The sequence below is a fragment of the Carcharodon carcharias genome, chromosome 11 (assembly GCF_017639515.1).
Source record: "Carcharodon carcharias isolate sCarCar2 chromosome 11, sCarCar2.pri, whole genome shotgun sequence".
In the NCBI taxonomy this organism is placed as follows: domain Eukaryota; kingdom Metazoa; phylum Chordata; class Chondrichthyes; order Lamniformes; family Lamnidae; genus Carcharodon; species Carcharodon carcharias.
This window is the reverse complement of record NC_054477.1, coordinates 32,912,015-33,056,193: the sequence shown is the minus strand read 5'-3', so window position 1 is coordinate 33,056,193 and position 144,179 is coordinate 32,912,015.

The window sequence follows — 144,179 nt, the reverse complement described above, 5'->3', positions numbered from 1 at the left end:
CAACTCCAGAGGGCATGGAAAATTTCACCTGGTATCTCAAGCCCAAACTCAAGTTGCCCCCTTTAGTTTTAACAGAGAACGAAGAACAAAGAAAAGTACAGCACAGGAACAGGCCCTTCGGCCCTCCAAGCCTGCGCCAATCATATTGCTGTCAAACTAAAACATGTTGCACCTCCAGGGTCTGTATGCCTCTATTCCAATCCTATTCATGTATTTGTCAAGCTGCCTCTTAAACACCACTATCGTACCTGCTTCCACCACCTCCTCTGGCAGCGAGGTCCAGACACTCACTACACTGTGCGTAAAAAACTTCCCCCACACATCTCCTCTATAGTTTTCTCCTCTCACCTTAAATCTATGTCCCCTAGTAATTGACTCTTCCACCGTGGGAAAAAGCTTCTGACTATCTACTCTGTCCATGCCACTCATAAGTTTGTAAACTTCTATCAAGTTGCCCCTCAATCTCCGTCGCTCTAGTGAGAACAATCTGAGTTTCTCCAACCTCTCCTCATAGCTAATAACCTCCAGACCAGGCAGTATCCTGGTAAACTTCCTCTGCACCCTCTCCAATGCCTCCATATCCTTCTGGTAATGTGGCGACCAGAATTGCACGCAATATTCCTATGCACGCATAGCCTAACCAAGGTTCTATACAGCTGCAGCATGACTTCCCAGCTTTTATACTCACTACCCCTGCTGATGAAGGCAAGCATAATATATGCCTTCCTGACTACCTTGTCCACCTGCGTTGCCACTTTCAGTGACCTGTGGACCTGTACGCCCAGATCCCTCTGCCCGTCGATGCACTTAAGGTTTCTGACATTTACTGTATTAGACTTTCCAAAATGCATTACCTCGCATGTGTCCTGATTAAACTCCATCTGTCATTTCTCCTCCCAAGTCTCCAACCGATCTATGTCCTGCTGTATCCTTTGACAATCCTCTTCACCATTTGCAACTCCTCCAACCTTAGTGTCGTCTGCAAACTTACTAATTAGCCAAGTTCCATTTTCCTCCAAATCATTTATGTATACTCCAAACACCAAAGGTTCCAGCACCAATCCCTGCAGAACTCCACTAGTCACAGCTCTCCATTCAGAAAAGCATCCTTCCACTGCTACCCTCTGTCTTCTATGACCAAGCCAATTCTGTATCCATCTTGCCAGCTTACCTCTGATCCCGTGCGACTTAACCTTTTGCACCAGTCTGCCATGAGGGATCTTGTAAAAGGCCTTACTAAAATCCATGTAGATAACATCCACTGCCCTTCCATCGTCGATCATCTTTGTCACTTCCTCGAAAAACTCAATCAAGTTAGTGAGACAAGACCTCCCCTTCACAAAACCATGCTGCCTCTCACTAATACACCCATTTGTTTCCAAATGGTAGTAAATCCTGTCACGAAGAATCTTCTCCAATAATTTCCCTACCACTGACATAAGGCTCACCAGCTTGTAATTTCCTGGATTATCCCTGCTACCCTTCTTAAACAATGGAACAACACTGGCCATTCTCCAGACCTCTGAGACCTCACCCGTAGCCAGTGAGGGTATAAAGATTTCTGTCAAGGTCCCAGCAATCTCCTCCCTTGCCTCCCTCAGTACTCTGGGGTAGATCTCATCTGGCCCTGGGGACTTATCCACCTTAATATTCTTCAAGACACCTAACACCTCCTCTTTTTGATCTCAACATGGTTCAAGCTATCTACACACTCTTCCCTAGACAAATTGACCACTAAGTCCTTCTCTTTGGTGAATACTGATGAGAAGTACTCATTTAGTATCTCTCCCATTTCTTCTGGTTCCACACACAGATTCCCACCTCTGTCCCTGAGTGGGCCTACCCTTTCCCTGGCTACCCTCTTGCTTTTTACATATGTATAAAAGGCCTTGGGATTTTCTATAATCCTGGTTGCCAATGACTTTTCATGACCTCTTTTAGCCCTCCTGACTCCTTGCTTAAGCTTCTTCCTACTTTCTTTATATTCTCCATGAGCTTCATCTGTTCCCAGCCTTCTAGCCCTTATGAATGCTTCCCTTTTCTTTTTGACTAATCTCACAATATCCATCGTTATCCAAGGTTCCTGAAACTTGCCAGACTTATCCTTCATCCTAGCAGGAACATGCCAGTCCTGAATTCTTATCACCAACGTTTGAAAGCCCCCCACATGTCAGTTGTTGATTTGCCCTCAAACATTCGTCTCCAGTCTAGATTCTTCAGTTCCTGCCTAATATTGTTATTATTAGCCTTCCCCCAATTAGGCATCTTAACCCAAAGACTCCTGTTATCCTTATCCACCAGTACCTTGAAACTTACTGAATTATGGTCACTTTTCCCGAAATGCTCTCCTACTGAAACTTCGACCACCTGGCTGGGTTCATCCCCTAATACCAAGTCCAGTATTGCTCCTTTCCTAGTTGGACTATCTGCATATTGTCTCAGGAAGCCCTCCTGGATGCGCCTTACAAATTCTGCACCATCCAAACCCCTAGAACTAAGTGATTCCCAGTCAATATAGGGAAAGTTAAAATCACCCACCGCAACAGCCCTATTGCTTTATCTTTCCAAAATCTGCCTACATAACTGTTCCTCAATCTCCCACCGGCAATTGAGCGGCCTATAGTAAACCCCCAACATTGTGACTGCACCCTTCCTATTCCGGAGTTCTACCCATATTGCCTCACTGCATGAGCTCACTGAGGTGTCCTCCTGTCGTACCAGAGGTAGGATGGTGTGGCATTGGGGGCGGGGAGAAAAGGGGCAGCAGGCAATGACCCCACTCCCAGGAGGCAGATCACTCATTTTGATATTTTAATGAGGCTGGCTGCATCGATTTTATCACTCTTCACTCTTTATCACAGACTGCCTGGCTTTCCTAGGCCTTGAGATACCTGCAGCCAAAGGGAGATGGTGAAAGCTGCATGGAAGAGGTGAAAAGAAAGAAAGATTTGCATTTGTATAGAGTCTTTCTTGACCGCCAGGTATCTCAAAGCCGATGTTGTACTATTGCAATGTAATCACTGGTGTAATGTAGGAATCATAGCAACCATTTTGTGCACAGCAAACTCTCACAAACAGCAATGTGATAACAACCAATACAATGGCCAGGATCTTTAGCTTGGCGAGCAGGGAGGCTGGGCCTGCTCACTGACGCGTAAAATGACAAGTTTCAGGTTGATGAGGCCACAGCCAAATCAGTTGTGCGGTGCCTACCTGTCAACGGCCTATTGAGGCCACTTAAAAAGTAATTGACTTTATTAATGGACCTGCCTATCCAACCTTAATGTTGGTGGGCAGGCCAGGAGCCCAGGCGGGCTTCAGAAAAAGCACCGGTGGGATGAGGTTTCGTGAGGGCTTTTAAAAATATAATAAGTGTTTGATTTAAAGTGATGAACCTGTCCCAAATCATGAGGGGACATGTCAGGGAAATTTTGTTTATGCACCTTTACCATTTTTAAATTTGGCACCGATCTCCCTGAAGCAGCATTTAGCCTCAGGGAGATGAGTGTGCTCTTTCGCCTGGGGGCATCACACTGGGCGGACCTTAATTGGCCCGCCCACGTAAAATGGCGGCGTGCCCCCGATTGGGTGCGCCAATCGGAGGTGCACCTGCCTGCGCCCAATCCTGCACTTCCACCAGGACAGGGGGAAGATTATTCCCAATGTGTTTTTGTGACACTAATTTAGGAATAAATATTGGCCAGGACACCAAGGATAACACCTCTGCTCTGCTTCAAAATGTTGTCGTGGTTTAATGTCTCATTTGAAAGCGAGCATCTCCAATAGCGCAGCACTCCTTGAATACTGCACTGGAGTTTCAATGTTAATATATGTGCTCAAATTGGAATTGAACCTTCTGACTCAGAGGCCAGAGTGCTACCAAACTGAGCCACAGCTGAAATTTTACTAGCAGTGCTTGTGGATCTGGAGGTGTAGGAGTGCTTGCCCCCAGTGCCCCTGTTCACATCACATCACTGACCAAGCCATTTCCTTAGCAGCAAGACTCATCTTCACTCCTTTAAGCCCAAGAGCATAAACTCAACAACACCTGACTCCTGACTGGTCTAGTCATTCATCACTTGTCTACTATGCTTCACTGTCCTGTCAAACCCTCATCATACTTTAGATCATCGTGATGAAAAAGAACAAACCAAGGCTTCTCTTATTCATGATGAATCTCTGTCTCAAATATCTTTACCTTGATCACTCTACAAACCACTCTACACCAACCTCCCCTTTTTACCCCCCACACAAGCAAACATGTCAGATATCAAATGCGGGAGTTAATGGATTTCTTCCCTGAGCAGCTTCCTCTGCTGTGACCTTCCTTTCCTTTCCCCTACCACTCCTGACATACCTCTGGTGCCTCATACATTTTACCTCCAACCTCCCATCAAGCTGAAATTTCCCTCCAGTCTAGAAGTTTATCTCTTCCATGAAGTCCAACTCCTGTCATTTTGAGTGCCACCTTCTGGTCACTTAGTTCCCACCCTTGGCTTCCATGCTTGTAGCCTTGTAAATGTCTCTTGTGCTAAGTTTCAGCAGCAATAAATCCATCCTTTGGTGTTTGCAAATATCTGTCCTGATCCACTTCCTGACTATATCAACCTACTGCCCTGCTGTGATAGGTTAAGCCCTGTCATGCAGACCTGGGTCTTCCTGTTCAATTTAAGCTCATCTCCCTTACCCCAACCCCCACAACTGATGCCTCACTAATCCGCATTCTTTCACCTCTGAAACATCACCTGCCTACCTCTTCACTCTCTACCCCTGATGACATAATGCACGCTGTTATTGTCTTGAGACTGCAACTCTCTGATATTCAACCAGTTGTCTCCTCATTTCTTCCTTCCATAAATTACAAGTTATCCAAAGCTCACATTTTCAATCACACTAAAAATAAATCTGAGAACCAACGCAGCTGGAGTTCCAGCACATGTGCAAGTCAGGTGCTGGCTGTTGCACTGCTAAATTCATCATTGATTCGACTATTTCATGTCTGAAAAATGAGTGCAATGATGTGGAGTTTAATCCCTGCTGTGTCCAAAACTGATTGCCATGTTTACCTGCACAACAACAGTGAATACCTTTCAAAAAAGTAATACATTGCCTCAGGATGGTTCTGAGTGCCAAGGCTCTACATAAATGTACGCTTTATTTTTGAGTTTCTAATACATTTGCAGGAAAGCCACAAAGTAAGAGTGTTATTTGAGGCCACCTTTCCATGGTACAACTGTTATAGAAATCTCCTTTGCTTTTTATTATTTCTGTTGGCCGGCAGGTAATAAATCCAGCTCCTATCTCTGACACTTCTACTGCCCCCAATGAACAAGTAATTTAGTAGTTTGCTCCTGGTGCTCCTCATCCCCATCGCATTGCATCGATAAACCGTAACAACACTTATTATGGATTTAACTGCGGGAAGACCAAATCAAAATATTCTGGTCTTCTCATAAATTGAAAGTCAATTTGTCTAATCCGAAGTGAGTGATTGCAAAGATATTTTTATGTGTAAATTGAGATGATCTTGGTTTACATAGTGACGTCCTGATGATTAAAATAACTAATTTAAAAGAGAAAAAAAATCACTGTTCATCTACTGACGTTTCTTACACATTTGGCTCAAATGTTGTGCCTGAATTTTGGTTTGTTTGGCTTTAATCATTGTGATCCATATGTCCAAGAAAACAATAATAGCAACAATTGTAAAATGAATAGCCAAGAATTACTGCTTTGGAGGCAATCAGGGCACAAACTGTGGTTAAAATTGCACTAACTTTAAAAACTGTTTTTTTGTTCTTGCTCTAACTTATTTGCTTATCACCAAATGTAAAATCTTCTATGAAACAAATGTGTTAGTTTGTAATTAAAAGAAACTGCTTTAAAATATATTCCTTGGGTGCAGTTTCATTAATTGAAAAGTAAGCATTTTCAGTGTCGAGTCCACCACCCATGAGTAACCTTCTTTCAGATGACTGAAAATTACTTTTAAAAATCTGTACATGACCATTGTATTAATTAAGAACATTAAGCAGCCTTTATAATGTGTCTATTCGTGGTCCTTACCCTTTGAAAAAGCTTAATTTTGACAGGCGCAATTAGCAAAAACGTAAAAGGGTGTTTAAATTGACCTCAGGGGTATGACCAGTTTGATGTCTTCCAGGGTAATGCTTTTTTTATTTATTCTTTCAGGAATGTGGGTATCACTGCCTAGACCAAGAGTTATTTCCCTTCCTTAACTGCCCTTGAGAGGGTAGTGGTGAGCTGCATTCTTGAACCGTAGCAGGGCATGGGCAAAATTTTTACCTCAGTGGGCGGGCGCGTGCCCAACCCACACGAGTGTGAAATGGCACGTGTTGATGTCAGGCAAGCATTCCGACATCAACGTGCACTTGTGCGATATTTCGTTCGGTGGGCGTGTGCCAGAGTCGGCAGCACACCCACTGACAATTAAAAGGCCTATTAAGGCCATTAAAAAGGTAACTGAACTAAATTTTTCGCTGGCCATCCAACCTTACGGTTGGCGGGCAGGCAAAAAGGCCAAGCGGCCTTTGCACTTTATAGGAAACCTCATCCGCTGGCAGGATGAGGCTTCCTAAAGCAAATAAAAATAAAATAAAAATTTAAAATTTAATAAATAACATGTCCTCACGCATTTGACAGGGTCACATGAGGGGACATGTTTTATGGCATTTTTCATATCTTTATTAATTTTTAAGAAAAACTCTTCATCTCCCTGAGGCAGCTCTGTGCTTCAGGGAGATTCCCTTGCACACACTCACCTGCATGCGCAAAGTTCGCACTCGCCCACTCACACTCCCTGCTGCCCCTCAACCCTCCCACCCCCCCACCTGCACAGGTAGCGCTGAGCGGGCCGTGAAATCGCCTTCCAGCTTCAATCGTGGGCAGCGGCCTGTTTACCATCTGCCCTGCCCACCCCCACTGAGCCAACAAGGGCAAAATTCTGCCCCATGTGTCGTGGGTACACTCACAGTGCTGTTAGGAAGGGAACTAATGCAGAAGATTGGGGAAACTTGATTTGTACTGGGTATAATTTGTGTTTGAAATTTCTTAGTCTTTTGCACTGGTTTGTGAATATTGGGTGAATTATGCTGAGCACAACTAATGGAAACTCCACGCCATTAAAACAATGTTCAATGTATCACTGTCACAGTATGTTGTTTTATTTCAACAGTGCTCATTCATCACTGGCATCTTTACTGCATACAGATTAATGTAACGATTCCACAAGGTGCAAGTCATATTTATTTGACTGTAGTTAAATTATAAATGTCCTTTAGCTGCAGTTGGTTGCACTCTCACTGCTGTCTTGGATATTTGAAATTCAAGTGCCACCAAGGACTTGAGCACATAATCTAGGCTGATACTTCAGTGAAACAGGGGTGCTGTCTTGTCAGGAGTGTCATGTTTTGGAGGAGATATTAACCTTATCTACTTATGTGGATATGAGAGATTTCTTGGCACTACTAGAATAGGGGGGAGTTCTCCCGATAACCTGGAAAACAGTTTCCCCTCAACCAAAATCACCATCAGATGCAGACTGCTATTCATTCATTTTGTTGTTTGTGGGACATGGCCATGCACAAATTGACTCTCATGTTTCCCTACTTATTAACAGTAATAGAATGGGTGTAAAACTTTTGGATATCCCAACGACATGGTAAGGTGTTGTATAAACGCACATCCTTTCTTAGTGAACCACATTTTAAGTCATCTATACATGAGTCTAAAAAATATGAGATGATCTTCAAGGAAAGTCCAATGTCCAGGGTTGTTATAATTCCACAACTTGAGCACTTTCAACCCAATACAGACTTTTCTATTTTACATATTGAAACATGACTATACACACTGCATGTTAATACATGCACAATCATACACTTTTTGGTGAATGTGCAAAATCCACATTTATATGGTAATTCCTTTATCTTTTACCTGATATTACCTTTAGCACTTCTATTTTTGAGTCTGAGGTTCAGCAAAGGGACTTTTAAGAATTGAGGGCCTACGCTAGACATTTTCTTAGGGTCAGTGTCACCTGCCATAAGCGGATGAAGCCCAGATCTTCCATTTTCCGGATTGTCGGAGACCGGATTTACGACCAAAGATGCACGTTGGGACACTGTGGAAGTCCTGACTCTGTGGGAATTGCCTGGGAAGTTTGAACTTCCGATGGGCAATTCCCATGCTCCCCAAGACCCTCCGAAAAAGTCTTCAACTCTGAGTTAAAGTTGGAGATTCGGACAGTTCCATAGTATTTACCTGAACAGTTAGCAAGAAATATTAATCAGAAAAATCCGAGTCTAAATCCTGGGTAACTATAAAACAGACATCCCACCACCTCTTTGACCCCCATCTCCCACTGAATCTCCCCAGCAACCTGATACCCTGGCCTGACCTGGCAAGTTCCCAGGGCCCATCTAGCCTCATGACCTGACCTGACTAGATCCCCAACCTGACAACCCCTCCCAACCTGACCCGATTATCACCGACCCACCTACCCGTACACCCACCTCACCCACCTGCCACCTTACCACCTTGGGGGGTTGCGGGGGGAGTTGGGGGGAGTTCTTGCCATGAGGGGACCATGACAGGCAAGCATGTGCGGGGTTACTCACAGGATTCAAGGGGGTGTTCCTTTGTTCAAAGGCACTCAGTGCCTGATTGAGAAACCCAGCATTAAGACAACGTGCCTGCTTAGAATCACCCCTCGACCTTGCTGCTGAACTCTCTCCCCTCCTCTGCTGTGGCCCCAACCCCACAACCCTCCCCTCCCAACATCACTCCCCTATGACCTGGAATTCAGCAATGATATTGGGTGGGTATTATACTGGTAGCAGCCACCACCACCCTGATGACACTGCTGACTGACAGCTCTCGGTGGGTGGGAACTCCGCCCCTGGGGTCCTTGATCCCATGGAAGGCCGGCCACTCCCTAGATAAGTGCCTGACTCACATCTTATTTGGTGTATCTTCCCTAAAAGGAGTGAAACGGGCCTCTCACCAGCTCTCCAGCTGGCAGGCGAGACCCACATCGCCTCTGTTAAGTATCACCCAAGCGTTTGCTGCTGGGCAGTAAGGGATACTCACTACCAACTTGGCTAATGACATCTACCAGAAACTCTAACACTGAAGTCCAACAGCACTGCAATGAATGTCATATCACCAACAGATGTGTGAAAAGCTTGCTGAAGATGTGCTTCAGGTGCCTGGAAAAATTTGGAGGCACCCTTCAGTGCACAGTACTCAGTGTCACCAGAATAGTCTTGGTTTACTGTGCTCTGCACAACATTGCACAGCAATGAGAATTCGACTTGTGGGAGGAACAAGGTGAAGAGCTCAATGCTTGTTGGGTTCGTCAGAGGAGCAGGAGGATAAGGAAGAGGAGGATGAAGAGGGGACAGATGACGAGGGCAATGCAGCATCGTGCTCATACTACTGTCTGGTATGCCTGTATTAATGAAAGGTTCACTTAGATTGCAGCCATGGACTCAAGCCAGTGCAAAATGGGACAATTACTCTTACCCCTCCCCCAACTATGCCACTCGCACAAAGCAGTCTTACAACCGGTCAACATCCACATGATCACGCCACCATTGGTCCCCATCAATTCATGTCTTCACATTGTTCATCAAACAAGTTTGAATGTCACTTGCCACCCAGCACCTAAGAATGAACAGGAAAGTGTTGACAATAAAATTTACATGGGCTTAATAAAGAATAAAAACTTCTCAAAATAACATTCTCCCAGACACCGACGTGCAAACTCGTGTGCAACTACAAAACCTTATTCTTCCTTTTTCTGTTACCCCTATATGGTGGAACCTGTGTGACTTCAGCAGATCGAGACAAGCTGCTCTCGCTGCTGAGATCCTCTTCGCTGATATCCTCTGGGCTTCAGAGCCAATGTAGGCCTCAGTGAAGACTGCCCCACCTGTATCTGTGCAGGGGCAGACTTGGCCATTGGGAGATGAGGTAGCAGGTGGGGTACTAACTGAGAGGGATGGGCTGTGGGTGAGAAGCTAAAGAACTATGAGCCCCCATTTCCTTGTCATGGTCCAGCCATAATTCACTGTTACCACTGTGCCGGAGAACACATTGGGTTCAGATCAGTGCGGCTCGCTATGGCTAAAGTATCTATCAAATATTAATGGTGGCAGACATGCTGACATCCAGAGTCTGGACTTTGGGGTTGAAGGACTTATTTGATCAGAGCATATGATGGTCCCTGGTACTGGTTACTCTATCCATGGAAGAATACATGGGCCAGAATCTTCGGGTTGGTGTGTGGAGGCAGGCTCCACTCACCGACACTTAAAATGATGCACAGTGATGTAGGGAGTGTGTCCTTATATCACCGCGCGCCATTCAGCTCTTCAGTTCAGCGGGCACGCACCGCAGTTGGCTGTGCGCCCACCGAACTATCAAAGGCTTATTAAGGCCATTTAAAAACTAAAATAATTTACGGAGCTGCCCGTCCAACCTTAAAGTTGCACAGGGAGCGCTCAGCGTTTCTGGGTACATGTCACGCTGGGCGGGCCCTAATTGGCCCGCCCATGTAAAATGGTGGTGCACACCTGCCCGCACCCGCTCTCGCTTAGCCCCCCTGACGGGGAGAAGATTCTTCCCATGATCTCAATGGCCTTTGACATCATTTAAGGGAGGTATTGGAATTGAACAATTCAGAGGCTCAGGCTAATGATCTGGGAGCATGAGTTCAAATCCCACCATGACAGCCGATGGTACTTAAATTCAATTAATTAATAAATATGGAATTAAAAGCTAGTCTCATTGAAGGTGACCATGATTTTCATTAAAACCCATCTGGTTCACTAATGTCCTTTAGAGGAGGAAACCTGCCATCCTTACCTGGTCTGGCTGACATGTGACTCCAGACTCACACTAGTGCTGCTGACTGTTAAATGCCCTCTGAAATGCCCAGCTAGCCACTCAGTTGTACGGAAGTGCTACAAAGTCAAAAAGGACTGAAACCGGATGGACCAAACGGTGTTGAGCTAGGTACTAGAAATGACAGTGGCAAACCCAGCCCTATCAACCATGCAAAGTCTTCTTTACTATGGAGGCTTGTGCCAAAATTGGGAGAACGGTTCCACAGACACATCAAACAATAGCCTACTCGACCTCATCCTCACCAATAACCCTGTCGCAGATGCTTCTGTCCATGACAGTATTGGTGGGAGTGGGCACCGCACAGGCATTGTGAAGAAGAAGACACATCTTCACATTGAGGATGCCCTCCATCATGTTGTGTGGCAATACCACTGTGATAAATGGGATGGATTTCAAACAGATCTAGCTACTCAAAACTGGCCATCCATGAGGCGATGTGGGCCTTCAGCAGCAGCAGAATTGTACTCAACTGCAATCTCTAACCTCATGGCTCAGCATATCCCCCACTCTATCATTACCACCAAGCCAGGGGATCAACCCTGGTTCAGTGAAGAGTGCAGGTAGGCATTCCAGGAGCAGCACCAGGCATACCTAAAAATGAGGTGTCAACCTGGTGAAGATACAACATAGGACTACTTGTGTGACAAGCAGCAGAAGCATATGATAAGCAGAGTGAAGCGATCCCACAACCAATGGATCGGATCTAACTCTGCCACATCCAGTCATGAATGGTGGTGGACAATCGAACAAATAATTGCAGGAGGAAGCTCCACAAAATTCCCCATCCTCAGTGATGGGAGAGCCCAGCACATCAGTGCAAAGACATTTGCAGCCACCTTCAACCAGAAGTGCCAAGTTGATGATTCATCTCAGCCTCCTTGCATCGCAGATGCCAGTCTTCAGCCAATTTGATTCACTCTGCATGATATCAAGAAACGGCTGAAGGCACTGGATACTGCAAAGGCTATGGGCCGTGACAACATTCTGGCAATAGTACTGAAAACTTGTGCTCCAGAACTTGCTTCACCCCTAGACAAGCTGTTCCTGTACAAATATGACACTGGCATCTACCTGACAATATGGAAAATTGCACAGGTATATCCTGTCCAAAAAAGCAAGACAAATTCAATCCGGTCATTTAATGCCCCATCAGTCAACTCTCGAGCATCATCAAAGTGATGGAGGGCGTCATTGACAATACTATCAAACAGAACTTACTCAACAATAACCTAATCACTGTTGCTCAATTTGGGTTCTGCCAAGGTCACTTCACCTTCATTACAGCTTTGGTCCAAACATGGATAAAAGAGCTATACTCAAGAGGTGTGGTGAGAGTGACTGCCCTTGACATCAAGGCAGCATTTGACCTGGTGTGGCATCAAGGAACCCGAGCAAAACTGGAGTCAGTGGGGATCGGGGAAAACTCTCCACTGGTTGGATTCATACCAAGCACAAAGGAAGATGGTTGTAGTTGTTGCAGGTCATTCATCTCAGCTCTAGGACATCACTGCAGGAGTACCTCAGTGTCCATGGCCCAACTGCCTTCACCTGCTTCATCAATGACCTTCCTTCCATCATAAGGTCAGAATTGGAGATATTCACTGATGATCGCACAATGTTCAGCAGCATTCGTGACCCCATAGATATGATAGTCTATGTCCATGTGCAGCAAGACCTGGACAATGTTCAGGCTTAGGTTAATAAGTGGCAAGTGAAGTTTGTGCCACAAAAGCTACCAATGACTATCTCCAACAAGACAGAATCTAACCATCTTCCCTTGACATTCAATAGTATTACCATTGCTCAATCACTCACTATCAACATCCTGGGGCTTGCCATTGGCCAGAATCTGAACTGGACTAGCCATAAAAATACTGTGGCTACAAGAGCAGGTCAAAGGCTAGGAATTCTGTGGAGAATAATTCACCTCCTGACTCTCCAAAGCCTGTCCACCATCTACAAGACATAAGTCATGGGTTCGATGGAATACTCTCCACTTGCCTGGATGAGAGCAGCTCCAACAATATTCAAGAAGCTCAACACCATCCAGGACATAACAGCCCACTTGATTGGCACCCTTTAAATTTTAAACATTCACTCCCTCCACCACCAGTACACAATGCAGTAGTGTATGCCATATACAAAATGCTCTGCAACAAACTTGTCAATGCTCCTTTGACAGTACATTCCGTATCTCTACCACTTAGAAGGACAAGGATAGCAGATTCATGGGAACACCACCACCTGTAAATTCCCTTCCAAATCAAAAGCTATCCTGATTTGGAACTATATCGCCATTCCTTCACTGTCGCTGGGTCAAGATCCTGGAACTCCCTCCCTAACATCACATGGTCTGCAGCAGTTCAAGAAGCTGGCTCACCACCACCTTCTCAAGGGCAATGAGTGATGGGCAACAAATTTTGGCCTCGGCAGCAAAGCCCACATCCCATGAAAGAATAAATTATAATAAGAACCCTCCTCGGTGCTTGCTGCAGTTACTCTGTCCTAGTAATTTTGGTGACTCTACAATGAAGACCTATGAGTCCATCACACTTTGTCTGCTGCTCAATGATTCACCTCTTTATTGACAACCCCTGAGGCTGTCCCAGCTGAGCGGAGCTTGGAAAGCTGATGTAAACTCTCAATTGATGCCCGCCTCCATTATCTGCTCTTGCTCATTTGTGAAGTGTGAGTCATCAGTAAAAATCTGACTCACTGGTCCCACCAAAGTGTGAGTACCTGAGTTGCATGTGACCTGTAATGTTGCACCCTCATAAGGACTCAGCTCCTCCAAGGAATTGAGGTCAGCCACCTCACTAATATCTGTTGCATGTGTTAAAATCCTATGGGAGATAAAGGTTATTAATTACTCCTTGCTAGGTAGGAATATATTGCAAGCCTTCATTATGATGATGATTATATTTTACTTGCAGTTGAATTCAAGTCAACATGACTGAAACTATGACTTGGGTGGCTTAGATTTCAATATGTTACCAAAGAGCTGGGAGCCATCTTCAATGACCAAGGACACCAAAGCTCCACTTACCTCCTGCAAATCCTTGTCTGTATTGATCAGTTGCGAGATGCTTGGAGTGCCCCTTCCTGTTCTCTCCCTCTCCCTTGTGTTTTGTGCACTTTTCTCCTGCAAGGAGTGAAGAGTGAAAGAAGAGACATATGAGTTAGAATTATGGCATGTGCACAATCTGATGAATGGAGTGCATTTGGTGAAGGTGACTGAGGGAGAGGCATGACAATTGCATAAGGATGAAGGTGAGTTAGAGTGGTGGATGGATAGATGGGAACATGAGGAAGTGCAGAGGGGAAAAAGGATGGGTGGACCTGTGAAATAAATGAATGTGGAGAGTGATGGGCTTAACAAGACAGAGTGAGGGGGTGGGGTGATGCACCTACAGGATTTGGGGAATGTGTCACTGTGCTCGCCTTGCACAGAATCACAGAATTGTTAAGTTGCAGATGGAGGTTATTCAACCCATCGTGTCTGCACCAGCTCTCCAAATGAGCATTATGACTCAGTGCCATTCTCCTGCCTTTTCCCTGTACCCTTGCACATTGTTTCTATTCATATAATCATCCACAGCCCTCTTGAATACCTCGACTGAATCTGCCTTCACTGCATCTCCAGGCAATGCATTCCAGACCTGAACCACTCGTTGTGTGAAAAAGTTTTTTCTCACATCATATTTGCTTCTTTTGCAAATCACTTTAAATCTGTGCCCTCTCGTTTTTGATCCTTTTATGAGCTGGAACAGTTTCTTTCTATCTACTCGATCCAGCCTCCTCATGATTTTGAACACCTCTATCAAATCTCCTCTTTGCCTTCTCCTCTCCAATGAGAACAGTCCCAACCTCTCCAATCTATCTTTATAACTGAAGTTTGTAATCCCTGGAATCATTCCTGCAAACCTCTTCTGCACAATCTCTAATGCTTTCACATCCTTCCTGTAGTGTGCTGACCAGAATTGTACACAATACTCCAGTTGAGGTCTAACTAGTATCTTATATAAGCTCAGCATAACCTCCTTGCTCTTGTACTCTATGCCCCTATTAATAAAGCCCAGGATGCTGGATGCTTTATTAACTGCTCTCTCCACCTGTCCTGCCACCTTCAATGATCTATGCACACATACACCCAGGTCCCTTTGCTCCTGCACCCCCTTAAGAATTGTACCCTTTATTTTTTATCGTCTTTCCATGTTCCTCCTACCAAAATGCATCAATTTACACTTCTCCATATTGAACATCATCTACCACCTATCTGCCCACTGCAGCAACTGGCCTATGTCCTTTTGAAGTTCTATAATGTCCTCCTTGCAGTTTACAATGCTTCCAAGTTTCGTGTCATCTGCAAACAGTGAAATTGTCCCCTGCACACCAAGATCTAGATCATTAATATACATCAGGAAAAGCAAGGGTCCCAATACAGACCCCTGGAGAACTCCACTACAAACCTTCCTCCAGCATGAAAAATATCCATTGAACATTACCCTCTGTTTCCTATTACTGAGCCAATTTTGTATCTATGTTACTGCTGTCCCTTTTATTCTATGAGCTATAACTTTTCTCACAGGTCTGTTGTGTGACACTGTATCGAATGCCTTTTGAAAGTCTATGTACACCACATCATTACTCTCATCAACCCTCTCTGCTAACCCTTCAAAAAACTCCAGCTAGTTAAACGCCATTTCCCCTTTAGAAATCCATGCTGGCTCTACCTAATAAACCCACATTTTTCCAAGTGACATACGAACAAGGAGCAGGAATAGGCCATTCAGCCCCTCGAGCTTGCTCCGCCATTTAATAGAATCAAGGCTGATCTAATAGTAACCTCAAATCTGCACCCCACCTACTCATAACCTATCACCCCCTTGCTTACCAATAATCTATCCACCTCTGCCTTAAAAATATTCAAAAACTCTGCTTCCACCACCTTTTCAGGAAGAGAGTTCCAAAGACTCACAAGCCCCTGAAAGAAAAAAATTCACCTCATCTCCATTTTAAATGGGCGACCCCTTATTTTTAAACAGTGACCCCTAGTTCTAGATTCTCCCACAAGAGGAAATATCCTCTCCACATCCACCCTGTCAAGACCCCTCAGGATCTTAATATGTTTCATTCAAGTTGCCTCTTACTCTTCTGAACTCCAGTGGATACAAGCCTAGCCTGTCCAATCTTTCCTCATAAGACAACTTGCCCATTTCAGGTATTAGTCTGGTAAACCTTCCCTGAACTGCTTCCAATGCCTTTACATCCTTTCTTAAATAAGGTGATCAATACCATACACAGTACTCCAGATGTGGCCTCACTAGTGCTCTGTGTAACTGAAGCATAACCTCCCTACTTTTGTTTTCAATTCTCCTCACAATAAATGATAACATTCTATTAGCTTTCCTAATTACTTGCTGTACCTGCGTACTCACCTTTAGCGACTCATGCACTAAGACACTCAGACTCCTCTTCATCTCACTGTTCTGCAATCTCTCATCATTTACCTAATGTGCCTCTCTTATTCCTCCTGCCAAAATGGACAATTTCATAATTTCCCATATTATACTTCATTTGCCAGATCTTATTCACTCACTTAACCTATTTATATCTTTTTGTAGCCTCCTTATGCCCTCTTCACAAATTACTTTCCTACCTATCTTTGTGTCATCAGTAATTTTGTCATCAGCAATTTTGGCAACCATCCCATCCATCCCTTCATCCAAGTCATTTATATAAATTGTAAACAGTTGAGGTCCCAGAACTGGGAAACCAGAGACAGTGACACACCACTCGTTATATCTTGCCAACCTGAAAAACACCCATTCATACCTACTCTCTGCTTCCTGCCAATATTCTATCCATGCCAATATGTTATCCCTTATACCATGAGCTTTTATTTTCTGCAATAATCTTTGATGTAGCATTTTATCAAACACCTTCTGAAACTCTAAGTATAGTTATCCACAGCACATGTTACTTCCTCAAAGAACTCCAATAAGTTGGTTAAACATGATTTCTCTTTCACAAAACTATACTGACTCTGCCTGATTACCTTGAATTTATCCAAGTGCCCTGCTATAGCTTTTTTAATAATAGCTTTTAACATTTTCCCTATGCCAGGCGTTAAGCTAACTGGCCTGTGGTTTCCCACTTTCTGTCTCCCTCCCTTTTTGAATGATGGAGTTACATTGGACTATCAATTCTATCCCAAATAATTGTTTCAAGAAGTTTCCCCACCAGTGAAGTTAAACTGACTGGTCTGTAATTGCTGGGCTGATCCTTACAACCTTTTTTGAACAAGGGCTTAATGTTTGCAATTCTCCAGTCCTCTGGCACCTCCCCTGAGTCTAGAGAAGACTGAAAGATTGTGGCCAGTGCCCCTGCAATTTCTACTCTCACTTCCTTCAATATCCTTCGATGCACCTCATCTGGTCCCCATGCCTTGTCAAATTTATATACTGACAGTTTATCCAACACTTCCTTCTTATCAATTTTGAACCCTTCTAGTGACAGAATTTCCCCCTCTGTCACCGTGGCCTCGGTAGCATCTGCTTCCTTGGTAAAGACAGATGCAAAGTATTAATTTGCCTGTCTACTTAGATCATTAAACTGCTGTCTACACTGTAGCCTATGTTGCTGATTCTGACCTCCTTCCCTGCCTTCAGGCTATGTCTTCTTGGTGCCAGTTACAGACTTTTTGGTAAGGGAGACTATAGCTCTTTGACTCCTCACAGGCCTCAGCAACTGCACATTCAGGGAGACAACACTGAAATGAGGCACAAACTTTGCCTATGCCCATTCGGACACTTGCTCTTTTTTTCTTCCACTCTAAATGCCGTCAGCTTGATTGCTAGTGATCCTTTAAGTGCCCAAGGTGAGATAACAACATACAGATTATATCACAATTCACAACAGCTACCACTTATTGGAGAGGAAACCCGGAAGGAACATTATAATAAAGCGGCTGTGTTAAAAAGCCAGTGACAGAAGTGTTGCCGATAATTCTGGGTTTCCCACACATTGGCGGAATTTTTATGGCCCCATTGCACAGCAGGGTGGGGCCATAAAATGCGGCGAGCCATTCAAAATTCCATTGACTTCAATGGGACCGTGAAATCCTGTCAGTATAAAATTCCACCCATTATCGGAATCTCCCTATATCCTGCTCTCAGTGCTTCCTAAAATTATGATTCAGTAATGCCACATTAGTCATTCTGCCATCAACAATGGTAACTGAAGTTAGTTTTAAAAGGTAACCATTTCTTTGCCAGAAGCTAAAGAACTTGTTAGGATTTAACTTGGGAATTTTAAGAATCAGTGTAAATTCTGAACTGTCTTTTCACAATATCTCCAATCCCTATTCAACTGCTCTTTTCGTTTGTTGAACCCTTTTCCTTAGAGTATAATCGTCCTAAACTGTTGCATTATCATCTATGGGAAGCAACCAACCAAGGTTCAATAATGGAAATGCAATGAGTGACAGATATTTATGCTGCATCTCTTCATTGGCTTTACGATTCGGGGGACTATTTTGCAAAGCCTCTCTTCAGGAGATTGAATAAGTGGATCGAGCTGATGAGAAGGTAGAAATTACATGGTCAGTGGAAAGAGCAGCTCCTGTTGGGCCCAATGCCTGAATTTTCATTCTCAGCTTTCTTAGGTACTCTTGTTTCAAGACAGCTGATTAAATAAAAGGCAAAAGGCTTAAATGTCAAAGATTTCAATTGCTTATGTCAAAGCGATGCTGTGATAAGAGAACAGCAATCTAATCAAATAGCAAAATTAGCGAAGTATCAGATGGGGCTAAGTTGCGTGAATTTCCTTTGTGGTTCTAAGCATGCCTCATTGGCATGGAGATTTCCCATCAAAATAACCTCTGCGCAGTAAAACAATACAGCATACTGGACCATTAAAGCATATAACATTAGCCCTCTGAATTTGGAACATCTTCATGAAACCTGGATAACTACTTTTCTTTTACTGATTCTAGCCACAAACTCCCTTGGGTTATTTCTTGATTTCCTATAGCTCTAAAATCAACAAATATATCGATGATAAACTAACTTTAAATTCAGCTCAGTAAACTAAGTTAAATCACTTTACCCTGATAGGAGTCTGCATCCATACAGCTATCTGTGGTGCCATCTGTACAGTAAACTTTCATTCCATAGAAAACTTAAATGACAATCTGAGTGAAAATCGTTTTCAATTTGTAATCAATAAAATAGCTGAAAAGCAGCAGGTTAGCACGGATGACTTTGAGGGCAAGTTTTTATTTTTGTGGGAGAAATGTATGATTCCATCCCAGAAAAAGCAGCCGGTTTGCAAGAGGTTTAGCTGATTCCTCGTGCCAAGTAATCATTGTTAGTCATTAAGTCCAATTGAGGGAGTTTAGCAGGAGATTGTCACCAATCATCTCCCACTGAGCATCCATAACCTTCACCAGAATAGAGTTATTCTGGAACACTGCCATAAAATGTTGTTTCTTTTATCTTCAGTCTTCAGGGAAGAATCCCATTTCGATCCATCTGTGCCCTGCCAAATGGGCTTGATGCAGAATTAGGCAAGATTTTGAAACTTTACATGGTCATTCACCCATATTCGCCCAATTTTAACTTCTCCCAAACACCATTCCTGCCTGATGGGGTGAAAATGAATTCCATTTTGTCCATTTTGTTTACTTTAAGAAGAATATCATGGAGAGGATTCAGAAGCAATTCACTAATATGATACTAGAGATAAGATATAGTAATATTAATGCTCTTTCCATTAAAACAAAGAAGGTTAAGTCATCAAAGCTGGGAAGGAGAGGTTGTGGAATTTATTTTTTAATGCAGAAATTGTTATAACTTGAAATAGTGGTGGAAGCAGAATCCATAACGCCATCCACATGTTAATATACTCCTTGTCACTAAAATCAGTGTGATATGTAACAGCTCACAGTATCACAGTACTCAAGTCTATCATTTGAGCAAGGTAAATTAACTTGAACTCTCCAGGTTCTTCGCTGTATATCTAGCATTAAATCTTTCTCTTTCACCAAAAGGAAAAATGATTTCAAAACTACAATTATTTTACACCACTTTGTGTGGCATGCAGTTCCACATGTTTGCAAGGAATATAAACTGAAGCCCAGCTTTTTGCCGCCTGGTAAAGAAGTTTGCTTGTGTTTGGTGTGCAGTTGTGTTGTGTGATCTCTTACTGTTGGGCTTTATTATATTGGGTCTATTGAAAGCTTCAAATGAAGATGGAGTAAAAGGAAACTGCAGATCTGCCCTTTCCAAGGAGTTTCTTCAGTGTGACATGTTGACAGATTTCTTGCTTTCTTCACCTGTACAATGATGTTGCTCCATGTCATTACACAAAAAACAGACTGAAAAAAAATGCTGTTGGCACTTTTAGGAGGATCCAACCTTGTTATGCTTTTTTATTCACAGCATCAAAAGAATTCTTCATTAAACCAGAGCTTCCTCAAAATGTGTAGCAAAATGTGGAGGCTAAAGTAAAATTAGTGGATCAGGAATACACACCCAATCTCATTAAGGAGTTCTCAGATACAGCGCCACTTCTCCCACAAAGCTTTCAGATCTACCTTTTCTCACATTATCCAATATCTCCAGGTTATCACCATTAACACAGTTATAAGCACACAGGAGCCATTAATGCACCCCCAAGGTTGCATGCATCTGCAAAACTCTTGAGTTTACCTTGTGCTAAAATGTAAGATCAGCTCTGTTGCATTCCAGGACTGTGCATGAAATGAAGGGACAAACTATGTCTTAAAGGGTGGCCAGTTGCCTTAAAAAAGCATTGATATTGTTAGGAATGCATGCAACTGGCCATAGTCATCTCTCTCCATTAGAAAGAAGCATTTTAGCTACTTACAGCTTGAAGGCATCACTCCACAAGCAAAGCCTCCATTAGTACGGGGCTTGAACCCACACTATTGGTAGTACTCTGCATCACACTTTGGTCACTGAGCCAGCAGCGCTAACTGGCTACACAAAGCAAGGATGACAAAATAGTACCTTTCAAGAATACAATTTTCAAGGCCTTGTTGTAGGAGTTGGTGAAGATAAAGGTAGCCCTTTTTTAACAGGGGTAGGGAATTCATTTCTGAAGTGTAGCACAAGAGCAGCTCAGATAGGAAGAAATGCAGCAAAAGATTAGTATGGGTAGCAGAAAGTGCGGCCCAATCCTGGAAACAGATGAGGAGGGGATTTGCAGATCCCTGAAAGTTTGCCAAATTAAGTGTGCTGTCAGGTGGCTGAATTTTACTATATTGCCTCACAGTGCATCTTAACAGCACTATGGCGCTTGATAGAGCATCACAGATGGAGAATGCACAGCACTTTGCAACAGTTCACCTACTTTCTAAATGCACAGGCGTACCCATGTTTTAACACTGCACTCTGCGTTACTGATATGTCAATGTGTCTGGCCTATAGTCCATGAAGTGCGACAAGGGACAAAACCCAAGTAGATATTCAGAAAAGACACGCACAATTTTCACATTCACATACTCACATGAGGCAAAAAGTAAAATTCTGTAAAACTGAAAGACAAATAGGACAAGATGGAAACACATGGCATGCCAATCAGAATATAGAAAACAGAAATTTGTTTCGGGTGCATGCCCTTCTTCAGAACTGAAAAATAAGAAGGAGAAAGATATTAGCATAGTCAGAAAAAGGAGGGAGATATAATTATATATATTCTATCCTGGAGGAGTGTGTAGATCTGGGGTGGGTGGGAGTTAAAACCAGCAAAAAATAAATTCGACCAGGTGAAGAAGCCAATTCCAATCCACCAACTTCCCCTTTCACATGAGCCTGTTAGACTGTTTACATATAACCCCCTTGAGAGAGAGGCAGGTTGCCATGAACATATGCTAATCACTCAATTGGAATAATATTTCAAAGCAGTTTTAATTTTAAGGTCGCAACCATAGTTTGTTGGGTTTCCTGAAACTCACCAGTGAAAGCAATGGCAACTGAGGGGATGATTAATACTACTGCGATAAATACTCAGTACCAACAGCTATTTTTTACCTGCTAGTGGCAAAGAGTTTGTTCACAATACTTTTGCTGAGAGTTTACATTTACAGGTTTTCTGAATTGCATCACAATAGCAACTAGAGTGCCCTAGATTGGACCTCAGGTAAGGAGCAATATGATCAGCACCACCAGCAGCATCAGTATCAGCAGCATCAGTATCAGCAGCACCAGCACCAACAGCAGCACCATCAGCAGCACCATCAGCAGCTACATCAGCACCATCTGCAGCTACATCAGCTGCTACATCAGCACCAGCCCCAGCAGCACCATCAGCAGCTGCATCAGCAGCAACATGAGCAGCTGCATCAGCACCATCAGCGGCACCATCAGCAGTACCATCAGCAGCTGCATCAGTAGCTATATCAGCACCATCAGTAGCTACATCAACAGCTGTATCAGCACCATCAGCACCAGCACCATCAGCACCAGCACCATCAGCACCAGCACCATCAGCAGCACCATCAGCTGCAACATCAGCAGCACCATCAGCTGCAACATCAGCAGCAACATCAGCAGCACCATCAGCACCATCAGCAGCACCATCAGCAACCGCATCAGCACCAGCAGCTACATCAACACCATCAGCAGCAACATCAGCGCCATCAGCGCACCAGCAGCACCATCAGTACCAGCACCATCATCAGCACCATCATCAGCTGCATCAGCACCATCATCAGCACCAGCTGCACCATCATCAGCACACCAGCAGCACCATCAGCATCATCAGTACAAGCTACATCAGCTGCACCATCAGCATCAGTTGCACCATCAGCACTATCAGCAGCTGCATCAGCACCATCAACAGCACCATCAGCATCAGCACCAGCAGTGTCATCAGCAGCTGCATCAGCACCATCAGCACCACCAGCAGCAACATCAGCACGAGCATCAGCACCATCATCACCACCAGCAGCACCATCATCACCACCTGCAGCACCATCAGCAGCACCATCAGCAGCACCATCGGCAGCACCATTGGCTGCACCATCGGCACCAGCATCAGCACCACCAGCAGCACCATCATCACGACCAGCAGCACCATCAGCAGCAACATCAGCACCATCGGCAGCAACACAGGCACCTGCATCAGCACCATCAGGAGCACCAGCACCATCATCAGCACCAGCAGCACCATCAGCACGAGCATCAGCACTACCATCAGCGCCATCAGCACCATCAGCACCACCAGCACGAGTATCAGCACCATCAGCGCCATCAGCACCATCATCACCACCAGCATGAGCATCAGCACCATCAGCGCCATCAGCACCATCATCACCACCAGCACCATCGGCAGCACCATTGGCACCTGCATCAGCACCATCAGCACCATCATCAGCACCAGCAGCGCCATCAGCAGCTGCATCAGCACCACCAGCAGCACCATCAGCACGAGCATCAGTACCATCAGCACCATCAACTGCAACAGCAGCACCAGCAGCACCATCAGTACCACCAGAATCAGTATCAGCCCCACGAGCACCAGCAGCAGGCACATGCAGCCAGCTGTTGAGAAACCTGCAGCTACATAGCAGAGAGGGATGCAAAAGAGTGTTTCAGGTCACAGGAGGCATTACCACACCACAGGTTGTGCAGACATAGGCTGAGTTTCCTAGATATGTCATGCAGCAGTGCTTCAGGGGGCTTTGGTTGTTAAATCAGGTGATGGCGAACACCTCCAACCTACTTGAAGCTTTCCTGCCTCCTGCTGGACCAGGAGGTCCCATTACCAGTGGCTGTTAAATTGACCAGTGCCCTGAACCTTTTGCCTCCAGCTTTTTCCAGGGCTCTACCAGAAACATGTCCAGGATTTCCTTGTTTGCAGTCCACAAATGCAACTGATGGGTTGTTTGTCAGTTATGTGAACTTCTTCTGCGATTATGTCAGGCAGAATGAGCAAGTGCTTGAGTTTACATCTCAGGATGGCTTCCCACAGGGCAGGGTGTCATCATCAGCATGCTTGTGGCACACAAGGTTACCTAGGAGGATTTGTGAACTGCGAGGACTTCCTCTCCATCAATGTGTAACTGATGTGCAACCCATAATGATGTTTCTGCAGGCATGCAGAAGATTCCCAGCTGGGAGCTTCCATGGTGTTTTCATCCTGAGGCAGCCCAGTTCTCTGATGTCTTTGGACATGCAAACAGACTTAAAGGATGGTTGCTAGATGACAACAGGTCCAGGGAGAGAGTCTTGGTATCTGGTGCTTCTCCTGTTTCCAGACCCTTATCTCTCCCCCTCCTTTAACTATCCCCCTCACATCCTTTGGGTACCCAGAATTAGGAACCAAAGTTAGAGTGAGGTTGGACTGTTTAATATAGGTTTAGCAAAACTTCTTGGCTTTGGTGCTCTATGCCTCTCTTTATAAAGCCCATTGAAAGCTCAGATTTCAGTATGATACACTTTTCAATCAGACCTTTGTCAGAGAATTACACATAACCTGGTCATTCATGTTATGAACCAGCTCCACTTCTTTGAACCTGGCCCCATGCAATAATGGAACAGCAACATCAAAAAGACTTGAACCTCACAAGCACCTCAAACAACAATCCCATGTATAAATGAGAATATCTTGAAATAACAGTGAGTCTATTGGTGCATGACTCCTGATTATACTTCCAAGTTTAAAAATGTCAAACCCTTTCAATAAATTAGCACTGACCAATTCACCTGCAATAATGTACTGTTTCTATCCACACAAGAGGAATTTGTTAACAAAAAAAAGCCACTTTGCATAGAGTGATAAATGTTTTCTCATTTTAAATTGAAACTAACCAGACTCACAAATGCCCAGCATGGAGAGTAAAGTACCATAGACACTGGAAATCTGAAGTATAAACAGAAAATGCTGGAAATACTCAGCAGACCAGGCAGCATCTGTAGAGAGATAAAGAGAGTCAGTCTATGCTTCAGGTTCACGATCTGCACGAGTTCTGATGAAGGGTCACTGACCTCTGTTTCTCTCTGCACAGTTGCTGCCAGACGTGCTGAGCATTTCCAACACTTCTCGTTTCCATTGGAGCAAACGTAACCCCATTTGCCAGCTCACCAAAATGCATTCAGACTTCTTATGAGTCTCTCATTCCCCTTCAGCATAAAACCCCAACAGCAGCTGCCTGTGATCTGGTTTGGCATGACATTAAACTTGAACTTCAAAAAAAAATGTTAAGGGATAAAGAAAACATATACAACTTGCTGAGAAAAACAAATCAATGTCAAAGCAATAAACTGATTATTTAGAAACTGAGTAATTAATAAAAATGGCTATTAATAAGTGCCAAGCAGCAGAGCTAAGTAATAAAATCTTTTATGACTTTTTGCTTAAGAAGCAGAGCTGGAGAGAGACAGACCAGCCCCCAAATCCTGGTCACCAGGGAAGGGGGAGAGGAGCAGAGATGAGCTATGGAGTTGGGTTTAACTTACACGGACCTTGCGTCTGCCTCTGGTGACACACACTCTGAGCTCATACGAAAGTGGGTGTTGAAGGTGGGTTGCCTTGATTTCCCTTCACTCCTGGCCTGTGGACAAGTTTTTGGGAGGGAGGAGGAGGAGAAGGGGAAGGGAGTGTGCGTGTGTTTGTGTTTGTGTGTCCGGCTCACTCCCAGTCTCTCTCTCTCACGCACACAAGAACACTCACTCGGTCTCACACTCATCTCACACTCTCTTGTTCCCACACTCACTCGTTTCCACATTCGCTCGCTCTCAGACTCGCTTGCTCTCACACTCGCTCGCTCTCACAGTCGCTCACTCCCACATTTACTCGCTTTCACACTCGCTCATTTCCACACATACTCGCTCTCACACTCGCTCGTTCCCATACTTACTCGCTCTCACACTCGCTCGTTCCCACACTTACTTGCTCTCACACTCAATCACTCACCCCTGGACCTGGAAGGTTTGTAAATTAATATCGCTGAAGAGGAGTTTTGGGATGGCTGTAAAGGTGGCAAGATGCGCTTCCTCTCAGCTCTGTCTAACATTTCAGCTTCCCTGGGCCTTGCTGCTGTTGCAACTACCACTCCTCTTGCCTTCACCATTTTGCCTCCTGTAGTCCTTTAGTGGGCTGGTGCATGCGCTGGAGAGCTAGAACATGGCCAAAGGCAGACTACATCACCCAGAATGTACTTTGGTTGTCAAAACAAATGGCTGCACAAACTCAGGCTCTTACTCCAGGACAATCAGGCCTCGAGTGCTTGAACTTAGTCTTGGAGCAAAGCATCACTCTGTGTTTGTGTGCACGCACTTTGAGGAGTGAGGTGGCCACTTGAGATGGAGAGGGCCAGTAAAAGCAAAGGCAAACGCTGTGACTTGAGCGCAGACCCCCAAAGGCATGGGGACCAGTGTTTTGCACCTTGCACACTCCCTTCTCCCTGGGTTTGGATGACAAGGGTTACCCACTTAAATTGTGGCTGATGGCTCCCAATCAATGAAGCCCAACAGGGCTATAATGAACTCCATATGTCCAGCCAATGTGTGATCAAACAAGCCTTTGGGCATGCTGACAACACACTTCAGCTGCCTAGGCAAGTGCTTTTCAGTGCACAAGAATGTAGCCAGAATGTCCGTCAGGTGCGATGCGCTGCACAACTTTGCATAGTCGCGTAGTTTGGAGATCCCACTTCCTTGTCCCCTTTCCCTATCATCCCTCTCATGGGCCAACTAAATTTCACTGCTACCACCCTGGAAAGCAGCATGGTGCAGGTCAATGTGGCCCCTGTAAGACCAAAGCTAAGGTATGTGTCATTCTGTTTAAAGTGGTGGACATGCTGACCATGGTGAAGGTGTGCATACGTGCATTTTATAGCCATGGTTAATGTTCCACAGAGATGGACACTTTATTCATATGAAAAGATATCATTGCAATGCACTCACATGAACTCACTCATACTTGAAGCGTATTCCTCCATTTTATCTGAAATCATGGTGATGATTACCTCTACCCGCTGGAGAAATTGAATAATGCCAGTGCCAGTAACATTCGCTGCTCTTGGATTCCAAATAAGGTCTAACAAAATCCACTCTCATGGAATCATAGGCATAATGACCATTAGCTTTGTTGGAAACTTATTATGTTGGTTATGAAACTTGGCAAAAAGAAGTCTTTATGGAGTCAACTTTCTATGAAACTAATGATGCTCTCCTGCCATAAGTCCAGACTGGGTGTGAGGATGTCCAAAGCTAGGGGCTCCCAAATCCCTGGATCTCAAGAGGACCCAGTGTAGAATTGGTGGCTTTGCAGCTGGAGAGATCAAGCATGCCATGTTGTCATATGGCAGGACTGGCACACCTGGGCTGAACTCCCCAAAAACAAGTTTTATTTTTTAACTTGGACTGCCGGGGAGCATTGATGGTCTTTTCTGTTGGGGAAAGTTATAAAATTAGATTTTAATTCTGAAAATAGGGTGGATTGGAGCCGGATCTTAGGTTAAATTTTTTAAATCTCAAACCCGACCCAACCTGCACCTGCCCACCTCTGGCTTTAACGGAGACAAGACAATGAACCAACAGCCGACCCATTCCCGGAGGATAGTTTGACAATTTAAATATTTAAATAAGGCTGGCGGCCTCTGATTTAACCTGTTTTACAGATTAAACTGTAGTCAGTCGGGATTCCCAGGTCTCGAGAACCTGGTAGCTGGAAGTTTCAAGGAGAACTTTAAAGCACTGCATGTGGGTCAGGAGGAAACAGGAGTGCTTCCCCTCCTTTCTGGCCCCTCCAAGCTAATTTCTCCCATCAGGCCTCATCCAATACAAAGACCCCTGGAGTCCACAGTTGCACTCCCCTGGGGGTTGGGGATTACTCCCTGCCCCCACCCATATCTTGGGTTTTGAAATTGGAAACTCCTTCTCCCATGATTGGACTCCTCTTGGGGCTGTGGATCTGACTAGCCAATTCCAGTGTCCTCCATGTCCAATGAGAAGCTAAGCCTGTCAATATGATCTAAAACTCCACAACATGTTAGGAAACTTGGGCTTTATATCCAAAACTCTGCTCCCTACTTCCCCCCATCCTCACCGCTTAAGTGACTGATGTCTATTCATATCCAGGCCATATAACCTGAACTCACACTCCTGGAGTTATGAACATACAAATTAAGAGTAGGAGTAGGCCATTCAGCTCCTTGAGCCTGCTCCGCCATTCAGTAAGATCATGGCTGATCTAAATGTAACCTCAACACCACATTCCTGCCTACCCCTGATAACCTTTCACCTCCTTGTTAATCAAGAATCTATCTAGATCTGCATTTAAAATATTCAAAAACTCTGCTTCTACCACCTTTTAAAGAAGAGAGTTCCAAAGACTCACAACCCTCAGAGAAAAGATTTCTCCTCATTTCTGTCTTAAATGAGCGACCCCTTATTTTTAAACAATGACTCCTAGCTCTAGATTCTCCCACAAGAGGAAACATCCTCTCCACATTCACCCTGTCAAAACCCCTCAGGATCTTAAAGGTTTCAATTAAGTCAGCTCTTACTCCTCTAAATTCCAGTGGATACAAGTCTAACCTGTCCAACCTTTCCTCAAAAGACAACCCGCCTCTTCCTGGTATTAGTCTAGTAATCCTTCTCTGAACTGCTTCCAACACATTTACATTTTTCTTTAAATAAGGAGACCAGTACTGTACACAATACTCCAGATGTGGTCTCACCAATCCCTGTACAACTGAAGCATAACCTCCCTACTTTCGTAATCAGTTCCCCTCACAATAAATGATAACATTCTATTTACTTTTCTAATTACCTGCTGTACCTGCATACTAACCTTTTGTGATTCATGCACTAGGATACCCAGATTCCTCTGAATCTCAGAGTTCTGCAACCTCTCACCATTTAGATAATAAGCTTCTTTTTTCTTCTTCTTGCTAAAATGAACAGTTTCACATTTGCCCAAGTTATACTCCATTTGCCAGATCTTTGCCCACTCACTTAACCTATCTATGTCACTTTGTAGCCACCTTATGTCCTCTTCACAATTTACTTTCTTACCCATCTTTGTGTTAGGAACCATTCCTTCAGTCCCTTCATCCAATATATAAATTGTAAAAGCTTGAGGCCTCAGCATTGATCCCTGTGGCACACCACTTGTCATATCCTGCCAACCAGAAAAAAAACATTTATACCAACTCTCTGCTTCCTGTTAGCTAGCCAATCTTCTATCCATGCCAATATGTTACCCCCTAAAGCATGAGCTTTTATTTTCTGTATTGACCTTTGATGTGGCACATTATCAAATGCCCACTGGAAATCTAAGGATAATACATCCACTGGCTTCCCTTTATCCACAGCACATGTACTCCTTCAAACAACTCCAATAAATTGGTTAAACGTGATTTCCCTTTTACTAAACCATGTTGACTCTGCCTGATTGCCTTGAATTTTTCTAAGTGCCCTGCTATAACATCTTTAATAATAACTTCTAACATTTTCCCTATGACAGATATTCGGCTAACTGGGCTATAGTTTCCTGCTTTCTGTCTCCCTCACTTTTTGACAGTTGTGCTAAGTATTTTGACATACAGAGGGACCCTAGATTCAGCCACAGGTCAGCGAGAATGCTCGCTATTCCAATGAAAAACAAAGAACTTTCTTCTGATCCCATGGACTTTGGTGGGGTCAGCAGTGCAGGTTTCAGACTGTTGCTCTCCTCTCATAGACTTCTGACCTCTATATAACAAAAAAACATCTGTTCTCCTGCACAAAATTCTGTTCACTGGTTCAGTCATTGCATTGTTTTTGTTATATCTGGGTGTCCACTTCTGGAATAATCATGGAATTCTTCCAACAACAACAGTTTGAATTTATATAGTGCATTTAGTGTTGACATACTTCCCAAGGCACTTCACAGGTGCTTTATTGGAACGAAGTGTGAGACATACCCACAGATGGAGATGTTAAGGCAAGTGACCAAATGCTTTTAAATGGTTTAAAGGAGCATCTTAACAGAGAGAACATGGTAGAGATTTAGGGAGATCGATGTTTAGGGAGAAAATTCCAGAGTTGAAAGCCGAGGCAGTAAAGCAGATGGCCTCAATTTTGGGACAAAGGAAATCGAGGTTGCACAAAAGACCAGAATTGGACGGGGGTGCAGGGGAAAGATCTCGAAGGGCTGTATGGTTGCAGGAAGTTACAGAGAAAGAGAGGAACAAAGCCAAGATGTGATTTGAACACAAAGATTAAAATATTACTTCAGGGTTGCCTTCAGAATCATGCAGTCCTGCTCAGCTTGGTAATACACATGCTCTCCCTGACCATCTGAACTGTATTTGTCTTGTTACATGGTGACCTGCTGCCAATGCTCTTCCAACTGTTCCAACCACAGCACCTTCATCTTTCTACCTAAGATCAGGTTTCAGATTTTCCTTAATACATCCCTTACCAGTTTCACCTCACCCTCAGGAAGAATCTGCCCATGGTGGGAACAGTAAGATTCCACCCAAAGTGTTCTACCGTCCAAAAGATTGCCAGTCGCTCTGTTTCAGTTTCAGCACATTAACGCTCCATCTTTGTCAGACTTCAACTTGCAAAGATTATTGTCTTTGTTCTTGAACCAGAGCTGTTCCTAAGCTTAAATCTAACACATCAGTGTGTACTTCAATTTGCAGTGTGCAACCAATAAGTTGGTGAAGATAGGTTTCTATTTAGTAGACAGGGCAAATGCAATAATGAGACAGGTCGAGACCTTCAGTTCCACGGCGGCGGGGCGAGGGCATGGGGTGGGGGGTGCGGCGGTCATATCCCAGAGATACCCTGGAAGATGCGCTGGGGGATCCTCCCTAAGTCCCCATGCAAGAACTGCACAGGAAGTTTAAACTTCCAATGGACAAATACCTTGTGCCTGGAAGCATATACTCCGATTTAAATTGAAGACTTTCTATGGTTCCGACTCTTAGCAGAATAGTTGCCCAGGAAAAGTCATAAGGATTAAAACCACTTCTGACTCATGAGTAACATTGGACTGACCTCACCGAACCCACCCCCTCCCCACCCACTGGAGAACCACCTCCACCTCCCCCCCCCCCCGCCCCGACTACCCTCAGGCTAACCTCCCCACCCCTCAACCACCCCTCCTCCCCCTCCCAGCTACACCCCCAGGCCAGACGTCCGGGCAAGAAATAGGCAGCTCCAGACTTGGGTGAATAAAAAGGAGCAGAGTGGCAATTGTCACTCCATGGAAGTTCTGGGCCACTGCATCTAATAAACTTACTACAGTAACCAATAAATTACAAAGCAGTTCCAGCACGGAAGTAGGCTATTCAGCCCGTCATGTCCAAGTTGGTATTTATGCTCCATCCAGTCTCTTCCCACTGATTGTCAACTAATTCCATCAATACATCCATTCTTCCCCCTCATGTGTTTATCTAGCTTTCTGCTGAATGCACCTATTCTATTTGTCTCAACCATTCCTTGTGGCAGGGAGTTCCACATTCTAACTAATCTCTGGGTAAAGAAGGTTCCCTCAATCTCTTACTAGATTTATGATTTTATAATTATAAACTATTCTTCTGGTCTCACCTGCAAACGGATACAATGGGCTGGATTTTCGCTATTGAGGTGGGTCATAACTTCCTGACTCATTGGGTGATGGTGTGCTTCCTGGGCAAAAATAATGCAAGATCAGTAAATTTAAAAGAAATTCTGTACGTTTCTTACACTTAGCACATGCCGCACTGAGAGTTTATTGTGGAGGGAGGACCATAAAAGGATACGCTCACTGAAAGGGGCAGCATCGGAAGGAAAAGTTTACCTTTTTAAAAATGTTTTAAATCTTTTAACTTTTTAAGTATATCATTACTTACAGATGTTTTTCAACATTTGTGAGGCTACATGAAGGATGGAGACAAAATAGTGGCAGCTCAATACTGACTCAATTTGAAAGTGTGGAATGTCGTGTGGGCTAGTAACTGAGCGCCAAAATGTCGCGATGGAGAATAAGCCAGAAGTTCTTCTCTATAGAATGAATGTAAGGAAGGCAGCTCAGAGCACATTCCCTACAAGATGGAAGTACCATACGCCTGACAGAGGTTGGCAGGTGGGCTGAAGATTGAATGCAGCACCTACAGGACATGGAACTACACTTTTAAAAAATTCTTTCATGGGATGTACAAGTTGTTGGCAAGGCCAACATTTATTGCCCATCCCTGCCCATAGTGCTATTAGAAAGGGAGTTCCAGGATTTTGATCCACTGACAGTGAAGGAGCAGTGATACATTTCCAAGTCAGGATGGTGAGCGGCTTGGTGGGGAACTTGCAGGCGGTAGTGTTCCCATACATCTGCTGCCCTTGTCCTTCTCGGTGGTAGAGGTCTCAGGTTTAGACAGTGTTATTGAAGGAGCCTTGGTGAGTTTCTGCAGTGAATCTTGTATATATTAAAGATAGGAACATATGAGTAAAGATGAAATATTATAAGTAAATTTGTCAAGACAAGACTATCCAACTAGGTACAAGATTACGTCCTATGCCAAACCTTCACACAATCTTAAAATGTTTTCATTGCATTGCTTGTGTACCCATACCTCAGCAAGTCATATATCAGGCTACAACTCACAATACAAATAGTTGTCACACTCATAACTGCCAAGGGCTTCACAACAAAAACCTTTGTAATAGAATGAAAAACAAGCCAAATACTGCAGATGCTGGAAATTTGAAATAAGTACTGCTGGAAACACTTAGCAGGTATGGTAGCATCTCTGGAGAGAGAAACAGAGTTAACATTTCAAGTTGATGACCTGGCTTCAGATCTAGAGTACAAATATAGTCACATTTTGACATCCAGGATGAGTTACAGCTTGGGAATGTATGGTAGGCAACTTCTGTGCTTACAGCAGTGTGGTGACATTGGGCAGCTGTGCCATGCTACCCAGTGGGGAAGGAAATAAAAGGGTTAGGGATACTGACTAGTATTTCACCCATGTTTTTGATCCATGAGCAGCAACTTATCTGATATCTTAGTACCAGCCATCAATGAGTTGCAGGAGTAACAGTGGAGGGCACTGCTGCCCTTATCTTTCAGTTTGCCTGCAGATGTGTTTGCTGCAGATGGCAAAGCTTGGCAACTGGCACCCTGCTGGCCCACGGGAAGACCAGGCAGCTGTCCTCAGTCATTGACAGATTACTGTGCCAAGGCCTGTACATATGGCCTGGGGCCCATGCTGATCTCCATTCCTTTCTTTCACCTTCTACCACTTCACCTGTTTTTGAAAATAATTTTAACCCTGAAGTAGGAGACAATACTGCCCACCCAAACCTCTTCTGAAGTAAATATTAAAACCTGAAATCTCAACTATTGGGAGAAATAACAGAAACATTACACTAAAAATGGACTGTAAGCATTGAAAGCAATTTTAAAAAAATATAAAAGTTTTTTTCACTTTAAGAACTCTTATACCCATGAATGCTTGATGGCCAAGGAAGGTGCATGTGCAATGCAGCCAAACAGGTTGAGTATCAAATCCTTCCATCACACGCCAATGGCAGGCAGTAACACTGGGAGAGGTTCCTGGTCATCCATGTGATGGAAAGAATGCTGGGGGCTCTACAGCTGTAGATTACAACATGCATGTAAAAGTGCATGTTGCCACAGCAACTCAGAATCTCTCAGTGAAGTGTAACCTTACCCATGGACCTTCCTTGCTCCTGTTTCAAATGGACGTTGAAGGGAAAACGAGCAAGGTAAGCAAATAGTAGATTGTGATGCTATCTCCCCATTTAAATATTATTACTTAATGAGGTTTGCTCATATCTTGTGCCTTCAGCACAATGAAGCCTATGGCACAGCAGGCACCTGATACCTTCCATCTGATAAGGTTGGCAGGAGGCTGATGCCTGCCATGTTAACAAAGGAAGTGTCCAACATGTCTCAATGGGGATGTCCAGCACAAAGTACTTACTTGTTCTCTCAACAGAAGTGTTGCTTGACCTGATAAGTATTTTCGTAATTTGGTTCACCTTTGTTTCACACTCTGTACAGTTGGCCTGGCACAGAGTGGGGAGTGGAGGCAAAGAAGTTGGGATGAATTAATACTTTGAAAGAGCACTTCCCAGTATTTACTGACCAGTTTGTGCTAGGTATTCAAGAGCTGCTGCAGCATGAAAGCCTTGTTAGAGTACCTCAAAGGTGTTAATGAGGTCAGGGATTCTGTCCACCACAACTTCTACAGTTTCTTATTGAAGTTGATATACATCTACCTTTAAGGGGTGGACCTTAAACTGCTGCCCATCACTATCCACCACAAGATGGGATGTGATTCATAATCTCTGAAGACACAACAAAGCCACAGTCCTAGAGGTCAGATGTGTTTGCATAGCCTCCCAGTTACCATTATCTGTCTACAGTCTTATCCTCAAATAAAGAACCCAGCTTATTGTTTTACCAATCCTTGTCATATGATTACTACATTTGTGATAAACAGAAGAACTCAACAGAAATGTGACCTAAATGCTGAGTATAAATCAGGCTCCTTCTAAACTTTCTACATTCTTGAGGTTTTTAAAGGTGTGCAGAAAGGGTTACTTAATGAGAAGTTTCACTCATGTTTGCCTTCTTGGTTTGCTTTGTTCATTCCTTTAATTGGAGAGTAGGAATAAATGGGTCTTGGTGGTGACCAGTGGGGTGCCACAGGGATCAATGCTCAGGCACGGCTATTCACAATATATGTCAATGATTTGGATGACAGTACCAAATGTCTTATTTCCAAGTTTGCTGACGACATGAAACTTGGTGTGAATATGAGCGATGAGGAGGGTGTTAACAGGCTTCAGGTTGATTTAGACAGGTTGTGTGAGTGGGAAAATACATGGTAGATGCAACATAATGTGGATAAATGTGAAGTTATTCACGTTGGTAGGAAAAACAGAATGGCAGAGTATTATTTAAATGGGCGATATATTGGGAAATGTTGATGTACAAAAGGACCTGGGTGTTCTTGTACACCAATCACTGAAAGCAAGCATGTAGGTGCAGCAAGCAGTTAAGAAGGCAAATAGTATGTTGGCTTTCATTACGAGAGGACTTGAGCACAGGAGCAAGGATGTCTTACTGCAGCTGTACAGGGCCTTGGTGACACCACACCTGGAGTATTCTGAGCAGTTTTGGTCTCCTTACCTAAGAAAGGATATACTTGCCATAGAGAGAGTGCAGCGAAGGTTCATCAGACTGATTCCTGGGATTGCAGGATTGTCGTATAAGGAGAGAATGGGCCTACTAGACCTGTGTTCACTGAAGTTTAGAAGAATGAGATGAGATCTCATTGAAAGATATAAAATTCTGATAGGGATATACAGACTGGATGCTGGGATGATATTTCCTCTGGCTTGGTGGGGGGGGGGGCGTCTAGGACAAGGGATCACATTCTCAGGATATGGGGTAGGCCATTTAGGATTGAGACGAGGAGAAACTTCTTCACTCAGAGGATTGTGAACCTGTGGAATTCTCTACCACAGAAGGCTGTGGAGGTCAAGTTACTGAATATATTTAAGAAGGAAATAGATAGATTACTGGACTCGAAAGACATCAAGAGGTTTGGGAAGAGCACAGGAGCACAGTGTTGAGATAGAGGATCAGCCATGATCATATTGAATGGCGGAGCAGGCTCGAAGGGCCAAATGACCCACTACTGTTCCTATTTTCTATGTCTCTATGTTTGTGGTAAAGTGGAGTACCATGTACCTTTAAGGGAATGCAAGTGGACTAACCATGTGACAGTACTGACCAATCACTGAACAGCGCGGGCTACTGGTCAACTGTAAGTCGAGAGCTGGAAGTGGTTGTGGGAGCACGCAAGGATTTAGTGCTCTGCCCTTTGTTGCAATAAGCAATCACAGTTCGTTCTTATATCGGTCTCTCTCCGTTATTGATAGTGAGCATCAACTAACAAGTGTATAGGAAGGCGTGCAATTTAAGTTTACTTGACTAGTGAACTCGTGGACTAAAGACATAAAAATGTTTCTATTCCCTATTTTCATCATCCCACCACTGGTGGTCATACCTTCAGCTGCCTAAGGTACTAAATCTGTTCAGCTCCCTACATCTCTCTCCTCTTATAACATGCTCCTTAAACCTACCCCTATGACCAAACTTTTGATCACCTGTCCTAACATTTCCTTATGTGACTTGGTGTCAAATTTTGTTTGGTAACTCTCCAGAGAAGAAACTTGGAAGGTTTAACTACCTTAACAGCAACATATAAACGCAAGTTGTCATTAATTTTTTAAGACCTGTGACATCTGTGAGCAGGCCAAGATACAATGAGGCCCTTCAGTGACTCAGATTGAAAAATGCTCACTGAGACACACAGAATCTAAACCAGGAAGCATAAACAGGAAATATAAATTTGATTTAAATCATGCACAGAAAGAGAATTAAGATTGGGAAAGGTAGATAGAATTGAGAGAGAGATACAAAGAGAGACAAAATCTCCAACACTAATTAACTCCTGAAAGAATGAGAATGCACATTTGGTAAAATTAAATATTCAGGGCCAGGAAGTTTGTTCATTAGTAATTACTGATCACACCATTAAAAGTCCACTTACTCCTGAATGCACCAGCCCTAACTTTTTCTGGCATCTTTAGTGGGGACCTAGTGGGCCAGCACAGCAATTTTGTGCCATTACAGTGATTTTAGTGCCGAGTCTGCAAGGACTTTTTTTTCTTTCCTTGCTGGCTTTTCTCCCATCTTCTGAATGATTCTTCTCTGTTGAGAATGTAATTATGCAAATACTAGCACATTGTCTGAAGGAGCAGATAATCCATGACAGCAAATTCAGGATTTCTGCATTTAACTGTGCATAAGTGCATCTCCAGGAATTGCAGTCAGATTTTTTTCTGCCAACTGCCACTTGAAGGATAACAGCTCCAGCTGGTACATTACACATTCCTACAGGAATTGTCCTCACCTTAAGGGAACTGAAGGGTGAAGTTGAGTTCTAGATGAACGACCACCGATTTACCACAGAACAACAACAATAACATGTATTTATATAAGGCCTTTAACACAATAAAACATTTTAAGTTGCTGCACAGGAGCAGAAATCATTCAAAGCGAATTGGCACCCAGTGAAAGAAGGAGATGCTAGGGCATGTGACCAAAGGCTTGGTGAAAGTGGTAGGTTTTAAGGAGTATCTTAAAGGAGGAGAGAGGCATGCAGAGAAAGAAAGGTTTAGGGAAAGCATTCCAGAGATTGGGATCACGACAGCTAAAGGCATGACAACTAATGGCGGGACATAGAAATTCTTCTTTCCAGGACATTTATAGACAGGAAGCGGCTGAATTGGACTAATATTTTTGTAATTTCAACACCATAACATGCAAGTGGATGGCAGGTAAACTGGAAACTTCAATGCTGTATGTATACCATGGCATTACTTAATCAAAATTTTCAAGTCTATATAAATGAACCCTGGCAAAGCAGCAATGCTCTCTTGAGACATACCAGTCCAAAATCCATGAATCACAGCTAAAAAAAATGAGGTGCACATTTCTACAACGGTATACATAAAGCTTCCCACAAGCACACTGTAAATATTCTGCTGCTGGGATTATCAAATTTATTATCCTTTAAGAGGTTTAGTGAATGGTAGAAGAGTAGTGTACCCTGCATAATTACATTCTCAACAGAGAAGAACCATTCAGAAGATGGGAGAAAAGCCAGCAAGGAAAGAAAAAAAAGAAATTTGCATTTATTCAGGACCTTTCAGAGCCTTAAGACATCCCAAAGTGCTCTGTTAATAACATTTTTTTCCAGTTTGTTTACTGTTGTAATGTAGTGAAACCTCATGTCCGATTTCTGCACAGATGCTTCCCTAAACAGCAGTGAGTTTAAGAACCAGAAAATCTGTATTTTATTGAACAAGGCAGATAAATTTTGGCACAAGAAACCAGGCAAATTCTTCAGTTCCATGGGAAGGCAGACAAGGCTTAATTCAGAATCAAATGAGAAATATAGTACCTCAAACAGCGCATTACTCCTTCAAGGATGCACTGAAGAGTCAGCCACAATTATATTCACAGCCACAATTCTCTAGGGTGGATTTGAACTTCTGACCCAGAGGCAAGGGTGCTACCACTCAGGCAATGTTTACGCTGGAGGAGAATCATAATGAACCTCAGGGTAAAAAGTTGCTGCCTCTACCTGAGCTGCAACAAGGAAGGCAAATTTGATAAAATATAATGGACAACCATTGCAATTAAATGTCAGATTCATCCTGCTACAAGATTATCTGACCCTGAGCGACCAATGAACTGATGTGACAAAACCCAATGGCATCATGAACTCTGCTTGACTTTAACTACCATCTGTTCATCTCCTGTTACAGAAATGTGCCCTAGAATTACACATGACAGTCATTTAAACCCAGTTTCACCATGATCATGCTAGGGATAGGAAATTATAGTTTTGAGCAGAGTCTGGAGATACTAGGGCTATTTTCACTAGAGTACAGAAATCCGAGAGGACAATTGAGAGAAGATTAATTTAAAATAATGAAGGATTTTGGGAAAGCAAATAAGGAAAGACTATTACCTCTGGTTTGGGAATCAGTGATGGTGCAGTGGGGGCATCATTTTAAATTGATTAGCAAGAAAGTGAAGAGACAGATTAGTGGACATATCTTTAATCAAACGATTGCTGAAACATTGATCTCTTTTTTTACCACACTTCAGCATTTGAGTCAGAAGCACATTTTAAGGGAAAATTGGTTAAATGTTTAAGCAGATAGATACAGGGCAATGGGGGAGGGGTGAGGATCATAGAATGGTTACGACACAGGAGGACATTTGGCCCATCGTGTCCATGCGTGCTGTCTGTAAGAGCAACTCACCTAGCCCTCCTTCAATGCCTATTTTTCTGTTCAGGTATTCACCCAATTTGCATTTAAAAGCAGTGCCTGAATCCTGAACACTCGTTGTGTAAAAAGGTTTTTCCTCATTTTGCCTCTGGTTCATTTGACAATCATCTTAAATTAATGTCCTCTGGTTCTCAGCCCTTCCACCAATGGGAACAGTTCCTCCCTATCTACTCTGTCCAGACCCATCATGATTTTGAACACCTCTATAAAATCTTCTCTCAACTTTTTCTTCTCTAAGGAGAACAGTTTCACCAATTTATCAACCTAACTGAAGTCTCTCATTCCCGAGCCATCCTCATAAATGTTTTCTGCACCTTCTCCAATGCTTTCAGAACCTTCCTAAATCTTGGGGCCCAAAGTTGTACATAATTCTCCAGTTGAGGCTGAAGCAGAGCTTTAGAAAGATTCCCTGTAACTTCCATGCCTCTATTTATAAAGCCCAGGAACCCCATTACCTTATTAACAGCTTTCTCAATCTGCTCTGCCACTTTCAATGATTTGCATGCACATACACCGGATTCCTTTGCTCCTGCACCTGCTTTATATTTTGTGCTTCATTTTATATTGTCTTTCCTCATTCTTCTTACCAAAATGTATCACATTTCTCTGCATTGAATTTCATAGGCCACGTGTCCACCCATTCCACCAGCTTGTCTATGAACTCTTGAACTTCATTATTATCCTCCTCACAGTTCACAATACTTCCAGATTTTCTCATCTTTTATGTCCAGTGGACTCAGTTTTGGATTGTTCTTGCCGAGTTGGTAAAAAAGAAGAGCAGGCTGATGTGAAGTTCTTGAGCCAGAAACAATTTTATGTTCAGCCAGAGACATTTAAACTTGGAATTGGACAGGCTGTTAAACATGGATCCTTTATTATCTCTTCCCAGCCGACTCCCTCTGCTGGTATATGTGTGCATGGTAGCCTCAAGTGGACAAAATGCACAAGGCAATTTTCTATACACGACATCTGAACGGCCTTCTTTTGCTCTGTAAGCTTCTATAGTACTTGCTTTCCCCAATGATAAACACCACCTATCAGAAAGCAAATCAATTAACAATCCTTTAATTGCTTTTAATAAGCAGTGGATTGAGATTGAACTCTCTGAGCTTTAGTGCAAGATATATTGTTCACCATATTGGAAAGCTGGGAATATCAGTAAAAGAATCTCCAAAGTTTGTTTTTTCGGTCTTCCACCCATCTATTACCCATTTCCAAAAACACAAGAAGCAGAAATTATGCTATCAATCATATAAAAGCACTGAGAATCACAGCTCAGCATTGCAAAGAGCCATAGCATTGACTGAGCACCACAAATATATGTATGGAAGTTCTTCATCAGCAACATGAACTTAAAACCTGTCACAAACAATGCAGATAACAAATTTTTACAGAAAGGGAATCATGTAAGATGAAGGTGAGGTCCAGAAGATCAACACTAACTTCCTTTTGTGCAGTTTCTTGACTTCAATCAACAATATGTCATGTTCCCGTATATTATGAACTTTCCGGCAATACCTTAAATTTCTGAACAAGAACAGGCTGTTACATTGGCTGCTGCAAATTAAGTGACCTTTGACAGTATCAACTCCAGAGAGTCTTGAGACTCAAGCAAATACCTAATTACATATGGGGCTGAATTTTACCCCCACTGGGGGGATTGTGCAGGGGCGGGCAGGCACTAGCGTGAACCTGATCAGCGCCCCCAATCGGGTGCGCGCCATCATTTTACATGGGTGGGCCAATTAATGCCTGCCCAGAATGACGCTCGCCCGGAAGCGCTGAGGGCTCCCTGTGCGGGCGGAGGGGGGGATTCCCTGAGTCCCGGCCTGCGGTCTTTCACACACGCACACGAAGGTGCATAGAAATTTGTGCCTCAGTGAGATTTGTTTAAGGTTCAAACATTTAAATAAAGAATTGAAAATATTTTAAGACATGTCCCCTCATGTGACAGTGTCACATGAGCTGGGACATGTCAAGGAACATTAAATAAAGAATTTATTTAATTTATAAACACTTCATCTTGCCTGTGGATGAGGTTCCATGAAAAATGCACAGGCTGCCTGGGCTCTTCGCCTGCCCGCCAACCTTAAGGTTGGATGGACAGCTCAGCTAATTGATTTAATTAGTTTTAAACAGGCCTTAATAGGCCTTTGACAGTTCGGCGGGCACACAGCTGACTCGGCTGCGCGCCTGCCGAACTGAAAATCTAAATGACGTGCAGTGACGTTGGCACGCCCACCTGACGCCACCACGCGTCGATTTACATGTTGGTGAGCGGGCCTGGTCCCCGCTCGCTGACCGTAAAATTCTCCCCATGGATATTCACAGCCATCCAGGAAATCTCTTTGCTTAAGGATGGAACATCAACAAAAGAACTATAGCATTCCAACCAACTTGTCTTTCTGCTTTAACATGGGCAAAAGACAGATCAAAACTCAATGCGTGTTAGACAAATGTGAAGAGGTGCCCATTGACCACAACCCCCCACCCACCACACACACATTGTATTATGATTGACTCTCCTCTGAACCCAGACTGGGTAAATCTCAAAGTGTCAAATAACGAACACAGGATGTTTATGACCTGATCACCCACCTTACTTGAAAAAGGACTTTGGGCTTGTAACAGGTCATATGGGTGAGTCAGCCATGTTTGTTGCCTGTTTTCAAAACATCAAGAATCAGCTCAGCAGAGACAGACAGACCATCAGAAAACTATTGAACCAGTTACAGTCAACTACAGTCAACAAGGTAATAAACAGCAATTGAAAGTGGGAGAAGGACTCTCCCCAACATGTTCTGACTTCAAGTTCACCTAAGAACTTCCTCTTGGACACTCAACTGTAAGAAGTATTGCAACTTACTGAGAAACGTCAGCTTACAAGACCTTCACTTCAACTAAAAGTATCAACTCATCTAAGAAACTACAGGGCTACCACAAAAGAGATACTGAGGCAATTATACTTTGTGATTGTATCTTTTTTCTTCACCCGTATCTAATCTTTGTATGAGTGATAGTGTGTGTGAAGCAAGTGAGTGAGATGTCATGTTTTTTTAAACCTCCGGGACAAATGTCTGATAATAAATAACCTTTATTTTAGAATTCACAGAAATGTTGCTGCCGGAATTATTTTAACTGGGACAACCACTCTGAGGGTAAGAAAATATATAACTCTCACTTACAAAACATGTTGATCACCGACAGTAAGAATACAAATAAAACTCGGTCTGTGAAAACTACAATAATCATTAATGATAATCACTTCCTATGTGCAAAATAATCCACCATTACATCATTGAATAGGTCTCTTGTCAATACCAGTTACTTTCTTACTTAATAAGTGAAATAAGAATTCTGGCGTCCCACTGACTGAACATAACCTGTAAAATGCTACTGACTTCATATCTACCAGGGAATAAAAACAATTAAGTTCATCAGCCAACAAGCAACTGCTTGTTGTCTTATCATTTGAGACTGATTGTTGAATTATTGCCTTTCACTTTGTCCTTGGATCCAGTGTCACTTCTGGTTTTCCTTTCTCGTCAGAAGTTTCTGACTAAATAGTTTCCAGATGGTGATTTGTCCTCCTCATCCCACATTCCAAACTGCTCTCACACACAAAAGATATGATTTCATGCAACACTTGTTTAGAAATGGCTCATCAAGCCATCTGTGCCAGGGCTCCGGGGTGAAGTAATAGCTCTGTAGATAGTGAATTATTGACTGTGGATATTTCTATACCTTTCACCCCTCATAATATCTCAACATGACTTTACTGTTTGGCTAAGGGACACATGTCAAAAGTTCATAAAAACTTGCACTTGTTTAAAAGTTACAATGCTTAAGTTGAAATACTCCCCAGCAATACCTCAGCTGCATATGCAGCAATTGTCTTGTCTATGGCCTTCCAATCATCATAATACTGCAGTGGCAGTTTTTCAATCACTCCTTCACCTCTGCCTTTGATGTCCTTGTCTCCAATTAAAATGCTTACTCTCTCCTGCTCTCATCATAGGAATACCACCACCTGCAAGTTCCCCTCCAAGCAACTCACCAACCTGACTTGGGACTATACTGCCATTCCTTCACTGTCGCTGGGTCAAAATCCTGGAACTCCCTCCCCAACAGCACTGTGGGTGTACGTACACCACATGGACTGCAACCATTCAAGAAGGCAGCTCACCACCACCTTCTCAAGAGCAATTGGGGATGGGCAACCAGCTTGCCAACCAGCGACACCCACATCCCATGAATTAATAAAATAAAACATACCCCTTGGCTTGGCACAGTTGTTTGCTTCCTCAAATTCGAGGAGCTGAGACTTGAGCATATCCTGTGTCTGGCTCTTGTCATGAAAATATAATAATTTTCATAATATTATTGTAATTTATTGTAAAAGTAGGTTAAGAGTAGGGTTTGGATTAGTTTCTCTCTGTGAGGTTGTGTGTGTGGGAGTTTTAGTTAAATTGCGGACAGCTAGTCTGGAGCTTTTGAGTTATCAAAAGAGAAGCTAGGTTTGAAAAGCTAAATATGTAAAAAGGACTGAAGTTTTAGTATGTAATGTGTAAAGAACATTTACATTTTTAGATAAACCAAAGTTGTGAATTTCAAAGAGATGGTAAGGTATCACGCCTAGCCAATGGAGGCTAAACCAAACAGTGTGTTTATTTTTCCCAGAGATTACTGATAATATGATTACTATGGAAGATTTATATCATGGAAAAAGTAAAGTTGCAGAGACATATTGGGAAAGTGGAATTTACAATAAAAAAAGAGCAACTTGTATAAAGGAGATAAGGTTATGTGTAAAAGGAAGGCATTCTAAGATCTAACAAGTGTGAAAAGCCTCCAACTTCTATGCATCAAGCTGCTGTCTACAGGAACCAAAGCTAAGAAAACTCATTGTGAATATCCCTGCAAATAGTTGTGGCAGCTATTTCAAGTTTCTGTCTGGGATTTGAGCAGTTCAGCATTTACCATCTGCTGTACCATAACACTCTCCTCTGCCAAAACTGATCACAACTCCAGGCTGATCCTGGAATGCAGATGTAATCCTTGTCTTATTTTCTATGCTACTAACCATTTCCTTAAACTCCTGTTCCCTTCAGCCTCACCTTCAACAAAAGCACAAAAAGCTCATGTCATTACTCTCAAGACCAACTGTTCAGTTCCTTTGCTGGAATCCCCTGTTAATTGTATGTTAGTTATATTGCCAAGCTACACAAGTGAAGGGCATTATTTAATTCAGTACTTAGAGCATTTATAAAGAGGGATTGCTGAGATGTTGGATTGGTAGGTAGGAGACAGACATATGTAATGCTACATTTTGTAAACAGATGAGCTATCAAGAAAAGGATCTGCATCTAATTTCATAGTTCACCATAAGGCTTTGGATACATTTATTACCACCAACCTCCCCTCCCCCACCATCCCACCAACTTCCAATTCCCCATTAGGCCAGACATCCTCCCTGCACTAGCCTTGAACTCATGTCATTCCCTTGTTTCTCTCCTATCTCTCATCATGTCTTCGCTGAGCTCACCTTGCTCATGAGCTCCAACCCCTGCCCTTCTGATCACATTTGCACTAAGCTGCTTCCTTTTCTGGCCCCATGTTAGCGAACATTGTCAATGGAACTCTCTCCTCAGTTACTGCCAACTTCCCTTACAAAACTTCCATCACTGCCCTTGTAGACTAATGCCCTTTCTTCTTTAAAGTCATGGTTGGCTCTCAAATCTCTGCCCATCTTTTCTGTAACCCAGTCTTTCAATCAACATTGGAATGAACCTAATAAAAGTCATGTGGTCCGTTATCTCACCTGATATTTCTTGCCCACTCTGCAGCCTTTTACATGATCAATGGCTCTTCTCTTCCAACACCTTTTTTCCATTGTCCAGCAGAATGGGTCTGAGTGGGATTTCATTTGTTTGTCTCTGGTCTTGCCTTTCAAATCATAGCTAGCCCAACATCAGCAATATTTTCTCTTCCCACTTGTGTTGCATCATCCCAGGTCCCTTCTTGGTCCTTTCCTCTTCCTCATCTGCATGATACCCCTCAGCAACATCATCCAAAGAGATGCCATCAGATTTTACATGTATGCTGATGACACTCAGATCTACTCTTTCATGACCTCACTTGGCATTTCCACTGCCTCTGCATTGTCAGCCTGCTTGTCCAACATCCAGTCCTGGATGAGCTACAGGATACTCCAGTTAATTACTGGGATTTTAGGCACCTCTCCCAATAATTATTTTTGGCTTTGTATCAATTTGCATCTGATCACACTACTGTGAAGCAGGCTTAGACCATCTTTCTATGTTAGAAGTGCTATATAAATTCAAGTTGTTACACTCCCAAAGTTTATTGTTAATGTTTCAGACTTCTAACATCTGCAGTATTTCTTTTAATCTTGTTTGTTTCAGGCTTGAATTGAAAGATATTCTGTAAGGTTGTTCTGAAGTTGTTGCCTTATTCAAGCTGTAGTTCTATAATTAGTTTCCCCATTGGTTTAGGTGTTAATCATCATAAGGAATAGCGGTCATTTGGGGTGTGAAATTCACTTCTATAATGACTTCTACTTGGTACTGGGGAATGTATATTCAAGGTCTGATAGCAGTTCATTTGAGTTGTTTACCAAAAAAATCAATTCTACAATTTCCCTCAAGTGTTTGGGATGGTAATTCTCATCAGTAGCAAATATAGCTTTAGAAAGTCTTTCATGAGCTAAAACACACCGTTTAATGTGTGTGGGCTGAAACTAGAAAAATTAGAGTAAATTTTGCAACCCTTTTCTGGTACAAGATTATTGTGAACTTTTGTGTAAACATGACTCATCCCAGAAACACACTGGAGGCAATTTTAACCCCTCCCTCCATGACGGGTAGGAATGGGATGGGTGGTGTAGGATTAAATTGGCAAATTTGAAAAACCTGACCTCAGCCTACCTCGACAGTGCCAGCATTTTAACATGGTGGGCTTCATGATGTCTGAGTAATTCAGTCTGGAGAGGTGGGTTCATAATTATATTTTTCAAATGAGGTCCTATTCCCGGTATTTTTGCAGTCAAATTGAATTTAATGTCTCTCACATGGGCTTTCCACTGTTTGGGAAACCTGGCAGTTAAAGGGAGAGGAGACAAGCCAAATTTGTAGGTCCAGGCTTTTTCCAGCACAGTTTATGGGCTAGTAGGAACAGGAATACTGCCCTAGACTCTTCAAACAAATCTTTCAGCGTGATCAGCCAGCCCCCACCCCTACAACCCATGATATCTTCCACTCACCCCTCCCTGCCAGTCTGGCTGGTTGGTGGGTGGGAAAGGGAGTAAAAAGATTATATTGAGGTCCTGCTGTTAAATTTGGCAGGCCCCTGCAACCTTGCCTTTCTAGGTTTCCTATTTGCCACACTCCCTCTATTCTCATGTTAAACATTGTGGCCACTGTTTTCCTGGATTTTTAATTTACTTGTGGGTTGAATTATTTATTGAAGGACAAAAGTTTATGTTCAGCTTCCAAACGGGTAATGCCCCTTCTAATCAATGCACCTTAGGCTACAAAAAGCTATATGTTCTAATTCTTGCCATATATATATATATATATATATATGTAATGTGTGCACACAAGCACATGCACAAACATGACATTCAATTTTTAAGGAGGAGAACTCATTTGTTGAAATTGGATGTTATAATGTAATAGGATGCGGTGAAATTCTTGCAATTTATTGCAAGTGATCTTCTAATAATCTCTTAAATGTCCCAAAGACATTTAATATCCTTCTGTGAATGTCACTGGGCACTGGATTGAGACTGGAATGTTCCTGAGATTGCCAAAAATAAAGTCCAAACAGGAGCACTTGTAATAATTGGTCAAACGACAAATTCAGTACTCTTTGCAAGCTTGTGCCTTTTGCAGTCAGTTGCAATCCGATAATAGAAAGAGCCTTGAATGAGGCACTAGGCACCCCCCAATCTGCAGAGGCAATGGGTTTAATGCCTGTTTCAGGCATTATGTTACCAATATGGTGTCAAAGACAGGCAAGTAGGAACACATGGAGAAATGGGTGACCTTTAAAGTGGAGCTGGTTCATGTACAAACTAGGTATATTCATACAGAGCAGAACCAGAGGTCAAATAAGATCAGAGCTCCCTGGAAGATGAAAGATTTAAAGGGTAGAATGGAGCAAAAAAAGGGGATGTCTGGCAGATGTCAGCTTGTTAATACAAGGCAGAATCAGACAGAATATAAAAAGTACAGACAAGTGCAAAAGGAAATAAGAGAGACAAAGAGACAATAGGAGAATAGATTGGTGGCTAAGAGCGAATCGAAAGGTCTTCGAAAAACATGTTAGCGGCAAAAGGTTTGTCAAAGGAGTGGTGGGGCATTTAGGGGCAAAAATGGAGATCCATAGGTGGAAAGGGAATGAGGTACTAAATAAATACTATGCACCTGTGTTTACCAAGACAGAGGACTTTGCTAGGGCTATGGTGATAAGGAGGGTGTCAGAATAGTGGATGAGATAAAAATAGATAAAGAGGCAGTGGAAAGGGTGACAGCATTGAAAGTGGGTAAGTCACTCAGACCTGATGGGATTCATCCTAGGTTTCTGAGGGAAGTGAGGGTGGAAGTTGCAGAGCCACAACCATCCAATCCTCATTAGATACATGGCGCAGTACCGGAGGACTGGAGGATTGCAAATGTAATACTCTTGTTTAATAAAAGGGAGAAGGATAAACCTGACAATTACAGGCCAGTCAGTTTAACATTTGTTAGAAACAATAATCTGGGACAAAATTATCAGCCGCTTGGACAAGCATGGACTAACAAAGCAGAGTCAATCTAAATTTATTAATGGAAAATTGTGTTTGACTAACTTGATTGAATTTTTTGATGAGGTAACAGATGAGGGCAATGCAATTAACTTCACCTAAATGGGCTTCCAAAAGGTAAAGTACCATATGTTAGGCTTATTGACAAAATGAAGCCCATTGGATAAATGAGACAATAATAGCGTGAGTATGAAATTGGTTAAGGGATAGAAAACAGAAAGTTGTGATGAATGACTGGTTATCAAAGTGGAGTGATGTATATATTGGTGCTCCCCAAAGCCCACTGCAGCTTTTGATCTATACTTCCAATTGGACATGGGGTACATGGCATTTGAAATTTGCAGATGACACAAAACTTGAGAGTGGAGTAAATAGTGAGGAAGAAAGTACTAGATTTTAAAAGTTTGTCAGCAGGTTGGTGGAATGAGCGGACACATGGCAGATGCAAGTCAATGCAGGTGATACATTTTGGTAGGAAGAATGAGGAATGAAAATACAAGCTAACTGGTACAATTTAAAAGGAGTGTAAGAACAAAGAGACTTAAATGTGTTTGTACACAATCTTCAGAAGTGGCAGGATGAGTTAACAACGTTATTAAGGAAGCATGTGGGATTCAGGCCTTATAATTACAGGCACAGAGTACAAAAAGCCAGGAAGTTATGCCAAACCAATTTAAAACATTACTTCAGCCCCAGCTGGAGTACAGTGTCCAATTCTGGGCACCACATTTTTAGGAAGGACGTGGAAACTTTGGGAAGGGTATGGAAGAGATTTACTAGAATAGTTCCAGGACAAAGGATTACAGTTTTGTGGATAGACTGGAGAAGCTAGGGGTGTCTCCTGAGACCAGGGAAGGTAAGAGAATATTTGATAGAGGTTTAAAATCATGAAGAGTTTAGATAGGTTAAATAAAGAGAAATTGCTTCCAGTGGTTGAAGGGTACAGGTTTAAGATAAAAGAGCTAGAGACAATATGAGGAAATGCTTCATTGTACACCAGTGATTAGGATTTGGGATGCTGTGCCTAAAAGGGTGGTGAATATGGATTCAATAGTAATCTTCAAAAGGAAATTGGATAAATATTTGAAGGAGAAAAAAATACAGCTATTTTGGAGTGAGACTAATTGGATTGCTCTTTCAAAGATGTTGCTCAATGGCCTCCTTCTGTGCTGTAATATTCTATGATTCTATGGTGTGCAGTGCACAACCAGTACAGAATGAGCAGCGCATGCCATATTGGGCTCTTCACAGGTTTTTTTGCCTTTGTGATCCAATTTCTAGGACCTGGATTAGGTTATGCCCTTGTAATTTGAATCCTACTAAGTCTCATGTATTCAGAATAAGGTCATTTTATCTTTAAAAATTTGACCTATATTCATGTGCTTCACCTTTAAAGATAAATTGCTTGGCAGCATTCAGCTCATTTCCTTCGATGATGTTGTTTGGCGGTCTATATTCTTCTTGGGGTGCAGGACTTCAGTTTTCTTTAATCTTATTTTTAGTCCAAAGAGCCTCAGAAAAACATGTGATCATACGATGCAGGTCTGACTGGCTATGGGATAGGAGAGCACCATCATCAGCGAAAAGAAGTTCACAGATGCGTTTTTCTTGTGTTTTTGTGTGAGCTTGTGCGAATCGCATCACAAACATTGCAGTTCTGGAAACAGCCAACATCACCGGCATCAAGGCCATCCTCCTGCAAAGCCAACAGCGTTGGGCAGGTCACATGCCCGGATGGATGACAATCACCCACCCAAGATCGTGTTGTATGGAGTGCTGGCCACTGGTAAATGGAACAGAGGTGCCCCACGCCAATGTTTCATGGACTCCCTGAAGAAGTTCCTCACTGTGTGCCACATCGACCATTGCCTGTGGGAAGCCCAGGCCCTAGACTGTGATGCCTGGAGATGCCACATCGGGAGTGCTACAGACATGTTTGAGATTGAGCGAAGAGCCAGCATGAAAGAGAAAAGGAGAAGGAGGGTAGATCCAAATGCCACTAGCTGCAACTACACCTGCACTTGCACCCGCTGTGGGAGAATCTGCCAGTCAGGGATTGGCTAACTAGCCACCAGCGGGCCTGCAACCGATGCTAAGAAAAATACAACCTTGCAAAAAATCTTCGTCCGTGAAGAAATGCCAAGAGAGAGACTCTTAAAGATAAATACAGCTCCATCTATTTTAATGAGTTTTTTATTTGTCTCATTCTTTTTGATTATGAACCTCACTCCAGCAGTTCCTGAAAGCTACTTAACTTCTAGTTATTTATAGTTCTTTCAGAACTGTTATATCATAACAAATCCAAAGTATTTCATCTGTGGCATCATCTCACAATAGAAACATAAATGTGTTTGAAAGCTGCACATTGTGTTACATGGACTGTAGGGGGTTGGATAAATGGCATTACAATGCTCCCACTTTAGTTCTCTTTTTTAATTTAGTTTCCTTTGCCTATTCTTTTAACACTGCTTCAGAGTTCATTATTTCATTTCCCTTAATTTCTCCTTCTTCCTTTACAGACTACCTGACTGGAGAGCAAGTAAAAGCATGCAGATTTCTGCAGTAGGATTCTTGTGCCCCAATGGAGGTGCGAATTGGGTTGCAAAATGCTGAACTCCTTTCTCTTTTGCTGGAAAGAGGATTTATCTGTGTTTCCCAACCCCACCACAGCTTTGTTTGGCCTTTTCAAGGATCAGGAAAGCCTTGGGTGAAAAATACACATGCTCCTCTTCCGAAATCGGGGTTCTCATTGTGAGGGCCACAGGAAAATTGTATTTCTTCCCACATACTTTTTTCATGTGCTGGTGTGGCTTTTGGAAGCTCTAAAAATCACTTCTTGGAGAGTTCATGACCACTAGGGAAAGCCTACTGAGGGGTAGGGCACATTCTGAAAGGTCAGTGTAAAATGTTTTGACACCTTCAAATGGCACTATTAGATGCTGTATTATAATGTAGATGTGCAATTAATGCAGTGATTGATCATAGGGCTCAATCTTGCAAAGCTAGGTTGACCATGATGTTGATCACCATTGTATTTTTGATTGACTATTTTCATTGAAGTAAGTGCCATGATGCATTAAAATGTAGAAAGATGTGTTGGTAAACTTTTCCTGTCATGTTTGGTACCAGGATCTAAATGTACAGACGGGTCTGACTATGAAAGAAACATCCTCTGCTTTTGAAAGGCTAAATAAAATCTAAACACCCACTAACCCCCCATTGATTGACATGCAATATGTTTTGAAATGGACAGTACACCATCTGGTCATTCAGTTTCAGATTATTGTAATTGCAATAATGTTTTGATAACTGGAGCAATTATGAATGCTTGGCTGAGTTTCAAAAACTAATGGAGTACTCAGTTGTGTTGAAATAGCTGTTCAAGGTAATGAGGTTGTACTGATATCCTTTGCCTTTGTTGTCATTTCAGAGTACATGGTCATTTGTTTAAACAACTTAATGGACACTTAATCCTTTAAGTTTTTTTCCAGTGGAAAACATGTTTTTGCAATATCAATGACAGACCTTTGAATGACTGTTTTCTTACATTGTCACTGGGTTAATTTTTTTTTACACCTGTATTTCAAATAATTCCTTTTGCTACTGCATGATTTCTGAGGGCTGTACATTGTGGATACTTGGTGAGTAGCTATGAAGGATATATGGGGGCCATTGAATGGGCACAAGTGATCTGAGGGGGCATGGGATGGCATGGGGATCTAAGGGGGCATGGGGATCTGAGGGGGCATTGAGGTGAGGGGAATTGGGGGGGGGGCATGACGCCTGAGGTTCAGTTGCCCTTTAAACAGCTTTGAGAGCTGGGCTGCTGTATCCAATTACTGAGGCCGGCCTTCTAATCTGCCTGCCTCTGCACCCATACTCCTCCCGCACTCCATCACAACTCACAGACTGCACAGCAAACCTGAACGCTGCAAGAGAAAACAAAAAATCATGGGCAGGATTTTCCCCCCGTTGGGGGCGAAGTTGAATTGCAGGCGTGCATAGGCATGCCTCCAATTGGCGCCCCCGATCAGGGGTGCGGCACCATTTTACGTGGGTGGACCAATTAAGGCCTGCCCAGCGTGACATCCGCATATGCACTCCCTGTGCGGGCAGGGGGGGAACCCCTAAACTCGAGAGTGCACTCTATCGCGCATGCGCACAAAAGAACGCACTCATCTCCCTGAGGCTAAGTGCTGCCTCAGGGAGATCGGCTGTTCTGTCAAAAATATTAAAGATAGAAAAAAAAATTCCAAACATGTCCCCTCATGTGACACTGTCACATGAGTTGGGACATGTCCATAATTTTTTTTTAAACTTTAATAAAATTTTTTAAATTCTACATGAAACTTCATCCCGCCGGTGGATGAGGTTTCATGCTTTTTCTAATTCCCGCCGGGAAACCTGGCCTGCCCACCAACCTTAAGGTTGGACGGGTAGGTCCATTAATCAGTTAAATGACTCTGTCAATGGCCTCAATTGACCATTGGCAGCTTGGCGGGCGCACAGCTGATTTTGCTGTGCTCCCCTACCTGAAAATTTAAATGGGGCGCGATGACGTTGGGAGTTCTGCCTGACACCACCGCGTGTCGTTTTACGCATCGGTGAATGGGCCCCGCCCCCCTGCTTGCTGACAGAAAAATCCTGCCCCATGGGTTGAGTATACAGTCAGGAAGACACAAAAGCACATAAGTCATTTTCCCCTGCACCTACATGAAAATCTGGGACCTTATATCAGCATTGGTATTGCTAGTGAAAGTTCTCTGTTCAAAAAACTTGCATAGCGCCTTTCAAGACCACAGGACATCACAAAACAATTTACAGCCAATGAAGCACTTTTGAAGTGTACCCAAGTTGTCCTGTAGGAAATGCAGCAGCAATGTACAGCAAAGCCCCACAAACAGCAATGAGATAATGACCAAATCACCTGTTTTAGTAATGTTAGTTGAGGGCCAAAGATTGGCCAACATACCAGGGAAAACCAGCATGCTCATCCAGAAAATAGTGCCATGGAATCTTTTACATCTACCTGAGGGAACAGACAGGCTTCCATTTAAATCCCATCAGAGAGATAACACCTACAACAGCACAACACTCCCTCAACACTGCACTGTGCTTCCCAGATTTTGGAGATAGCCCTGGAGTGGGTTTTGAATCCATATCCTTCTTACTCACAGGTGAGAGTGTTACCATGGAGTCACACCTATCACCTATTAAAAGCATAGGAATTTTAACTTTGCTCAAGATTTTTAGTATCAGGACTTTCAATAGCGAAAACAAAAAAAATGCCCAGAATTACCAGCACTGTCTATTTATTTGAGTCAGCAGCTCCAAAGTGCAGGGGCATGAGATCATGATAATACATGAAGTTTGGTAGATCTGGGTTCTGTGTTTAATTTCCCATATGTATTGTATACATTCGCATCTCTGTAAACTGTATGGGCTTGATTTTCAATTCAGGGTCAGGAACCTGGCGTCTAGATAATTTCCATGTCTCAAACTTATGCTACATCTGTGTCACTCACACAATGCTATCTTCAAATGTAAGTGCCCTAATTAGGCTGTTGACGAACCAGTTAGTGGTTCCAAGCTTTACAAGGAGCTGCCTGCAGAACATGAGCTGGAAAGATAGATGGCAGCCATGATGAGGCCTGCCACTGCCTTGTAGAAGAGAGAAGGCAGCACCCTGAAAGGTCAGCAACATAAACACACACAAAAAATGCGCAAAATGGCCAAATGAGAGGTATTGCACTCGATCAGGTATAAGAACCCTATATTCCAAAATTTTTCAACATGTAAAAAAATCCTTTAATTTCTACCAACATTTTAACCCAACAGCTGTGCACTAATGTGCATCAGACTTCTTAGATTCGGTGATTTACAAATTTAAAAGTGCCTCCTTGTTCTCCCTGGCCTGTTAACAAGCTCCACAAGAAGCTTCATGGGCCTTTGGAAGGGAGCGGGTTCCCAACTTCCTCGCTGCGGCCTTGACTTTGAAAATTTGAATGCGTCCTTGAGGCTTTGGGTCACTGACGTGCCATCCAAGAATGCTATTTTCAAAGTGCAGTCACTCTTGTTCCAGACGGGCAATTGAAAATCCCAGCCTATATGTCTGAAAGTCCAAATTATTTTGCACATTCATCATCAGCATTCCTTTTACATTACACACCTACCCGATGCTTAGGCAGTTTTAAAGTGACCCAGTTAGATCACAGGTTTCAGAAATAGAAGGATCTCAGTCTGCATTCAGAATTGAGGTTGATAGGATGCTGCTTAATATTATCAGAGCAACAAAACAAGAACAAATTGATCAATCTCCAACAAGGCATAAGTTTCTTAAACATTGGCTCTTAATTTCCTGGATGGGATAATATTTTAGACAGAAGATATTCCCAGGAGACCAGCCTAATCCTCCAAGAAACAGGGAAGACCCATTTTTAAAATTATTCGTTCATGGCATTTGGGCAACACTGGCTGGACCAGCATTAACTGTCCATCCATAATTGCCTTTGAGAAGGTGGTGGTGAGCTGCCTTCTTAAACCACTGCAGTCCATGTGGTATAGGTACACCCACAGTGTTGTTAGGGAGAGAGTTCCAGGATTTTGATCCAGTGACAGTGAACGAATGGTGATATAATTTCAAGTCAGGATGGTGAGTGGCTTGGAGGGAAACCTCCAGATGGAGGTGTTTCCATCTATCTGCTGCCCTCGTCCTTCTAGATGGCAGTGGTTGTGCGTTTGAAAGGTGCTGTCTTGGTGAATTCCTGCAGTTCATCTTGTAGGTGGCACACATTGTTGCCATTGTGCGTCAGTGGTGGAGGAAGTGAATATTTGTGAATGTGGTGCCAATCAAGGGGGCTGCTTTGCCCTGGATGGTGTCAAGCTTCTTGATTGTCAATAGAGCTGCACTCATCCAGGCAAGTGGGGAGCATTCCATCACACTGCTGACTTGTGCCTTGTCTTGGTACCTTGGTGGGCAGGCTTTAGGGAGTCAGGAGGTAAGTTACTCACCACAAGATTCCTGGTCTTTGACCTGCTCTTGTAGCCACAATATTTATGTGGCTAGTCCAGTTCAGTTTCTGGTCAATGGTAGCCCCCAGGTTGTTAATAATGGGGGATTTAATGATGGTAATGGGATCGTTAGATTCTCTCGTGTTGGAGATAGTCATTGTCTGACACTTGTGTAATGTGAATGTTACTTACCACTTGTGAGCCCAAGCCTGGATATTGTCCAGGTCTTGCTGCATTTGGGTATTGACCACTTCAGTATATGAGGAATCGCAAATGGTGTTGAACATTGTGCAATCATCAGCAACCATCCCCACTTCTGACCTTATGATGGAAGGAAGGTCATTGATGAAGCAGTTAAAGATGGTTGAGCTGAGGAACACCTGAGTGATGTCCTAGAACTGAGATGTTTGACCTTCAACAACCACCTTTGTTTGTGCTATATATGACTCCAACCAGCAGAGAGTTTTCACCCTCATTCCCATTGACCCCAGAAATAAAAACAGAAAAAGTATGGCTCTTATTCAGAGCTAAAGAGAAGTAGAAATGTGTTTGAATTTATACTGTTAAAGAGTGGGTGAGCAGGTGGAAAGAGATAGAAGGTCAGGGGAAGGTAACAGCTAAGGAGAGATTGTCATGGACGCAAGACAAAGGGAGTCTTAATTGTAGTGGTAAAGGATAAAGAATGTGCTGATAGTATCATAAAGGTAAAATTGCAGAAGGTGTTAATAGCAGAACAAGAGTCAGCACTCTGTGAAAGCAAAGCATAAAAACAAGTGGCAGATGCCCTGTGGGGGGAGGGGGCTGTTGGGGAAAAAGGATTTTAAAAATGAACAAATAAAAAATAAAAGAATAAAATAGAATTTTTTAAAAATTAAAAATATATAAATAAATAAAAGTTGGATTAAAAAAGGGATCAAGATGGAGGAGCGAGTTTGTGGTCTGAAGTTGTTGAGCCCAATGTTAAGTCCAGAGGGCTGTAAAGGGCCTAATCGGAAGATGAGGCGCTGTTCCTCCAGTTTGCGTTGGGCTTCACTGGAACTTTGCAGCAGGCCAAGGACAGACATGTGGGCATGAGAGCAGGGTGGAGTGTTGAAATGGCAAGTGACAGAAAGGTCTGGGTCAAGCTTGTGGACTGAGCGAAGGTCACCCAGCCTGCGTTTAATCTCCCCAGTGTAAAAGAGATGGCTTGAAATGTTCACTTTTTTTTTCTCTACACAGAGCCTGCCAGACCTGCTGAGATTTCCAGCATTTTCTGTTTTTATTTCAGATTTCCAGAATCCACAGTATTTTGCTTTTATTCCATTGACTCCAGTCTTGTCAGGGGTCCTTGATGCCACATTCAGTCAAAGGCTGCCTTGATGATAGGGCAGTCAATCTCACATCATCTCTGGAGTTCAGCCCTTTTGTCTATGTTTAAACCAAGGCTGTAATGAGGTGTTATGTTCGACCTTTGCTATTTCTGGGAGTTTCCTTGTGGTATATGTGGATGAGCTTCCTTCTGCCCTTCCAAGGGAAATGATGGGGCATCGCCATGGCTGTGAACAGTGTCGGAAACAGGGACCTTCTAATCCGAAGTTTCTACCCCTGGGGCTCACAGATGATATGGAGCAGCAGTGGTGGTCAGTATGCCAAGAGAGATGAGAAATATCAGCCTCCACGAGGGTGCATGCTGGTCCTACCACTGGGGTCCAGCGCTAACAAGTAGTCTGGACTCTCCCCTAATAACATACCCAAAGAAGAAAGAAGAAGATTATCCCAGGTTGGTCCCATTGGGGCTGGAAGGTGAGGTGAATGTGGGGAAATTTATATAAGCATGGGAAACATGGCCAATGGCCAATGATGTGCCCTAAGTGCTACTTAAGCCCATTATCCCCAGGCAAACAATGTGCCCTACCAATAAATGCAGGGGATATCAGGGGCCACAGGCGGGCCTGATCTTGGTACAACCAATAGGATCACTGCCCATGTAATTTCAGGGTCATTCAGTCACACAAAATTAGTCTTGGTAGGTAGACTGTTACCATTTCAGCTTAATTGTGGAGGTAGATTGTCACTGCAGCATTGTGAAAAGATTGCATTGCTGAGGCTATATTTTCAGGCCTTTCAAACTCTCATACCTCATTTGACAGCAGTTTGGTCTACTTTAGGTGTAGGCTTTCCTTTTCTTCCTTCTAACGCTTTTGAAATAAATACCCTACATATGTACAGAAGCACAAAACTGAATGTTATCGTAGAAAAGATCAGATTTGAGTAACTGAAGGCAGTCTTTGTTTGGATGGTGGAGGGGGAATAGGGAGCGACAGAATTTGAAGAAGTACTATATTGTCGAACAGATGGAGAACAGAACATTTTTTCCCCTTCCAACTTGCATCTGGTATCAGTACCAGAGACTCATTCATCACTTGTAAGCTATAATAAATTTTACTTGTCCCCAGCACTGATTCAAGATCAAGCAAAATAAATCCCAGCCTCAGAAACGCACCCTCGCTTAAACCAGGTGAAACTTTCATTCATCATATGTCAGGACCCTTAGAACTTGGTGGTCTGAAAAATTAGACATATTGATAATTGAACTGCAGACATGCGCATTTACTGGAAGCATACAGTCCTCATTCCTGGGCTTTATTTAATTTCTGACGGAGAGGCAGCAAACTATTAACATTGTAAGTAGTTTCCTTTCCTCAGGGACTATCCCTCTTCCTTTTCCTCACCTTCACTCTCCCATCCTGAAGAAATCCACCATTAATTTTTCCCTCTCTCTCTCTCCTTACAAATTACCATCACCTCTCCAGCCTCCCTATCCTCTTCAAAGTCCTTGAACATATTGTCAGCATCCAGATCCATAACACCTTCCTCAACCCCCTTTCTGAGCTCTGCCAGGCAGATTTCCATCTCTCCCACACCACAAAACAACTCTCACCAAAGTCATGAACAATATTTCCTGTGGGCAGAATCGTCCCAGATTTGCACTAAGTGCGGTAGCGGGCAGGCCAAATGGCATTTTACCTGCCAGCCGCAATGGCGGCTTCTTGCGCCGTACCATCCCAAACCCGCTGCATTAATTATGGCTGTTTCCATGGCGGGTGGGCTCTCATTCGCCCGCCACGCCATCACCTCGCCGCTTCATCTCGCCAGGCACCATATTTAAAATGCAGCCGCGTGCACACTTGTCAGTGTTTCCAGCCCAGGGCTGCTGCACGGAAGACAGGATGGCCCTGATAGGCAAAAAGACTCCAGCCCTCAGGTTCAATGATCCATCCCTCCAGCGCCTTCTGGATGCAGTGGACATCCACCGCAAAGTCCCCTACCCCAGCTCTTGCCGCAGGAGGGGCAGCAACGTCACCAATCTGGCTTGGGAGACGGTGGCAGCGGTGCTCAGCGCCATTGCCCTGCAAAAGAGGACAGCCGCGCAGTGCTGAGAAAGGATGAAGGACCTCTTCCCTTCCGTCAGGGTAAGCCACTCTCCTCATCACTCCCAACTCACACACTTACAAAACCCACCACACATCCACAGGGCCCTCACTCACTGCCAGTTCAAGGGACATCACCATTCACTCTCTCACACACAGCTTCATTGTTCTCATCCTGTCCATGGGACCACTCACCACCCACACAGGCCAGGCATACTTATCATCTGGCCTGGCAGGCACCCTGCTTACACTCTCTCCATTTGTATTCATACAGGACAAACTGGCACACAACAAGAGGGACAGATTGCAGACTGGCGGAGGAATGCCTGAAATCAAGGCCAGATGATAAGTATGCCTGGCCTGTGTGGGTGGTGAGTGGTCCCATGGACAGGATGAGAACAATGAAGCTGTGTGTGAGAGAGTGAATGGTGATGTCCCTTGAACTGGCAGTGAGTGAGGGCCCTGTGGATGTGTGGTGGGTTTTGTAAGTGTGTGAGTTGGGAGTGATGAGGAGAGTGGCTTACCCTGACGGAAGGGAAGAGGTCCTTCATCCTTTCTCAGCACTGCGTGGCTGTCCTCATTATGTCACAGTTGCTGGAGCTGCAAAGGCAAGCTCGTGAACATCAGGAAGGGATGTCTGCTGCACTCCTCAGATTGCAAGGCACGATGGAGGAGTCTGTCTGCCTTCAGGCTAATATGATAGCACCAGAATGCCAATTGAAAACAGAGCCATCCTGCTGGCCGGCGATGATCTGGACCATTCTTGTGCTGATGGTGAGGTTGGCGATGCTTTACCAAGTGAGGATCCAGCAGTGCAATATTCATCAGACAACCATGCTCTGAGTGATGTGCCCTGTTTCGCAGGCCACTGCCATGCACTAATTATCTCTCTTTGCTTTTGCAGGCACATCTGGGAAACAGGCGAGAGAGTCCATGACCCAGGGCCTCAATCAAGCTCCGAGGGAAGCTCAGAAGAAGAATCTGCTGAAACCCTCCCTGAAGACCCATCACAGCGCTCACTCACACCCTCCACCAGCACAGAGACACACACTGCTGTGGGACCTAGTTCTAGAGCAGCCTCGGTATCACAACCTGGTGAACGCATTGCACTGTCTGATCCACAGCAGGTGGCAGGAGGGACTCCCCAGGTCCCTGGCACTCAGAGGACTGTTGGAGGCCAGAATCTTGCTGAGTCTGAGTCAGACAGCAATCCTCTGGACTGGATTATGTCACAGTTGCTGGAGCTGCAAAGGCAAGCTCGTGAACATCAGGAAGGGATGTCTGCTGCACTCCTCAGATTGCAAGGCACGATGGAGGAGTCTGTCTGCCTTCAGGCTAATATGATAGCACCAGAATGCCAATGCACCGAGGTCAACACTGGTAGGGTGGCGGCCGCCATGGGGACCTTGGTCCCGAACATCACTCCTGCACTGCTGTACAGATTGAACTCCATCGTCGACGACATAGCTGGCCTCCAACAATGTATGCATGAGAGGGGTGCAGGCAGGGTAGCACTCCAGCTACCCCTTTTCCTCAAGATGTCAGTCACAGGCCCTCAGGCACCCATAAGGAGGAGGGTCAGCAGGTGTAAACCCCGGGGCCATGCATCCAGATGACTCCGGGAATGTCTGGCCCATCCAAATCCCCTCCTCCTGTGAACTCAGCAGCTCCAGCTTCACAGGCCGAGGAGGGTGCCACTGCCACACAGCAGGACCCCGAAAGCAGGCCGGGGTCCTCCAGGCCTTAGCCCCGCTGGGAGAACTCACCAAGGTCATCTCAGACAGGGTGTAGCAGTCAGCAGGCTGCCTCCACCTCCACTGTGGATGTTGGGGGAGCACCAAGACATAGTGGCAGGCTTAGGAAAGTTAAGCAGATGTAACTCTTTCGAGTACAAACCTGTTTCCATCTGTTTCAGATGAAGTTACATTGTTTCATTGTTTGCCATTGTGAGATTTGAACTCTTGATCTTGGGGTTACAAACCCAGTACCATAACCATTTGGCTATTTAGGCCAAGCTCTGGGCATGGGTGTTAATCACTTGTACATAATGTTCACTATTGTAAATAAACTCCCAAGAACGTCTCCCTCCCTATGGCACCTTGTTCTGATGAGCAGTGTTTGTGTCACTCAGATGTGAAACCTTTCTACACAAGATAAAGGCAGGTGTCTCAGTCCAGGGCCTCTTCCCTACGCTTTGTGCAGCTTTCAGATCAAAGTGATGGTCCAGCCTCACACTCCCTGGACACATTAGTGATGCCTGCACCTCGATGGTGCTTGTCATTTCTGCCAGAATGTTGTGGGCAGGCTTCACCGAATTCCATCATTCTCTCTGTGTGCTCACAGCAGCTTTAAGGAGGGGCTGGTCCCCATACCTTCAGCATCTGTGACCAGTGGCGCTGTGCTCCTGAAGGTATCAGATGCAGAAGGTGGACAAAAGATTAGGTTGTTTTAAAGCTTCATGGTTGCGTCTCCATGATATGATCCTGAACACAAAGCGCAAGCAAGCTACCCTCGGGCAGACAGGAGTCAGACATTCTCAGAGGCCATGTGAAGATATATGGAGTGCCCTCACTGCATGTCATCATCATCATCCTCCTGTAATTGAGCAAATATTAGGGCCTGTACTGCATCTCAATGACAGGAGCATTTTCACAGAGAGTTTGTGTGCTGCCAAGAGCCAGACTGGAGTCAAACGTTCACAGATGTAATGTGAGGATCTATGGTGTCTCCTTACCACATGTTGCCATCAACCTCCACAAATGTAGCAGTTATGAGGGCCTCCCAAGTGCACCTGCCTTGTCTGGCCACAGTGAGTGCCTCATCGCCTTCATCATTGCCTCTGAGGGCTTCCTCACCCTCATCACCGTCGACATCCTCCTCATTGGAGGAGACCTCCAGCTCCTTCATCTCCTCCTCAGTCAGCTCCTCTCCCCGTTGCAGCGCCAAGTTGTAAAGGGCGCAGCAGGCGACAACAATGCGAGACACCCTCTGTGGGCTATATTGCTGGGCTCCACCAGACCGGTCCAGGCACCAGAACCTCATTTTCAGCATCCCGATGGTCTGCTTCACCAAGTTGCGAGTTGCAGCTTGAGCCTCGTTACACCGTCACTCTGCTGCAGTCTGAGGCTGCCGCACGGGTGTCATCAGCCATGTCCTCTGCAGGTAGCTCTTGTCCCTGAGGAGACATCCCTGCAGCTTCTGTGGACCCTGGAAGACGTCAGGGATCTGTGGCCGATGAGAATGTAGGAGTCATGGACACTCACTGGAAACCACGTGCAGACCTGCAGGATGCATTTGTGATGGTCGCACACCAGCTATATATTCAGCGAATGGAAGGCCTTATGGTTGACATAGTTAACTCCTGGTTGCAAAGGAAATCTGAACGTAAGTGCAGTTGATCACAATCTGCACCTGTGGGAAACCCGCGATCTGGGCAAATCAAACGCTCTTGCATCTTGGCTCTCCTGGTCCTGGGCGAAATGCGCAAAGTTGTTGCCCTCGTGAAGATGGCATCTGTGACCTCATGGTGACATTTGTGGGTGGTGGATTGTGAAATCCCACAGGGGTCACCTGTGGAGCCCCAAAAGGAGCCACTGGCATAGAAATTGAGCACCATGGTCACTTTCACAGCCACTGGCAGTGGATGCCTTCCACGTCCCCATGGCGCCAAATCCTACAGTCGCTGGCAGATGTGAGCAACCAGTTCCCTATACCTGTGCAGTCTTCGGTGACACTGGTTCTCAGTCAGGAATGAAAGGTATCATCTATAGACCCTGGGTCTAGCTAGGCGCCCTCCAATGACGGCTCGCTGTGGTTCTTCAGCAGCATGTGTAGGAGCCCCAACCACTCCTTCTTCCTGAGGGTACTGGTCCTCCATCTGTGCAGCCAGGTGCCTCCATCGCTCTCTTCTCCATCGTCTCCACTCTCTGTACACCATGAGGCAAACAGCTAGTTCACCAGGCTCCAAGCTCCTAATGAACTCCTCCTGCAGGATGAAAAAGAGAGATGCGTGGGTTAGCTTCGGTGGTCTAAAAACCTCACTTGGTTAAGTCTGAAGGTCCCTTAACACATCCCAAAGAGTGCTGGCCACCACCTTGATGGACAGAGTTTATGCGCTGCATGGCTGCCCAAAACTCCACCCACCTCCGCCCTACTCCACCTGACTAATTGATGGCAGGCTTGCCAATGGACTGCATGTTGTGCCCTCAGCTCAGGAGCAGGCATTCTCCTAATCCGCAGTGCAAAGTTGAACTGTTAGCTTGAAATATGGGGGAAACTGATCCAAACCAGGATGCTGACATTGCAAGGGACTGTGAGTGCCTCCACCAGTGACTGCTCCATGGCCAGCTTTAGCAAGGAGATTGTACAACATGCCCAGTCATCCAACTGTTCTGCAGTTCACTAAAATGCTCATTGGCTTGTAGTCTGTGTCCAAGAGGTGAAAGCTCTGGAGCACTTGATGGCACTTTCATGACTCTGCATTGCTTGAGTAGGCAGATAGGCTAGAAACCTGACTCCATGCATTTTGATGTGGCTGGGTCTGAACTGTCACAGCTGCAGAGGAATGGTCACTTTATACAAGGTGTCCCTAATACGTGCCCGCTTCCCTCCCCGCCACCCTGCACATGCTTGTGCACTACCTTCAACCGCAGGGCAGCCCTTGCCTCTACCCCCAAGTCACCTTACCCACAGGGCAGCCCCTGCCTCCACCCCCAAGTCGCCTCAACCACAGGGCAGCCCTTGCCCCCCCACCCACAATGCACCCCAACCTTGAGGTCCAACAGGCATCCCTGGCAAGCACTGTGCAACGTTACTGTGCACTCACCTCTGGGTTCCCCAAAATGCAGCCCATCAAGTTTACACCTCATATATGCTGTTGTGAAACACATCGGCATACAATCACGCCAACGTGGGCAGACAATCCAGCACGGGGGGTGGGGGGCGGGGGGATGGTTTTGGCAGGCTGGGCATATAATGATATGCAGATGTATTACAATGAGGTTCCTGATGCCTGATGGTGGGAAACGCAGCCCACCATCGACGGGCTGAGCAGACAATCACAAACTGGTTTCATAACGTTTTCTGGCCTTCTCGCCATATTGTCCACTCACGCCGCCGAACAGGCCTGACGTCAGCAGGCGCCGAAAATTCCGCCCTGTGCCTATGATCATTGTGCATTATCCCTCCTTGACCTCCACAACTGCCCTGCAACTTTGGACGTGGCTGACCACACCATCCTCCTCCAACACCTCTCCTCACACTGTTGGCCAGCTGGGATAGCCCTTGCGTGGTTCTCCTTTTACCCCCACAAATTCCTCATTCCTTGGACTTCTGTGCATCCCCCTTTTTACTCCCCATCAACACTAGCACCTTCAATCACCTTTGGCTCTTTTACCTGGAATTTTTTCCCTAAATCCTATCCATTTCTCCACCTCTGCACTTCCTTTTCATCCTTTTAGATCCTCCTTAAAACCCAACTCCTTAATGAAAGATTTGATCACCACCCTAATATTTGCTCCTGCTGCTCAATATTCATGTTTTTTCTTACTCCTGAAATATTTTTATCAATTAAAAGATGCTATGCAAATGCAATTGTTGCATTGTCTTCATCTGCAGGTTTTGGTAAATTTACATTATTAAGCACCTACTGACTCGATGTACAGCGCATCATAATAAAGCAGTTTTTTTCTATTCCTCTTTCAGTAAAATACAACCCCTTGAACAAGAAGTGAGAGACACAATAGGGTTGTTTCATTGATTTTACACTCTCCTCGTCAGGAGATGTCTTGAAAGCAGTGTAGATGGAGATCAACATTAACATTATAGGTTCAACTATAACTTATGACATGATATTATGGTACACTTCTCAGAATAGCGTCATGCAAATTTAAAAATATAATTACATTAAAGGGAACATATTTACTCCACATCTTGTTTACTCCTCATTGAACTTACGAGCGCCCAGTTTAAATTGAGTGAGTATTAAACTGTGCATCATCAATAGGTTCAATTTTATGAGAAAGGTTTGCGGGACAAATGCATTCCTGACTTTATTAAGAATGAGCCACAGCCATTGACCCCATGAACAAAGACTTGAATGATGATCTCTTGAGAATGATTTATTTATGACTTTTTTTTACCTCATCTGTAATTGCACATAATTTAAAAATGAAGTTTGTTTCAGTCCAGAAGTATGATTTATATGAGTCCAAACTTAAGGCTCTGTGGGCTTGTTTTTGTCGGTGGATTGGGGTGGGGGTTGGGGAGAGTATGGGTGCATTTACGCTTCTGATAGGAAGCTGCAAATACAAAGAATAGAAGAAATCAGAATCTGCCTTTATGATTTTCTATTTCAAATTGTACTTCCCTGTGGTTTCTCAAGAGCTGCACAATGCTTACTTGGGCAGATTCAACCCAGGTTCTTGTATTGTTAGCTCTTTGCAACAAAACGTGTTTGTTCGACCACGTGTGCTGCCTCTTCTTTCCACGTGCCCACTAAAACAGGAAACCTGCATTGACAAAGGGGTAAAGTTACCCAATCAGGAAGTTAAACTAACATAAAACATATGCTTTCTCAATTTATTCAGCATTTAAAATACCGACCTATGTATTGTTAACGTCAGACTTGCTATGTTGTATTGGGTATTAAATATAGTAATTAGAAAAATCACATGCTTATTTATCTTCATTCCAACCAAGACTTATTTATAACTGGCTGGCTGAGAATTTAGCTGACACCACTTCTCTTTTGCAGGCACAAAGCAAATACGTGAGCATCTGATAGGGTAGGTGGGCCACGGCCTGAAACTGGGGTTAGGCTATTTGCATGTGCAAATAAATGGCCTTATGCCTGTGTGATGTTCCCTTTCCAAAAAAATAAGTGGCCTGTTTGAGGCCTGCCTTGCCAAATTGGAAGCCCTGAACATAGCTGGCCCAATGCCTGCCAACATTGTTCAGAAAAACCTGATCCACATCCACAAAAAGGTAAGCTTTTTTAACAAATTGCTTACCTGAATATGGTGCTGAGAGGTGCAGGAGCGCTCTTCCCGGTTCAAATACAAGATTGTTTCAAGGCCTCTTTCAATTCCCTCCCCCATCTCCTGTAGGTTCTACTTCCATCCCTTCCCTTCCCTCCCAATCTCTCACCCTCTCTCCAAGGATCTTTTCCTCCCAATCCATTCCCTCTCTCTTGTTCTTCCCCTCACTCTCAATCCCATCTCTCCGTCTCCTGATTCTCTCCTCCTTCCAAAACTAATGCCTCCTTTTCCTGATCAACCCTCTCCCACCTTATAGCTTTCACCCATCTTCAAGGAGGTAGCAGCCTAGAAGTGTAATCTTCGATGCCAGTCTGGGCACATCCAGCTGGCCCTAGAGGAGCTGCACACACCCTTCACCCTGGAGGGTTGGCACCATCCAATACCTGGGCTGCTGTCATTAGTTTGCAACTGGATTTAATAGTTAATATTTTCATAACCAACTAAAAGCCAACAAGTCTGTCACATTATGTTATTTTAACTAGAAATGAAGCATCATTATACACCATGTATTCATTATACTTTTCTCAATGTGAAGAGGTTGGTTTCTCATGTCATTCAGATCTGAAGTCATCCGAGTCCAGGCAAGCAATGAAAACTGTATCAAGGAGGTGGACTGACATCACTTTGGCTTCCTGCCAATCACCCATTAACTGCTACTGGTCCAAAGCAAAATTCTTATTTTTTAAGCTAACAAAAACAATGTCTACAGGTGAATATTGCCAAGAAACCTTTTCTTAATTTTAGTAATGGTCCACATCTTGTCAGATGGCTATTTGTTAACATTAAAAATGCGGCCACATTCAGGTTTTAATCAGCAAAACTCTGCACACCCGTGGCAGTATAACTCAGGTTTCCATTGATTTGAACAAGTATTTGTCACAAACATTCCTTGCAATATATCAATGCTCTCACAATATATCAATGGCAGAGAGGCATGAAATCCTACAAACAAAACCTCTACACAATTCCAGGAGTTTAGATTTGGCAGATACAAGGTCATGACAATTTTTCACAATGGTTTCAGCTAACTAAATTTGGAACCTCTTATATTTTTTACTGAGTTTAAGAAAGGTAGACAAACTTTAATTAGCAAAGATCAGACAATACCTCGCAATTTTTTTAAAATCCAGAAGGTTCTTTGATTCTCCGAAAATGAACAAACTTTTTAGAATATGGTTGCAGCCAAACTGATTATTATTAATGAGTGAAATATTTAACTATAACAAAGGAATGATGTATTGCAGTATCTATCTCCTGATACCTTTAACTCTTAACCTGCTGAATAAAGATATGCTTTACTAGAAATGAGCCGCATTGTAATCAGTATAAATCTGATTGTTTGGAGACTGAGATTTCCTGCTTTAGTGGAATCCTGGCACATCTTTCGTGCGTGGAGGTCTCTGCCCACCATTAGGAGGAGCCCCTGGCCCAGACTATTTTGCTGGGGCCAGAGTTGCTTGAATTTTCAGGAGGGATCTCGAGCATCCTTTGGAGTTCCCTTTAAATGGTGCTAGTCGGTGGCGTGGAGCAGGGGGGCTGGTGTGGAGGTTTCTCTTGTAGCCAAGCACATGTTGGGCTGCAAGTGTTTCAGAGAGGGCATTAACAGGACCTGCAAATTGTGTGACCATTGAATATGGCAATAAGGAAATACTGCTGCGCGTATATTGAGCATAGCTCTGGCCTTTTCTGAAGTATTAAGTTCCACGTATCTAGTTTTCGAGGAGACAATCCAACAATTCACTGGGATGACACTTGCCATGAAAGGACCCAGCTATGAGAAACTGGGTAAACTTGGGTTACAGTCTCTGGCAATGTGAATGTTAAGAATTTACCTGATTGGGGAATTTAGGGTGACACTGGAAATTTAGAAGGTAGATAATAACAAATGGTGGGGGAACTTCAGTAGGGGCATCTAGAACAAGGAACCATGTTAAAATCAAGCCAAGAAGAAAATTAGAGGCATTTAAAATGATCTCCTGGTATTAAGGATAAGAGAAAGGGTGGGGAATTTAAATAAAAAAAATTCCTTGGCTAACAAAATGTTGGATCAGACTTAATGGGCCAAAAAACATAAACAAGTTCAAACATTCTTTGACATTTTTCTTATTTATTGAATTTCTTCCTGCCAACATTTGTTTCTAACTGTGCACGAGAAACACAAAAGCTCAATGCGGCATTAGTCACAGTGATTGTTGACCAGACTTGTGCGTTAAGCCATGTTTATGGCTTTGGTCTTGACAGCATAAAAAATAAAATGCAAAAAGATCATTCAGCCACTTCTCCCCACACACAACATGCTGGGTGATGGGCTCTGTTTCATTTATTCAAGCTCTGTCAGGGTAAACATTGAAGAAGTTAAAGTTCTGTGAAGTTACTCCCTTAAATACCAAGGAAAACTCCAAATAGCAGAAATCTTTTGAATGTCAAAGGCATTGCACAAGTCTTTAAAAATCTTTCTCAATCCAGTTTTCTGCTAACCTTTGTCTGCGAGCCTCAGGGCAGTGTTGCTTTTTGAGATTAACTCCCATTTTCAAGCATCAGCATTATTCTGTCATGGTACATATCGACAATTATATTACAAAGATGAATTCAGTCACAGAACCACTCATCTGTGCAATGAGTAGCAGCTAACGTTGCCACTAAGTCTGTTTATTTAACAAACCCTTATTTTCAGGACTAGGCAACTATTTTTTTGAAATAACTTTGAAATTTTTTGTTAAAAGCTGTAGTAATAAATTGTGACAGAGATGTATCAATGTCAAGTGGGCGAGATGCATGAATGGATGAATGAATGAAAATTGAATATTCATCTAATCAAAAAGTGGATCATTCAGTATAAAATCACAAAGTCCTGAAAAACTGAAAGGCCACATTCATGAATACACAAACCTATGTAAATTGTGGATAGGAAAAGAGCAGCCACTCATCGAGCCTGACCCATGTCTTAATGTAGCAATTAAGCATCACGAACCCTTATGCTACCTATCCAGCAGCAGCCTTGTAACTTCCTGGGAGAGGCGAAAGGAACAGAAAAACTCAAGGTCAATTCAACAAAAAAAGGAGTCTTGGAAGCTTCCTGCCTAACCTGCAAAGGTGATTAAGGCAAGTTCCAGGACACCACAGTGGCCATGAAGGACATTACCCAAAATCCCATTTATTCATGAACATAATGATTCCAGTTCCAGCCAGGGATTCATCCAGCTGCCTTCTACAAGCTTGTGGTGAATCCGCATTGACTGGCAGCTATTTATTTGTTTATTTATTATTTGTTCATGGGATGTGGGTGTGGCCAGGCCAGCATTTATTACCCATCCCTAGCTGCCCTTGTTCAGAAGGCGTTTAAGAGTCAACCACATTGCTGTGGGTCTGGAGTCACATGTTGACCAGACCAGGTAAGGACAGCAGATTTACTTCCCTAAAAGGCAATAGTGAACTGGATGGGTGTTCACAACAACCGACAATAGTTTCATGGTCATCATTAAACCTTTAATTCCAGATTTTTGTTGAATTCAAATTCCACCATCTGCTGTGGTGGCATTAAAACACGGGTCCTCAGCGCATTACCCTGTGACTTTGGATTACTAGTCCAGCGACAATACCACTACTCCATTGCTTCCCCTTTATCTTTTAGGTATTTATTGCTCTGTAAATTTGTAGGTCCCAGATATCAACAGAGCAAAGTTTATGTGGTCAAGAAAGGGGTCTCCATGAATGGGTCGTTTATGTTCTGTAGATACATCTATTACAGCGCACAACCCTGCTGCCCTCACCTAAGGCCTCAGAAATTCAGAGGGAAGTGGGTTGATTGTAGACCAGCAACAAGCAGCCTCAACACCAACACCCACCCCCCACCCCCACCACTGCACCCCCCAACACCATCCCCCCCAACCCCGCCACCATCCCACCAATCAACCACACACCAGAAAGCAAAGGATCATGGCCGCCATTGGTCTCTGTTAGTGTTCAAAATTACAATGTTGAAGGTATTTGTAGACATGAGGAGGAACTTGTGATGGATGCACAAGGGTGAGAGTTTTAAATTTGAAGTGCTGGGGGAATGAGAACCAATGCAGGTCAGTGAGGTAAGGGATTTTGTTTAGGATAGGATTTGAACTTCTCTTGTGGATGAGATTTGCAGAGGGGGAAATCAGGACAAGAGAGCATTGAGTAATCAAGACTGGAGCTGGCAAAAACATGGATGACGATTTCAGTGTCAAATGGGGTAAGGCAGCAACAGAAGTGAACAATGTTACAGGAGATGGGAAGTAGGTAGTGTTTGAAATGGAGCAGATATGGAGAAAAATTCAACTCAAAGCTCTCTGTTTCTCCAGCTTGCTAATCATCTTCGGAATTTCATGTCGTGGACCGCTGAGCCATAAATGTGCAAATGCCATGAAACACGTGTAAGGCAGCATAATAATGCAAATCGAGGTCCAACCCTGGATGTGTGATTCTGATTGTGAAATTCAGGTTTGTGGTACCAATGCCCTGCCTAGATGTACCAGACACCGAGTGGCCTAACCAGTAAAGGGAGACCACTCAAAAAAAGACCCAGAATCTTTTGGGTTTGTCTTTCTGAGAAACAAGCCTGAAACTCTAGGGTTCAGGTTAAAATTCCAGTCCATAGATGGTGGGTTTTAGACTCTCTTCCAGGATCTCATTCCTTTACTATCCCCATGCCTGACCAGCCACTGGTTCACTGTTAAGAGTTGGTCACACTGTTCCTTACAAGCAAACTGCAACAGGGTGCCCATATGCCACTTCCAGCTCACCAGATTAACTGAGGTCTGAAGTCAACATTAACTCTGGTGAAATGAACCAGTGCCTAGAGCCTTCTTTTTGCCAATATTGCATCCGCTCGGAGTGTAATCCAAATTTCTTGGTCATGGGGTTAGAAGTTCAACAGAGTTCGAACTGAACACTGAGGGCTGGAATTTACATGCCCCCGCCAGGCATGTTTTCAGCAAGGTTGGGGGTGGGGGGGCACGTAAAATAGGTTGGTTGGTTAGCCCACCACCTTCTCACCCACCCTGAGCTCACAACCATAATACGCCAGGTTGGCAGGCGCTGAAATTGGCAGCCAACCAACATTTGTAAACAAATAATTAAGAGTCAGTTGGGCTTGTTAACAAGCCTATTGACTTGAATAATACACAGCACACGCCATAACATGGTTTGCGGAGGTAGGGGGGTCGGGGGCAGTCAGGCGAGAGCGCACAGGCCGTTTTTAAAAGCCATTATGTATAAAGGTGGGAAGGTCTGGAGGGCACCTCATTCGGTGGGTGTCCTGCATGCACTGGGGGCACCCCCCTCACAAGATGTGCCCCCGCCCCCCCCCCCCCCCCCCCCCCCACCCCCCACCCCCCCCACCGCCCTCTCCCTGATCACCATCTTCCATGCTGTTGGCCTGACAGAACATGGCCCCTTCAGTCCCCTTTCCCTTCCCCCTGGCTCTGGGATCTGTCACCACTCTAAAACCCCGGGATTTACCTTTATGAGCAGCCACATTCCTCTTCAGCCTTCCTCCTGGAGTCCCAGCTATGCCCAATACTCAGCTCTGGCACTGCCAGGGGTGATGGTGGCCGGGCAGCACCCGAGGGCATGACTTCCTACCACTTTGCACCAATTTAGCCTGCCCACTGCGTGGTTATGGCTGCAGGGTGGCCTGGCATGGAGCAAATCAGCTTCTGACCCACTATACTTCCACGGTGGGGGAGGGATAGTACACCACTGCCAAAGTAACAAACAGCACCCTTGACTTTGATAATGGTTGTCTCAGTGCCTTTAAGGATAGGAACCTGACTCAAACCTGATGGAAACAATAAGACGGATAATTAATAATGTTCAATTTGTCAACAATAGCTTCAACTGAACCCAGCTGTCATGGTCTTCTATTGTTTGACCTAATTGTAATCATAAAAACAGATGTAATATATCCCATTGTGTTACAGGAGATAAATTTACAACATTCAGTTTTGAATAACTGTTTATGAAACCATATGTTTCAAAGGGGGACTTCAAAGCCCCTGATATTAGTCACAATAGCTTGAGGGCTGATTTAATCTTGGAAATAAACACTGATAAACTTTGACTGATTCACCATGAATCCACTCTGTGAAATATGTCTAGGTATATGAGTCTTGACATACAAACAGTGCCATTTTTAAAGCCTATTAATTGAGATATAAGATACAGAATTCAAAGCACTTACCAATGTTTTATTTTATTTGAATAATTAACTGAAGTTATTAGAAAAATGGATACTTGGGACTGAGCTACAAGGCTGAGCAACTTGTATAATCATAATAATGCCGTAACCATGGAAATGAATCTCAGATGAGTTTACAAGACATCATTTAATTTGAGATAAGTACACATCTTTATTAAATCATAAACTTTGCATTTAAATCTACCTCATAAAATATCAGGATTTCTTAATATTCACAGTAGACCCAATGGGTGGAGGAGAGTGTGAGAGGAGGACCCAGCAACAGGCAGTCAGCAGCACCTAGAGGATCTAGTCTATCTAGAGGATCTAGTCTATACTCAAGTAGGAGAAGGGTAAAATAAAAGCAAGGGTCCATATTCTATTTAGTTAAGATATGTCTGGGAGCTCAGTCCTGTGATTTGCACACCCTGAGCTATGTGGGAAATCCTAGACCCTCCTAGTGGTCTGGATGACCACATGTGCAGGAAGTGCCTCTGACTGGAGCAACTCGAGCTCCAGGTTTTGGATCTTGAGCAGCAGCTGGGGGCACTACAGTGCATTCATGAGGTGGAGAGGTTTGTGGATAGCACGTTTCAGGACGTGGTCACCCCACAGTTTAAGGAAGTGCAAACAGAGAGGGAATGGGTGACCGCCAGACAGAAGAAGGGGACCAGGCAGGAAGTGAGGGAATCTCCCGAGTGCATCTCACTTGCAAACCATTTTTTGGCCTTGGAAAAATGGTGAAAGTGATGATTCCTCTGCAGAGGCCAACCAGAGCCAAGGCCATGGCACTGTGGGTGGTCCAGCTGCTCGGCAGGGGTGGGGTGAGGGGGTGGAGGAAGAAGCGTGGAAGGGTAATAGAGGTAGGGAATTCATTGGTGAGGCCAGTAGACAGGTGCTTCTGTGGCCGTAGACATGTCTCCAGAATGGTATGTTGCCTCCCGGGTGCCGGGGTTAAGGATGTCACAGAACGGCTGCAGGGAATTCTGAAGGGGGAGGGTGAACAGCCAGAAGTTGTGGTCCATGTTGGGACCAATGACATAGGAAGAAAGAGAAATGAGGTCCTGCAAGCAGACTTTAGGGAGTTAGGTAGGAAATTGAAAAGCAGGACTTCAAAGGTAGTAATCTCCGGATTACTCCTGGTACCTTGCAGTCGTGAGTATAGAAACAGAAGGATAGAGCTGATGAATGCTTGGCTGGAGAAATGGTGCAGGAGGGAGGGCCTTAGATTCTTGGGGCATTTCTGGGGGAGGTGGGACCTGTACAAGTTGGACGAGTTACATCTGAACAGGGACAGGACCAACACCCTCGCGGGGAGGTTTGCTAATGCTGTTGGGGGTGGATTTAAACTAAATTGGCAGGGGGATAGGATCCTTAAAAGTAGTTCACAGGGGAGAGAAGCTAAGATGGAATTAGAAGTTAAAACGCTAGTAAATGAGTCTAGAAGGCAGAGGAAACACAGACTAAATAAGAAAGAAGTGGGTTTAGCAAGGCTGTATGGAATACATTTTAATGCAAGGAGCCTGAAGAATAAGAAGATGAGCTGAGGGCACAGATAGGCATGTGTCTGTATGATATCATAGCTATGACTGAGAATTGGCTAAAAGAAGAGCAGGATTGGCAGCTCAACATTCATGGTTATAGGGTATTCAAGCAGGATATTGGGGTGGGGGATAGAAGAGGGGTTCACAATGTTGATCAAGGAATCAATTATAGTAGTGAGGAGGGATGATATCCTGGAAGAATCATCAAATGAAGCCATATGGGTGGAAGTAAAAAACACAAAAGGGGCAAACACACTGCTGGGTGTGTACTGTAGGACCCCAAACAGTCAGAGAGAGATAGATGATCAAATATGTTATCAAATTTCAGAGAAGTGTAAGAACAATAAGGCAGTAATACACGGGGATTTTAACTACCCAAATATTAACTGGGATAGTTTTAATGTGCCAGGTAGGGAGGGAGCAAAATTCTTAAGTTGCTTCCAGGAGAACCTTTTTAGCTAGTACGTAGAAACAAGGGAGGGGGCAGTTTGGACCTAAGATTCGGAAATGAGCCCAGGCAGGTGGAAGGCACATCAGTAGGGGGGCGTTTTGGAGATAGTGACCATAACTCAGTTAGATTTAGGATAGTTATGGAAAAGGATAATGTTGGGCCAGGAATAAAATAGGGGAAAGGCTAATTTTACTAAGGTGAGATATGATTTGGCCCAAGTGGACTGGCAAATCCACTTGCAAATAAAGCTGTGTCAGAACAATGGGAGGCATTCAAGAAGGAAATAGTGAGAGTACAGGGCAAATATATTCCCATAAAGACAAAGGGCCAAGTCCGGATATCAAGGGACATAAAGATTAGGGTTAAGGGAAAAAAAGAAGCTTATGGCAGATACCAAGGGCTCAATACGGCAGAGTCCCTAGTGCAATGTAAAAAGTGCAGGGGGACCACAAAAAGGAAATTAGGAAAGCTAAGAGAGTGCATGAGAAAGCATTGGTGGGTAGAATAAAGGAAAACCTAAAGGGTTTATTTTAAATATATAAAGAGCAAGAGAATAACTAGGGAAAGAGTAGGGCCAATTAGGGACCATAGAGGTAATGTATGTGTGGACCAGAAAGTCCTCAATGAATACATTGAATCGGTCTTCTCAATGGAAAAGGACGATGCAGATATTGACATTAGGGTGGACGTCTGTGAAATATTAGAGGAAATTAACATAGAGAGCGAGGGGAGGTACTAGCAGGTTTAAAAGCCTTAAAAGTGGATAAATCCACAGGTCTGGATGCGATGTATCCCAGGCTGTTGAGGGATGCAAGGTAAGAGGTGTCAGGGGTCCTGATGGAAATTTTCAAATCCTCTCTGTCCACAGGTGAGGTGCCAGAGGACTGGAGGACTGCTAACATTGTCCCATTATTAATAAAGGGAGGAAGGGATAGACCAGGAAATTAGAGGCCAGTCAGTCTAATCTCGGAGGTGGGGAAGTTACTAGAAAGAGTTCTGAGGGACAGAATATATCTGCACTTGGAGAGACATGGAATAATCTGGGATAGTCAGCATGGACTTGTTAAGGGAAGGTCGTGTTTGACAAATTTGATTGAATTTTTTGAGGAGATAGCAGGGAGTGTTGATGAGGGTAATGCATTTGATGTGGTTTACATGGACTTTAGCAAGGTTTTTGATAAGGTCCCTCATAGCAGACTGACCAAGAAAGTAAGAGGCCATGGGATCCAAGGCAAAGTGGCACGTTGGATCCAAAATTGGCTAAGAGGCAGGAGGCAGAGGGTGATGGTAGAGGGATGTTTCTGTGACTGGAAATCTGTTTCCAGTGGGGTTCCACAGGTTTCGGTGTTGTTGTTTGTGTTGCTGTTTGTGGTGTACATGAATGATTTGGACTTAAATGTAGGGGGTATGTTCAAGAAGTTTGTGGATGACACAAAAATTGGTAGGGTGGTAAATAGTGAGGAGGATAGCTATAAACTGCAGGAGGACATCAATGGACTGGTCAGGTGGGCAGAGCAGTGGCAAATGGAATTCAGCCTGGAAAAGTGTGAGGTAATGCACTTGGGAGGGCTAACAAGGTAAGGGATTACACTATGAATGGTAGGACCCTGGAAAGTACTGAAGATCAGAGGGACCTTTGTGTGCATATCCATAGGTCCCTGAAGATAGCAGGGTAGGTGGATAAGGTGGTTAGGAAGGCATATTGGATACTTGCCTTTATTTGCTGAGGCATAGAATACAAGAATGCTGGAATTGTATAAAACACTGGTTAGGCCACAACTGGAGTACTGCATGCAATTCTGGTCACCACATTATAGGAAGGATGTGATTGCACTGGAGAGGGTGCAGAGGAGATTTACCAGAATGCTGCCTGGGCTGGACTGTCTGAGCTATGAGGAAAGATTGGATAGGCTGGGGTTGTTTTCCTTGGAGCAGTGAAGGTTGAGAAGGGACTTGTTGGAGGTGTACAAGATTATGAGGGGCATAGATAGGATAGATAGGAAGGCACTTTTTCCATTAGTAGAGGGGTCAATAACCAGGGGGTATAGATTTAAGGTAAGAGGTAGAAGGCTTAAGAGGGAGTTGAGGAGAAATTTTTTCACCCGGAGGATGGTGGGAGTCTGGAACTCACTGCCTGAAAGGGTGGTTGATTCGGAAACTTTCATAACATTTAAGAAGTATTTATATATTCAGTTGCATTGCATAGCCTCCAGGGCTATGAGCCAAGCGCTGGAAAATGGGATTAGTGTAGTCAGATCTTTGTTGACCAGCACAGACTCGATGGGCCGAAAGGCCTCCTTCTGTGCTGTAAACGTCTATGAGTCTATGAGGGTGGCATTTAATGCCCTCACCCATGGCTAGTTTGATGGCAGGAGGGGCGTTTAATCAGGCAGGAGGATAGCAGATGGGGATCCTATCGCCTTTCCACCTCCACCCTGATTAAGTCCATGGTGGTTAGGCCTGTGGACTGCCTTCCCACACTTCTGCCAATTGAAGACCTTAAGTGGGCAATTAATGCCTAATTAATTAATTCATTGGACCCAGTATTTGGAAGGAGTGAGGTGCTGAGAGCCACCTGCCCTTGCTCCCGACCCTCTCACACCACTCCCCCCATGACCCCCACCCTGTGACTCCCCTCCCTCACTCACCTGTGGCCTGGGATCCAGTGATGATCCTAGGCCTTGCACAGGTATACCGGCAGCAGGCACCACCTCCCGTTCAATGGAGCTGCCATCTTCTGATTCCTGCAGCTCTCGAGGGGTGAGACTTCCACCCCAGGGGTCCTTCATCCCAGGGGAGGCCCACCAAGTGCCATTTAATGCAGCAGGCCTACCATAAAAGAGATGTGCTGGGCTCTTGACGGCTCTACAGCCAGGGAGCAAGACCTCCGCCACCAATACTGCCCAATATTTTGATGCTGTTTTATTTGAGTGATAGGCCTGGGCACAGGGCAAAGAGGAGGGATGCAAAGTGAGACAATAGCAATTGGTACTTTTTATAGCAGCAGGGAAAATTGAGGGAGGTGAAGATTTTTGAGGTGCTATGAAAGAATGAGTTAAGACAGTCACCTCAATTTCAATATGACAAGGACCCAGAGGAATGAAGAGAGAGCTGGATGATGAATTTGGAGTTTGGTGGTATTAAAGGAGAATTCAGAGAGGCAATGACCTGAGTGTTAAACACAAAATATATTAGAGGCATTTAGTAACACTATAGAGCATTAGTACTGGAAGTACATTAGAAATTACACTGCATGAAATGAGCTTTAGCTGATCAGAAACCTTTAAAATTGATGACGCTAAAGTCAGAGTTGGTTTTATCACAATAATCTCAGCTCAAGCACGTCATTGTTAGAACATGGGTCAGTAACGAAACTTTCAAAGCAATGCTGATCTAACATATCTGAACCAATCAAAATACACATTTGTCTCAGTTTTCCAAATCCTGCTGAAAAAGCACAGTCTAGCAGCACCTGGTGTGATGGCATCATTACTGTAACTGTAGAGTGACATACAAGTAGATTTATACACGCCTCCTTTGAAGAGAAAGATAAAACAGTTCCTTTGAAGTAAGAACTAATTGGTGTCAATTTTTATTGGAGCTCATTAAATGGCCATGTATTCTGTCATTCTACTTATCAACCGCCGCCCCCCACCCTACACCTACCACGACAAATTGCATAGTGGATGCAATGAACAAAAAAAAGCAAATATTGGTCCTGATGTTTATGGGGAGGGGGATGGCGTGGAGAAAGGCAAAAGTCAGCTGGAGAATGCATTGAGACCAGAACTGACCACACTTTAATGGCAGGAGGCCTGAATCACGCCTGAATACGGGCATGTACTGCCAATGGCTGTTTGCATTGTGCAGGGTAACACGTAAAATTCATGCTGGGACCTCATTAAAAGGATTCAGGCAGGCAGCCAGCGTTACCTGCACTATTCATTGGCCATAGGCTGTTTGAAGGGATGGGGAACCAAGCAGCTCTGATACCACCCAAAGGCAGGCATCACCATGGTGGCTACTGACGGAGGTCAAGAATACCAGACACCAGAACAGCAGCATTGTAATGCTGTGGGGGGGAAAAGACATCATTGCTGCCACACTGCGTGTGGAGATGCTGTCATCATAGGATCCCCATCCACAAGCCTGTGTGTAGCCCTCAACTAAATAATAATAACAATGCAAATAACAACAAGGAAAAGAATGGGCATAGGCCTCGGCCAGTGTTTCACTCAGCAGTGTGAAGTACAAGAATGACCCTGTCCAGGGAAGTGACCATTTGCCCTGTTAAGTGACCCCAAAATAATAAAACCAGATCTAAAGGCGTCCAGTACCAGACAGTGGACAGACCAGCTGTCCGATATAAAAGAAGATGAGTGGCCACCCTAGGCAAAACCTCTTAAAGGGGTCTGTATACAACAGTGAAACTGGCCAGCTTCATAAATATGTCTGGTGTCCTGACCATAGTTCTCCATTGCCATGTTGGAGAACCTGATACATGTGCTGGTCAGGAGGCAGTAGATCACATTCTTCCCAGGGGTCATAAATCCACCAGAAAACAGCTCTGTCCTCATTGGAAGGTGGATGCCAGGATCCTAGCACTCAGGACATGGCTGCAACACCAAAAGACTTCATTAGAGTTGCCAAGGTAAGAATACTTTACTCTCTGCTCAAAGCTCCAACACCTTCAGATTCACTATCCACAATATTTTCCTCAGTAAAAGGAATGGAAATTGAGCAATGGATTAGCTCTGGATGGAGTAATTGGGAGAAGTGCAGTGAGTGTTGACTGATTGAAAAGCACCACTGAAACAGAAAGGAAGAATCTACAAGAGAGTTGTGAGACCAGTCATGTTATATAGTGCGGAAATGTGGGCAACATCAAGAAGAGAGAAACAGTGACTGGATAATAACAATATGTGAATGTTGAGATGGATGTGTGGAGTAATGAGGAAGGACAAGATCAGTAACCAATACACGCGGGGGAGGGGGGGGGGGGGGGGGGGGGGGGGGGGGGTGGGGGTTGTTGTCGGGGGTGGGGGGGGGCGGGGTCAGTGAAGATTATGAAAGCATTAAAGAAAGCAGCCAAGAAGAGACTGAAACGGTACTGTCTTCTGTTGCGGAGAGAGAGAGAAAGATGAAATGTGGTGAGGTGAGTGATGGAGGTGGGACTGCCAGAAAGAAGAAGAGGAAGTCCTAATTTCAGATGGAAGGATGTGGTTTCGATTGACTGAAACACGATGGGACTGGAAGAAGAATGGGTGACTGACATTAGGAGATGGAGAAGGGTGACCAACCAGCATTGTGGCGACCACAAGTAAAATGGGAGAAGCTGAAAGAAGCAAGCACAGATGTCATGCCTAATTATTTTAAAATCATGTTCCTTCTTAATAAATTTCCCTAGCAGCCTTAGGGAGGGTGACAGGGCAGCAGAAAAAGGCCAGTGTGTTCCGAATGGCCTTAACCTCTCCAAATTAAGAAAGAGGAAAAAATAACTAGGGCTCCTGATAATCATGCTAGATGTCAGGCATTAATACCTCCACAGTCAAACAGCATGTCACAATTCATTATGCAGACTCACACACTTTAAAGAGAGGCTAGAGAAAAGGGGGAGCACAGCAGTGGAAAAAATCATTTTATAAACCTAGCAAAGGCTTATTGCCTTATGTCAATATTAGTGTCTGGAGCAATGCTCAGCTGAGCTGGTACCAGTCAAGGAGCAGATACGCTGTAGTGTGACATGAGTGTCAAATTATAGACTGAGAGGAATCACTAATAGCTCGACCTGACAATAGGCTGTCTTCTTCATAAAGCTGAGGCACCATTACTGTTAAGTCTTCAGGCAGGGAACTACACTAATTGCTTAAGAAATGAGTGGATTCAGAGAATATAACTGGCGCCGCTTCACACCACAGACTATCGAGAGCTGGCTGATGCGATGAGGTGTCACAGAGTTTGTATTGTACTGAACCAGTCTTTATAGAGCACAGCACTTCATGTCCTGCAGCACTGCAGACTTGACTTTGAAAACAGAATGTTACTTTGTAATTTCCAGCAGGAATGTCAGGCTCATTCCTGGGAAGGCAGGATTGACGTATGAGGCAGTCTCATCGTCCAGCAGCTCTGTTACAGGTCAGACTTTCTCCCAACACCTTTTCTTGTTTAAGTGACTTGACAATAGTTTCACTAAGCAATCCAGGTCACTATAACCCGAAACCTGTGTCTTTATTCACTGCCTTATTGAGTTATAAAGGGGCCATTTGTAGATCCACATTCCATGATTATACAGCATTATGCCTGGGAAATTAAGGGGTGCATCTCTGCAATTTCCTGAGATGCACCCTGAGAGCATCTCTCCCTATTAGATTCACCAGATCGTAGAATTATCCCAAAGTATAGGCTTTCTTTATTTGTTCATGGGATGTGGGCATTGCTGGCTAGGCCAGCAATTATTGCCCATCTTCTCCAGAGATGATCCACGTGTCATCTAATTATTCAACCATTTACCGACACATTATGGGAGAGAGGTCCTGTCACAGCACTCACTCCGCCTAACAGCCAATTGGGCCCATCTCCAAAGTTCTTCGCGAGAACTGTGTCTCCTACCGTGAAATTTCTTTCATGATTATGGCCATCATGACTAACCTTCTGGGCCTCTTGGCTTCTCTCCAACCTCCCCCCTAAATTTGGCCTGATAAGAGTTAGATGGGTGCGGAGACGTCTCTTCATTAGTAATTCAGTGGGGGCAATACACATGGTCGTGTGTGGCGTCGTCCGGTATGTGAACAGAACCATGAGAATCTGGTGCTGTTGGAATTCCCATCCAGCTTTTTCATCCTGGACTTAAAAGTTTGGACCGCCTGCCTAGCCAAATCATTAGAGGCAGGGTGGTAAGGTGAGGTTTTGATATGTGTCATTCCGTTGAGGGTTGAAAACCTGTGGAACTCCTCGCTGGTAAATGCAGTTCCGCTGTCTGACTTGAGCACCTCTGGTAACCCATGCACAGCAAAACTTTGTCACAAATGGCCTATGGTGGCAGCAGATGTGGGTGGCTGGACTTCATAGACATCCAATCCTCTTGGAGTGGGTGTCAATTAGTCAAAGGAACATTGTGTCCAAGAAGGCCCCCATGCAATCGATGTGGAGGTATACCCATGGCAGCCCTGGCCATTCCCAGGGGTGCAATGGAGCTAAAGGGGGTAGCTTTTGTGCCTGTTGCCATTGAAGACAACTTTTCACTAGGGTTTCGATATCTGCGTCCATCCTTGGCCACTGCAAATAGCTACACATGAGCACCTTCATCCTACTAATGCCAGGCTGAGCGCTATGTAATTTGGCCTTCGCCCTCTCAGGAGCATGATAACCCTTGCTCCCGAGAGCCTTATGCCGCCCTGGCAGGTGAGCTCATATCTGCAAATGAAATAAGGCTTCATGTCATCAGATTTTGGCTCACCTGACCATCCACTGAAGACCTGATCCTGGACTTGAGGCAAAAGTGGATCTCGGCTTGTCCACTCATGGATTTGTTTGGCCTGGACAGGGGAGGAATCCAAAAAATTTAGTACTAGGACAAAGTCCTGTGGAATTGGAACCTTTATGTTTTTATCTGGCAGTGGGAGGCGGCTCAGCCCATCAGCAAGTGTGATCTGGCTTTCTGGTCGATGGATAAAAGTGTAAGCAGCCAATATCAGTGCCCACCTCTGGATGTGAGCAGATGCGATGGGGGGTATCACCTTATCCTCTCCAAATAATCCCAGCAGAGGCTTGTGGTCGGATATAATGTGAAAATGGCAGCCACAGAGGCATTAATGGAATTTCCGAACAGCAAACACAACAGACAAGCCCTCCTCCTCAATTTGAGAATATTGTCACTCTGCAGCACTGAGCTTGCGAGATGTGTAACCAATGGGTTGTTTGGAGCCATCTGCCACCCAAGGTGAAAATACAGCTTCTACTCCGTAAGGAGATGTGTCACAAGTTAAGATCAACTCTTTTTTTGGGTCAAAGTGGACCAGTAGGGCCAAGGATCTTAACAATTGCTTTAACTTTAGAAATACCTCCTGGTGCGGAGCTTGCCAAATCCATTTATGGTTTTTCTTAAGCAATGCATATAACAGAGCCAGTACAGTTGATAGATTTTGGAGAAATCACCTGTAGTGGTTTATTGTGCCTAAGAATACCTTTAGTTCTGTAGTGTTTCTCAGTGCAGGTGCCTCGTGACTTGCCTTGACCTTTTCTTCCACGGGATGCAGGCCCTGCGCGCTGACCTTATGGCCCAAGTAAACTACCTCTTTGGCTTGGAAAAGGCATTTCTCTCATTTCAAGCGCACCCCTGCTTGTGAGAAGCATTTCAGTACCTTCTCCAAATTAGTTAAGTGTTCTTCGTCAGTTCGCCCAGTGACTAAGACGTCATCCAGATAAACAACGACATGGTGCAACCCCTGAAGCAGATTTTCAATGGTACGCTGGAAAATAGCACATGCTGAGGAGACCCCAAAGAGTAGCTGAGCATATTGATACAACCCTGGATGTGTATTGATGGTCACAAATTCCCTAGAGCCTTCTTCCAACTCTACCTGCAAGTAGACGTGGCTCATGTCGAGATTTGAATATTTGATGCCCCCTGCCAATTTCGGATATAAATTGTCAATATTTGGTATCGGGTGTCTATCAAATTTGGGCACTCTGTTTACAGTTAACTGACAGTCACTGCATAAGTGAACACTTTGTTCTAGCTTCAGTGCGAGTACTATGGGTGTCGTCCACTTGGAAAATTGCACTGGTTGTAAGACACCCAACTTTTGCAGCCTGTTTATCTCAGTCTCAACCTTGTCCCATAGACCATAAGGGACTGGTCTGGCTCTGATAAATCTGGGCCCTGCATTAGGGTCTATGTGGATTTTGGCTTGTAGCCCATGAATCCTTCCTAGCACGTCACTGAAAATGGAAGCATACTTTTGTAACAATTCCTGTAAGTTTCTCGTACTGATTTGAAAATCTCAGCCCATTGCAGTTTAAACTTTTTGATCTAGTTGCAACCAATTAAACTGGGGCACGCCCCTGCTACTACTGAAAGGGATAAATTTGCAGACTGATCCCCATACTGCACCAGGACTTGACATATCTCTTTTGCTCTTATTTCTTCACCCATTTATGTTTTTAATTTAGTGTCTGATTCTTCCAAACTTAAAGGATGGATTCCTTTATTAAGTGTCTGAACATATGTTTTCCTATACAAAAACAGAATTACCTGGAAAAACTCAGCAGGTCTGGCAGCATCGGCGGAGAAGAAAGGAGTTGACGTTTCGAGTCCTCATGACCCTTCGACAGAACTTGAGTTCGAGTCCAAGAAAGAGTTGAAATATAAGCTGGTTTAAGGTGTGTGTGTGGGGGGCGGAGAGATAGAGAGACAAAGAGGTGGAGGGGGGGGGGTGGGGGGGTGTGATTGTAGGGAAAAACAAGCAGTGATAGAAGCAGATCATCAAAAGATGTCAACGACAATAGTACAATAGAACACATAGGTGTTAAAATTAAAGTTGGTGATATTATCTAAATGAATGTGCTAATTAAGAATGGATGGTAGGGCACTCAAGGTATAGCTCTAGTGGGTTTTTTTTTTATATAATGGAAATAGGTGGGAAAAGGAAAATCTTTATAATTTATTGGAAAAAAAAAGGGGAAGGGGGAAACAGAAAGGGGGTGGGGATGGGGGAGGGAGCTTACGACCTAAAGTTGTTGAATTCAATATTCAGTCCAGAAGGCTGTAAAGTCCCTAGTCGGAAGATGAGGTGTTGTTCCTCCAGTTTGCGTTGGGCTTCACTGGAACAATGCAGCAAGCCAAGGACTGACATGTGGGCAAGAGAGCAGGGTGGAGTGTTGAAATGGCAAGCGACAGGGAGGTTTGGGTCATTCTTGAGGACAGACCGCAGGTGTTCTGCAAAGCGGTCGCCCAGTTTACGTTTGGTCTCTCCAATGTAGAGGAGACCACATTGGGAGCAACGGATGCAGTAGACTAAGTTGGGGGAAATGCAAGTGAAATGCTGCTTCACTTGAAAGGAGTGTTTGGGTCCTTGGACGGTGAGGAGAGAGGAAGTGAAGGGGCAGGTATTGCATTTTTTGCGTGGACATGGGGTGGTGCCATAGGAGGGGGTTGAGGAGTAGGGGGTGATGGAGGAGTGGACCAGGGTGTCCCGGAGGGAGCGATCCCTACGGAATGCCGATAAGGGGGGTGAAGGGAAGATGTGTTTGGTGGTGGCATCATGCTGGAGTTGGCGGAAATGGCGGAGGATGATCCTTTGAATGCGGAGGCTGGTGGGGTGATAAGTGAGGACAAGGGGGACCCTATCATGTTTCTGGGAGGGAGGAGAAGGCGTGAGGGCGGATGCGCGGGAGATGGGCCGGACACGGTTGAGGGCCCTGTCAACGACCGTGGGTGGAAAGCCTCGGTTAAGGAAGAAGGAGGACATGTCAGAGGAACTGTTTTTGAATGTAGCATCATCGGAACAGATGCGACGGAGGTGAAGGAATTGAGAGAATGGGATGGAGTCCTTACAGGAAGCAGGGTGTGAGGAGCTGTAGTCGAGATAGCTGTGGGAGTCGGTGAGTTTGTAATGGATATTGGTGGACAGTCTATCACCAGAGATTGAGACAGAGAGGTCAAGGAAGGGAAGGGAAGTGTCAGAGATGGACAACGTGAAAATGATGGAGGGGTGGAGATTGGAAGCAAAATTAATAAATTTTTCCAAGTCCTGACGAGAGCATGAAGCGGCACCGAAGTAATCATCGATGTACCGGACAAAGAGTTGTGGAAGGGGGCCGGAGTAGGACTGCAACAAGGAATGTTCCACATACCCCATAAAGAGACAGGCATAGCTGGGGCCCATGCGGGTACCCATAGCCACACCTTTTATTTGGAGGAAGTGAGAGGAGTTGAAGGAGAAATTGTTCAGTGTGAGAACAAGTTCAGCCAGATGGAGGAGAGTAGTGGTGGATGGGGTTTGTTCGGGCCTCTGTTTGAGGAAGAAGCTAAGGGCCCTCAGACCATCCTGGTGGGGGATGGAGGTGTAGAGGGATTGGACGTCCATGGTGAAGAGTAAGCGGTTGGGGCCAGGGAACTGGAAATTGTTGATGTGACGTAAGGTGTCAGAGGAATCACGGATGTAGGTGGGAAGGGAGTGGACAAGGGGAGAGAGAAGGGAGTCAAGATAACAAGAAATGAGTTCTGTGGGGCAGGAGCAAGCTGAGACGATCGGTCTACCGGGGCAGTTCTGTTTGTGGATTTTGGGTAGGAGATAGAAGCGGGCCGTCCGAGGTTGGGCGACTATCAGGTTGGAAGCTGTGGGAGGGAGATCCCCAGAGGAGATGAGGTCACTGACAGTCCTGGAAACAATGGCTTGATGTTCAGTGGTGGGGTCATGGTCCAGGGAGAGGTAGGAGGAAGTGTCTGCGAGTTGACGCTCAGCCTCCGCGAGGTAGAGGTCAGTGCGCCAGACAACAACAGCACCACCCTTGTCAGCGGGTTTGATGACAATGTCAGGGTTGGACCTGAGAGAATGGAGTGCAGTAAGTTCAGAGAGAGACAGGTTAGAATGGGTGAGAGGAGCAGAGAAATTGAGATGACTAATGTCGCGCCGACAGTTCTCAATGAAAAGATCGAGAGAAGGTAAGAATCCAGAGGGAGGGGTCCAGGTGGAGGGAGAATATTGGAGATGGGTAAAAGGATCCGTTGAACTGGGAGAGGACTCCTGCCCAAAGAAGTGAGCCCGGAGACGAAGACGGCGGAAGAAGAGTTCAGTATCATGCCGAGCCCGAAATTCATTGAGGTGAGGGCGTAAAGGTATGAAACTAAGTCCTTTGCTGAGCACTGAAAGTTCAGCATCGGAGAGGGGAAGGTCAGGGGGTATAGTGAATACACGGCTGGGGTTGGGATTGGAAGAAAGGGTGGGGACGGAGGAACAGGCAGGGGTGGGTGGTCCTAGATGGGTGTTGGTGTCGATGAGTTGTTGTAGCTTGCTTTCCTTAGCACTTGAGAGAAAGAGAAAAAGTTTCTTGTTGAGGCGTCGGATGAGCCGAAGGATAAAATGAAACTGGGGGCACGCGCAGCTTTGAAAAAGGGTACGGCGGTGCTGCTGGAGGGAAAGGTCGAGTGTGTTCATATGGTGGCGCATGGCACTGAGTGTGGATTTCAGAATGTGACGGGAACAGCAGTCTGAGAAACGTTTTATGTCCCGGAGATACCTGTAATCCTGGGTGGGTTCGAAACACGAGGGGTGGAATTTCAGTTGAAATCCACGTGGGGTAAGTCGGAGACGGAGACAGTCACTGAGAAAGGAGATATGGCTGTGAAAGCGGGTTTTAGTAAACACCTTGTCAAACACTAGGAGGGAAATGGAAAGCAAAGAAGGTGAGCAAGACAACAGAGAGATACGGAAATCTTGTCGCAGAGAGGAACAGAACTTCTTCAAGGAGGTAGGCATTTCTTGAAGAGCAGTGGCAGTCAATTAAACACAGAGATAAAAACAAAAAAACTGCGGATGCTGGAAATCCAAAACAAAAACAGAATTACCTGGAAAAACTCAGCAGGTCTGGCAGCATCGGCGGAGAAGAAAAGAGTTGACGTTTTGTGTCCTCGTGACCCTTCGACAGAACTTGAGTTCGAGTCCAAGAAAGAGTTGAAATATAAACTGGTTTAAGGTGTGTGTGTGGGGAGCGGAGAGATAGAGAGACAAAGAGGTGGAGGGGGGGGTGGTGGTGGGGGGGTGTGATTGTAGGGATAAACAAGCAGTGATAGAAGCAGATCATCAAAAGATGTCAACGACAATAGTACAATAGAACACATAGGTGTTAAAATTAAAGTTGGTGATATTATCTAAACGAATGTGCTAATTAAGAATGGATGGTAGGGCACTCAATGTATAGCTCTAGTGGGTTTTTTTTTATATTATGGAAATAGGTGGGAAAAGGAAAATCTTTATAATTTATTGGAAAAAAAAAGGGGAAGGGGGAAACAGAAAGGGGGTGGGGATGGGGGAGGGAGCTTACGACCTAAAGTTGTTGAATTCAATATTCAGTTCAGAAGGCTGTAAAGTCCCTAGTCGGAAGATGAGGTGTTGTTCCTCCAGTTTGCGTTGGGCTTCACTGGAACAATGCAGCAAGCCAAGGACTGACATGTGGGCAAGAGAGCAGGGTGGAGTGTTGAAATGGCAAGCGACAGGGAGGTTTGGGTCATCCTTGAGGACAGACCGCAGGTGTTCTGCAAAGCGGTCGCCCAGTTTACGTTTGGTCTCTCCAATGTAGAGGAGACCACATTGGGAGCAACGGATGCAGTAGACTAAGTTGGGGGAAATGCAAGTGAAATGCTGCTTCACTTGAAAGGAGTGTTTGGGTCCTCGGACGGTGAGGAGAGAGGAAGTGAAGGGGCAGGTATTGCATTTTTTGCGTGGACATGGGGTGGTGCCATAGGAGGGGGTTGAGGAGTAGGGGGTGATGGAGGAGTGGACCAGGGTGTCCCGGAGGGAGCGATCCCTACGGAATGCCGATAAGGGGGGTGAAGGGAAGATGTGTTTGGTGGTGGCATCATGCTGGAGATGGCGGAAATGGTGGAGGATGATCCTTTGAATGCGGAGGCTGGTGGGGTGATAAGTGAGGACAAGAGGGACCCTATCATGTTTCTGGGAGGGAGGAGAAGGCGTGAGGGCGGATGCGCGGGAGATGGGCCGGACACGGTTGAGGGCCCTGTCAACGACCGTGGGTGGAAAGCCTCGGTTAAGGAAGAAGGAGGACATGTCAGAGGAACTGTTTTTGAATGTAGCATCATCGGAACAGATGCGACGGAGGTGAAGGAATTGAGAGAATGGGATGGAGTCCTTACAGGAAGCAGGGTGTGAGGAGCTGTAGTCGAGATAGCTGTGGGAGTCGGTGAGTTTGTAATGGATATTGGTGGACAGTCTATCACCAGAGATTGAGACAGAGAGGTCAAGGAAGGGAAGGGAAGTGTCAGAGATGGACCACGTGAAAATGATGGAGGGGTGGAGATTGGAAGCAAAATTAATAAATTTTTCCAAGTCCTGACGAGAGCATGAAGCGGCACCGAAGTAATCATCGATGTACCGGACAAAGAGTTGTGGAAGGGGGCCGGAGTAGGACTGCAACAAGGAATGTTCCACATACCCCATAAAGAGACAGGCATAGCTGGGGCCCATGCGGGTACCCATAGCCACACCTTTTATTTGGAGGAAGTGAGAGGAGTTGAAGGAGAAATTGTTCAGTGTGAGAACAAGTTCAGCCAGATGGAGGAGAGTAGTGGTGGATGGGGATTGTTCGGGCCTCTGTTTGAGGAAGAAGCTAAGGGCCCTCAGACCATCCTGGTGGGGGATGGAGGTGTAGAGGGATTGGACGTCCATGGTGAAGAGTAAGCGGTTGGGGCCAGGGAACTGGAAATTGTTGATGTGACGTAAGGTGTCAGAGGAATCACGGATGTAGGTGGGAAGGGAGTGGACAAGGGGAGAGAGAAGGGAGTCAAGATAACGAGAAATGAGTTCTGTGGGGCAGGAGCAAGCTGAGACGATCGGTCTACCGGGGCAGTTCTGTTTGTGGATTTTGGGTAGGAGATAGAAGCGGGCCGTCCGAGGTTGGGCGACTATCAGGTTGGAAGCTGTGGGAGGGAGATCCCCAGAGGAGATGAGGTCACTGACAGTCCTGGAAACAATGGCTTGATGTTCAGTGGTGGGGTCATGGTCCAGGGAGAGGTAGGAGGAAGTGTCTGCGAGTTGACGCTCAGCCTCCGCGAGGTAGAGGTCAGTGCGCCAGACAACAACAGCACCACCCTTGTCAGCGGGTTTGATGACAATGTCAGGGTTGGACCTGAGAGAATGGAGTGCAGTAAGTTCAGAGAGAGACAGGTTAGAATGGGTGAGAGGAGCAGAGAAATTGAGATGACTAATGTCGCGCCGACAGTTCTCAATGAAAAGATCGAGAGAAGGTAAGAATCCAGAGGGAGGGGTCCAGGTGGAGGGAGAATATTGGAGATGGGTAAAAGGATCCGTTGAACTGGGAGAGGACTCCTGCCCAAAGAAGTGAGCCCGGAGACGAAGACGGCGGAAGAAGAGTTCAGTATCATGCCGAGCCCGAAATTCATTATGGTGAGGGCGTAAGGGTATGAAGCTAAGTCCTTTGCTGAGCACTGAACGTTCAGCATCGGAGAGGGGAAGGTCAGGGGGTATAGTGAATACACGGCTGGGGTTGGGATTGGAAGAAAGGGTGGGGACGGAGGAACAGGCAGGGGTGGGGGGTCCTAGATGGGTGTTGGTGTCGATGAGTTGTTGTAGCTTGCGTTCCTTAGCACTTGAGAGAAAGAGAAAAAGTTTCTTGTTGAGGCGTCGGATGAGCCGAAGGATAAAATGAAACTGGGGGCACGCGCAGCTTTGAGAAAGGGTACGGCGGTGCTGCTGGAGGGAAAGGTCGAGTGTGTTCATATGGCGGCGCATGGCACTGAGTGTGGATTTCAGAATGTGACGGGAACAGCAGTCCGAGAAACGTTTTATGTCCCGGAGATACCTGTAATCCTGGGTGGGTTCGAAACACGAGGGGTGGAATTTCAGTTGAAATCCACGTGGGGTAAGTCGGAGATGGAGACAGTCACTGAGAAAGGAGATATGGCTGTGAAAGCGGGTTTTAGTAAACACCTTGTCAAACACTAGGAGGGAAATGGAAAGCAAAGAAGGTGAGCAAGACAACAGAGAGATACGGAAATCTTGTCGCAGAGAGGAACAGAACTTCTTCAAGGAGGTAGGCATTTCTTGAAGAGCAGTGGCAGTCAATTAAACACAGAGATAAAAACAAAAAAACTGCGGATGCTGGAAATCCAAAACAAAAACAGAATTACCTGGAAAAACTCAGCAGGTCTGGCAGCATCGGCGGAGAAGAAAAGAGTTGACGTTTCGAGTCCTCATGACCCTTCGACAGAACTTGAGTTCGAGTCCAAGAAAGAGTTGAAATATAAGCTGGTTTAAGGTGTGTGTGTGGGGAGCGGAGAGATAGAGAGACAAAGAGGTGGGGGGGGGGGTGTGATTGTAGGGACAAACAAGCAGTGATAGAAGCAGATCATCAAAAGATGTCAACGACAATAGTACAATAGAACACATAGGTGTTAAAATTAAAGTTGGTGATATTATCTAAACGAATGTGCTAATTAAGAATGGATGGTAGGGCACTCAAGGTATAGCTCTAGTGGGTTTTTTTTATATAATGGAAATAGGTGGGAAAAGGAAAATCTTTATAATTTATTGGAAAAAAAAGGGGAAGGGGGAAACAGACATTGATGCACCAGTATCGACCTCCATCTTGATGGGTTATTCATTGACTCTAATGATTACCTGGGTTGGCTCAGTTCTACCCACTTTCAGGGTGTATAATGAGTAGATGTCAGATTCTGTTTCCTCTGGTTCTTTAACGAGACAGATTTCGTGATTTCTACCTTTGTTTTTAAGATGCTGCCTCAGCCTATCTTCACAGTGCCACATTATGTGACCATTGTGGTGGCACAAAAAGCATTCGATATTTCTGAACTGTCGATCGCCTGCAGGCTGCCTGGATCCATTTTTCTCTTTAATGTGGTGGGTTTTCACTGTAGTACTGTTGTTCTTCAATAATCTGTACATAGTGGGCGTTCCCCGCCTTTCTGCAGAGTCTGACATTTTCAGACTCCTTCTGTTACCGGCCCTTCCCACCTTACAAGATGGACGGCACCATTTTATGTAACTTTTATTGCCTCCAAGTCTCTAACAGCGCTCTCCATGGCTGTTGCCAACTCTAATGCCTTACTGAAGTTTAGATTAGTTTCAGTTAGCAATCACTGTTGAATTACATCATCCCTGATTCCACGTAACAATCGGTCCCTCAACATGTTGTTAATTGAAGTTCCGAACTCACAATATTCCCTTAATTCCTTTAAAGCAGCTACATGGCCAGCGATTGTCTCTCCTGGAAGCCCATTCCTCAAATTGAATTTAAAACAATGCATAGTGACTGAAGGCTTTGTCTTCAGGTTGTTTTTACAATGTTTACTAACTCGTTGAAAGTCTTTGTATCGGGGGTGTTAGGTTGCGTGAGGCTGCGGATCAGCCCATATGTTTTGCTCCCGCATGTGGACAAAAGGATTGCCCTTTTCTTGTCCTCCCCCGTGATATCGTTAGCAGTAAAGAAAAACGCTAGGTGTCCAAAGTGATGAGATCAGCCATCGGAAACGGGGTCGAATAGTTCAAGTTGCCCAAACCGCAGCATATTCGATGACTAAGGAGACTGCACTTTCAAACAGCTTTCAATGTAGCGGTGAAGTAACGTAGCTGGCTTACCGTGGCTTTCTTGATTGCTGTCAATTGCCGGTTTATCCTCAATGCCAGTTTTATGTTTTTGGTTATCAGGTTCGCTTTGTCTGGCGAATGCTAGCTGCACCCTTGATATTAACACATTAGTTGGCACTTGAAACAATGTGAACAGAGAGACCGATTAACTGAACCAACACGGGTGGTTTATTGGAAATAAGAACAGAGCACTAGCACCATGCGTGCATCTTCAATCACCTCCAGCCCTCATGCTGCGTAGCGATTGGTCAATACAGTCACATGGTCTCTTAGAGGCAAATAGCACTCCACTTTACCACACCATCCATAATTGCCCTTGAGAGGGTGGAAATTGCATAGCACAGGTCTGTCACCAGAGGGAGAGACTCCTGCACTACAATAGATAGGCACATCTCAAAATTAGGCCTCTGGCCTCTTTTAAATCAGATTGGTGAGCCTTGTAGGGAAGGCAAGATTGGGAGGGTGGGGAGCAAGCAGGAGAAGGGGAGGCAAACAGGAAAGTTATGGGCAATCAGAAAAGATGGGAGGTGGTGGTGGGGGGGGTGGGGGAGCAAGGAAGAGGACTGATGCAATGAAGTGAGGGGGGTGGATGACTGGGAGAGGTGGGGAAGTAAATAGAAGAGGGCTGAGCACTGCCCTAACAGACTGTTGTAGAGTTGTGAGGAACAGTCCTGCTCCCCCAGAATGAATATTAAGTTTTTACTATCTCACCTTTTGTTGTTGACTGCAGGAACCACTGAAGAATCTTCACTGACTAATCTTCAAAATGGTCCTTTAACAAGAGTTAGTGGTCTATCTTACATTTCAAAAATTCCTAACATCTGCTTTTGGTGTCCATCTAGGATGCCAAGATCTGCGCACCAAGAATTTAGAAGTGGGACCAATGCCTGCACAGATTAGTGCAGCCATTCCAGTGGTAAATTTGTTTGTTTTGTGTCCATTTTATGCTGGAGGAAACATAATATATAGTTTAAAATTTCTGTTATCTGACACTAAGCCAACCGGAATTCCCTATTAATCAGAATTCTGGGATTGGGTCAGCTTTTTGATTGGAGATGTCAAACTCACTATTATGACACAGCAGTTGATAAAGGCTGAGCTGCTCAAATCCCAGAGGGAAACTTGAAACAACTGTCATAATCCATTTTTGCAATTTGTATGTTTCGAGATGCAGGCTTAGAATTCAGTAGTAATAAGATCACCGAGTCTCAAGAGGTTTTTTTTATAAAAATAAATGAAACATTTATTAATACAAGAAAAATTGTAAGCACATACATATGTCTATAAAATTACTACTATAATAACTACAAAAATCCCCTAATTAATCTGACTCTCAGTTACACACCTGTTAAGGCAACAGTAAAACTCATGGATTTAATAAGCACATTTGACCTTACGAATTCAAAATGAGGTTCCTTGCAAGTTGGTTCCTTGCAGACACAGTTTCAGGCATACAGGCTGGTTAGATGTTAAATGCCTCTGCCTTACACACACAAACTTCTTTCTGTTTATACCTAGTTTTTCCTTCGAATGTGAATTTCCCATTGTATCACTAGGTTTTTGATTTTTACCTCTTCTAACACGCCCTTTGATTCAACCAATTTTATTAGTAAGCTAAAAAAAATTAACACATTGCTTGGTGTGTCCCAGCTAGGTGTAAGATTTTACTCCCGCTCTTGAATGCTTTATTAAACAAAATGCAAATGTACACTTAACCTTTTTAACTCCCTTACTGTTTACCTAATTACCTTTTGAAACCTACTTCTTTCTGTATATCAAAACACCCAGACTAGCTGGCTTTAATCCAACTAAGACACCCACGCATACACACCCATAGACACAGACACCACTAAAAAATAATTTCCAATAACAATATAGACATCGATCTCTTCATGACACTTACCAATAGTAGTTACTGGCCTGTCCTTGCTCTGGTCTCAGCGCTCTGCAGCACTATGTTCCCTTAGCGCCGCTCACTAGATTCATGCGCTCCTGCACCTCTCGCGAGACTTTAACACCCACGTGATCACCCTGGAGCTTTCTGATTGGATGAAAACATGGAACTCACCTTTAGTTACCCAGCATATTTGATTAATTGGCACCCCCCAGTCCCAGAATGTGCTGGATGACAGAGATTTTCCTGTATTTGTTTAATATTATCCTACAATTACTGTTAGGCAGTGACAATCTGTCACACATTGATGTTGTTCTTTTCTTACATTAGATTAATATCCATATTTTCATGGTACACACAATCAAGCTGTAACTTGCACATCTCAACTTTTCATACATCAATCTCACAGCAACACAAATGTAGTCACTTATTGGCAACCAGAATGGGCTCCAGGTTGGACATATGGCAGTCCTCTTTGACCTCTTGTTCCTTGGAAAATGCAGCGCACAGACATTTGTCACCTGTGCCCTGATATCAATGGAGAAGGAAATGAAAAGGTAAATCTGTGCTGACCCATGGTTCAAGCACCTGTTTGACCTGCAAGTGGCACATTAACAGCTTTTGCAGTATTAACTAACAATAAACCACAACAATGAGCTGCAGGAGTAACAGTGGAGGGCACTGCTGTCCCTGCCTTTCAGTTTGCCTGCAGGTGTGCTTGCTGCAGATGGCAAAGCTTGGCAACTGGCACCCTGCTGACGCATGGGAAGACCAGGCAGCTGTCCTCAGTCTTTGACAGATTAGTGTGCCAAGGCCTGCACGTTAGGCTTGGGGCTTGCTGATCTCTCTGGCTTCCTTCTTTCATCTTGTACCACTTAACCAATGAAATACTGCATTTCAGGCATTTTAGAAAAAGCTACTTACCTTAAGGCATATAAAATACGCACCACCCCACCTCCCCCACCACCGAAAAATTAAAAACTGAAACTTCTTTAGTTGAGAGGAAAAATTGGCAACAATAATAATTATGCATTAAAAATGTACTGCAAACATTAGGGGGGAAAAAGCTTTTATCATATAACTCATGCATCTCATCTAAATAGGTGCAAGTGGCAAAAGGTTAAAACTTGGCACAATATCCACAGTGATGCTTGTGTTCTTCTAAATGCTGTTACATGAAACCTGGGGCTTTGATGAGTTTTAAGCATAGCTGGTGCATTGACACTCAGTAACACAGGTACTTCTCCATAGCATTACCCTGCTGAATTAATCAGGGCACAGTTGGCCTTCGGCTTCTCCCTCAGGTAATGTAACCATTAAAGAATATGGAGAAAAAGCAGAAAAATGGATAACTCAGATTTGGAAATAGCATTGGCACAACCATGAATAATCAAGTGTGCTAGAATTTTTGTAATTCTTATGATTCTTCGTGGTCCATATCAGGTCAGATGTTTTCCCATTATATGGTGACATGAATGGTACACGTTATTCCAACTGAGGCTGAAACTTTACCTGTACTCACTATTACTCCTTGGAAATTATAGTTATTATGCATTTAGGAATTGTGTTCATTGCTATATCTTGGGAGTTATGTTTTACCATAAAATACTATTCTTGGGATTTTTTTAATGTAAGATCTTAGTTCCCTTCCTTAATTGCTGTTGCATGTTACATTTTTAGAGTGACATTTGTCAGGAAGATATAATAATTCTCATAATGTTATTGGAATTTATTGTAAAATAGTGGTATCTGTTTGTGTGTGTGTGTGTGACTTATCTGGATTAAAGGCAGCTGGTACGAAGGCTTTGATCTAAACATGGTAAACCTGGGGGAGGTTTAGAATGTAAGGTGTAAAATAATATTTGCATTTTTAAATAAAGCAGACTAGATGGTTTTCAAAGGAGGGGTGAAATGTGTCACCTAGCCAGGTGAAGTTTAGAAATTTTTCCCAAAGATTACTGGTAAAACTTAGTGCTATGAGAGATTTTTATTATCAGAAAAGTAAAGTCCAAAGACATAGTGAAACAATAGGAATTTGTGTTCAAAGGGGAAAATGTGTATAAAGCAGTGAAGGCTGTGTGTAAGGATAAACATTTTTAAGATCTAGCAAGTGTGAAAAGCTGTCAGCATCTATGCCACAAGCTGCTGCTTTCGAAGAACTGAAGTTAAGAAAACTCACTTTGAATTCGACTGGAGTATTGTGTGTCACTTTGCCTGAGTCTTTTAAAATCTTTGTGTCTTACTGTTGCCTTAACGAAAGTGTAACTGGGTGTCAGATTAAGTAGGGGATTTAGAAGTTATCGAAATAATAATTTGTAGAACTATGTGTTTAAAATCATTTCTCTTATTAATAAATGTTTAATCTAGTTTTGTAAAAACCTATAAGACTTGGTGGTCTTATTACTACTGAATTCAAAGCACACATCTTGAAATTTATACAAATTACAAAACAAATTGTGGCAGTTGTTTCAAGTTTCCCTGTGGAATTTGAACAACTCAGCATTTACCATCGGCTGTGCCATAACGCATTTTTCACTTCTCCCAATCTTCCAATTTAGAACTGATCCCTCTGTATTTGGTCTTGCTTGCTCTGGGTGAAAAAAACAGCCCACTGCCCTCCTCACAGCAAAAGCCCCTGCTGCATTTATAATTCTCATCTAAGAACTATGGTTGATCTACCATAGCTTTCAAGATCAGAAAAAGTCAAGTGGCTTCAGAGTAGCGAGACCATTGTTATTGTCTTTGGAGAAATAGCAGGGAGAGGAATGACACATAAACGTATTAATGGATTCATGATTAATATTGCACAGTATCACTTTAATCTTAAACTTTTCTCTACTTTACCAGCCATATTCACAAACTACATCAGAAAACCTCAGTTAGAATAATGTTTGGGTTTTGAAATGCAATCACAACTACGTGTCCCACATGACTTGCCATCAGGGACTGTCTGGGGGTAGCCATGATACTTTCAGTTCAATAAAGATACTACACTAAACACACTGTAGTCTGTGAGCTCATAACATGGGCCTAAATCTTCTGGTCAGTGTGCAGGGCGGGCCCCGCTCACCGACATGCAAAGTGATGCGCGATGATGTTGGGCATGCGGCTCGACATCACCATGCGTCATTCCGATCTTCAGTTCAGTGGGAACGCACTGGAGTCGGCTGAGCGCCCGCTGAACTGTCAAAGGCCTGTTAGAGCCATTTAAAAACTAATTAAAAGAATTAACAGAGCTGCCCGTCCAACCTTAAGGTTGGCGGACAGGCGAAGAGCCCAGGCTGCCTTCGCGTTCATCATGAAAGGTGCTGTCGAAGGAACCTTGCTGAATTCCTGCTGTGCATCTTGGAGATGGTACACACTGCTGCTACTGTGTGTCGGTGGTGGAGGGAGTGAATGTTTGTGGATGTGATGCCAATCAAGCGGGCTCTGTCCTGGATGGTGTCAAACTTCTAAAGTGTTGTGAGAGCTGCTCTTATCCAGGCAAGTGGGGAGTGTTCCATCACACTCCTGACTTGTGTATCGTGGATGGTGGACAGGCATTGGGGAGTCAAGAGGTAAATTACTCGTCGCATGATTGCTAACCTCTGACCTGCTCTTGTAGCCACAGTATTTATATGGCTAGTCCATTTCAGTTTCTGGTCAAAGGTAACCCCTAAGATGTTGATAGTGGGGGATTCAGTGATGCCATTGAACATCAAGGGGTGCTGGTTAGTTTATCTCTTGTTGGAGATGGTCATTGCCTGACACTTGTGTAGCGCAAATGTTACTTGCCACATAGCAGCCCAAGCCTGGATATTGTCCCGGTCTTGCTGCATTTGGACATGGTATTTGAGTGTCTTCAGTATCTGAGGAGTCACGAATGGTGCTGAACATTGTGCAATCATCAGCAGACATCCCCACTTCTGACCTTATGATGGAAGGTCATTGATGAAGCAGCTGAAGATGGTTGGGCCTAGGACACTACCCTGAGGAACTCCTGAAGCAATGTCCTGAAGCTGAGATAACTGACCTCCAACAACCACAACCATCATCCTTTGTGCTAGGTATGGCTTCAACCAGCAGAGAGTTTTCCCTCTGATTCCCATTGACTGCATTTTGCTAGGGCTCCTTGATGCCACACTTGGTCAAATGCTGCCTTGATGTCAAGGGCAGTCACTCTCACCTCGCCTCGGGAGTTCAGCTCTTTTGTCCATGTTTGAACCAAAGCTTTAATGAGGTCAGGAGCTGAGTGGCCCTGGAAGAAGCTAAACTGAGTGTCAGTGAGCAGGATAGTGCTAAGCAAGTGCCGCTTGATAGCACTGTCAATGACCCCTCCCATAATTTACTGATGATCGGGGGTAGACTGATGGGGCAGTAATTCGGAGGAGGCTGAGATGGATCATCCAACGGGCACTTCTGGCTGAAGATTGTTGTGAATGCTTCAGCCTTATCTTTTGCACTGATGTGAAGGGCTCCTGCATCATTGAGTGTAGCGATATTTGTGGAGTCTTCTCTCCTATGAGTTGTTTAATTATGGTTGATCTGGTAGGTAGAGACCTGCCTGTGAGTCCCCCTAAAGGTGATGTGGTGCTGTCTGTGAAGCCTGGCGCTGATGATCGCGAGTGCTGCCTGAAGCCAAGTAGGCAAACAAACATGGAAGCCCCGAATAAAGTGCAGCTCGTCTGGTGCACGTCACTTATGGACAGTTGTGAAACGCATCGGCATAGAATCACACTAACGTGCTCGAATGATCCAGCGTGAGGGAATGATTCCGGCAAGCAGGGCTTATGATGGTATGCAGATGTGTTACAATGGGATTCCCAATGCCTGACGGCTGGAAACACGGCCCACCGTTTATGGGTAGAGCGGACAAGTGCAAACTGCTTTCACGATGTTGTGAAACTGATTTTTGACCTTCTTGCCATATTGTCTGCCCATGCCACCAAACACGCCTGACCCCAACGGGCATGAAATATTCCCCCCTAAGGAGTCATAATAGAAGAATGTATAGAGAGAAACCATATCCTTTGGTGGGAATGTCCAGTAAAAGGGGCCAGAGAACTTTAAAATTCTAGCTGGCTCATTTAGATGTGATATTTGGAAGCACTTTTTCACAGAAAGGGTAGTGGAAATCTGCATGGCACTCTCTCCCCCAAGAAGCACTCGAGGCGAGGTCAATTGTAAACTTCGAAACTAAGATTGATAGATTTTTGCGAGACAAGGGTATTAAGGGTTACGGAACAATGGCAAGTGGATCTAATTGAATGGGGCTGAATGGTTTACCCCTGTTCCTGTGTTCATACGCTGATGTAACCCATTACATTCTCTACAACATTTTCTTTTAGGATAAAAAATGGAATCGTCATCTGTTTAAGCAGCCTGTAATCCATGGTCAAAAAGATCATATCAGTCACTTCAAAGAGCTACTGGTAGGAGCACTGGTGGTTTCCCCCTAAGCTGTTGATGAAAGACATCAATGCATGGTTTGTTTGTACTGATCTAGTATGGTTTGTGAATACTTCCTGTTACAGCAGAACAACCCTCAAAGATATTGATAAAGTACAGCTAATGGATTCACAAAATCAGAAAATTTCATTATACCTTAACATAAACATCAATCGTTGGTGCTGACTTCCTGCCTTGGTTTAATAATTTACTATTTTATATCTGAAACAAAAGAGAAATGAAATTGATCCCAGCTGAAAATAGCTGGGAAGCTGCAAGTCATTCTGCAAGCACAATGTAGCAGGGTTATGAATTTAATAATATGTAATGATTAAAGCCCACTAACCATGCTAACCCTTTACCCAGAGGCTGGCATATCTGCACAACTAATTGAACTCCTTATGTCTGTCCCTCCAAGCAACTCAAACGGAGATTTCAAAGTTCAGGAATCATGTTCTAAGAAGCTGGAAGCGGCAAACATTAAGAAATGTCCCTCACACAACCTTGAAAAAATATGTTGCAGCATTATTTTATAGTAATTGTTTAAATATGTTTCCATATTTGGAATAAGGACAGATAATGCTGGAAAGGTGCATCACCGTTAGTCAGCAATGAAAAGTACAGTATGATGTTTCAGGCACGCTCCCTTCAGATTTGGCTGATACCCACAATATTTGTTGCAATGTTTGGTTTTATCTCAGGTTTCAAATGTTATTTTTGATATCATTGCAAAATTTAGACAAGCAGTCCTTTATATTGTCTGGTTCACTGTGAACTACAGTGTCCACTGTGCAGAAGTAAATATGAGCGAAAGAGCTTGAGGGAGAGAAAAATAGATTAAAAGGAGAAAATCCAGGAGGTGCCTTAACCATTCTGTAACATATAAGATTCTAATGGGGATTGACAGAGTGCTTCCACTGGTGGGGGAATCTAGAACTAAGGGGCACAGTTTAACAGTAAGGGGCCTCCCATTTAAGATGGAGATGAGGAGGAATTTCTTTTCTCAGAGGGTCGTTAGTCTTTGGAATTCTCCACCCCAGAGAGCAGCGGAGGCACTGGGTCATTGAATATATTCAAGGTTGAGGTAGACAGAGTTTTGATCTATGAGGGAGTCAAGGGTTATGTGGGGCAGGCAGGAAAGTGGAGTTCAGGCCATAATCAGATCAAATATGATCTTATTGAATGGCGGAGCAGGCTCGAGGGGCTGAACCCTGGCCAAATCCTGCTTCTATTATTTATGAACCCTATCCCAAACAGCCGAAGAAAAAGCTTTAAGTTCCTTTTGCAGAAATTCACAAAATTAATCTATGTGGAAAATCCTGAGCTTATAAGCTCCGAAGAAAATACTAGTGCTGCAAAGTCAGTTTGAGAGAGAATGAGATAGTTAGGGGTGTTTGCACCATACGAGGAAGAATGTGTGTAATTTGGAGGGTCTGGTTTGAATATGGTGCCTGTTGCAGACAAGTGCTTATTTCCTTTGAAGTTTTACCATGCATATTGTACATCTTAAAGTAAATCATCAAATTGTGATGCTGAATATTCAGCTTTGTGAAAGCTGATCTAAAGTGAAAAGAGTGGATAATCACTTTATTAAGTAGAAAAGTTGGAACATAACTGGTAAATGGAATTTTGTATGATACAAAATTGATATTTGTAAACATGCTGTTGTAACCCTAACTGAAGTCATTCTCTGAAAGAAAACCCTACAGTTTGACGACTATTACAAAAGAGGGGAAACAGCATTTTAAACTTTGTCCTTAAACAGATTGTGACAGAAAAGAAGCAGTTTGATGTTACTGTACTTTCAAGCTGCCATTACCTAGCCTTGCCCTTCACCATGATACCTCTGCAGCTGTCAATCTATCCAACAATTCCTCCTCCTGCACCTCTGATGCCCTTGTCCCCATTACTCTCTTCAACCTTGTTTGCTCCCTTTGGCATTACCTGAACCTTTGCTCCTTCAAGTTTGAAGGGTGCATAATTGATTTAGCCAACCCAAGAACAGGATGGATCTTTTCACGTACTATTGGGCCTCACTCTCCTTTGCCAAAACTGCTCACTACTCCGGGATCATCCTGGAGATCAAAGATAGCTCTATGGTCTTCTTTTCTCCACTACTAGACAATTCCTTAAACCTCTCTCCCTACCCTTCCATTTGCACATCCAACAAGTGCAAGGGGCTCATGGACTACTCTGTCATGAAAATTCAGACCATCTATTTATCAGCTTCTACTGCATTCCTCTTCTATTTGTCCACCAACCCTCACCTATTGCATGGCCCCTCTATCTTAGTCTAAAGCTGTATCTTCCTACTGTTTCTCTCCTATCTCCCATATGCCATCTCTGAGCTCATTTTGTCCTGCTCCCTTGACCTCATTCCTACTAAACTGCTGACTAGCCAACTTTTCTTCCCTTCCTGCCACCTCCATGCTTTTTGAAATCATTCCAACTCCTCAGCTATTGCCCTGCAGTCTTTCAAAGTCAAAAGCACCTGCTCAAAATATCCACGCTTAACACCTCTACCCTTTCAAACTATTACTCCATCGCCAACCTCTCTCTCTTCTCCAATGTTCTTGAATGTGTTGTTGCCTCCCAAACGTGTGTCCATCTTTTCCAGCAACTCCATGGGCAGCACTTTACAGTATGCCCACCGGCTTGTTTGGACAGGCATGGGAGGCGGTGGAGGTGCCGTAGAATTCCCCAGGTGGTCTTTCTGCCACCCTCCTATCTGCCCTGACCTATCCTGAATTTTATAGGGGTGGGTGAGGCCTACTGCCTCCCTTGCCTTAACTGAGGCCCTTCAGTGACCAATCACTGTCCACTTAAGAGCTGCTTCCCACCTGGCCTCAGTTTTGATGTGGGGGAGTTCAGGGGTGGGGGGGAAGCTGGCCGGTCACTCTGCCTGGGTCTTGGGCAGGAAGGGTGGCATACTTCCCTCATGGACCCTCTTTTAATATTGTGTGCTTCCCCTCATTGTCTACTCCCCATGGGTGCTGTGTCCTCCCTTTCCCCTCTATGAAGACACTCACACCCCTCTCCCCACCCTCCCCCAGGCCTCAAACCCCCCCCCCCCCCCCCCCCCCCCCCCCCGCACTGAGACTGCCTTACTTACCTGGTCCTGAATTCTGGGCCTTAGAACCTGAGGAAAGCTTGTAGCCTCAGTCCTGACCACTACTGCCACTGGCGCTGCTGGGCATATAGGTGTACCGGCTAATCAGATTGGTCGGCAGCTCTCTGAGATGGGACTTCCTTCCGAATGAGGGGCAGAGGTCCCGTCTCCAGCCAATTTAGGCTCCTTGGAGCGTTAAATGGCTGCAGGGCTGCCCTAATTAGCAGGAATATGTTTCCTGCTGACTCTGACAAATCCTGCCTATGTGTGAATCTTTTCATTCATGTTTCTCTTGTTACAGGATCAACAAGGCAAAAATAGCAAATATTTTATCACTGCAAGAATACTGCCGTTTCCCTCCTCATCCTTCTCAACATCATTCACACTTTGACATGATCAACACTCTCCACCCTTCTGCAATGCTTCAGCCAAAAACATGAGGTTAGTAGGTTAGTGCCCACATTTTGTTGCCAACAGCAGGTTCTATTTCTCCACCAACTCTTGGTGATCACTCCAGTGGGTGTGTGCTGTCATCAGCGCCAGGCTTCACAGGTGGCACCGCATCCCTATTAGTGAGGCTCTGAGGCAGGTCTCTACCTACCAGACCAGCCATGAGGTGGGAATGGCTTTTCAACGGGCTGCAGGGCTAGGGCTTGGGGAAAGGGGAGAAGTGGTCTCAGGCAAGGAAGGGGTTGCAGGACGAGGGCAGTGCTGGGGAAGGGGGGCATCCCACGGTGTGTGTGGGGGCAGAAGTTGATATGTGCAAATGGCCTCAAGGTGGAGAGGTCTAAGGAGGCAGTCTCCAGAGATGGTGAGGCCAAATGGAGATGTGAGTGGTGTAAGAGAATGGGTGGTGATGTTCCTTGAGCATGCAGTGAGAGTAATAAGATGGTTGCATTATCCTGGTGGCACAGATGAGATCATTCATCCTCTATCCACATTGGATGGCCAGCCTCTTCTGTGCAGCATTGGCACTGACCACCACTGCCATTGCCTACCAAGACAGAGTGGTGATATTGCTGCCCGTCCTGCGGCCAGAGCAGGGTTGGAGGATAACACGCCGGGCCTCCATGACATCCAAAAGGTGCTCGAGAGATGCGTTACTAAACAAGGAGGTTGCAGTCTGTTGCCTTTCAGGGCTGTTTCTTCTTTGCAACATTCCTGGGCTAGAAGCACTGAGAGGTGTGCGCGTGGCTGCACTTTAATTGTGGCGCCCAGTGTGATGAAACAGCGAGGTGACAGCGTGACAGGCGAATTGGAACCCGCCCACCATTGAAACGGTGTGTTTCCCAGGAATGCATGATCAATGAGGCGTGATTGGGATGATACGGTGTGAAGAGCCGCCATTGCGGCTGGCAGGTAAAACATCCTTTCTCCTGCCCGCAACCGCACTTAATGCAAATCTGGGACGATTCCGCCTGCTGTGTGAACAAGTTTTATTTCACATCGTATTTGCTTCTTTTGCAAATCATTTTAAATCTGTGCCCTCTCCTTCATTATCCTTTTATGAATGAGAACAGTTTCTTCCTATCTACTCTATCCAGCCCCCTCATGATTTTGAACACCTCTATCAAATCTCCTGTTAGCCTTCTCTTCTCCAAGGAGAAGAGTCTCAACTTCTCCAATTTATCTTCATAACTGAAGTTTCTCATCCCTGGAACCATTCTTCTGTACTCTTCTGCACACTTTCCAATGTGTTCACATCCTTCCTATAGTGTGGTGCCCAGAACTGTACCCAATACTCCAGCTGAGGTCTAACTAGTATCTTATACAAGTTCAGTATAACCTCCTTGCTCTTGTACTCTATGCCACAATTAATAAAGCTGAGGATACTGCATGCTTTATTAACTGCTTTCTCCACCTGTCCTGCCATCTTTAATAATTTATGCACATTTACACCCAGGTCCCTCTGCTCCTGCACACCCTTTAGAGTTGTACCCGTTATATTAAACTGTCTGTCCATGTTCTTCCTACCAAAATGGATCACCCCACACTTCTCTGTATTGAACTTCATCTGCCACCTATGTGCCTACTCTACCAGCTTGTCAATGTCCTTTTTGAAGCTCTACACTGTCCACCTCACAGTTTACAATGCTTCCAAGTTTTGTATCATTTGCAAACATTGAAATTGTACCCTACACATCAAGATCTAGATTATTAATATATATCAGGGAAAGCAGGGGCCCTAATACCGACTGCTGGGGAACTCCACTACAAACCTTTCTCCAGCCTGAAAAATATCCATTCACCATTAATCGCTGTTTCCTATTACTCAGCCAATTCTGTATCCACGTTGCTACTGTCCCTTTATTCCATGAGCTATAACTTTTCTCACAAGCCTGTTGTGCGGCACTGTATCAAATGCCTTTTGGACGTCCATTAATGCCAAATCAACAGCATTACCCTCATCAACCCTCTCTGTTACCTTTTCAAAAAAACTCCAGCAAGTTAGTTAAACATGATTTTCCCTTAAGAAATCCATACTGGCTCTTTCTAATCAATCCACGTGTTTCCATGTGACTATTTATTCTATGCTGAAAAATGGTCCCTAGAAGCTTCCCCACCACTGAAGTTAAACTGCCTGGTCTCTAATCGCTGGGCTTATCCTTTTTTGAACGAGGGCAAATGTTTGCAGTTCTCCCGTCCTCTGGCACCTCTCCTGAGCCTGAAAGATTATGGCCAGTGCCCCTGCAATTTCTAGACTCACTTCATTCAATATTCTTGGATGCATCTCATCCAGTCCCTGTGCCTGGTCAACTTTAAGTACCAATACATCCTCCTCATTAATTTTGAACACCTGTAGTGATAGAGTTTCCTCCTCTGTCACCATGGCCTGGGTAGCATCTGCTTCCTTGGTAAAGGCAGATGCAAACTATTAATTTAACACATCAGCCAAGCCCCCTGCCTCCATGTGTAAATCCTGTCTTTGGTCCCTAATCGTTCGTATTCCTCCTTTTACTATTTATGTGCCGAAAGAAGACTTTGGGATTCCCCTTTATGTTGGCTGCCAGTCTTTTCTCATAATTCTTCTTCGCTTCTCTTATTTACTTTTTCACCCTCCGTCTGAATCCGCTGTACTCAGCCTCGTTCTCAAATGTATTTTCTATGTGACACATGTCTTTATCTTAATTTACATCTCCTTTTTCATCCAGGCAGCTCTGGATTTTGTTTGCCTCACCTTTCCCTTTAGAGGGCACATACCTTGATGGTGCCCGATCTATTTCTTTTTTGAAGGTAGCCCATTGTTCAATTAGTTTTCCCACCAACCTCTGGTTCCAGTCTATCTGGCCCAGCTCTGTTCTTGCCCCATTGAAGTTGGCCCGTCCCCAGTCAGACTGTTTGCAATCTTAGCCGCCTATGTGACCCTATGTTGAGCTTCTAACTCCATATTCTCTCCATCATAAAGACTGCTGCCATCCACTTCTGTAATTTTGCCCACCTTTGTCCCTGCCACAGCTCAACTGTTGCTAAAACCTTCATCAGTGCCTTTGTCACTGCCAAGCTTGACTATTCAAATGCTTCCCTGACTGACCTCCCAGCACACATCCTGCATAAGTTTCAGTTCATTGAAAAATTCTGACCCCCATATCGCATCCCATACCAAGTCCTGTTATATGTCATCTCTGCTTGCTGATGTACATTAGCCCCTAGCTCCCCTGTGACTCCAATTTAAAATTTTCATTGATATTTAAACCCTGTCCTTCCCTCCCTCTCCCTATCCCGGTAACCTTCCTCAGACTTATAGCCACCACCAAACCACACCCCCACCCCCCCTCCCCACCTCTCCCTAGTATTCTGTCTTCCTCCAACCCTGGCCCCTTGGACCATTCTTCAGCCATCTGAAATTTAAGCTCTGGCATTCCCTCCATAAAATTCTCTGCCTCTCCAGTTCCCTTTCCTCCTTTAACACCTTCCTTAAGTCCTCTCTTTTCACCAAGCTTTTATTCACTCTTCCTAGTAGCTCCTCCTGGCATCCATTTTTGTCTGAATACGCTTGTTGTTGTTTAGTTTTGTAAATGTTCCTTTGTTCCAATAACTAATCCTAAGGGGTTTAAAAAAAAGCTAATACAGCCAGAATCATGGCCCAAGCTTAACTCAAGACACATGTTTCAAGTTTCAACTGTTGTCTGCAAAGCTTGAGGGAGGAACCAATCTAGTTTTGAACCAGCACATCACTGCTGGAGTTCCTCAGGGCAGCATCCTAGGCTCAACTATCTTTAGCTGCTTCAGCTCTGATTGTCCTCCAAACAAAAGGTCAGAAATGGGGTTCTCTGCTGCTGATTGCATAGTTTCAGTATGATTTGACATTCCTGAGATAAGAATATAAGAACATAAGAAATAAGAGCAGGTCTAGGCCATTCGGCCCCTTGAGCCTGCTCTTCCATTCAGTAATATCAAGGCTGGCCTGATTGTGACCTTAACACATCTTTCCTGCGTGTTCGCCACATTCCTTGGCTCCCTTGTCAGTCAAAAATCTGTATAACTCAGCCTTGAATATATACAATGACTCAGCCTCCACTGCTCACTGGGGAAGAGAATTCCAAAATTCCAAACACCAACGACCCTCTGAGAGAAGACATTGCTCCTCATATCCGTCTTAAGTGGGAGACCCCCTTATTGTGCCCCTAGGTCTAAACACCCCCCCTGCAGGGAAACAACCTCCCAGCATCTACCCTGTCAAGCCCCCTCAGACACTTATATGTTTCAATAAAATCACCTCCCAATCTTCTAACCTCCAATGGGTATAGGCCTAACCTGCTCATCCTTGCCTCATAAGACAAACCCCTCATCCCAGAAATCAGCCTAGTGAACCTTCCTTGAACTGCTTCCAATACAGGTATATCCCTCCTTAGGTAAGGTGACCAAAACTGCACATAGTACTCTAGATGTGGTCTCAGCAATGCTCTGTACAATTGCGGCAAGATTGCCCTACTTTAATACTCCATCTCCCTTGCAATACATTTCTGTTTGCCTTCTTAGTTATTTGCTGTACCCGCATGCTGACTTTTTGTGATTCATGTACAAGGGCACCCACATAAGCCCCTAAGACGTTGGAGCAGAAGTAGGCCATTCAGCCCATCGAGTCTGCTCCTCCATTTAATGAGATCATGGCTGATCTGATAATCCTCAACTCCACTTTCCTGCCGTTTCCCCATAACCTTTGATTACCTTACTGATTAAAAATCTGCCATCTTAGCTTTAGATATGCTTAACAGCCCAGCCTCTATAGCCCTCTGTGGTAAAGAACTCCACAGATTGACTATCCTCTGAGACAAGAAATTCCCCCTCATCTCTGTCTTAAATGGGCGACCTCTTGGTCTGACATAATGTCCTCTGGTCCAGCACTGTCCCACAAGGGAAAACAACCTCAGTGTCTACCCTGTCAAACCCCCTAAGAATCTTCTGGGCAGCATTTTCCCCCTGTCGGGGAGGGTCATGCGGGAGCGGGTGGGCGAGTTCGCGACCGGCGCCCCCGATTGGGGGCATGCCACCATTTTATGTGGGCGGGCCATTTAAGGCTGAGCGCTCCCTGTGGGTGGGGCGGGATTCCCTGAGCAGGTAGTGCGCTCTTTCACGCATGCGTGTGAAAGAGCACACGGAACTCCCTGAGGCAAAGTGCTGCCTCAGGGAGATCGGTTGAAGTTATAAACATTTTTTAAAGGTTAGAAAAGATTTTCCTGACATGTCTCCTCATGTGACACTGTCGCATGAGCTGGGACATCTCCATTAATTTTAATTTAAAACTATTCGGAAAATTTTAAATCCCTCATGAAATGTCATCCCGCCCGTGGATGAGGCTTCATGCCTTTTCAGAAGGCCACCTAGGCTCTTCACTTGCCCTCCAATATTAAGGTTGGATGGGCAGATCCATTAATCATTTCAATGACTTTTTTAATGGCTTTAACAGGCTATTGACAGGTCAGCCAGCGCGCAGCCGACTCGGCTAAGCACCCACCAAAATGAAAATCTAAATGACGTGGGGAGACATTGGGACGCATCACCAACGTCACCCTGTGTCATTTTATGTGTCGGTGAGCGGGGATGGGGGCGAGGCCTGCCCGCTGACTGGAAAAAGCTGCCCTATACCTTTCAATAAGATCGCCTCTCATTCTTGTACAATCCAATGAGGACAGGCCCAACCAACTCATCCTCTCCTCATAAGAAAATCCCTCCAAACCAAGGATCAACCTAGTGAACTTTCTCTGGACTACCTCCAATGCCGGTACATTTTTCCTTGGATAAGGGGACCAAAACAGTTCACAGTATTCTAGGTGTGGTCTAACTAGTGCCTTGTATAGTTTTAGCAAGACTTCCCTATTTTTATGCTCCATTCCCTTTGAAATAAAGGCCAACATTCCATTTGCCTTCCCTATTACCTGCTGAAATTGTATGCTAGCTTTATCGGATTCACGCACGAGGATCCCCAGATCATTTTGTAATTCAGCATTCTGCAGTCTCTCTCCATTTAGATAATATTCTGCTCTTCTATTCTTTCTGCCAAAATGGATAGCCTCACATTTTCCCACATTATGCTCCATCTGCAAAATTTTTGACCAATCACTTAACCTATATTCTCCTTTGCAGGTTCCTTGTATCCTCCTCACAACTTGCTTTACTACCTATCTTTGTATTGTCAGCAAATTTGGCCACAAAGCACTCAGCCTCATCATCCAAAGTTATTAATATGGATTGGCCCTGATCCATGTGGCAATCCACTAGTTACAGTTTCTTCAGCAGAACATCCATCACCTGGAAGGATAAGGGCAGCAGGTTTATGGGAATGCTATCACCTACAAATTCCCTTCCAAATCACACACGATTGCAAATTGGCCATATATTGTCATTCCTCCATCACAGCTTTGTTAAAATTCTGGAGCTATCTGCCGTGCAGCATTGTGGGAGCACAGCCTGCAAACAGGCTTTAGTGGCTCAAGAAGAAGACTTGCCAACAATTTTTCAAGGCCAACCAAAGCTGGCCAATAAAATGCCAGTGATGCTGATATACTGAGAATATTTTTTTTTAAAATGCCTACCTGGGCAGAATTTTTTATGTGCATTAACACACCGGTTTGGATATGAGTGACAGGTGGTTTTGGTGAAAGTGCAGGTTTGGGTGTGGGTGGCGAGTTGGCTGGTAGATGGTGGTAGCAGGTTCAGGGTGGTGAAACCCGAAATAAATACGAGTGCGCTCGGAAGCTGGCTCCAAACTGCTGACATCTGCATTTGACTCTAGCATATTAGGCAGCCTGCGCGCAACCACCCACCTCAGGTGGGAGGTGCGTTGTCAATTTGAACATGTTAATGTTCAATTATTGCAACATTAATGTGGGTTTTTGAGTTTTATTTTGGCTCCTCGAGTTTCCTGAGCTTCCTGGACTCTGCAGCATCCATCCTGTCCAGCCCCCTCAGCCACTATGGCTGGGATTTTCTGGTCCTGCCTGCTGCGGGTTGGGAAATTCCCACCCGAAGTCAATGGACCTTTGGCTGGCCCATCAAATTTTCCACCCCGCCCGCAATGATTCCCTCTGTGGGCAGGACCAGAGAATCCCAGCCTATATGCTCCAAAAAGATCACCTCCCGTTCTTCTAAACTCCATGAGCATAGGCCCAACCTGCTTAACTTTTCCTCATAAGGCAAACCTCTCATCCCAGAAATCAGCCTCTAGTGAAGTGTGAGTATCTGAGCTGGTGCATGGTCTGCAAGAGTCCTGTGATGGTGCACCTTCAGAGGGAATGACCTCCTCTGTGGAGGCGTTGGCAACCTTTCAAAATTGTACTCATGGATTTTGCAATATTGCACAAATTTATATTGCAAGGAGCCCATTAAGTATAGAGGAAGTTGGTGAACAACTGTGTAACATAAGAACTATTCCTTAGTTCTCAGTAGCATTCAATTCTGTGGCCTAGTTTTTCGAATAAATTACTTCTCAATTACAGTCACAATTGTTAAGATGGCAAACAATGTAGGCAACTTGCACATAACCAGTTGTTTCAAACACCCTATAAGATCGATGACTACGGAATCAGTTTCTGTAGGTTTGGTTGAGGGAGGAATATCAGCAAAAACACAAGGAGAATATTTTACCTTTCTTTGAACCAATGAATTGAAGATTTTTACCTCACTTAAGCAGTTTAATGTCTCATATTCCACAATAGGCCAGTCCCTCTGTTGCTCTGCACTAAAGTGTCTGTCTAAGTTTTAAGCTTGAGTCCACAATGGGGTGTTGTGATATGATGTACATACACCTCTAAGGGATGGTTTCTTAAACTACTGTCAATCATTACCACCTCGATAGGATGTGATGAATTAGTCCCATGATTTGTAGGCAGTCTGTAAGCAGCAGTGGTCAAGATCAGACATGTGGCTCACAACATCCCAGTGAACATTATCTGTAGTCTTATCTTCAAATAAAGAACCCATATTATTGTTTCACCAATGTTTGTATATTATTGATTGAAAACAAAAATTTCTTGGAAAACTCAGCAGGTCTGACAGCATCTGTGTAGAGAAAGCCAGAGTTAACATTTCGAGTCTGTATGACTCTTCTTCAGCTTTTATCTTTGTATATTATTGGTGTGTTTACATTGAAGAAAAGAAGAAGGCAACGCAGCTTTTGAAAACTTGATTGCAAAATGTGCGAGCCTCAATCCTTCATATGCGGCAGGAAAAAAGAGCTGGCGTGAAAGTGAAACAACTATTAAGATGTACCATGTGCAAGAATTCTGCAGCTTTATAAGGGATTTTATGCACAACATACCTTTGTTCTGGGATTACACCTCGCTCCAGCCAGCAAGTATCAGGTCCCGGTAAGATTGTTAAATCTGGGAAAGCTCAACTTGTAAATTTCTAACTTCTGCAAAGTTTAAACAGGAACAGAAATTAAACAGTAAATGCAGGTGGTCTCACTTTACGTAGAACTCCTCAGACAGGATAATTCAGCTAAATACTCCAGACTGGGCAGAGAAGAAGAATCTATCCAGTATCAGATACTAACAGATGGAAGAAGCCTGAAGAAGTCCTTTTTCATTATTTGCTTTCTCATTGCAAGTCCATTGCAGCCATTTTCCCACCTAAAATCACTGTTTTTATGTGGAGCTTAGAGTTAAACTGGGAATAAAAATCAGAAAGAGCTCAACAGCACCACCATTGCAGTCAAGAAATATGCTTTGACCAGCTAAGGCGGCAGTCGCTAAAGGTACTGTAACTCAGAACTAAATTCAATCTAAAATTGCTGGAGGAAACTTGTATAGTTGTCAAAATCTCTAGATAGCATTAAAAAGCCTGCAAGAAGTTAAAAAATGACCACAAAATTTCCAACATTCAAATGAAAGGCAACCTTGTTCCGACAACACATCGAGCTGTATTTTCTGGACCTCTATATTTCTGAACCAGCCATGAGGTTAACAAAGAATTAAAATTAAAATTGCCATAGGCAGTGAAGGCCTCCACAGATTGAAGACATCAGGTCTGTCTGATGACCATTTTAAGAATCCAGATAAAATATGGTCAACACTCGAAGATTAATTGCAAGAGAAGATCAACTTCAGAATACACTGTCTTGAATTCATGTCTTTTAGGCAACAAGCAGAGACCAATGACCAATTCATAAGTAGATGCAGAAACAAGGGATGTGATTGTGACTTCATGGCAGCAGAGCTAGCCGACAGAATAATCAAGCTCGTGATAGCACCTACCCCAGTGGAAACATTCCAAAAAGACATCTTGGACCAATCCAAAGGTTACACCGTGGAAGCACTACAAAGTGGATACAAGTACAAAGCCATACTAATGGGTGGACAGAGTTTAAAGACTATGCATAAGTCACCATAGGCATGATAGTCAATGCAAGCAAGCCCAGGTAAGCAATGATCTCATACATGCACCCAGAAACTGCCCAGCTTTTAATGCTATATAGAAGGCATGTGGCACCAAAGGACATTGGAATCGCCAATACAGAGAGCAAAGGCTGGGACAAGTGGTTCAACGACATGAAATGCCACAAACAAAAGCCAGACAGGTACAGCATTCCAAATAACCAAGACCGTATACCAAACAGCATCAAGACAGCATCCACAAAATGTCTAGCTATACGGTCAGATGATGAGGATGAGCAGACACTCAAAGTGAGCAGACATTCAACACAGTGAACATCAAAAAAAGGCGCAATGGTAATAACAGAAGCTTTTACCGCCACCCAGGTTATATACCCACAGATGCAGGGTCAGCATAACCTATATACAAAACTGGGTACTGGTGCAGGTGCAAACATCCTTTCACTTTGTACACTGAAATGTACATATCCACAAACATGCAAGAGATAATTCAACCAACCACTACCAAACCCACCATGTACAATGGCCCAGAGATTCAATCCCAGGGATACACTACACCCAAGTGTCACTACAATAACTCACCTTGGTTATCCCAAATATTTTATATTGTGGACTCCATGGATCTAATGATTGCAGGTCTACCGGTGTGCAAGGACCTGTCCCTGGTCAACACCCATGACAACATTAAGACCATGAAGAGGATCACAGGCTACAGGAAGCAGCATCGGAAACTCTGTGCTCACATCTGATCTTCCACTTGAAACCTCATTAATTCTGCATAGACAAGCTGCTTGCTGAATCACATAGCTATGTGGGCACCGATACGTTCACCCACCGTCACCTCATGAGGTTAAAGTTCCTGACGCCAAATTTAAATGCCACCCGAACACACGTATTCATCCTCTGCAGCCCAGCTGTGCAGTCGGAAGTTCCGGAGATGGCCCCAAGGAACACGACAAGCGCGCCAAGGTTTAGCCACGTGAAGGCTTTAATCGGAGATGTCTACCAGCACCGGGATCCAGGAGGTCCACCAACCTCACCTCGCTGGCCTGGGAGGCGGGCACGTAGGAGGTCAGCTCAGCAGGCAACTGCCAGATTCCAAACTTGTCTGCCTGTGATCCCATAACCTCCAGCCCCACAGGCCGAGGAGGGTGCACCTGTCTCACAGCAGGAGACTGAAAACAGGCCGTGGACCTCCAGAGGAGGCCCACCAAGGTCATTACAGGCAACAGGATTTGCAGTCAGCAGGCTGCCTCCACTTCTGCTGTGGATGTTGGGGATGCAGCTAGATGTAGCAGTAGGGTTAGAAAAATTAAGAAACATTGATCTCACTATAGGGCTACAGGTGTTCATGCACTGTATATATAATGCATCTCTGTAAGTACATTTGCTGCTTATGACAATGGTCTCATCATTTGAATGCGTCATGCATATGCCTTTCTTATTGCGTGGGTGACCCAAGCTCCCTCTCCATGAATGGCTGCCCTCGTGAGCCTCAGATTCATGTGATGTTAGTTCCTCGCCCCTTGTCCAATGTCAAGGAGATGTGTCCTGTTCTTTCCTGAAAGTGTTTGCACATTGAGTGTGGAACTTTTATTCCTCACAGGACACCATGGAGTTATGTGTGCTCATGTGCCTTGGAAGGTTACCAGTAATGGTGTCTCATTGAAAATGAGCTGTCGTAATTGTTTGCGCCAAAGCACAAGTCCTGTAGCCATGATAGTAGCTCCAACCATGTGCGCATCTCTATTGCCACAAGAAGTGTCGCTTTCAGGTGTCCATGACTGCATCAAGTCCAGTAGCTGTAGGGTTTGTGCTCGAGAGCTGCCTTCCACTTCCCAGAGTGGCTACATGCAGCTTTGGCTGCTGACCTTTCCAAAGAGTAGGGCCTGGTGATACATGAGGATTGCAGGCCCAAGACCATATGCAGACCTTGCCCTCGATGTCACTGCTTGTAAAGGCCTTTCCGAGCACTGGCATGGCACCAAGGGACAGGAGATCGGTTACCTTTGTCTGGATCTTACTACTGCTGGAACCTTGTGCCTATCAGTTTGTCATGGCACATCTTCCACATCATGCCACTTCAACAGTATTGTGGTCAGTCCTGAAGGAACCGTGGCCAACCTTTTGACCTCAGTCCCTGGACTATGACTGTCTTTCACTCAGCTCCATGGTTCCTTCAGGACTGACCACAACATCGTCTCCTTATTATTCATGACATGCCAATGCATACAGATGAGGTTCCTGATATGGATCAGCGGGAAAGCTGACTCCCCATCAGCCTGCCATGAAAGCGGTGAGGGGAAAATTCTGACTTCTTTTTCTGCTGGTGGGATTCCGACTATTGGCCCCCCTCTGAATTTTCTGGCCCCCTGCCCGCCCACCGCCACCGGAAAGTTAAGCCCTATATAAATAAAAATCCTTTTTTTTTCTTATTTCCAATATATTCTAGTTTTATTTCCGAATCCAACACCTGCGGTTTTCAACTTTTATTTCTGGAACATTTCACATGAGGAAGTTAAGATGAAAAGTTCTTCAAAATTTCTGAAGAGACTCATAAATCTGAAATGTTAACTCTGTTTCTCTTTTCACAGATACTGCGTATTCCCATCATGTTCTGTTTATTTTTTCTATAAAAAGCTCTGTTAGACAAGCAGTGGCTGAAAACCAAGATCCCACCATTGCATAGCGCAATACATTTCAGCTCCATTCCATGCTTCCACTGACAAATAGTTCACAGAAGCAAAGATTCACTTGCAAAATCAGTTCCACATTTCAGAGCAGAGACACTGTAAACATTGGAGTTTGCAGTATGCTCGGTCAAAAACAGAGCTCATCTTAAAAGGACATTATGGGTCTATTATTCAGCCGCAGGATAACATTTTTTGCAACCCTTATGACTAAGTATAGAAGTAATTATCTCTAGGGCTGTGACAAACCAAACTGTTTCACCAAAATTCCTGTTTACCACATTTTTAATGCAGTAAACAAAAGGAAGAGTATATTTAGTTGTGGTCATGTTAGTGTCTTGAAAGAGCATGCTTTATGCTTGAACCTTATTCACCACATTAGTGTAACTGTAACACATCATTGACGGCTAAGCTAAAGGACTTGTTACCTAATGGGTTTAGGATATTCGTTTTTATGAAAATATTTCAAAGTCAAGTTTACATTTGTGGGTATTCACAATACCAATCTACAGAAACATGAGGTTTTGGCTGATGAGAGTTCAGGTATGCAGTGAAACTGAAATCTTCCATTTTTATATTATAGATAATTTGATGGAAAAATAGACACCAGGGAAAGCCTGTCCATAATTGCTGTTTTACGTCTGGAGCAATTGCACTTCGATTGACGATAATTAAAAGCGACACAAATTATTCAGAATGATGTGTTTAAATTATCGGTATTGAGATAAAATTGCTTCCTTCCCCAATAAATTTTAACTTTCCATCACCAAAGAGAAAACAAATAGATGTGGTCACTTTCTAATTAGTATGAACACAATTTGAACAGAGGATTAATTCACCAGGACTTCGAATGATTTGCTTCATATATGCTGGTCACAAATTCTGCTTGGGATTTCTACAGTTTCCTCTTCAGGAGCCATTGAGATTAAAAAAATTGCAGCTGGTCCTAAACGTGATAGAGCAGAGGTAGCTTGACACTCTCCTCTGTGCACTCCACCAGGCAATTTTACCTCATTCTTATGCACGAAATGATGAACAAAATGAAAGTTAGAAAATTAAAATTGCACAACGTTGAAGGGGGAGGTTACAGAATAACAGCTCAACTTACCTACAAACTAAATTCCATGCAACCACACAGACCAATAAAACACAGAAAAAAACGAACCTGATCATTCCAAACAGCATTTTACTTCTCTACAATGTTAGGTCTGGTGTGGGGTCAACATATCTAAATACAAATATGCATATATTTTCATTGGTGGTTGGTTTTAAAGCAATATTGTCTTAATTTAAAAGGACTTGATAAGTCATTTTGTTTGGTTATGAATACACAATGCAATGGTATAAGTCACATTAGTTTTATAGAAATTGCAGCGCATAAGTTAATCATTTGGTTTTGTGTTTGCTTTTTAATTGGAACTATCTACTATAATATCTGTTCCTTATCTCTCTCTCATATTCTGATATATTCTTTTTCAAATCATCACCCATTTCCCTTTTATGTGATATAGTTTCAGTCTCAAAGGCTATTTGTATAAGGCACCAGGAATGGATGAGATGCATCCAAGGATACTGAGGGAAGTGAGAGTGGAAATTATGGAGGCCCATAGTTTTTCAGTTTTCTTTAGGCTCAGGGTTGGTGCCAGAGGAGTAGAGAACTAGAAACATTATGCCTTTGTTCAAAAAAGGGTGTAAAGATAAGCCCAGCAACTACAGGCCTGCCAGTTTAAATTCAGTGGTGGAGAAATTTCTAGAAAAAATAATCCAGGGCAAATTTAATAGTCACATGGAGTTCATTAAGGAAAGCCAGCATGGATTTCTTAAGAGAAAATCATGTTTAATTTCTGGAATTTTTTGATGAGGTAGCAGAGAGGGTTGATGAGGGCAATGCTGTACATGGTGTACATGGACTTCCAAAAGGCATTTGATACATTGCCACGCAATGGACTTGTGAGAAAAGTTATGAGCTCATGGAATAAAAGGGAGATAACAGGGATACAAAATTGGCTGAATGACAAAAAACAGAGAGTAGTGGTTAATGGGTGTTTTTTGGCCTGGAGGCAAGTTTGTAGTGGAGTTCCCCAGGAGTCAGTGTTGGGGCCTTTGCTTTTCCTGATATATATTAATGATCTAGACTCTGGTGTACAGGGCACAATTTCAAAGTTTGAGGGCAATATGAAACTTGGAAGAATTGTGAACTATGAGGAGGAAAATGTAGAACTTCCAAAGGACATAGACAAGTTGGGTGGCATGGGCAGGCAGATGAAGTTCAATATGGAGTGATTCATTTAGGTAGGAAGAACATGAAGAGATAATATACAATAAAGAGTACAATTCTAAAAGGAATGCAGGAGCAGAGGGACCTGAGCATATATCTAAATGTAATATCTCCAAATTTGCAGATAACACAAAGCTGGGTGGGAGGTGAGCTGTGAGGAGGATGCAGAGATGCTTTAGTGTGATTTGGACAAGCTGAATGAGTGGGCAAATGCATGGCAGATGCAGTATAATGTGGATAAATGTGAGGTTATCCACTTTGGTAGCAAAAACAGGAAGGCAGATTATTATCTGAATGGCAATAAATTGAGAGAGGGGAATGTGTAATGAGACCTGGGTGTCCTTGTATACCAGTCGCTGAAGGTAAGCATGCAGGTGCAGCAGGCGGTAAAGAAGGCAAATGGTATGTTAGCCTTCATAGCCAGAGGATTCAAGTACAGGATCAGGGATGTCTTGCTGCAATTATACAGGGCCTTGGTGAGACTACACCTGGAATATTGTGTGCAGTTTTGGTCTCCTTATCTGAGGAAGGATGTTCTTGCTATAGAGGGAGAGCAACAAAGGTTTACCAGACTGATTCCTGGGATGGCGGGACTGACATATGAGGAGAGATTGAGTCGGTTAGGATTATATTCGCTGGAGTTCAGAAGAAGGAGGGGGGATCTCATAGAAACCTATAAAATTCTAACAGGACTAGAAGAGTAGATGGAGGAAAGATGTTCTCGATGGTGGGGGAATCCAGAACCACAGTCTGAGGATAGGGGGTAGACCATTTAGGACTAAGATGAGGAGAAATTTCTTCACCCAGAGAATGGTGATCTTGTGGAATCAGCTACCACAGCAAGTAGTTGAGACCAAAACTTTGTATGTTTTCAGGAAGAAGCTAGATATAGCTCTTGGGGCGAAAGGGATCAAAGGATATGGGGAGAAAGCGGGAGCTGAATTGGATGATCAGCCATGATCATGATGATTGGCGAAGCAGGCTTGAAGGGCCGAATGGCCTACTCCTGCTCCTATTTTCTATGTTCCTATGGTTCTATATGCCACATAAGTCATTGAAAGTGACAGGACAGATTGAGTGCGTGGTTAATAAAGCACACAGTATCCTAGGCTTTATTAATAGGGGCATAGAGTACAAGAGCAAGGAGAATATGTTGAAGTTATACAAGACAATAGTTCAGCTTCAGCTGGAGTATTGTATCCAGTTCTGGGTGCTGCACTTTAGGAAGGATGTGAAGGCATTGGAGACAGTGCAGTAAAGATTCATGAAAATGATCCTGGGGCTGAGCAACTTCAGTTATGAAGATAGATTAGAGAAGCTAGGACTGATTTCTTTGGCGAAATAAGGCTGAGAGGAGATTTAATAGAGATATTCAAAATCATGAGGGGGTCTGGGCAGAGTAGATAGGGAGAAACTGTTCCCACTTGTGAAAGGATCAAGAATGAGAGGTCACCAATTTAAAGTAATTGGCAAAAGAAGCAACAGTGACATGAGAAAAAACTTTTTCACAAAGTGTTTGGTTAAGGTCTGGAATGCACTCCCTTAAAGTGTGATGGAGACAGGTTCAACTGAAGCATTCAAAAGGGAATTAGATTGTTATCTGCAAAGGAAGATAGTGCAGGGTTACGGGGAGAAGGCAGGGCAATGGCACTAGGCGAAACGTTCAATTGGTTAGCTGGTGCTGACACGGGGGCCAGATGGTATCCTTCTACACGGTAACAATTCTGTGATTCTGTGAATTCTGTGTGATTGTAGTAAAGCATTCCATGTTCTAATACACCTCTGTATAGCAAAAAAAATCAATCTTCTTCCTCTGTCCTTCTTCTAATAATCCTGAGTCTGCAGTTCCCTGTTACTGACTCATCAACCAGTAGAAATAATCTTTCATAACTTACCCATGTAAAACATTTTCGTAGTCTTAAAACCCCATGTGATATCACCCCATTGCCTTCCCTGTTCCAGTGAAAAAGGCTCAGTTCTTCATTATGGTAGCTCATTCCTGACTAATTCTAGTGGATTTTAGTGGTTCTAATACCCTTTTTTAGAGTTTGGTGCAAGTTGTCCCTGTAAAGGATTGTGCCATTTAGAATATACTTCATAGAACCATAGAATGGCCACAGCTCAGAAGAGAGCCATTCAGCCTGCTGTCTATGTGTCAGCTCTCTAAAAAAGCAACTCAGCTAATTCCACACACCTACCTTGTCTCTGCAGCCTTGCAAATCTTTTCCCTTCAGATAATTATCCAATTTACTTTTGCAGCCATGATTAATTCTACCTCCATCACATTTTTAGGCAGTGCATTCCAGGTATTAACAACTCACTGTGTAAAAAGCCTTTCCTCATTCACTTTTGGTTTCTTATGTTTTCTGGTTCTCGATCCTCCTCTGAATGGGAACAGTTTCTCCCCACCTACTCTGTCCATTTATGATTTTGAACACGTGTATCAACCGCCCTTTCAACCTTCTCCTCTCTAAGGAGAACAGCCCTAGCTTCTCCAATCTCTCCATGTACCTGAAGTCCCTCATAAAATACTTATGGATTAAATATGGGTGGACATATATTCTGACAGACTGGTGATGAATAATTATAGAAAACGACAGGAGATAGAAGAGCGAACACAATGGAGATGAGAATGAATTACTGACAATGAAATAGATACAAAAGAAAATTGGAGGATTGTGGATTGTAAAACACACTCTGAAGGTTTGAAAAAGTTTGTAAACCCAAACAATGCTTGAGATAGTTTGGTAAACATAATATGGACTGTTGGCCTAAGATAAATATCCTGAAAGAAATGAAGGGTAAAGATTCTGAAGAGTGGGATGGACGAATAACAACAGCAAAGATGTTGAGATAGCAATGGCGGATTGGAGTTAAAGAATAAACGTAATCAGTATAAATCATGAATTATTGAGGTGGAGGATAATGACACTGAAACATTGAAGATGGATAAAATACAGAAGAATCAATGAAGAGGAATAAGCATAATGGAGCATTGGGGGTGGAAGATAAACGCACTGAGGGATTGGAGAGGGAGGATGAATACACTGGAAGATTGGACATAATGGACAGAATTAAAAAACTGAGGGATTACAGCTGGAGGATAAACATATTCAAGGTTGGACATGTAGAATAAGGACATAGTATAATCCAGATAGACACAGTTCTCTGCAGCCGAGGGCAGGAGTGCAAGTGGCTGTGTTGCCTGCCCGGTTCCAGGGTTCAGGACATGTGCTCTGAGCTGGAGAGGGACTTGCAGTGGGATGGGGAGGATCCAGTGACTGTGGTCCACGCAGGTACCAACATCATAGGTAGAACCAGGAAAGAGGTTCGTTTGAGAGAGTATGAGCAACTTGAGGCTAAATTAAAAAGCAGAACTTCAAAGGTAATAATCTCTGGATTTCTACCTGAGCCACGAGCAGATTTGGTAGGGTAAATCAGTTTAGAGGATTAAATGCATGGCTCAAAGATTGGTGTGGGAGAAATGGGATTCAATTCATGGGACACTGGCACCCAGTACTGGGGAAAGTGGGAGCTGTATACCATTGGGACAATGTTCATTTGAACCATGCTGGGACTAGTTTTCTGGTGAATCAAGTAACTAGGGCAGTAGAGTGGGCTTTAAACTAAGTTTTAAGTGCAAGGGATCAAGTTTGGGAAGATGTGATAAATTAAATAGAGAAGACAAGGCAAAAGAGCAAGATAGGAATAAGGGAAATGATGATTAGAACATGGCAGGAAGGGACAGAGTGTACAAGCCTGGGAGTGCTCCAGCAGATAAGGCTAGAGATTACAAAAAATAAATAAATAAATATGCATGATCTGATAAACATTACAAAGACATAGCTGCAGGATGATAAAGACTAGGATCTGAATATTCAAGGTACATGACATTTAGGAAGGACAGGAAACTAGGAAAATGTGGAGGGGTAGCTCTGTTAATTAAGGATGACATTGGTACAATAGAAAGGAATGACCTTCGAGGTGGATGGGAAATAGTAAAGGTAAGAAGTCACTTATAGGAGTGGTTTATAGGCCTCCTAAAAGTAACCACACTATAGGATAGGGTGTACAGGAAGAAATAATGGGGCTGGTGAGGAAGGTACGGTGATAATGATGGGTGATTTTAATCTACAAGTTGATTGGACAAATGAGATTGGCAAAGGTGGCCTGGATGATGAGCTAATAGTGTTTTCGGGACAGTTTCTTAGAGCAGCACATTTTAGCACCAACCAGAGAGGAGGCTATACTAGATTTGGTATTGTGCAATTTGCAGGATTAATTGATGACTTCATTGTGAAGGCACCTCTAGGTGGCAGTGATCATTACATGATTGAATTTCACATTCAGTCTGAGAGAGAGAGGAGTGGATCTAAGACTAGTGTTTTAAAGTTAAATAAGGGCAATTATGAGGGCATGAAGACAGAACTGGTTAGAGTGAACTGGGAAATTAGGGCAAGTGATAGGTCAGCAGAGATGCAGTGGCAGACATTTAAGAGGCATTTCAGGAAACTCAGAAAAGATACATTCCAGTGAGAAAGGAAGATGCTAAGGGAAGGATACACCATCTGTGGCTAGCTAAAGAAGTTAAAGGTAGTATCAAATTGAAAGAAAAGCATATAAATAGTTGTTTGGCAGTCCAGAACTTGAGTATTGCTTGAAAAGGAGAAATGCTATCAAAGCTTTTTGCCTTGCACTCATTGGGATAGCTCACAAGAAATTACCAACGGTAATGGGGGAAAAAAATTATCCTGCATAAGAAATTATTTGAGGAAGTAACAAGCAACATGGATAAAGGGGAACCTGTGGATGTCCTGTACTTAGATTTCCAGAAGGCATTTGACAAGGTGCCACATCAAAGGTTATTCCGCAAAATAAGAGCTCATGGTGTAAGGAGCAACATATTAACATGGAAAGAGGGTTGGGTAGCTAACAGGAAACAGAGACCAGGAGTAAATGGGTCTTTTTTGGGAAGGCAAGGTGTGCTGAGTGGGGTGCCACAGTGATCAGTGCTGGGGCGTCAACTATTCACAATTTGTATCAATGACTTGGGTGAAGGGACTGAATGTATGATTACTAAATAGCTGTTGACACAAATTTAGGTGAGAATGCAAGTTATGAAGAGGGCATAAGGAGTTTGCAAAGGGACATCGATAGTTAAGTGCGTGGGAAAAAAATTGGCAGATGGAGTGTAACGTGGGAAAATGTATACTTGTCCACTTTGGTAGGAAGAATAGAAAAGCAGCATATTATTTAAATGGAGAGAGATTGCAGACTCTGAGGTACAGAAGAATCTAGATGTCCTGATACATGAATGAGTAAAGTTAGCACGCAAGCACAGCAAGTGATCAGGAAGTAAATGGAATGTTGTCATTTATTTCAAAGGGAATGGAATATAAATTTAGGGGTATTTTATTACTGTCATACTAGATGTGAGACTTTATTTAGAGTACTGCGTACAGTTTTGGTCTCCTTATTTAAGAAAGGATATAATTGCATTTGAAGCAGTTCAGAGAAAGTTCACTTGACTGATACATAGGATGAGGGGTCTAGCTTCTGAGGAAAGATTGGACAGGCTGGGCCTGCATCCATTGGAGCTTAGAAGATTGAAATGTATTGAAACATTTAAGATCCTGAGGGATCTTGACAGGATGGATGCTGAAAAGCTGTTTCACCTTGTGGGAGAGACTAGAACTGGGGGATACTGTTTCAAAATAAGGGAATCTCCCATTTAAGACAGAGATGAGAAGAATTTTTTCTCTCAGAGGGTCATAAATCTTTGGAACTCTCTTCCCCAGAGAACTGTGAGGCAGGGTCAACAAATATTTTTAAGATAGAGGTAGATAGATTGTTGACTAACAAGGGAGTCAAAGATTATCGGGGTAGGCGGAATGTGGAGTTGAGGCTATAGTTAGATCAGCCATGATCTTATTGAATGGAGGACCGAATGGCATACTCCTGCTCCTAATTTGTATGAATTGTATGTTCGGATGGAGGATAAAGACACTGAAGGATCGAATCACTGAAGGGTCAGAAATGAACGATAAACCTTGAAGGATTATAAACAGTGATAAATACACTGATGTTAATCAAACATTACGATATCATTTGCAAGGTTTTTTTTGTTTCCTAGATTAAACAAAGGCAGAAAAAAACAGCTCCTGTAAATTAATCATTGGCATCCTCCAAATTTGTACTCAGAATTTGATTCTCAATTTTCAGAAATTGATTTTTGAATGTACTGATGCAGTAGAATTGATTTAGCAATAGTTTCAAGTGTTTTGTGACACAAATCCATGTAGAATGAGCATAGTTGGAGAAAGACTAAGTGGCTTTGAATTGAACATGTCTGGATTTAAATTTATTCATGACTGGTGCTAATGGTTTTATACTTAAAGCATCTTCAAGCATTTTTGCTGTAGAGCAAAATAATGAAATTTGTTGAAGTGACTCCAATACTGAGATATAAGGGTAAATACCAGGTTTATTAGACTTGGGCACAGCTCCCCTTCAATCAGTTAAATTGGCAGTGGATTTCAATTACTGGAGAAAATGACACATTTTTCTTTCCTCTAGAAATCAGAACTCCAAACATAAGAAAAGGCTTTCACTTGCATCATGTTGGTTTTGATGCTGGTTTTAATGGCTTGGATCTGATTTTCAATTTTCTGTAAATCACAGTAAGTTTCCGGCAGCCAAACCATACTAACCATGCTGCCAAGCAAGGCTGGTTTGCTGAGGTTGGAAGAAATATCAACATTAACATTGGAAGCTCCTGTAATGTTACTGATTCTCTCAAAGTCCTACACATAGAAGATAAGTAAATGGTTCACAGATTAAACAGAAAATCAGAAGCTCTTTAAGCTGCAGCAATTTTATTTGCATGAGCTAAAGGAGGATTACGTTTCATGTGATTTACTGCCAGCTGCTTATTTAGTTATTAACCAATACCATATTTTTCCACAATTGCTTTGTTCATGACATCAAAATGACTTTTCTAATTAGCTACAATTCCTATTCTCTCAGCTATTTGAATCAAAGCTGCTGCCTTATCCTGACCACCTGTCTACAGAGAACTTCTTTATGCTAACAAGTCGCAGACGCAGTGATTGTATTTACAGTGTTAAATAGAAATCTTGAAGCAATCTTTTTAGCCTTTTAGACTGCCACCCTAAGATTTCTGTTTCTTGTCATATGCAATATTACTTTGCACGGTACAAAACATTTCAGATTTTAGCATTATGCAATTCTTCTACCAGACCCCATACCTAACTGTCTTCTTCCCTCACTTCCACTTTGAAACTGATAAATAAATACTTTGTAACTCAGTAGCAAAGCAGCAAATCATTCTTCTTAAACTTGTGGAAAGTGTTTTATTTCATGTGGAGCCGAATATTCCAACTTTCCAACCAGTGGAAATTCACAAGTTCTCTGCCAGATGACAGTAATAATGTCACTATTGGCATGACTGTTGACATGTCTTATTTTTGAGAAGCGGAACATCTTAATTACTTGAGTGTGAGAAAGTACTGGAATGGAATGATCTACTCTTCATAACCTTCCCCTTTGAGGTAATGCAGCTAGGGAAAGGAAACAGACAACACTTCACTCAACATGATAATGGTACTATGTAGGTAGCAGAGTTTAAGTGCTCACCTGTTCTCTGGATAAAGGCAGCCCAAAAAGATATAGGAAGGGTGCCTCTGGCAGCTGTTGGAATTCAAGGTGGAATAAGTTTCCTTAGGCTTCCAACATTCAGGGGTTCGCAGGATAAAACTAGTAACAGATTTTGACATTATTGGCATTGATCTGTCAATTGCATTCAAAGACAGCAGACATTCAAAGAAAGGCATTCAAAGGAAGATAGACAGTATGGGAAATGTAAAGATTATTTAGGTCCAACAGAAAGTGTACTTTGTATAATGGGGTTGGCTCTGATCTATGTTCTTCTTGACCAAAGAATGCCCATTGCTTTAACTGGAGGGATCAAAGTAAACTGTTTAATTCCTCACCACAATAGTCATATATCTTTTGAAATAGAAATATAAATACAAATCAACATAGACAAAAAGTCATGCATATAATAGGAAGACATCTTATGAAAACATTATGAATGAACCAGCAAATGGCTATCACTTATTTTGCTTAGCTGAAACAAACGCAATGTGTGTACATGTTCTTTCTGTCTGCAAAGAAGAGCAATGTAGCTTCCAGTGTACTATTTGCATTTTTAAGTTTTGGTGGCTATTGTTCCAGCAGTGTATTATTCAGGACCTTTGCCAGGGAGGAAAGTATATTTAAGCACAGCTGTCCCATCCCCCTTTTGAATAACAAGTGTTTAGGAAAAGACTCAGGGTGGAATTTGACTCTGATCAGGTGGTTGGGCACCCTACCCAATCCGGCGTGAAATCGTAAGAGATGACGTGGGGCGAGAGTCCCAACGTCATCGCCTGCTCGGGCGATATTCCAGTCGGCGGGCGTGCTTCCAACAAGTAAGAGAGCAATTAAGCCTATTAACGGCACAATTGTCTGCAATTTTTTTGTTGCCCGTCCAACCTTTTGGTTGGCAGATGGGTAAATCGACCAGGTGGCATTTACCTTTCTCATCAAACCTCATTCACGGGTAGGAAGAGGTTTCTGTGATGAAGTAAAATATAAATAAATTTCAGTGGACAGCGTTTTCAGCAGCTAAATTTTCATTATGGTGCATAGGAACTTTCTTTCAGCTTCTGAAACCTTTAGTTTTGGTTTTTCAGGACTTTAGGTCCCTTAGGCAGCTGTCTGCCATCAGGGAGCTTTCTCTCAGTGCTGGCCCGTGCCACATTGGCAGCCAGTGTGAAATTGCGGTCGGAGGGGGGCGGGCGTGGTGGGCGATCCATTCCTTGGCTGATCCCGGGTCCACTGATTGTGCCTGCCTGCAGACCTGAAAATTCTGCCCTCAAATTCGACCCTTTAACTTTCTTAGTCTCTCCACAGAGACTGTTAGGCCACCAAATGGTGGAGAGAATAGAGGAACCAGCTGTTGATGGGGCCAGTGTAAGGATGGTCCCACAGTTTGATGATGACTCCACCGGGCAGTGTGTGCCTGCGGATGGGAAGAGGAGGCCTTCCAGCCAGACCAAAGCAGCCTGGACAGAGATCACAGAGGTAGTGAGGAGCCATGGGGTCATCCGCAGAACATGGCTGCAATGCCATAAAAGGCTCAATGACTTCTTATGATCTGCTAGGCTGAATGCGTAACCATTTTGCACATGGACCTATATGGAAGGGTGTGAGGGTGTGATGTGTGTCAATTGTGGGATTTCCTAATCCCTTGGCCAAGTGCACAAGGTGGCATGAAGCAGACATGTTATTCTCCATGGCACCAGGGGTGGTGCAGGGTGTGGTGGGAGGTGGGGTAGTAGGCAGTGCTTCTGAAAAGCAAGACATGTTAGTTAACAAGGATCATTGAGGAGTGTTGATTGCCGACAATGGACCTGTTGGGCACACAGTCGACAGCATAATGTTGAGCAGTGAATACAGTAAACAAAATTGAAAGAAGCACATGTAAATCACTGCTTCACATGGAAGGGGCATTTGGGACCTTGGATGATGAGGAGAGAGAAGGTAAAAGAACATAAGAACATGAAAAAATGACAATTAGGAGCAATAGTAAGGCTTTTGGCCAATCGAGCCTGTTTTGCCTTCCAATAATATCATGGCTGACCTGATTACCTTCTGGCTTTAACTCCACATTCATGCCTTTTTTAGAACTCAATCGGGGATGTAGGCTTCACTGGCTGGACCAGCATTTATTGCCCATCCCTAGTTGCCCTTGAGAAACTGGTAGTGAACTGGCTTCCATGCAGTCCATGTGGTGTAGGTACACCAACCATGATTTTAGGAAGGGAATTCCAGGATATTGATCCAATGACAGTGAAGGAATTGTGATATATATGCAAATCAGGATGGTGAGTGACTTGGAGGGTAACTTCCAGCTGGTGGTGTTCCCATCTGTCTACTGCCCTTGTCCCTCTAGAGGGTAGTGGTTGTGGGTTTGGAAGGTGCTGTCTAAGGAGCCTTGGTGAATTCCTGCAGTGCATCTTGTAGATGGTACACACTGCTGCTACTGTGCGTCGCTGGTGGAAGGAGTGAATGTTTGTGGATGTGGTGCCAATCAAATAGGCTGCTTTGTCCTGGGCAGTGTCAAGCTGCTTGAGTGTTGTGAGAGCTGCACTCATCCAGGCAAGTGGGGAGTTTTCCATCACACTCCTGACTTGTGCCTTGTAAATGGTGGATAGGCTTTGGGGAGTCAGGAGGCATGTTACTCTGATTTCTAGCCTCTGATCTGCTGTTGTAGCCACAGAATTTATATGGCTAGTCCAGTTAAGTTTCTGGTTAATGGTAATCCTAGGATGTTGATAGTGGGGGATTCAGTGATGGTAATGCCATTGAACATTAAGCTGTGATGGTTAGATTCTCTCTTGTTGGAAATGGTCATAGCCTGGCACTTGTAATGTTTCATGCCACTTGTCAGCCCAAGCCTGGATATTGTTCAGGTTTTGCTGCATTTGGAAATGGACTGTTTCAGTATCTGAGGAGTCATGAATGGTGCTGAACATTGTGCAATCATCAGCAAACATCCCCACTTATGTCCTTATGATGGAAGGAAGATCATTGAAGAAGCAGCTGAAGATTGTTGGGCCAAGGACACTACCCTGAGGCACTCCTGCAGTGATGTCCTGGAGCTGAGATGACTGACCTCCAACAACCACAACTATCTCTCTTTGTGCTAGGTATGACTCCAACCAGTGGAGGGTTTTCCCCCTGATTCCCATTGACTTCAGTTTTGCTAGGGCTCCTTGATGCCACACTCAGTCAAATGCAGTCTCGATGTCAAGGGCAGTCATTCTCACCTCACCTCAGGAGTTCAGCTCTTTTGTGCATGTTTGAACCAAGGCTGTAATGAGGTCAAGGAGCTGAGTGGTCCACACCTGCACGTCAGCTGGAAAATTCTGGCCTTTGTTTTTCTACCTATCTTCCTATCATCACCAAACGTGGCAAAAATACAGACTACTCCTTCACCCAAGTCATCAATACAGATCGTAAATAATTGAAACCCCAGCACTTACCCCTTTGGCACTCCAGTAATTAAAGTTTGCCAACCTGAAAATGTCCCATTTATCTCAGCTGTTGTGTGAAGATGGATGTTATTATTTTAATATTTTGGGAATATGATGGTATTCTGTAAAGAAGGCTATGTGTGAATATGTCCATGATTAATTAAACTGGGGGAGGGTTCATAGAGGCAGCTTGTCTATGGAAACTGAGAGACGAAAGGTAAAGGTACAAGATCCATGCATTTATAATGAGAGGCTATGATGAAGTTGGAATTGCAAATAAATAAGTTGGGTTTTAAAATTTGCATTAGGTGAAAGTTGATGACTTGAGTTTTCAGCTGTTAAATTTCAAAGGGAACTTAAGAGACTTTTATAACTTGCAAAGGCTTCATAATTAAACAAGGGAAGGTTATTACATTTTTTTGACCTGAAAGTGGAGGCAATAGGAAGACATGAAAGGCTTTTATATTTTGGAGAAGTTGAGTTCAAAGAGGTGCTTAGGATGATGGAGTCTGGGATGAAAGGGAAAAAAGATATTTAAGGGAGATATTTAATTGTACCTGTGTGGGGGAAATGTCCTGAGACCAGCTCTGTGCTGAGAAAAGTTGTGAATTTGAAGCAGCCACCCAGTTTCAATTCAGAAAAGTCTTTTTTTTTTCAGAAAGCTGTCAGTTTCCGAACTTACTTCGGATTTCCACAGCAGAGTGAGAGTGAGAAGTCATGTGATATACTTCATTAAAGTAGCAGCAGTCTTTGCCTTGGGTAATATTACTGGATTTTTAAAAACCTGTAAAGGAGCTGTTGCCAAGTAGTTTTTTTTTGGAATGTTTTGTAAGGCTTTGTGAACTGTGTAATTTTAATCTTGTGCATTTAAGTTTTTTTTCTTCCTGTTAATAAATCTTTTAATTTTAAAATCCTAAAAGTGCTATTGGGATATGTTTCTAGGATCAGTAATTTTACCCTCGTTTTCAAAATACAAAACAAAAAAGTTATGATCAGTAAGACAAGTTTCCCTCTGGGATTTGGCTTGCTCAATGAATAACTTTGGCTGCGGTCATAATAGTTGGCTGTTAGTTATACAATCCTCTATCCATGCTAAAAAACTCCCACAACAGCATGAGCTCCAAATTCAAATACGCTACTTCTAGTGGTTTCCTTTTATCCATCCTGCTTGTTACATCCTTAAATAACTCTAATAAATTTGTCAAACAGAATTTCCCTTTCACAAAACTATATTGACCCTGTCCTGCTAGTACTTCCTAAATAATGGATTCTAGCATTTTCCCAATGACAGATGTTAGTCTCACTGGCCTATAATTTACTGCTTTCTTTCCCCTTCCTTTGCTGAATAATGGTAGTTGCATTTGCTGTTTTTCAACCCACTGGGGCCTTTCCAGATCTGAAGGAATTTTTGAAGATTAAAACCACTATCACCGTAGCCACTTTGTTTAAGACTCTAGGATGAAGGTTATTAGGTCCAGCCGGCCTGTCAGCTTTTAATCTTATTAGTTTTCCTAGTAGTTTTTCTCAAGTGACTGTAATTATTATAAGTTCCTCACTCCCTTTTGCTCCCTGATTTTCTATGATACTTTGTATGCACTTTGTGTATTCTACTGTGAAGACAGATACAAAATTCTTGTTCAAAGTCTCTGCCATAACCTTGTTTCCCATTATTAATCCTCCAGTTCCAGCCTCTAAGGGACCAATGCTCATTGTCACTACTCTTTTCCTTTTTACATACTTGTAGAAGTTTTTACTGTCTGTTTTTATATTTCTTGGTAGTTTTCTCTCATTCTCCAATTTATCCCTCTTTATTTTTCTCTAGTCATTTCCCAATCTTCTGACCTACTGCTAGTGTTTGGAACATTGCACATCTTTTCATTCAATTTGATACCATCCTTAACTTCCTTAGTTAGCCATGGATGGTGCATCCTTCTCATAGAGACTTTCTTTCTCAATTATTCCATTTTTCTTGGGAATTGTTTCAAAAATAAGGACAGCTGTATTTCTTCAATGTGTACTCAGTAATACCCTTTATTGAGCTGACTTAAGATGTCTGGAGGTGGACTGGACAGCACTGCTGGAGGATAAAACAGTGGAAAACCATTGGGAAGCACTAAAAAGTGAGATCCTAATTGTACAAAGTAGCCATGTCCCCTACAAAAATAAGAGTGGTACTGCCAAATCTGGACCTCCCTGCTTGTCTGGAGGAATACAGGGGCAGATCAAACAGAAAAAGAAAGCGTACAATAGGCACAAAGAACTAAGCACTGCAGATAGCCTAGACGAATATAGGAAATGCAGGGATGAAGTAAAAAAGGAAATAAGGAAATCAAAGAGAGGGCATGAAAAATGATTAGCAGGTAAAGTTAAAGATAACCCAAAGATGTTTTACCAATACATTAATGCTAAAAGGTTAGTTAAGGGAAAAGTGGGACCTATCAGAGATGAAGATGGAAACTTGCGTGTAGATACAGAGGCTGTGGGAAGGGTTTTGAATTAATGTTTTGTCTCTGTGTTTACAAAGGAAAGGGAGGATGTAGGTATATTAGCCAAGGAGGAACACTGGGAGCTATTGGGTGGGATGGTCATAAAGAGAGAGGTAGTACTCGAAGGGTTGAAATCCTTGAAAGTCGCTAAGTCACCAGGGCCAGTTGGATTGTTTCCGAGGCTGCTGAAGGAAGTCAGGGAGGAGATAGCAGATGCCCTGAGGATGATTTTCCAATCTTCAATAGATACAGGGGTGGTACCGGACGACTGGAGAAATGCAAATGTAGTTCCATTGTTTAAAAAGGGATCAAAGGAAATGCCAAACAATTATAGGTGAGTTAGTCTTACATCGGTGGTGAGCAAATTAGTAAAACCAATCCTGAGAGATAGGATTAACTGTCATGTGGAAAGGCTTGGACTAGTCAGGGATGGTCAGCATGGATTTGTTAAAGAAAGGTCTTGCCTCACAAATTTGATTTAATTTTTTGAGGAAATGACAAGAAGGGTTGATGAAGGTAGTGCAGTGGATGTTGTGTACATGGATTTTAGCAAAGCATTTGACAAAGTCCCACATGGCAGATTGGTCAGGAAAGTAAAAGTCCATGGAATTCAGGGTAATGTGGCAAACTGGATAAAAGGTTGGCTTTGTAACAGGAAACAAAGGGTAATGGTCGATGAACGCCCTTGCGAATGGAAAGTTGTCTCAAGTGGTGTTCCACAGGACTCGGTGTTGGGACCCTCGCTGTTTGTGTTATATATTAACCATCTGGACATGAACATGGGGGGCATGATTGGGAAATTTGCAGATGACACAAAGATTGGCCGAGTAGTGGATAGTGTAGAGGATAGCCATAATCTCCAAAACAATATAGATAGGTTGGTGGAGTGGGCAGTAAAGTGGCAGATGGATTTTAACATAGAGAAGTGTAAGGTCATACATTTAGGGAGGTCAAACAGTTACAGGGATTACACAATAAATGGGAATATACTAAGAGGTGTAGATGAAGTGAGAGATCTTGGTGTACAAGTGCACAGGTACCTGAAGGCAGCAGTTCAAGTAGACAAGGTTGTAAAGACGGCATATGGAATGCTTCTCCTTCATTGGCAGAGGTATAGAAAATAAAAGTAAGGATATAATGTTAGACTTCTTTAAACACTAGTGAGGCCACAGCTGGAGTATTGTGTGCAGTTCTGGTCACCACATTACAGGAAGGACATAGTAGCTCTGGAGAGAGTGCAGAGGAGGTTTACAAGAATGTTGCCAGGAGAGATTGGAAAATTGGGATTATTTTCCTTAGAACAAAGAAGGCTGAGGGGTGACTTGATTGAGGTGTACAAAATTATGAGGGGAATAGATAGAGAGGACAGGATAAAATTGTTTCCCTTGGTGGAGAATTCTAAACCAGGGGACCTAGATTCAAGATAAGTGGCAGAAAGAGGAAGAAATGAGGAAGAAATTTTTTTCACAGAGGGAAGTGGGTGTCTGGAATTCACTGCCCAAGTTGGTGATAGAGGCAGAAACTCTAAACTCTTTTAAAAAGTACCTTAAGTGCTATAAGCTGCAGGGCCAAGGGCTGGGTGCAGGAAGGTGGTATTAGAAAGGGCACCTGGGTGTCCTCGGGCTAACATGGACAAGATGGGCCAAATGGCCTCCTGTGCTGTAACTTTTCTATGGTTCTATGGTCTGCCCCCCAGAGGCTGTGCTTCGTGGCACAGTCACATGACCATGGTAAGCCAGTTAATCAGTACTGCATTGCATTTCCAAAGCCCAAACAACCCTTTTTCAAATAAAAAAAATCCCTCCTTTCATATTAAAAAAGATACACACATCCCCTTTTCCTTATTAAAAAAATACAACATCCCCTTTTTTCCCAGTGAACAAAAGACACATTTGCATGCACGATCCTGTGTGACTGTGAGTTGCCCAAGTTTCTCACTATATACCACTGTTCTCATACATTGACAACTGTTTGTCCAGTAGTCAATCTCTGCACATGCATTGCATACAGTCTTTAAACCGTGCGGGTCTCCTAATTGAACACATGCGCGTTGACATTGGCTGTTTTTCTGGGTGATGTTCCTTATCCGAAGAGTATTGTTCTCATGGTACTTGTTACCTTGTTGACTGTTGTTGTTCCATTGCTATTGTTGGGGATTTGTAGACCTGTTTGATTGATGGTGGCTCTGTGCTCAGTACAGCTGGTGAAATCCCTTCTTCCTGATCACCCGATTGCTATGAAGGAACAGCTTTGCTAGTTGTTTGGATATGCCTGTGGTTGCACTGGTATATTTGGTTATTCATATCTACTGCGTACGATTGAGGTGACAATTTCTCTATGCATGTGCCAAGTTTCCACGTGGGCTAACTCCTGTTGAGAATGTTGACAGTTTGCACCCTGACTGGCTGTCCAATGCTCAGCTCTGGCAATGGTTTGGCAATCTTGTCAAACTGAAATTTGGCTGTCATTTCACCTTAGTCTTTTCCCTCATGCCTGTTACTACTTCTGGGGCAGAATTTTACTTCCCACGGGCGGGCGCACACCTGATCCGATCGGGTGTAAAATAGCGCGCGATGACGTCGGATGAGCTTCCCAATGTCATCGTGCACTCGCGCAAGATTTCAGTTCGCAGGAGCGCGCGAGAGCTGGCAGCCTGCCTGCTGACAATGAAGAGGCCTATTAAGGCCATTAAAGTTTCACTTAGTGGTGATTTCTCGCTGCCTGTCCAATGTTACAGTTGGTGGGCAGGTGAATCGGCCAGATGGCCTTCGGATTTTTGAGGAAACCTCATCCAAGGGTGGGATGGGGTTTCCGATATCAATTAAAAAAATATATATATTTGGGCAGAATTTTTATTATCTATATGTTTAGGTGAGTGAGTGCAATGTGTGGGCATTTTTTTCTGCATTTTTACATACTTATTTCTTGGCTTTAAATTCTTCAGCTGCCTGAGGCAGCTCTCTGCCTTCAGGGAGCTTTCATTGCATGCTCCCCTTGTGCCCGCGCTGACATCAGCACTCGCCCTCCTCCTGCCCCCATCCCAGCAGCGCTGAGCCTTTCAGCAAACCTTCCATGCTGGTTGCCCGTTAATTGGCCAGCCAGCATGAAATTGCGATCGGGGGCCGAACGCAGACGGCGGGCTGTTTCCCTGCTGCTCCTCGGCCCTCCCACCGCGCCAGCCCGCCAACTTGAAAATCCTGCCCCTGGTTTCAGTGGCATTTTTGCTATTGGAAGAGTAGTTTCTGTGCGGCGTGACATCAGTCTCTGGACAGGACTACTTTCCTGCTTCATTTACCTGAATTTCGTTGCACTGATATGGTTAGCAATCATCTTGCAGTTTATGTGGATATTATCTCTCTCTCTCTGGGGTCTTCTGTTGCTTTTTCTTTGTTGGAACATTCAAGGTTAGCAGCCCAAGCTCTAGAATTGCTCCAGCTGAGGTGAGTGGCTGTTGCATCCCATCTATGACCTGGAACTCGAGATCTTCCTTCTTGCCATTGTATTGGGCTGTCAGACTATTTTGTCCTCTCAGTATGAGTCTTATGCCATCAGATAACCTCAATCTAGCTTCCGAGGGCTTGATTTCCTGAAGGCCATGTTGAGCCACTTCGCACAAGTATGTAAAGGTCATTATGTTGCATGACACACCAGTGGCTATCTGACATTGCTTATTCGCTTGATAATCTCTTTCTGGGGTCATTGTGGTAACATTCACAAACCATTTCTTGCCTATGGATTTAACTGAACCAAACTGTTGTGTTGTGTATAGTTCTTTGTCAGACTCATCTGCTGATATCTCTGCAATGGCCATCTTGTTTTGCTTTTTGCTTGCCAAGCACTTGCGTGTGAAATGAGTTTGCTTCTTGCAGTTAAAACACTGCCTTCCCATTTCTAGGCAGTCCTTCTTTCCCTCTGCATGCTGTCCTCTGCTGTATTTGCATCCTGCTGTTAGTCTCCGATTGCTCAACTCCTTTGGCTTAGACTGTCTCTCAGAATAATATATCACCTGGTCAGCACTGCCATACATATAGTGTAGCTGCTGTTTCACAACTTCTGCATTTCAATACATTTGTCACTTTCTTTAGTGCCAGTTTCTCATTTCTCAGTAGACTTGCGCTCATCGAGGGGTCTCTCGCGCCTACAATTAATCCATCTTTAATCAGATCATCTTTTAGCTGTCCAAATGCACATGATTATACAAGCTGCTTTACTGCTGTCATGTACAGCTCAATGGCCTTGTTTTCACTCTGAACTCTAGTGTTGAATACATAATGTTCATATGTAACATTCTCTTAGGGTTCAAAATGTGCATTCAACTCATTCAAAATCTCTGTTGTTTTTTTTCTTTGCTCATCTGTGGTATACACTTTATAACAGTCCCTCCCCAGCAGTGTTAACAGTGTGGATATGCTTATCAGTGCAAGCTTGTTCATTAAGTCTGTTGTAATCTCATAGTTTTTGCCAATGTGAGTAGAAAAAACTGCCAGTTTTGCCGTGCGTCATTTTTCAACTGCAGTGGAGACGGGATTGAAAAAATTATTGCAGCCATTTTTATTCACTGAGTAATTTACTTGCAGCCTCTGTCTGTGTGTCCTTTGTCCTTTTTCTCTGCAGCAGCCAGTAATTTCACTTGCCACCTCAGGTGTTTTCCTTTTGTCCTTTTTTCAGCAGCTTTTTTGCAGATTTGTATTTTCCTGTGTGCCTTTCAGAGCTATCTCACTTACAGACTTGCAGGCTTTGCCTGGTCTCCTTTGTTTTTTTAAGCCACTTTTTTTGCAGATTTGTAGCTTTCTGTGTTCCTGGTTCTCAGTGTCTTCTCTGCTCCTTTTGCAGGGTTCAAAAAATCTATTTTTTCTTCACTTCTGTATACCATGTTTCATGTATGAGGACAGCTGTACTTCTTCAGTGTGTACTTAGTGACAGCCTTTATTGAACTGACCTAAGAGGCAGAGTGCCTCATGGAACAGTCACATGACTATGGTAAACCGATTAGTCGGTACACCATTGCATTTCCAAAACCCAAATAGGAGCTATGAAATATCTCCTTAAATGCCTGCCACTGCTTCTCTACCATTTTCCTTTTAACTTATTTTCCCATTCCACTTTTCAACTCAGTCTTCTTACCCTTTCTTTAACTTAAAGTCACTAGTTTCAGACCCAAATTTCTCCCCCTCAAACTGAATGTGAAATACTAGCATGTTACAATTACTCTTACCTAGAGGAACCCTTTACTATAAGGTATTTATTAATCCTGTTTCATTACACATTACCACATCTAAAATAGCCAGCAAAAAGGGTAGGCATTACATCCCATCCATCTGTATGGAAAGGTGCTGTGGGTCTTTTATTAATCCTGTTCATTACACATTACCATATCTAAAATAGCCAGCAAAAAGGGCAGGTGTAACATCCCCTCCATTTGCATGGAGAGTGCTGTGGGAAGGCAATGGCTTGTTGGGGGTGATTGAGGAGTGGACCTGAATATCTCAGTGGGAACAAATGGAATGTTAAAGAAGAAGGTAAGATGTGTTTGGTGGTGGCATCATGCTGGAAGTGGCTGAAAATTATCCATTGAACACAGAGGCTGGTGGAATGGAAGGTGAGGACAAGGGGAACCCTATTGTGATTTTGGAAGGGAGGGAGGGAAAGGAGTGACTGCAGAAATGCAGGAAATCTAGCGGACACAGTCAAGGGCACTGTGAAGCATTGTGGGGGGAATCATTGATTGAGGAGAAAGGAAGACATCCTGGAAATGTTGGCATGGAAGGCTACATTATCGGAACAGATGCGAGTGAGACGGAGAAACTGGGAGAATGGAATAGAGTCCTTACAGGGTGTGAGGAAGTGTAGTGAGGTAGCTCTAGGAGTCAGTGGGCTTATCAGGAATATTAATTGATTGCCCATTGCCAGAAATGATGACAGAGAAGTCAAGGAAGGGAAGACAAGTGTCGGGGTTGGGCCATGTGATTCTCCAAACATCGATTTAAGCATCATGGTAGTGTTACTACCCCAAGGTCTTCACCAAAAGAATGAAAGGAAAGGTTTAAGAGATATTTTTTTTCTGTGCAAATGTAGTAACAGTGTTAGAAGTGGAATCTGTAATGCCTCTGCAGCTGCTCCCTGCTGTGAGCATTTCCAGCATTTTTTGTTTTCAACTCAAATGGAACATCCTGATCCAATCTCAAAGTGATCATCAGTGGTCTGTTTTTCAGCTCAGAACTTTAAATATAGCCAACTCCCGACCAATTTTGCCAAGAGACAACAGTACATTTTCAGGCTCTAATCCTTTTGAATAAATTACAGGCTTATGTTAAGTGTTCTCCCTTGTTTCTGTTTACATTACATCATTGAATTAATGATTCAGTGGTACAGAGATCTGCCAATAGATGAATTCAACTAAAATTTGATCCAAATATAATACTGATCCAAGCAAACTTGACAAAGAATGTTATATGTATCATCAAGATTGGACTGATCTGCCTCAATAATACTAAGGTTTTGTCATCCTTGGCTTTTCTTCATACAGAGCTTGGTATTTTAACTAAATCCTCAGCATCTTTAACAGTTACATTTCAGTATATCACAAAGCCATCTTTTGGGTGTTAAAACTCATGGTAATCATACAAGTTTGGAAATGTCCTTGAACAGTCCATTGATCAGTGGTTGCAACTTTGGCAAAAGATCACCAAAAACCCCAAATGGACGTCTGATTGAGATTTTTCTCAATCTTCCTCGAATGTTATGCTGGACAAATGTGAAAAATTCCTGGTAATATTGCCTACTTTTTTCATTCCTCATTATCAAAATATGCCGCTGGCATATTCATGACATGAATCCCATGTGAAGTACAGAATGAAAGTTCAGATTTTACATTTATTTCAAGAGATTTTGACTTATTCAGAAGAACCACAACAAATCCCACCGAACAGAAAAGGTCACAGAGCTGTTTTGGCAAAATATTTACAGATACTTTGTTTCCATGGTTTTTCAAAGGGAAGGATGCCTGAAATCACATTTTCCAGCCAAGGATCTTGATTTACATTTTTAGAATCAAAGATTCTTGAATGAAATTATTGGGAACAAAAAAAATGGTCAAATGTCTTTTTAATGGGGTTTAATTAGGAGATTATGAAAAAGCAGTTACACACTATGGTAGAATTTTCATTTTGGGTGCAAATTGCACCCAAAATTATTCTAGATTTGAGAATTGTTTTATTTCTCAAGTTTCTGTTAAAATCATATTACCAAATGTAAAATCTACCATGAATCATTGCAATCGAGTAACTTTTTAGAGTATACATTTTTACAAGTTTTGCTTTAAAAATACTTCTTGATATTTTAAGTCTGTTAAAGAAAGAGAACAAAGAACAAAGAAAAGTACAGCATAGAAGCAGGCCCTTCGGCCCTCCAAGCCTGCGCCGGTCATGTTGCCCGTCAATTAAAACATTTTGCACTTCGGGGATCTGTATCCCTCTATTCCCATCCTATTCATGTATTTGTCAAGCTGCCTCTTAAACACCACTATCGTACCTGCTTCCACCACCTCCACTGGCAGCGAATTCCAGACACTCACTAGCATCTGCGTAAAAAACTTGCCCCGCACATCTACTCTATAGTTTTCTTCTCTCACCTTAAATCTATGTCCCCTAGTAATTGACCCTTCCACCCTGGGAAAAAGCTTCTGACTATCTACTCTGTCCATGCCACTCATAATTTTGTAAACTTCTATCAAGTCTCCCCTCAATCTCCGTCGCTCCAGTGAGAACAATCCAAGTTTCTCCAACCTCTCCTCATAGCTAATAACCTCCAGACCAGGCAGCATCATGGTAAACCTCCTCTGCACCCTCTCCAATGCCTCCATGTCCTTTTGGTAATGTGGCGACCAGAATTGCAAGTAATATTCCAAGTGTGACCTAACCAAGGTTCTATACAGCTACAGCATGACTTCCCAGATTTTATACTCAATACCCCTGCCAATGAAGGCAAGCATGCCATGTGCCTTCCTAACTATCTTATCCACCTGCGTTGCCACTTTCAGTGGATCTGTACACCCAGATCCCTCTGCCTGTCAATGCACTTAAGTGTTCTGCCATTTACTGTATAATTTCTGCCTGTATTAGACCTTCCAAAATGCATTACTTTACATTTGTCCAGATTAAACTCCATTTGCCATTTCTCCGCCCAAGTCTCCAACTGATCTACATCCCGTTGTATCCTTTGACAATCCTCTTCACTAACTGCAACTCCACCAACCTTAGTGTTGTCTGAAAACTTACTAATTAGCCCAGTTACATTTTCCTCCAAATCATTTATGTATACTACAAACAGCAAAGGTCCCAGCACTGATCCCTGCGGAACTCCACTAGTCACAGCTCTCCATTCAGAAAAGCACCATTCCACTGCTACCCTCTCTCTTCTATGACCAAGCCAATACTGTATCCATCTTGCCAGCTCACCTCTGATCCCGTGCAACTTTACCTTCTGTACTAGTCTTGTCAAAAGCCTTACTGAAATCCATGTATATAACATCCATTGCCCTTCCATCGTCAATCATCTTTGTCACTTCCTTGAAAAACTCAATCAAGTTAGTGAGACACGACCTTCCCTTCACAAATCCATGCTGCCTCTCACTAATACACCCATTTGCTTCCAAATGGTAGTAAATCCTGTCATGTAGAATCTTCTCCAATAATTTCCCTACCACTGACGTAAGGCTCACCTGCCTGTAATTTCCTGGATTATCCCTGCTACCCTTCTTAAACAATGGAACAACACTGGCCATTCTCCAGTCCTCTGAGACCTCATCCGTAGCCAGTGAGGATGCAAAGATTTCTGTCAAGGCCCCAGCAATCTCCTCCCTTGCCTCCCTCAGTACTCTGGGGTAGATCCCATCTGGCCCTGGGGACTTTTCCACCTTAATGTTCTTCAAGACGGCTAACACCTCCTCTTTTTTGATCTCAATATGATCCAGGCTATCTACACATTCTTCCCTAGACAAATTGACCGCTAAGTCCTTCTCTTTGGTGAATTCTGATGAGAAGTATTCATTTAATATCTCTCCCATTTCTTCTGGCTCCAGACACAGATTCCCACCTCTGTCCCTGAGTGGGCCTATCCTTTCCCTGGCTACCCTCTTGCTTTTTACATATGTATAAAAGGCCTTGGGATTTTCTATAATCCTGGTTGTCAGTGACTTTTCATGACCCTTTTTAGCCCTCCTGACTCCTTGCTTAAGTTTCTTCCTACTTTCTTTATATTCTCCACAGGCTTCATCTGTTTCCAGCCTTCTAGCCCTTATGAATGCTTCCCTTTTCTTTTTGACTAATCTCGCAATATCCTTCATTATCCAAGGTTCCTGAAACTTGCCATGCTTATCCTTCATCCTAGCAGGAACATGCCGGTCCTGAATTCTTATCAACTGATGTTTGAAAGCCTCCCACACGTCAGTTGTTGATTTGCCCTCAAACATCCGCCTCCAGTCTCGATTCCTCAGTTCCTGCCTAATATTGTTATAATTAGCCTTCCCCCAATTAAGCACCTTAACCCGAGGACTCCTGTTATCCTTATCCACCAGTACCTTGAAACTCACTGAATTATGGTCACTTTTCCCGAAATGCTCCCTTACTGAAACTTCGACCACCTGGCCGGGTTCATTCCCTAATACCAAGTCCAGTATTGCCCCTTTCCTAGTTGGACTATCTACATATTGTCTCAGGAATTCCTCCTGTATGCACCTTACAAATTCTGCACCATCCAAACCCCTAGCAATAAGTGATTCCCAGTCAATATAGGGAAAGTTAAAATCATCCACCACAACAGCCCTATTGCTTTTACATCTTTAACTTGGCCAGTTTGATAGTTACAACTGAAAATGGGTTTGTCACCAAAAAAGAAACATTTTTAATTAGTGTCGAGCCCACCAGCCTGCGAGTAACCTGATTTAAAAAAAAACTGAAAGTGACTTTTAAAAAACTATACAGGGTCTTTTGTTGATTATATTGGTGTACAATAATTAGTTTCTTAGTAAATTGAAAGAAGCATTGAAAAGCTTTTAAAACATTCTTACGAGCGGTTTTACACCCGAATGAATCAGCTTTGTAAAAACCCAACCAAAGGCCCACAAATGGATTGTAATGTCATTAGGGCAAACCAGCAATGGTGATTAATTTGATCAGGAGCTTGGTCTGTTCTGTTGCCAGAGACAGCTTCTATCACAATTATTTTTAAACTAGTGAAAAGTTGGAGGAATCTTGATTTGGGCAGCCATAGCTTATGCTGAGATTCCTCAAATTCTTAGGCTATATGGCAAATTATGGGCAAACTGCATTGAAAAAGAAACAGCAGAACACAGTCGGAACTTCAGACCATAAACTATACCACAATCTTAGCAAACCAAACATTTTCTATCATGAATCTTTGCATCTCAATTAGCTGTCACAAGGACTGAAAGTTGGTGATAGGCCGCATTTGCAGTTCGCAGACAAAATTCAGTGAAGGATGTAAAATATTGAGTGTTCCAGAGATGGCATGAAAGTAATCAAAAACTTGACAATGATGATCCAGTCGTCTTATAATAAAAATGGGTGAGGATTTCCACCTTTGTTAGCAAGAAGCAATGAGCTGGATTTTATGGGTGGGAAAGCAGGTGGATGGACCCCTAAAATAGGGCACCATGCTATAGGCTGCTTATTCACCGCTTACCTGTACACCCCCACCGTAATCTTACCAGCATGGGGGGAAACATCAGGTGGCTCACTTGCCCATGGTCCAATTAAGACCCTTAAGTGGGCAACTAATGCCCATTTAAGGGCTTCATCCCACTGCTGCCCTCAGTGTATAATTCAGTCCAATGATAATATGGCATACCTACACCTTCTACTTGGACAGGATTGGAACCTACTGATTTCTCCTTTAGCTAGCTGGAACCTGCCTGGTCAATGCTTGAGAATTCCCCTTTCCTTTTTGCTGCCATCGAGAGCCATACCTTTAGTTGCTTAGGCCTCTTAGTCTGTATTCCTTTGCCTAAATCTCGCAACCTCCCTCTCCTACTTTAAGACCATTTTTAAGACCCACCTAAAAATTTGGTCACAGTTCCTAACATCTCACACCTTCTTTAGCTCTGTGGTTATTTTTGATCACACCTCTGTGAACATCCTGGGATGTTTTAAAAGGCAATACTAGCACTGCAGAAAACAAATACAATGCAAGCTTACTGTGCGCACAACATGGTCACTCAAATCATGCCAGTGGTTGAGGTCTGTCCTTGATGACTTTGAATTTGCAGTTGTAATGACAGTGAAACTGTTGGTGTTTGCCATCATTGCTGTGTGAAACTGGCAGCAATTTCAGGCATCTGCAAGGGTGCAGTTACTCTTGGGGGAGAATTTTCTGCTCATCGGATGGGTGCGTGCCTGACCCGACTGAGCGCAAAATGACGCGCGATGACATCGGGCAAGCATCCCGACTTCATCGCTCACTATTTCGGTTGGTGGGCGGGTGCTGAAGTCAGCAGCGCACCTGCTGAAAATTAAACAGCCTATTAAGGCCATTAAAAGGGTAATTGAATGAAATTTCTCAGGTGAAAAGGCCAAGTGGCCTATGCATTTTTTGGGAACCCCATCCACAGGCGGTTTGAGGTTTCCAACAGCAAATAAAAATAAAATTAAAAATTTTAAATTTAATTAATAACATGTCCCTGCTTATGTGACAGGGTCACATGAGGGGCCATGTTTTATAACACTTTAGAAATTTTTATTCATAATTTTCAAAACTGTTCATCTCCCTGAGGCAACTCCGTGCCTCAGGGAGCTTTTCCCGCATGCACCTGTGCGCATGTGCAAACTTCGCTTTCACCCTCCCTCCCCCCACACAGGTAGTGCTGCCACGTGCAGCTCACACTGGGCAGGCCTTAATTGGCCCGCCAGTGTGAAATTGCGCTCTGGCCCCGATCGCAGGCGGCGGTCGGCTTCCCAACTGGCTCTGCCCGCCCCCGCCAAGCCTGCTGGACGAGGGAAAAATCCTCCCCTTGGAAACCTGGAAGTTGATGTCAGTGATACACTGCTCCTCCACAGAGTGTGCTATTGCAGTCTTCACAGGTGAAATCAATACAGAATCAACAACTTAACATGAACCTTAACATTTTTAATGAACCATTCTCACTTTAGAAGCCATTGAAAATGTTAAGCCTTGATAAATGAGGGGTAACTGAGCTTTTAACAGCATGCTAAGTCATAATTACTGTGAAGAACCTCTCTGTCCTTGAAAAACTAATGTTACAAGTGTGGGATGACATTCCCTCAGGATGACATTTTAAGGTGTCATGATTTTTGAATTAATAAACATTAATTTTCATATATTTTAATGTTTTTCATGCTATTCCAGTTTCTTCTTTAACCCCATATTCAACCCAATACTTATTTTGCTTTCTATAAAACATTATAATTGTTGAGAAATGTAAATACTTATCTTAATTTTAAATCAGCAGTCAGAGGTCGGAAACTTGGGTCTTCTGTGCATGTGCTGGCTGATAAATGGCCAGAATGTGCATTTGGTGTCTTTTACTGTCTTTAAGCTTGGAAATGGCCCTGTGCATCTGAGCAGAAGCAAAGAAATTAAATGGCGTGGAACTGCAGGTCATGTGACCTGAACCAGTGCGCCATTCCAGAGAAGGTGTCCCAAGAATCAGGACACAGGGAGGGGAAGAGGGAGAGGTCCCAGAAAAAAATCCCAGGCAGGGCAGAGACAGGGAGTGGAAAGAGGTCCCAGAATTCAAGTTAAAAGAAAGGAACAAAGCAATAGGCTCTGAGTTAAAGAGAGAGCTGTAAGGAGCAGACTTGAAACAAAGCGGACTTGAGAGGAGTCCTGAAGATCCAAGGAGGCAGCCAAAGGTTGGTGACTCCTTATTGCGGGATTTTTGAAGCAGTGGCATTCTGCTTGGTGCAGCTGAGGACCTGAAATTGTGCTTGAAGGTTGACTCTTGCGTTTACTCGGATATCCAGGGCAAAGAAATCTCTGAAGAGGAGATTGAAACCTTGGAGGTGGTCCTTGTTGAAGCTGCCCCAGTGGGAACAATATTTGGAGAATTCCAAGGCATATGCTTCATATGTGGAGATTAGAAACCCTCATGAGAAAGACAGAGGCTAGGATTTTCCACCCCCTGTTCGCCACGGGCATCGTGATAGGTAGGAGCAGAAAATATCGCAAGGGGGCCAAAAATCAGTTTTATGTCGTTGTGAAACGAGCTTGCGATTGTCCACCCCTCCCGTCAATAGCGGGCCGCGTTTCCCGCTGCAGCTTGTCAGGAACATTGTTTTAATATGTTTTCATCTCGTTTTCAGCCCTGATCGCAGGAATCCCCTCACGTGGGATCATCAGGCCACATTAGTGTGCAATTAGAACAAAGTGTTTCACAGGATATAAGCAGCGTGCACCTGGTGACCTGTACCTCATTTGTCACTCCGAGGTTGGTTCACCTACCTTGCATCGTGCAGTGCTCACAGGAATCAGTGCCAGGCTTCGCAGGCGGCACCACGTCACTTTCAAGGGGTGTCATAGGCAAGTCTCTACCTACCAGACCAGCTGTAAGGGCCTTTAAGCGGCTGCAGGGCTAGGCCTGTACTTGAGGTCACAAGTGGGGAAGGTTGCACTCAGACACATGACTGGGGGTAGGGTGAGTGGGACGGTACATGTTGAACTGTGTAAGTGGCCTCAAGATGGGGATAGGTGAGGTCCACACAGGCCATAAGCACATCCACTCCAAAATGTTTAAGGGCTAGCAAACGGACATGCAGCAGAGCACGGTGGAGTCGAGGTGGATGGGGAGGTCTGAGGGAGGTAAACCTCAACATGAAGCTCCTCTGGGACAATGGGAGGGGTTTCCATCTTCACAAGGGGAGGGTTCAAGCTTGTCTGGCAGTGAGAGTTCTGTACCACCATCTTCCAACCTGCAACAGTGGTGCAGTGCAAAATTAAAATGAGAAGAAGCTCTGCTGGTGAGGGTTCAGCGGGGGGTGTTGGAGGGCAGCTGCATGTGCTGGGGGGTCTCTGGTTACATTGGCACGCAATTGAACTGCACATTCCCACCAGCGTGAAATCGCGGTCCAGCTCCGATTGTGGGCAGCGGTCAGCTTCCCGATCGCCCCGCCAAGCCTGCCCAACAACGACTAAATTCTGCCCACCAAGTCTGTCCAAATCCTCCTGTAGCCACTATACATCTTCCTCCCAACACACACTCCTGCCTAGCTTCGTATCATTTGTGAACTTGGAAATATTACATTTGGTCCCCACATCCAAATCATTGATATGTATTGTGAATAGCTGGGGCCCAATTACTGATCCTTGTGGTACCCCAATGCGAGAATAACCCGTTTATTCCTACTCTCTGTTTTCTGCCTGTTAGCCAATCCTTAATCCATGCCAGTATATTGCCTCCTATGCCATGTGCTTTTACTTTGCTAATCAACCTTCTGTGGGGGACTTTATCAAAAGCCTTCTGAAAATCCAAGTGTACTACATCCATCGACTCTCCTTTATCAATGTTGTTAGTAGCACCCTCAAAAAACTCCAACAAGTTTGTCAAACATGATTTCCCATTTGCGAATCCATGCTGACTATGCCCAATCAGATCGTGATATCTGTGAGAATTCTTCCATCTGATTGGCTGCCCA